Source organism: Muntiacus reevesi, chromosome 14 (genome assembly GCF_963930625.1).
Source record: "Muntiacus reevesi chromosome 14, mMunRee1.1, whole genome shotgun sequence".
In the NCBI taxonomy this organism is placed as follows: Eukaryota; Metazoa; Chordata; class Mammalia; order Artiodactyla; family Cervidae; genus Muntiacus; species Muntiacus reevesi.
In genome coordinates this window covers 58,078,764-58,191,708 of record NC_089262.1, presented here as the reverse complement: position 1 = coordinate 58,191,708, position 112,945 = coordinate 58,078,764, and the positions used below count along the sequence as shown (strand labels likewise).

General features: G+C 39.7%; 2 protein-coding genes and 1 pseudogene across 9 annotated transcripts; 2 read left to right on the top strand and 1 right to left on the bottom strand.

Moving 5' to 3' along the window:
• The first annotated feature begins 2,179 nt into the window (after positions 1-2,179).
• LOC136146627 (survival motor neuron protein) lies at positions 2,180-29,110 on the top strand. Of its 2 annotated transcripts, none has more exons than XM_065905599.1 (9): positions 2,180-2,328; positions 14,289-14,360; positions 15,772-15,891; positions 16,729-16,926; positions 17,078-17,233; positions 18,616-18,705; positions 19,728-19,838; positions 22,682-22,732; positions 27,126-29,110. In XM_065905599.1, the coding sequence occupies exons 1-8, from the start codon at positions 2,245-2,247 to the stop codon at positions 22,727-22,729; spliced, it is 879 nt and encodes a 292-aa protein (XP_065761671.1). In that variant the 5' UTR covers positions 2,180-2,244; the 3' UTR covers positions 22,730-22,732; positions 27,126-29,110. The 2 variants fall into 2 exon arrangements, with proteins under 2 accessions (XP_065761671.1, XP_065761670.1); XM_065905598.1 differs by having other exon boundaries at positions 27,142-29,109.
• A 1,519-nt stretch (positions 29,111-30,629) lies between these two features.
• LOC136146329 (general transcription factor IIH subunit 2) lies at positions 30,630-108,146 on the bottom strand. Of its 7 annotated transcripts, none has more exons than XM_065905150.1 (18): positions 90,422-90,519; positions 88,063-88,102; positions 86,487-86,598; positions 71,296-71,367; positions 67,918-68,491; positions 65,581-65,680; positions 61,394-61,475; positions 59,557-59,608; positions 56,779-56,898; positions 54,469-54,568; positions 49,404-49,485; positions 47,874-47,931; positions 45,509-47,617; positions 38,748-38,909; positions 37,510-37,662; positions 36,864-36,950; positions 34,781-34,945; positions 30,630-32,794 (listed from the first exon to the last, which is right to left on the bottom strand). In XM_065905150.1, coding segments are annotated over exons 2-18 (4,404 nt in total). In that variant the 5' UTR covers positions 88,065-88,102; positions 90,422-90,519; the 3' UTR covers positions 30,630-32,420. The 7 variants fall into 7 exon arrangements, 6 of the variants coding, with proteins under 6 accessions (XP_065761222.1, XP_065761223.1, XP_065761227.1 ...); XR_010658979.1 differs by lacking the exons at positions 30,630-32,794; positions 34,781-34,945; positions 36,864-36,950; ... (8 more) ...; positions 61,394-61,475; positions 65,581-65,680 and adding exons at positions 91,089-91,192; positions 93,076-93,139; positions 93,699-93,806; ... (8 more) ...; positions 105,148-105,210; positions 108,064-108,146 and having other exon boundaries at positions 68,370-68,491; positions 90,422-90,524; XM_065905155.1 differs by lacking the exons at positions 30,630-32,794; positions 34,781-34,945; positions 36,864-36,950; ... (9 more) ...; positions 65,581-65,680; positions 67,918-68,491 and adding exons at positions 91,089-91,192; positions 93,076-93,139; positions 93,699-93,806; ... (8 more) ...; positions 105,148-105,210; positions 108,064-108,146 and having other exon boundaries at positions 70,802-71,367; positions 90,422-90,524.
• Positions 75,008-75,915, top strand: LOC136146723 (FGGY carbohydrate kinase domain-containing protein pseudogene; annotated as a pseudogene).
• Positions 108,147-112,945: the final 4,799 nt, after the last annotated feature.

The window sequence follows — 112,945 nt, the reverse complement described above, 5'->3', positions numbered from 1 at the left end:
AGCTGTTCCTGCAGTAGGGGTTACACATCCAGCCATGTGTTTGGGGCCCTGCCAGGTGTCAGGCGTGGCACTCAGACTGGGGACCCTCCATGACTGTGATGTTAAATTTAGTGTTTCCATCAATTCAGTTCAGACCAGTTGCTCAGTCGTGTCTGACTCTTTGCGACCCCATGAATCGCAGCACGCCAGGCCTCCCTGTCCATCACCAGTGTTTCCATAAGTGCCTTCAAATCTGGTGAAATGGTTTCCTTTGGAAATCCACTACCCTATGTTTTGAGTGCTTTGTCTACCATGTGGAATAACTTTGTAAAATCCACATAGTGATTCAAATCTGGATGTCACCATGAAGGAAAAAAGAATGTGTTTTCTCTGATAAAAATTGCGGTGGGTTCATTTTTATTGAGGAGCCAAGTAAGGAGAAATTTACTTCTTTACTTTCTGGTAAGTAGAAATACTTTTTCAACAAAGAAACTTGCCATTAAATACTAATTAAAGCTAATTCCTTCTTGAAAACATGCTAAGTGAAGAAAGGCACAAAAGATCACATATGATCCCAGAGCAAGGAAATCTAGACAGTAGGTTAGTGGTTGTGAGGAACTGGAAAAAGGAGAGAATGTGGAGTGACTTTACTGGATAAAAGGTTTCTTTTGCGGGGGTGATTAAAACATTTTGCACTTTAGTGGTGGAAATGCACAATCTGTGACTACACTAAAACCTGCTGAATTGTAGCCTTCAATAATGAATAGACTCCCTTGCCACAACTATAGAAAGACCATGCAGCAAGGAAGACCCAGCACAGCCAAAAACCAACAAATTTTTTTAAATGATGAATATTATAGAATGTAAAGTCTATCTTTAAAACTTTACATAAAAAGAAACCTGGTTCCAAACTGTTTAAACTTCTGCATCGTATTGCCATTGTGAGAATTATGACTGAAGAAATCTAAGTGAGCGTTTACATCTACAGAAGCCGAAGAGAGCCCTCAAATTTCCTTTTTTTTTTTTTTTTAAATTCAATTACAATAGAAACATGGAAGCCATTTAGCAAGTCTAAATGCTCAATAAGGAATACTGGAAAAGTATAGGGTAAGCTTCTACAAAGAACTAAAAATGTGCTTGACCCATGTAAACACAAAGATTTATAAAAAAAACAATACAATTCATGTTTTTAAGTTCAAAAAGTCACGAGAAGATTTGGGAGAAGAAATATTAAATGCTATGGCTGGGCCGTGTTAAAGGAATGCTGGGTTACAGACAGCTGTGTAAAAGCTCTGTGCCTCAGTTTCCTCATCTTTAAGTGGGAACGCCTTGCCATTCTAAGTCGCTTCAGTCGTGTCCAACTCTGTGCGACCCCGTGGACTGTAGCCTGCCAGGCTCCTCAGTCTATAGGATTCTCCAGGCAAGAATATGGGAGTGGGCTGCCATTTCCTTCTCCAGTGCATGAAAGTGAAAGGTGAAAGTGAAGTCGCTCAGCCGTGTCCGACTCTTTGCGACCCCACGGACTGTAGCCTACCAGGCTCCTCCGTCCATAGGATTTTCCAGGCAAGAGTACTGGAGTGGGTTGCCACTGCCTTCACGAATTAAACAGCCCCTAATTCAAAAGATTGTTGTGAACATAAGTACATAAAGGGGCTTCCCACGTGGCACTAGTGGTAAAGAACCTGCCTGCTAATGGAGGAAACCAAGAGATGTGGGTTCCATCCCTGGCTTGTGAAGATCCCTTGGAGGAGGGCGTGGCAACCCACTCCAGTATTCTTGCCTGGAGAATCCCCATGGATAGAGGAGTCTGGTGGGCTACAGTCCATAGGGTCACACAGAGTCGGACACGACTGAAGCAACTTAGCACAAGTACATGAAGCTTTTAAAAGCACTTTTTAAAAAAATGGCAGCTATATTATTATCGGTTAACAATGGACTGATTTTTACTTCTTGCTTACCCATATTTTCTAAGTGACCTGCAACGAACATTGTTTTTCTAAGAGGATTTATTGTGGGTCGAAACACTACAAGCAGACGCAAAAGTGAAATCAAAGAACTTAAAGGATACAGAGACGGCACACCGACGCGCCCGACGGAGGCCGACGGAGGCAGGGGGCGCCCGCGAGCGAAGAGCACACGGCGCCCCCCCGCGCCGGCCGGCAGCCCCCAGGCCGCCATGCTCTTCCGGTCCCAGAGGCCGGGCGGCGGAAGTCGTCACTCGCCGAGGGACGGAGCCCACGCTGCGCACCCGGCTGCAGGCTAGCCATGGCGATGGGCGGAGGCGGCGGCAGTGGCAGCGGCTTCCCGGAGCCGGAGGACTCGGTACTGTTCCGGCGCGGCACTGGCGAGGTGAGGTTGAAGCCCCGCTGTCGCCGACCAGCGCTCCTTCCCCGGCCAGTCCGCTCACTGCGTCCGCATGTTTCTACTTCTTTCCCCACTTGGGAGCCTTAGCCTCAAGCTCCTTCTTCGCCCAGTTTGGGCTCCTTCATGACTTTGAGCGCTGCCGCTACTTGATTGTACCCTGGCTGTCCACCCCCTAGCTCTGAGAAGGGGTGGGATGTGTGTAGGGACAGGCCAGGGCGAAGCAGGGAAACTAGTTAGGAGTTTATTGAAATGATCCAGTTGTTAGCCGTGAAGAGCAAAATCACTTGCATTCTGGATATATTTTGAAATCGGAGGCAACAGGTTGTGCACGTGGATACAATAATAGAGGCTTGAGAGAGGAAAGTGAAGGATAACTCCAAGACTGTTCTGAAGAACTGAAAAGATTAAGTTGCCTTTTACTAAGATGGGGAAGACTACAGGTAAAGCAGGTTTATAAGGGGGTAAGATTAGAACTCATTCTTTAAAAAATTTTTTTTTTAATTTTTGTATTGGGGTATAGCCGATTAACAATGGGGTAGTTTAGAACTCATTCTTGAGTGAAATGTGATTGGAGTGAGTTCAAGAGTCGGAGAGGAGAAATTCAAGGCAACACATATAAGCAAATATTTCAAGTTTTATTGTGGGTACTGGAAGATAGAGAAATCAGATGGAGAGGGACTGAGATAAAGAGGATTCTTAATTGGTTTTTTATTTTGAAGATGGGAACAATGTTTCAGCATGTTTGTGGGCTGATAGGAAAGATCCAATAAGGACGATATAATTGATGTTGCAGAAGAAAGAAGAGGATTGTGGCAGCAATGTTCTAGAGTAGGTAGGAGGGAATGGATTTGGCGTTTGTTAGAAATATTGACAGTTCAGTTATGTGAGTACAGATTTGTGTGGATGGGCAGATATAGTGGCAGGAGATTATGAAAATTCTGTTTTGATTGTTACTGTTCTCTCAGTAAAAGAAGCAAGTCATCAGTAGTGAGGAGGGAGCAGGGGTCAGGTGTTGGAGGTTTGGGAAGAGAGAAGGTAGGAAGTGAGCCTCTAGGAGAGTGGGTGAGTGTTGGATTAAATGTAGTGGAATTGTTGCTAGGCAATATTCAAGGCCTACTCAGATTTGTGGTTATGAGTTTAAAGGAGACTAGATAGCATGATTGTGTTTTTCATTAGCTAAATTCAAATCCAGGTGTGCGAGGGCAAAGTCAATGAATAGTGGAAATTAATAGGGTTATAGTTTTAACCTCGTATGGAGTGAGGAAGCCAGTGCAGAGAGTTACCTTCTTGACTGATGGTGGACTCTAAGTTGGCTAAGAAAGAAAGTGAGGACTTTAGGATGGTGAGAGACAGTTTAAAAAGGGGGAAGATGACAGTTTTACCAGGCCCAGTGAGGTGAGATGATTGTCACCATCAACCTACTAGGAGTAAGCTGTAGAGCCTGGCAGGTGGTAGCCGGAGAGTAGGACTCTTAGTTGAGTTTATAGAGAGGTTGTAGTTAATGATTATATTAAAGACCATAGAAGTGGGTAGCTGAGACTGGGCACTCTAAAAGGTCATTGGTAATGAAGCATTTAAAGAACTAACAAGGATAGGATATTGGAAGGATCATGTACATAGATTTTTAAGTAACCAAAACTTATGACAGGTGTAGTGTTGGAGAGAGTACTGGGATATAAACCTTAGGAAATGAAGCAGGGTGACCCAGGAGGCTGTAGGTGATTGCTGTGAGAAGGGATAGTGGACAGTAAGTTTGGTGACAGAGTTTTCAAACCTGGGAGTTTTAGGGAGGAAGAATCATCTGGAAGTGGAGGTGAGGAACAAGGAAGATTCCTTCCCCACCTCTGGCACACTAATTTGAGAGATATGGAGAAGACATTTCATTTTGAAATGCCTGTAGGGACAGAGGTGGGCTACTGTTGATGACGGAGGAACAAATATAAAAGGCAGTCCTGATGGTCTGTTCTCTGTGCTATTGCTGGGTAACAAGTCACCCAAAACTTAGTGACTTGGAACAGTAGTCATTATTTCTCATAATGTCTGTGGGGCAGGAGCCTGTGAAGGTGTTAGTGGGCGGTTCTCCTTCAGACCTTTCATGTGTTTGCATGCACATAGGTGTCGGAGCTACAGTAGCTGGTGACTGAGCCGCTAGGGACCGACAAGCCATCTCTTTTCTTCATGTTGTCCCAGCTTCTCCGTGTACTACCAGTGTGTGGGAGGATTTGAATTTCTTTATACCCCTTTGCAATTCTTCCCTTTCATCCCTCCTCATGTCCTGTCCCCAGACAACTGCTGATCCACTTTTTGTCACGCTTGTTTAGTCTGCATTTTCTAGAATTTTACAAACATGGAATCTTTTTTTTAATATGGCATCTTTTATTCAGCATAATTTGTGTTCCATCCATTTATGTATCAGTTATTCATTCCTTTTCATTGCTGTAGGATCCTGTTGCGTAAATGTGCTACAGTTTGTTTATTCATTCGCTTGTTCATGAATATTTGGGTTGCTTTCAGTTTGCGACTTAAAAATAGAAACACCATAAATATTAGTGTAAAAGACTTTGTGTGAGCATATGCTTTTATTTCTCTTTGGTGAATGCCTGGGTCATGGAGTAGATATATTTTAATTCTTTTTTTTTTTTCTTTTGGCTCAGCTCCGAGGCTTTTGGGAACTTAGTTCACCTACCAGGGAATGAACCCAGGCCCTTAGCAGTAAGAGCAGGAGTCCTAACTACTGTTTATTAAGTTGTTTAGTTTTTATTCTTCAGGAACCCCATTTACTCATATGCTAAATATTTTTTGCCAGTTACCACTTTATTTTCCTTTCTTTCTTCTTTCCTTTCTTTTCATCTGTTCCTTGGTACCCGTTAGATTTTTCAGTCAAGTATCTTCTTCTTTGGGTACCTTGTAGTCAGTATTACTTTTTCTTCCTTTTCTTTCTTGATTTTGTTTAACTTCTGATTTGACTCCTTATTGCCTCCATTTCTCATCTGAGTTTTTAGAAATTTTGATTGTGGTTTTTTTTCCATATTGCAAATGCTTGTTTGACAATTTAATTTCAGATGGCTATTGCATTTTCTGTTTGTGATTGTTAGTTGAGAATTTTTATCACCTAAAATATTTCTTCTTATAATAACTTTGTATGAGTATCTTGGTGGTTCATTTTGAAATTTCTTGTAACAGTTGAAATGTGACGAGTTTGGGCTGCTGTGTATTTGTGTCTTTTAAGTGCCCACTTCTAATGATGGAGTGGAGTATGACTTTCTTTTATTTAGTAGTACCTTTTGTATTGGCAGAATTGACATATCATCTGCTTCAAGGAACATCTCCCATTCCAAGGGCAGCATAACCTAAGACAAGTCAATTACTTGTGTGTGGTTACTTCCCTTATCTGCAAAATGATTTAATGACATTAAAAATGTATATTTATTTATATTTGGCTGTGCTGGGTCTTCCGTGCTGCTCTGGCTTTCTCTAGTTGCAGAGAGCGGGGGCTACTCTACTTGCTGTGCAAGGGCTTCTCATTGCAGTGGCTTGTTGCGGAATGCAGGCTCCAAGGCATGAGGGCTTTAGTAGTTGCAGCTCCCAGACTCTAGAACACCGGCTCAATAGTTGCGACACACAGGCTTAGTTGCTCTTGAGGCATGTGGGATCTTCCCCAATCAGGGATCGAACCCATGTCTCCTGCATTGGCAGGCAGATTCTTTACCACTGAGGCCACTGGAAAAGCCCGACTTAATGATTTTTTTTTCCTTTTTTTTTTCCATTTATTTTTATTAGTTGGAGGCTAATTACTTTACAATATTGTAGTGGTTTTTGCCATATATTGACATGAATCAGCCATAGATTAACATGTATTCCCCATCCCGATCTCCCCTCCCGCCTCCCCCGACTTAATGATTTTTAAGTACTTTTTATCATAGAGCAAGATTAATAGTTTTATACCAGAACCTATTTCTCTGTGTATAGTGGATATTAACAAGAAAATGAGACATTCGTTTTACAACTAAATGAGTTTTATATCCAACCTCTTTGGAACTCATCAGTTGACTAATACTGTATAAAATCCAGCACACTAATTGACGGTGTTTTGTAACCTGTCTTCCCTTCACCAACACTATGTACTCAAACTTACCTTCAACTCCTCTATAGCATGGAAATTATTCTAGTTGGCCTTGTTGCCTCACTGACCTGTCAGAGTGTTTATTTTTATTTTTGAAAGTGAAGTAAAAGTAAAAGTCACTCAGTCCTGTCTTACTCTTTGCAACCCCTTGGAATTCTCCAGGCCAGAATGCTGAAGTGGGTAGCCTTTCCCTTCTCCAGGGGATCTTCCCAACCCAGGGATCAAACCCAGGCCTCCCACATTGCAGGCAGATTCTTTACCAGCTGAGCCACGAGAGTTTTTAATTGTGGTTTACTTATTTATTTTAATTGTGGTTTAAAAAAAAAGACTTGTCATCTTAATTACTTTTAAGCATACACTTCAGTGTGTTTGTGTGTGCTCACTCAGTTGTGTCCAACTCTTTGTGACCCCATGGACTTTTCCAGACAAAAATACTGCAGAGGGTTACCATTTCCTACTCCAGGGGATCTTCCCAACCTGGGGATGGAACATGTGTCTCCTGCATCTCCCACATTGGCAGGGATATTCATTACCTCTGTGCCACCTAAGAAGCCTGTACATTTACAATAGTGTTAAATATATTCATATTGTAGTGCAGTAGATCTCCAAAACTTTTTAATCTTGCAGAATTGAAACTCTACCCATTAAACACTGATTGCCTCCTCCTCTTTTAAAGCCTGAGGTAACTGCCATTCAGCTTTCTGTTTCTATGACTTTGACTTCTTAGGTCCCTCATATGAGTGGAATCATACAGTCAGTGTGTTTATTTTTGCTTCCATGCTTTTTTTTGGCTCGTGGTTGTCCTTAGACTGCTTGGTAGTTTCTTTTCTATCTATCTAAATCCTTTCAGTTTTTATTTCCTAGCCTTTTTCCCCCATGATCATCCACCATATGTTACTTTCCTCTTTTTAATTGAGGTGTAATTGACATACAACATTATATGAATTTTAGTTGTACTGTGTAATGATTTCAAATGTATACATATTTCAGAATGATCACAATAAGTCTAGTTAATGTCTGTTACCATCAGTTCAGTTCAGTTGCTCAGTTGTGTCCGATTCTTTGTGACACCATGGACTGCAGCACGCCAGACTTACCTGTCCATCACCAACTCCCAGAGCTTACTCAGACTCATGTTCATCGAGTGAGTGATGCCATCCAGCCATCTCCTCCTCTGTCGTCCCCTTCTCCTCCCACCTTCAGTCTTTCCCAGCTTCAGGATCTTTTCCAGTGAGTCAGTTCTTCACATCAGGTGACCAAAATATTGGAGTTTTAGCTTTAGTATCAATCCTTCCAATGAATATTTAGGACTGATATACTTTAGGATTGACTGGTTGGATCTCCTTGCAGTCCACGGGACTCTCAAGAGTCTTCTCCAACACCACAGTTCAAAAGTGTCAATTTTTCAGCGCTCAGCTCTCTTTATAGTCCAACTCTCACATCCATACATGACCACTGGAAAAATCATAGCCTTGACCAGATGGACCTTTGTTGGCAAAGTAATGTCTCTGCTTTTTAATATGCTGTCTAGGTTGGTCATAGCTCTTCTTCCAGGGAGCAAATCTCTTTTAATTTTATGGCTGCATTCACCATCTGCAGTGATTTTGGAGCCCCCCAAAATAAAGTCTCTCACTGTTTCCACTGTTTCCCCATCTATTTCCCATGAAGTGATGGGACTGGATGCCATGATCTTAGTTTTCTGAATGTTGTTTTAAGCCAACTTTTTCACTCTCCACTTTCATTTTCATCAAGAGGCTTTTTAGTTCTTCGCTTTCTGCCATAAGTGTGATGTCATCTGTGTATCTGAGGTTATTGATATTTCTCCCAGCAATCTTGATTCCAGCTTGTGCTTCCTCCAGCCTGGCATTTCACATGATGTACCCTGCATATAGGTTAAATAAGCAGGGTGACAGTATACAGCTTTGATGTACTCATTTGCTTATTTGGAACCAGGCTGTTGTTTCATGTCCAGTTCTTACTGTTGCTTCTTGACCTGCATACAGGTTTCTCAGGAGGCAGGTCAGGTGGTCTGGTATTCCCATCTCTTTAAAAGAATTTTCCAGTTTGTTGTGATCCACACAGTCAAAGACTTTGGCATAGTCAATAAAGCAGAAATAGATGTTTTTCTGAAACTCTCTTGCTTTTTTGATGATCCAACGGATATTGACAATTTGATCTCTGGTTTCCCTGTCTTTTCCAAATCCAGCATGAACATCTGGAAGTTCACACTTCATGTACTGTCAAAACCTGGCTTGGAGAATTTTGAGCATTACTTTGCTAGCGTGTGAGATGAGTGCAATTGTGCAGTAGTTTGAGCATTCTTTGGGATTGCCTTTCTTTGGGATTGGAATGAAAACTGACCTTTTCCAGTCCTGTGGCCACTTCTGAGTTTTCCAAATTTGCTGGCATATTGAGTGCAGCACTTTCACAGCATCATCTTTTAGGATTTGAAATAGCTCAACTGGAATTCCATCACCTCCACTAACTTTGTTCATAAGTGATGCTTCCTAAGGCCCACTTAACTTCGTATTCCAGGATGTCTGGCTCTAGGTGAGTGATCACACCATCATGATTACCTGGGTTGTGAAGATCTTTTTTGAACAGTTCTTCTGTGTATTCTTGCCATCTCTTCTTAGTATCTTCTGCTTCTGTTAGGTCCATACCATTTCTGTCCTTTATTGAGCCCATCTTTGCATGAAATGTTCCTTTGGTATCTCTAATTTTCTTGAAGAGATCTCTAGTCTTTCCCATTCAATTGTTTTTCTCTATTTCTTTGCATCAATCACTGCGGAAGGTTTTCTTATCTCCTTGCTTTTCTTTGGAACTGCATTCAAATGGGTATATCTTTCCTTACATCTGTCACCATGCATGGTTGCAATTGTTTTTTTCCTGGTGTTGAGATTTTTAATCTTTGTATTTTGAAATATGTGGTACAGTGTTACTAACTGTGGTCAGCATGCTGCATGTTACACGCCCATGACTGACTGACTTTATAACTGGAGGTTGGTACATTTTGACTGCCTGTGCCCATATCAGCCCCTCCCCCAAGTCCTCCACCCTTGTCCCTGGAAACTGCCAGTCTGTTCCTTGATTCTGTGAGGTTGGGCTTTTTGTTGTTTGGTTGTTTTGTTTTTGTTTCTAAATTCTACATAAAAGTGAGACCACATGGTATATATCTGTCTTACTCATTTCACTTAGTGTAATGCCCTCAAGGATCATTCATGTAGTCTCCAAATAACAAAGTTTCATTCTTTCTTATGGCTAAATAATACTCTATTGTATATGAACAGGTATCCCCTGCTTTTTTAAGTTGACTTTCTGCCACTTTGCTTTCATAGAAGACCTACATTAGTACTTGTTTTCATTAACTGAAAGAAATCCAGAGAGGATTTTCGCTTTTATGAAAAAAAAAAGTGAAAAGTAAAACTGACACTCAGTGTTGTGTTTTGCAGCAAGGCGTGCTAGAGGCCGCCTGCAGCCCCGGCAGTGAGCGTGGCGCCGCCAGGCTCCTTCCCGCTCAGCATCAAGGCGGCGTAGCTTTGAACTGTGCCTGTGAGCATCTGTGCTTTATCCTCATTGTTTTTTTTTAATCCATTAGCAAGTTATATTCTAACATAATTGATTCTTTGCATTATTCTATTTCCATTTATAAAAGATTTCATAGGAATACTCTCAGGTTTTTCAGGTAGTGGGGAAAACCTGTATACATTTTCTTTTCTCATTCTCCCATTGTTGGACACTCAGGTTATTTCCATATCTTGTGTTTTGTAAATAGTAATGCAGTGAATGTGGGGAGTGCATATATATTTTCAAGTTAGTGTTTTTGTTTTCTGTGGATAAATTCCTTTAGTGGAATTCGCTGGATCATGTGGTAGGTAGTTCTGTTTTTTGAGGAACCTTCATACTATTTTCGGAAGTGGCTGTGCCAGTTTACATTCCCACCAGCAGTGTAGTGCTGTCCTTTATGTCTCCATCCTTATCAACACTTGTTACCTTTTTTTTTAATGTGAGTATATTTTATTTTACTTTTTCAAATTTATTTTTAATCGGAGGATAATTGCTTTACAATGTTGTATTGGTTTCTGCTGTACAACAGAGTGAATCAGCCACAAGCACACATCTGTCCGCTCCCTTTAAGCCTCCTTCCCGCCCCTTACTGCCTTTTTGGTAATAGCCATTCCAGCAGGTGTGAGGTGATGTATCTTGGTTTGCACCTGTATATCACCAACTCCCAGAGTTTACTCAGAGCCATGTCCATCGAGTCGGTGATGCCATCCAGCCATCTCATCCTCTGTCATCCCCTTCTCCTCCTGCCCCCAATCCCTCCCAGCATCAGGGTCTTTTCCAATGAGTCAACTCTTCCCATCAGGTGGCCAAAGTATTGGAGTTTCAGCTTCAGCACCAGTCCTTCCAATGAACACCCAGGACTGATCTCCTTTAGGATGGACTGGTTGGATCTCCTTGCAGTCCAAGGGACTCTCAAGAGTCTTCTCCAACACCACAGTTCAGAAGCATCAATTCTTTGGCGCTCAACTTTCTTCACAGTCCAACTTTCACATCCATACATGACCACTGGAAAAACCATAGCCTTGACCAGGCGGACCTTTGTTGGCAAAGTAATGTCTCTGCTTTTTAATATGCTATCTAGGTTGGTCATCACTTTCCTTCCAAGGAGTAAGCGTCTTTTAATTTCATGGCTGCAATCACCATCTGCAGTGATTTTGGAGCACAAAAAAATAAAAGTCTTTCACTGTTTCCACTGTTTCCCCATCTATTTGCCATGAAGTGATGGGACCAGATGCCATGATCTTAGTTTTCTGAATGTTGAGCTTTAAGCCAACTTTTTCACTCTCCTCTTTCACTTTCATCAAGAGGCTCTTTAGTTCCTCTTCACTTTCTGGCATAAGGGTGGTGTCATCTGCATATCTGAGGTTATTGATATTTCTCCCAGCAATCTTGATTCCAGCTTGTGCTTCCTCCAGCCCAGCGTTTCTCATGACGTACTCTGCATATAAGTTAAATAAGCAGGCCTGGTGTGCTGTGATTCATGGGGTCGCAAAGAGTCGGACATGACTGAGCAACTGAACTGAACGGAACTGGATGATTGGTGATGTTGAGCATCCTTCCATGTACCTGTTGGCCTTCTGTATGTCTTTGGATGTACCCATTCCTGCATACTTTACCTAAAAGGTAAACACTGAAGTGAGTCCCCTGTAGGTAGCATATAGATGTTTGGGTTTTTTTTTAATCCGTTCAACTAGTTTGTCTTTTGATTGGAGAATTTAGTTCATTTACGTTTTAAGTAATTGTTGTTGCATAGGTTACTTACTGCCGTTGTGTGAAACCTCTTCTGGAGGTCTCATAGTTCTGTTTCCTTCTTTCCCCTCCCTTTGTGTTTCGATCATTTTATCTAATGGTATGTTTAGATGTTTTTCTCTTTATCTTTTGAGTATTTCCTATAGATTTCTTATTTTTGCTTTATGGTTACCACGAGTCTTACATATAATAACTTATATTTACAATCATCTATTTTAAGTTGATAATGAGTTGAGTTTGAACTCATTCTAGAGCTCTGCATTTTTATTCCCCTCCACATTGTGCCTTTGATGTCACCTTTCACATTAAACTTCATTCTGAGAGTACAGTCAGCTTGAGCCAGACAGAGAGGAGGGGGTGAAAATGTTGCATCCGGCAGCCTCTGAGCATCTCCATGGATCCCTGATAGGCACCAAACTAAGAAGCCTTCTCCTCAAGCCTAATTTTCTGGACAAGCAAATAGGCCTGTTTCACAGAAAGGCCGAGGTGTGTTCTAGTCTGTTACTGGTGCTGTCCCCTGGGGCGGCAGCCCGCCAAGGACCATTTCTTTGACTGATGGTCCTGAGGGACCCAAGAACATGAGCCCACCCGGGGCTGCAGCTGTAGAAAGCAGTGCAGCAGACATAGATGGTGAGGACGTCAGACGTGAGGACGTCGGCCGTGGGAGGTAACGGTGCTGTGGAGAGCAGCAGAGGGCACAGATGGCCCATAGCATAAAGACGGTACTCCTGGCCTCTGGTCTCAGTGTCCTGGCCGGTCACCAGATGGATGATGATTTAAATGCCTGGGCTTGCCAGGCGGGGCTCTCAGTAAGGAACCGGCCTGCCAGTGCAGGAGAAGTAAGTCTTGGGTTCCATCCCTGGGTCAGGAGCATCCCCTGAGGAGGGCATGGCAGTCCGCTCCAGTATTCTTGCCTGGAGAATCCCATGGTCAGAGGAGCCAGGCGGGCCACGGTCCATCGGGTTACTCAGAGTGGGACAGGACTGAAGCAGCTTTGCCGGCGTGTGTATCCTGCTGGCCGTCCCTTTAGATAAGCAAGTGAGCCTCTTACAGGATGGCTGGGCGCCTCGGTCAGCTGCTTCCGCACTGGTATTATGAGGGAGGAGGGGTTCCAAGCGTGGGAACCTTTCAGAGCCATTCCTCAGTTCTCTTCCTTTGTGTGACTTGTAGACAAACATCCCTTTGTTTTATTGGTGTTGTTTTTTAATAGTAACCCATTTTATTTTTAACTACTCTTTAGTAAATTAAAATTTATTTGGGTCTCGTTGCTGCACGAGGGCTTTCTCTGGTTGCAGGGCGTGGACTTCTCATTGCGCGCGCTCTGGCTGTGGAGCAGGCCTTCGGGCGCGCAGGTTTCTGTAGCTGTGGTTCCCGGGCTCTGGCGCGCAAGCGCAGTGCTTGTGGCACACGGGCTTAGCTGCCCCGCGGCCTGTCGGGTCTTCCCGGAGCAGGGATTGAACCCATGTCCCCTGCACTGGCAGGTGGATTCTTACCCACCATGCCACCAGGGACGTGACGTCCCCCCTTGTTTTTTAAGTTAGATGTTTTGGTGACTCATCTGTCAGTTACTGGTCTGAAAACTTGAGGTACCTAATTTGGGGTTCAGACCTTTTCCTCCTCAGGAAGAAGATGCAGGTTTTGTGTTTCCTCCTGATTGTGGGTCGCACGCCAGGAGTAGAGTTTATGGCAAAATTCTTTCTCAGCCTCTCCTTCCCACTTTTGAATTAAAATGCTTATTGTTTGACTTCACATTTTAATATTTTATTGTATTTGTTTTATATCATTCTTTTGTTTTGTGTGACAATATGTCTTACATCCCTGATCAGACCATCTCTCCTAAGAACATGATTTCATGTACCTCTCGGTGAAAAGTGCTTAGTATATGGTGGGTGCTCAAAAATATTTCTTTTTGGATTGGATTAAATTTAAATAAAAAGAAATAGCTTAATTATTTAGGTATTTTCTTGATTACTTAATATCACTGCCTTTTAAAATTAAAATTAATTGATAAATCACTATTAATGGTTTATATCTTTAAACATTTTGAGAATTCTTTTTTTGGACAATCTAGACACATTGTAAGGTCAAGAGGAAAAAATATTCTTTGGAACAGAGTCAGTGGTTAGAACAGCCTTGCCATAGTCTGGATACAGCTGAGCTGATGGCCAGATGTTTTCCCATTCTGCCAAACTGAACCCCTTCATCTGCTCTTTGAAAAGACTGAAACACGGGTTACCCCTGAACAGATCCACTTGTGGTTGGTGGATAAGAATTACGTTGTAAAGTATTTACTTCTTGGCACTCCTAGAACATTTACTTGTGTCTGGATTTGGGGGTAATGTCACATAATCTCTAAGCAGATAGGCTTCTTGTGATTTATTTAGGTTCTAAAATACCCCTTTTTAGTGTAACATTATGTCTGGATTAAGGTAACTCTTGTTCCTCAGACACATTTTTGGTGAAACACAACCAAACGTGAATTGTTTTTATTCTTTACCTTTCCCAGAGTGATGATTCTGACATTTGGGATGATACAGCATTGATAAAAGCATATGATAAAGCTGTGGCTTCATTTAAGGTATGAAATGTTTGTTTATTCTTTTCCTTATTTCCTCATGTATACTCATTTGGGAAGAAACTGACAACATACACTAAAGTGTTACAGTGCATGTTATTCAGTTCTAATTTTGAAGATTAAAAGATAACATAAATTAATTACCTTCCTTCAGAAGTTGGTAGCCTGACTGTATGTCATCTCTTTAACAGAGACAATTTAAATAGTTTTCAAACATTATTTTGAATATCTTTATACTATATCAAACTATTGAGGTCTTCTATTTCAGATTAGTGGAAGGACAGTCTGAATTATACTTTTAAAATATTTAACGAGCCCTTATTGAAATAATATTGATGATAAATAGCCATAGTGCAGTAATGAATACTTGCAGGGTGTTTACAGTGTTCCTGGCACTGTTCCACATGCTTTACATACATTAAATTAATTTAATCCTCCCCAAATCCTATGAGGTATCAAGTGTTCCTAATGGTGATAAATGTCAAGAAAATGCACAGTTCATTTGCAGGGTGAAGCCTGTTTTTTTGCAACCCAAACAAGACTTTTACACAGTTGTCCAATATGATCATTTTCTGTGCTGCCTGAGGTGCTGAGTCTCATTGAGCACCAGGCCTGGCCCGTCAGCGGTCCGGGCACAGAGCATACAGTCCTACAGAGCGCCAGGGGTAGAGTCTGCTTCCTTTCCTAGTCACTCCTGCAGCATGAGGGAAAGAGGAGATCTGCATGTCATCCTTGATGCTGAACTCTCAATTTATCAATATCATGCTTTCCAGCATACATTTAGACTAGAAATATACCAATCAGAGTTACCAAGAGAGTGCTATGAAATGCAGAGCCAAATAGGGCTGAATGTGGGACGGGATGGTGGTATTGAAGGGGGAGGTAGACTGAGGAAAAGAAGTGATGTGGGCAAAGAACTGATGTGGGGTAAGTGTGAAGGTCTGAAATTGGCGGTCAGAAATACTGAACTAAGGAGAAAAGCCAGAACTAGATAATAGTTTTGGAAGTTTGTTAGCATAGTAAGTATAATTGAAGTAATAGGAATAGATGATCCTAAGCAGGTAAAGATGGCAGTTCTTATTGGGAATGCCCAAGTTTAGAACTTGATGAGAGAAGTAATAAAAGTCATTAGGGCTCTGCATTGCTATGCTGTCAAAAATGCCATGACTATCAAGAAGAAAAATGATTGGCAGAGTATAATATTATGAGAGTGAGGAGACTTGCTTGAAAGGGTCCTTAGAGCTGGTGATCAGTATATGATATCTTCAAGAGCAGTTTCTGTAGCCCATAGGATGGTGACACCCTCTCTGAGGTGGTAGGGCCTGGAGACCAGTTTATAGTGGCTGAGTTACGTTGTGACTTTTTGATAATATATCACTCTGTAACACATACATTTCTATTCACATTTTCATAGCACGCTCTGAAGAACGGTGACATTTCCGAAGCCTCAGAAAAACCCAAAGGCACACCTAAAAGAAAATCTGCTAAGAAGAATAAAAGCCAAAGAAAGAACACCACAGTTCCTTCACAGCAGGTTATTTTAAAACCATAAGATTTAACTTCTAAGAATTTCTTGTTACTGTCCTTATTAAATAGTGTAAAATATCTTTAATTAAATGATTAGTACAGTGTTTTCCATTGACATGTAATCATAAAATTTCTGAAGCACCTCAACTTTTTGTTTAGGAACATGCATGTTAGTAAAAGCATAAGGAATTAGGAGGAAATGACACATGCTAAATTCAGGACAGTGGCCACTGTATGTTGGGGCGGCGGGGAGGAAGGTGGTGCTGCCTGGGAGGGGTACCCGAGGGCTCACCCTCAGTGGACGGTGTTTGACTTTCCTAGAACTGAGAGAGGTGTCCTCCTCCTCCTTCAGACTCCTAAAACTCTTAATACCCAGGGACTAAATATTCTGGGCAGAGTCACTTCTTCTGTTTAAACAGTCAGCCTCGGTGTCTCACTAGTTGCTTCAGTGTCCTCTCTCCCAAGGGGGAAAGAGCTGACGTGTGAGGAGAACTTGCCGCGTGCTGGGCCAGGATACTGGGCACGTGACATGCTTCCCATCCTCCCTGCTCTTCACAGCGCGTGTGTGAGGCAGGTCATAGCACAGCCGCCTAACAGAGGAAAGCACGGCTCAGTGATTGAGAAACGTGTCCGTGATCATATAAATGGCGGGATGGTGTGGTCTTTCTATTAGAATTCAAATTTCTGTGTTTTGGGCCCCAAATCTTTTTCTCTATAACATTCTGCCTCCCAGAACAGTCAACTGGAGACTCCCACTCCACCCCCAGCTCCACCCCACTCAAACAAGATTACAGTTTACTTTTTTGTAAGAAATGTGTTTGTGTGTCTTTCGTTTCTTTTACAGTGGAAAGTTGGTGACGAATGTTGTGCTATTTGGTCAGAAGACGGATGCATTTACCCAGCTACTATCGCTTCAGTTGATTTTAAGAGAGAAACCTGTGTTGTGGTTTACACTGGATACGGAAATAGAGAGGAGCAAAATCTGTCTGATCTACTTTCCCCAACCTCTGAAGTAGCTAATATAGAGCAAAATGCTCAGGAGGTAAGGATAAAAAATATTAGAGTTCTTAGAAGTAGAGGCTAGAGGAGAAACTAAATAGTATAACTGATTGTCTGTTTGATCCACTGAAGCTTTAAATTTTTCTCAATGATGCCTTTATAACAAAAATATGTATATTTCTTTCTCTTAAAAGAATGAAAATGAAAGTCAAATTTCAACAGATGAAAGTGAGAACTCCTCCAGGTCTCCTCCAAATAAACCAAATAATATTAGGTCAAGAGCTGCTCCGTGGAACTCTTTTCTGCCTCCACCACCCCATATGCCAAGATCAGGCCTGGGACCAGGAAAGGTAAACTTCTATCCAGAAAAGGTTTCCCCGGACATGGTTAACAGTATTGGAACCTTCAGCCCCTGCATTAAGTGAATTGTAGCTTTTCTCATTAAACTGTTTGGGTGTGTTTTTTTTGTTTTTTTGTTTTTGGCTGTGGTATGCAGCTCACAGGATCTTAGTTCCCTGACCAGGGGTTGAACCTGGACCACCAGAGCTTTCCCTCATGAAACTTTTGTAGCTTTCTACAGATGTTGTAAATAGATACCTAGAATTCTCTGAAAAGGAAATAAGATAGAAATGCCTTTCCCAGCAATTTTTATCAAGTATTAGGTGCTAGAGTAATAATTTAGCAAACTTAAGTTTGAAAATGTTTTATCATCAGCTGGACGTTGTGCTGTAGTTTCCTATGACAGTTGTATAAGGTATATAAAAATTGGAAGAGAACCCAGTATTTACATCTGGTACAGGTGAAATCCAAGGAAGCTCCCAGATTGTTTTGTAGAGTAAAATGTAAGTACTGTTTTTATTTATGGTGTTTTTGGTTATCAGTAACAAATGAAAAAGGTTTTTACCTTTGGTTATGTCATGGAATCCAAATCCCTTTCCGGTTGTTTTGTTAAAACATTGATTTCTTTAAGCAATGGTAATAACTAAATTTTTTTTTTTAAATCAAGCATGACATTAAAACTTTTTCTTAGGGTTTCCTGTTGAGAGCTCCTTATTGAAATTTGTGTTATATTACATTTTTCAGAATGATCAGACCTCTTAATTTATATATATATAATGCTTTGTTGGTCTCAGGGGCTGATTTCCTTGTTAAGGAAGAGGCTTATAGTTTATAATATGTATTTTTATAATACATACTCTTAAGTTAGCATATGTAACTAAACGGACATCCAATAGATTATACAGTTTATGAAATTTGTGGGAGATACGGTCTTATATGATTGAAATGCCTTGCTGAATATTTTATCTCTTATTTACTAGGTAATGAAAAATTTTCCTTTGCTTTTTTCCCCTGACTGTCTATATAGAAAGGAAATGAGAAAAAGCTTAATTTGTGAGTCTAGGGACTTCCCTGTCGGTCCAGCAGTTAAGAGTCTGTGTTTCCAACGCAGATAGTGAGGGTTAGCTCTCTTGTCAGGGAACTGGGATTGTACGTGCCGTACAGCGTGGCCCCCCACGCCTCCCCCCACCGAGAAAAGAGTCTGTATGATGTCAGCATTTGGTATGTGAGATTCTGTCTAACCTTGTTGATGTGAATAATATAGATGTTATTCTGGGCAGCTATTTTGAATCTTTGGACGTTGGGGTTTTGGTTTTTTGTTTTGGGGGTTTTTTTTTTGCTTTTTACGTTTTAAAACTGGTAAATAAATCTTCCTTTGAAATACTCTTTACAGTCAGGTCTAAAATTCAGTGGCCCACCGCCGCCGCCGCCACCACCGCATTTCCTGTCATGCTGGCTGCCTCCATTTCCTTCTGGACCACCAGTAAGTGCAGAAGAGTTCGGGTTAAACTTTACTTACATACAGAGTTTGGGATTTAGCCAGAACACAGGTAGTTTGGAAATGTCATTGTATACCATCCCTGTGGCCAGGTTCTGATGGGTAAAAGTTCAGGCTAAACCTTTGGGTTTTTCTTTTCAATGAGCTTCTGCTTCGCAGACTCAGTGCTCTTAGAGCCCCAGCTCTGAGTCCTGTTGTGCGTACTTCCTTCCTGGCAGAAGTGTCTCATTCTAAGGGAGGTAGCTCCTATCTAGAAGGATGTAATGACACCATGCTTAGGGATCAGTGTTTTACCTTTCAAGGCATGTAGACTGTGGATATCTAATGGTAGACTTTTAAATATCAATAATAGGTGAGATACAAAGACAGTTGTTTTGGCAGACTGTGTTGGTGTGGGGGCAGTGTAGATGTTCTAGCCAGAACCTTTACTTGAAATGCTATGTGAATGTTTTTTGAGGAAAGTCATAGAAGTATCTATCCTTGATTTTTTACCTATTGATTCATAATGGAATAGATAAATAGGTCTAATGAATGCAAAATGTTTAAATATTTTATGGGACCTGTTGTCTTTTGGTTCTTATTCAGTTTAACTTTATTGGTCTTTTGTTGTTATTCATTACTAGTTAGCTTTCTCCAAATCCCACATTTTTTTTTTAACCCTAAAAACCTCTCACCACCTTAGATAAGATCAGCCTAACAAATCTGAAAAATTAACTGTGAAAAGTGAAAGTGATGTCACTCAGTCGTGTCCGACTCTTTGCGACCCCACGAACTGTAGCCTACCAGGCTTCTCCATCCATGGGGTTTTCCGGGCACGTGTACTGGAGTGGGGTCCCATTTCCTTCTCCACCAGATTTTTTTTTTTTAATTTAACCAAGAGATGACATGGGATGTCAGGAAAGGTACTGACAGGAAAGATGCTGACGTTCAGCATTCTGTACATAAAATAGATGACCGTACTTTGTGTTTTTGTCTACTGACTTTAAAGTATATCTTTCTGTTTGCAGATGATTCCGCCACCACCTCCCATATGTCCAGATTCTCTGGATGATGCTGATGCTTTGGGAAGTATGTTAATCTCTTGGTACATGAGTGGTTATCATACTGGTTATTACATGGTAAGTGATCGCTCAGCATCTTCCCTGACAGTCACTTTGTGGTTTTGTGACTTCATTTTGGTTATAACTAAAAAGTGGTTTCTTATGTTAGGTAGATTCTTAGAGTTAAAAACTATAGGCATACCTCAGTGAAGCAAGACATATGACTCTTCTGGTTTCCTAGTACAGATAAAAATTACGTTTACATTATACTGTATTCTAGAATGTATGTAATAGCATGATGTCTTAAAAACAGTATACAGACCTTAATTTTAAAGTACGTTATTGCTAAAAAATGCTAACTGCTATTGACAACACATTTGCCACAAAACCTTCAGTTAGTTTGAACAGTATAGCTATTTAAAGCTGCAGGGAGCAAAGGCTTGATCCCTGGTTGGTGAACTAAGATTCTACATGCAACAAGGTGCAGCCACACACAGAAAAATAGCGAAATTTGCTTTTATTCATCAGTTCTTTGGGGACCAGTTTCACTAAACGTAGTGACCTTTTACTTCAACTGTATTCTGACTTCCCTAGTTAGTTATCACATCGTTTCCTTCTCCGCTTTAAAGACAGACTTCTTTAAAAAGTTCCCTCTAGTTGTCCTCTTTACTTCCTTACCTCCCACTGTCTCTTCAGGCCTATCGGGTAGACGTCTGTCTTCCCCACTGTGTTCAGATTTTCACCTCCATGGTCAGTTCTCTGCTTTTTCTCTCTTTCCTCTCAGCAGCATTTTAATATATTTGACTGCACTTTTTTCTGCAGCCTTCAATAACATGTTGTAGTCTACTAGTCCTAAGTCTTCCTTCTTGGCAGCTCCTTCCAGACTCCTTAGACAGCCCCGTGTGAGATTGCTCATGCCCAAATTATAGCCCCCTTTTCTAACTATAAACTCACTAGGTGACTTCATCTACTCCAGGACTTAAAGTGCCATGTTTGTACTGTTAAATTCTCAGATGTCTAGTTCTGAACTATCCAGCTGGCTGTTTGCCCCCACCACCTGGCTGGCTGTTAGGGGCACCTCAAACACATCTCACCAGAACCACACTTCCGTGTTCTGGGACTTCCACACCCCCAATTCAGGGGGCTACATCCCACACACAGCAATTAAGAGTTCAGATGCCACAGCTGAGATCCCTCATGCCACAATGAAGACCACCAGTACAGCCAAATAAATAAGCATGTTTTTTAAAAAATAGCAATGTTCTAACATGTTAGAATATATTTGATTTCAAGGATGACACAGATGAAAATTAGAGTTGGTGAAATGCGTACAGTGAGTTAACTGTGCTCAAATATTCATATTTCACGTACTTGATTGAACTGTTGTTAAAACCTAGCAGATTTTCAGTAGACTTTGTTGTTGCCTGTTTATAAATACTTTAAAAAGTCTATATTTATTTGGCTCTGTTGGGTCTTAGTGGCAGCATGCAGGGTCTTCGGTTGCGGTGCACGGACTCTCCAGGTTGTGGTGTGTAGGCTCAGTAACTGCAGCCCTCCCCTCCACAGCCTGCAGGCTTCAGTAGCTGCAGCTCGCAGGCTTCGTTGCTCCTCGCCATGGGAGATCTTAGTTTCCAGACCAGGGATTGAACCTGCGTCCCTGTATTGCAAGGTGAATTCTTAACAACTAGACCACCAGAGAAGTCCCCAGCAGACTGAACGCTGGTCCTGATCCGCAAACTGCAGCTGTTTCTGTTTCTTTCACAGTTCAACCAACAGTTCCTGGGAAGGTAGCCTTGTCTGATATATTTGCCACAAATTCAGTACTAGGATTAGCTTGTTGCAGAGAAAATGATCTTTACTTTTAGAGGCATTACTTGTATATATGTATAAATTAAAATATAAATATAGGTTCATATTCAGAAACAAAGAAATTCACATTTCCTAGGTCTTACATTTTTTTCTCTTGGAAATTTTTACCATTAAAAAGAAGAAGCTACTATTCATTGTCATGTTTTCCAATGGCTTACATGTGTTTTAGAGACTGTTGCCTTCAGCTTGCAATTCTTAACTGTTGCTCCACAGAAGCATACATGTTTGACAACTTTTCCATTGCTAACCTGTTCCCATAAGAGCAACAGAGGGTTTGGGTCTAGCTCTTAACCTATACCTTTTTCTTTTTCTAGAAATCCTAATAGAATGCAAATAAATAAGAGTAATATTATTAAAATAACATAGGCTCTACCTTTGGTGCTTATTACTAACAAATCACTTTAAAATACATCTTATGGCCTCAAAGATAGAGATTAGTAGTGAAATAGAAAGTGTATATGTGTAGGGGAAGGTAGAGGTTCACTGAAGCCAGAGACAGGAGTAGGACTCTGCTAGGTGAGACCAGGAAAAATAGTAAATATTTCAGTCTTAACTTGTAAAATGTTTCTGTCTAGTGCCAAAATATTTTAATGGTTTTAATAAATGAGTATGACACATTGTATGTATATTTTAGACTTCCTGACATCTTGAGACATCTTTAGACTTAGTGAAAGGAGGAAATTGTTTACTTTAAAGCACATTTGAGAGACTTCCCCAGAGGCCCTTATGGTTAAGACTTCTCCTTCCAATGCGGGGGCGCAGGTTTGATCCTTGGTGGGGGAGCTAAGTTTCCACATGCCTAGAGGCCAAAAAAACAAAACAAAAACAGGAGCAATATTGTAACAATTTCAATAAAGTCTTTAAAAATGGTCCACATCAAAAAAAAAAAAAAAAAAAAAAACCTTAAAAAAAGCACATTTAAAGGCTATAAGCTTATTTTCTGATGATATTTTATTAAAGAGAATTACTGAAATATCTTATGTGAAACAGAATGTTTACTTCTATATAAAATGTGTATTCTGTTCTTCTAAATTCCTTTATTTTCCTTACAGGGTGTCAAACAAAGTCAAAAAGAAGGAAGGCAGTCACATTTCAATTAAGGAGTAAGTCTGCCATCATTTTAAAAGAGAATCTTACTTTTATATGAATTTTATAGTTTGTGAAAAATATATGTTTCAAAATTAAAATGTTGAAAAGTAAAAAAGTTAATGTAAAATAATATTAAAGACATTTTGATGCAAAACTGTTTGATAAAAGGTAGATCTATATCCCCTCTAGAATCCTCATGATGTCAAAGTATCTTTTCAGCATATGTTGTCAGTTGGTGGTGTGGAAAGGAAAACATACCTTTACAATAAAGAGATCCTTAAGGGACTTCCCTAGTGGTCCAGTGGTTAAGAATCCACCTTCCAATGCAGGGGATATGGGTTCAGCCCCTGGTCAGCAAACTAAGATTCCCGCATGCCACAGGGCAGCCAAGCCCTGAGACCCAACGTGGCCAAAAATAAGTAAATAAATTTTTTTAAAAATTCTTTTTTAAAGAGAGATCCTTAGAATCAGAGATGAAACTTTGTATTACTGTAGACAATCAGACTTGGTTTTTGATTTGTGATACAGTATAGGATCAGTTTAGTTCAGTTGCTCAGTAGTGTCTGACCCTTTGTGACCCATGGACTGCAGCACACCAGGTTTCCCTGTCCATCACCAACTCCCAGAGCTTGCTCAAACTCATGTCCGTCGAGTCGGTGATGCCTTCCAACCATCTCATCCTCTGTCGTTCCCTTCTCCTCCTGCCTTCAATCTTCCCCAACATCAGAGTCTTTTCCAGTGAGTCAGTTCTTTGCATCAGGTGGCCAGAGTATTAGCACTTCAGCATCAATCCTTCTCGTGAATATTCAGGATTGATTTCCTTCAGGATTGACTGGTTTGATCTCCTTGCAGTCTTGAGAGTCCAAGGCTCTCAAGAGTCTTCTCCAATACCATAGTTCAAAAGCATCAGTTCTTCGGCACTCGGCCTTCTGCTTCTGTTAGGTCCATACTGTTTCTGTCTTTTATTGTACCCATCTTTGCATGAAGTGTTCCCTTGGTATCTCTGATTTTCTTGAAGAGATCTCTAGTTTTTCCCATTCTATTGTTTTCCTCTGTTTCTTTGCATTGATCACTTAAGAAGGCTTTCTTATCTCTCCTTGCTGTTCTTTGGAACTCTGCATTCAGATGGGTGTATCTTTTCTTTTCTCCTTTGCCTTTCACTTCTCTTTTCTCACCTGTTTATAGGGCGTCCTGAGACAACCGTTTTGCCTTTATTTTACACTTTTGGTCCATATTCATCTATATTTTGATGTTTGTCATCTGTATTTTGTGAGTGTGTGTGTCTGTGTATCCCCATTTAACATCACATTTTTAATGTTTTGATACATTCTCTCTGTTAAATTGCTTGTATGTTACATCACTGTTCCTTTAGTTCGGTAACCTTTGGTGTCTTGATAACGTTAGTAAATATGTTCTTTTACATAGGGCTTGATTCTCTTCTGTCTTAGCCTTAAGGTAACTTTTTATGCTGTGACTCTTAGCAAAGATTATGGGCATTATGCTTCTTGGTGGATATTTCTATGTTACCTTGAAAAGCAAATTTCAAAAACCATCTTTTCCAAATCGATGCATTCCTGGGAGGGGTATTTTTAAAATAATATAAATCCTCACACTTAACTGTATAGTTGCCTATATTTCATTCTTCGATTAAAGTTGTTTTTATTCAATTAAAGTTCTTTAGCTAAGTGCTAAGTCTAAAAGGTGATCAGAAAGATTAGGCAAGGAGTGAATTGGGTTGAAGTGTTCCAGTCAGAGAACATATAAACTGGAGCATTAGGATAGCGTGTTTCAAGGCCTAAGTTAGCCCAGGTGGATGCCACTGTCTCTAATGCTACTCAGCTTTCTTACGCGTTCTCCACCTGTGTTAGTTCCCCTCTTCTGTTTTCTGCTTATTTCTGTTACATAGCTTTTCACTGTCTATTATCTTTATTTATGTGTTTGTTTTTCCTCCATCATTAGAGATAAGGCACTAGACCCCATTCTCCATCATGTCTTCAGTATCTGGCAGTGTTTTGAAGTCTAGGATGGGCTTACAGTATAGACTGGATGGAATGTCAAAGAGAGAAAGTAGTGAATGGAAGTGAAATTTCAGAGTTTTTTCAGGTCAGATCTTTTACCCATCATGAAAGGTTAGGCATCAGTTCTATTTCTTTCATTTTTTTCTTGGCTGTGCTGGGTTTAGTGCTGCATGCAGGCTTTCTCTAGTTACGGAAAGTAGAGGCCACTCTTCACTGCCATGCGCAGACTTCTCATTGCGGTGACTTACCTTGTTGGGATGTATGGGCCCCAGAGCATACAGGCTCAGTAGTTGTGGCCCATGGGCTTAGTTGCTGTGCAGCACATGGGGTCTTTTCAGACCAGGGATCAAACCCGTATTCCCCGAACTGGAAGGCGGACTCTTCTGTGACTTTATTTGTCTGTTTGGGCTGCATCAGGCCTTAGTGGTGTGTGGGCTCGGTTGTTGCGCCATGTGGGCTTAGCACCTGGGGTCTGAGTTCCCTGACCAGAGATGGAACTCACATCCCCTGCATTGGAAGGCTGATTCTTAACCACTGGACCACCAGGGAAATCCTCATTTTAGTAATTTTGAACTTACTCTTTCTGTCGATTTTGTTCTCTTTGCTTTTATGGACAGAAAAATGAAAAGGTCTGAATTTTCAACTGTGATCAAAAAAAGCTTACAGAAAGAAAAAGATTACAAGGATGGTGTCTCTAGACTTCGGTTAACACTTCTCGAAAGATAATCCGATATTTCGGACAACAGAATAAAAATACTGAAGGATGGTGTAACAGTGATGTTTATTTCACTGCTGATGATTTATTTCATCATCCTTTTGGTGATTCCATCCTTTCATGTTCTTATTTTTAGTCTTTTTTTTCTTTTTTTTTTTAAGCGCAGCTCGAGGTCATTGGTCATGTGTTATCTGTTGCTCCATAACAAATGATCCTAAAATTTAGCACCTTGAAACAGCAGATATTTATTTATTTATCTCTAGTTTCTGTGGGTCAGAAATGCAAGGGCAACTGAGGTGGGTGGTTCTCCTAAGACTGCAAGTCATCAGGCTCAAGGCAGTAATCATCTCAGGGTTCTACTGGGGCTGGAGCGTCTGCTTCACGCCCACCCACATGGTTGTTGTCAGGCTCTCTTGCTCTTTGGGACTCTCCACAGGCAGCCTGAGAGTCCTCACAAGCAGATAGTAGTCGGCTTCTCCAGAGTGAGTGATCCAGTTCTGAGTGAGCAGCACCCCTTACACTTTATGACTCAATCTCTGAATCACACACCATCACTTCCACCTTTTTCTGTCCTTTTGAAGAAGTGCAGCCCACAGCCAACGGGAGGGGATTAGACAAGGGCAGGTATCACTGGGGACTCTCTTGAAGGCTGGCTACCACAGTGAATTAAATCCTGAGATGAAGACTAACAGAATGTTTCAAGTAAGGGATAATAAAATCACTAAGATTCTATATTGCAGATTTATGAAAGAGTCCAGTAGAGTTACAGCTTAACTGCAAGATAGTTTTTTTTAGTAAATTAAAATTTTTATTTATTTATTTATTTATTTAATTTTTTTTATTTTTATTTTATTTAATCTTTGTTCTTTGGCTGATTGCTCAGAGTGAGTCCTGAATCCTTATAAATAGTTAGAACTGCTTGAATAAGAAACTCAAAAATGGGAATTCCCTGGGTCCAGTGATTAGGATTTGGTGCTTTCACTGCTGTGGTTGGGTTTAGTCCCTAATCAGGGAACTAAGACAAGACTCAGCCAATAAAAAAAGAAAGAAAAACAAACACAAAAATTAAAATTGGACTCAGATGATATATTCAGGATTGATTTCCACTCTCTGCATTTCATAGAAGTTTTAAAAAATATCTTCCTATCTGTTACTTATTAAAATGGATATTTCAGGACCCATATATTTTTCTCTGAAAATTTAGTTGATTCTGTAGAATTCTTATTTTCTAGATATTCCAAATTTCAAAATTGTTTTTAATTCTAGAAATTTTTAATAAATTTTAATTTTAGGTAGGTAGGTTTAATTTCTAGTTTTATTGTTACTGTAATTGTAGAATGTCATTTGTGTTGGTCTAATTACTATTCTTTTTAACACAGAAGTTTGATCATTATTTTTAATATGTCTTAAGTTCTGTTAAGACAAATCAAATACCAGTGGTCCTTAAGAATGTTTTTAAAGAATACTCTTGTCTATTTATTCCTTCAAATGAATCTCACAGTTTGTCTAAATACCTCACTATCCCATAAAGATCAAAATTAGTATTACATTGTCTTTTACATTAGCACATTTTTATTCTAGCTTTACTTACCTTGATGAAGGTGTTGCTGTTTTCTCTCTTTTTCATGATTTTATATGAAAATAGGTTTTGTTTAGATTCATGATTGTATTTAGGTTTTTTATCTTTCAGATTCAGATGCAGCTCTCTCCCAAGGAGATGGTATTTTAATGTGCCCTGGTTGAAGTGAACAAATGTTTCATCATTTTCTTCATGCACACTTGGATGGGTGCATGTCATCTGCATTTCCCCTTGTTGCATGTGATTCATGCTTAAATAAACAGATATTTTAAGGGAATAATCAGTTTGAATAACTGAACAACGGAAATATGATTAAAAGAAACTCAAAGTCACATACAGTGCAGAAAGTCAGTCTGTCAAAATTGCAACTGAGCCCATTTGTATATTGTAACTTTCTTAGTAAGTATGTTAAGCTTTTTATTAATGCCTTTAAAAATAAATAACTTTTTTAAAAAAGACTTGACTATCTGAATGCTTTTCTTTGGAGTACATATGGTAGGTTGGAGCCTATGGAAAGATGTAAACAGAACTACTCAGGCTTTTTTGGGTAAAGGATAGTATTGTAAAGATACAACCAATTGTAAAACAGTGTTGCTGATAACCCAAGGTTAGGGCAGGAAGCCTGTCTGAAGCGGAATGTTAGAGGACCGGGCCTGGCTGCTTGGGAACTAAGCCTATGTTCTGTTGCGTGGAAATCATACTGTCATTCTCCCGCAGCACCTTTTCTTGTCTGTCTGCCTCCTCCACACCTTCCTCACATACACTGCCTGACATGATTGCCCAAGCAGTTCTCTTCATCACCACCTTGCAGTTCCATCCATTTGACTGTATCTATGTGAGTCTCTGTTCAAATTCTCTAGAGGTAGAACATAATACTGGTTTAGTTCACTCTAAAGCATTGGTGTCCATAGCCTGAGATTCTCCCTAGTCCATTTAGCTGTGAGAGATGTTAATATGATAAGTGCTATTTCTTTCAGAGGTTTTGCTTGGGGAAACTACATGTGCCTAGCATATCAGTGTTTATTGAATAAATAAGTGAATATTCAAGTGATTGATAAGCTTTACAGAATTTTTTGTACAGGGTAAGTAGTTTCATCATTTTTCATGACAAGCAGCTAATATATTGCCTAAAATGTGCCAGGTTAAATTTAGTTATGAAGGTAGCTTATTTGCTTTCTAAGAGTTTTTAATGTTACCTTCCTGAATACCTAATACGGTTGGAGAGTAGTTGCAGGTTCAGGAAAGTCATTAATTTCAGCAGATAGTTATTTGACTTTGTGTGAGGCACTCTTCTACGTGCTTGGGAGCAACACACATGAATGTTCCTTCTTCCAGTTGTGGGAACTAGCTTGTAAACAAGTGACATTTATACAGTGGTGAGAGGGTAACAGGCAGGAAGGCCAGACATCTCCAGATGGAGGAAATGGGCTGCAGGTGTCACACATTTGTATCTCTCTTAAGCAGCAGGAGGAAACAAACTAGTGATATTTTTTTTCCTTCTCTATACAAATGTATAGAAAAGTAAATTTGTGGAAAATTCTTGAAAGAGATGGGAATACCAGACCACCTGATCTGCCTCTTGAGAAACCTATATGCAGGTCAAGAAGCAACAGTTAGAACTGGACACGGAACAGACTGGTTCCAAATAGGAAAAGGAGTACATCAAGGCTGTATATTGTCACCCTGCTTATTTAACTTATATGCAGAGTACGTCATGAAAATGCTGGGCTGGAAGAAGCACAAGCTGGAATCAAGATTGCCAGGAGAAATATCAGTAACCTCAGATATGCAGATGACACCACCCTTATGGCAGAAAGTGAAGAGGAACTAAAAAGCCTCTTGATGAAAGTGAAAAGAGGAGAGTGAAAAAGTTGGCTTAAAGCTCAACATTCAGAAAACTAAGATCATGGCATCTGGCCCCATCACTTCATGGGGAAACAGTGGAAATAGTGTCAGACTTTATTTTTGGGGGCTCCAAAATCACTGCAGATGGTGATTGCAGCCATGAAATTAAAAGATGCTTACTCCTTGGAAGGAAGGCAGATACTTTGTCAACAAAGGTCCTTCTAGTTAAAGCTATGGTTTTTCCAGTGGTCATGTATGGATGTGAGAGCTGGACTGTGAAGAAAGTTGAGCGCCGAAAAATTGATGCTTCTGAACTGTGGTGTTGGAGAAGACTCTTGAGAGTCCCTTGGACTGCAAGGAGATCCAACCAGTCCATCCTAAAGGAGATCAGTCCTGGGTGTTCATTGGAAGGACTGATGCTGAAGCTGAATCAATACTTTGGCCACCTCATGCAAAGAGTTGACTCACTGGAAAAGACCCTGATGCTGGGAGGGATTGGGGGCAGGAGGTGAAGGGGACGACAGAGGATGAGATGGCTGGATGGCATCACTGACTCGATGAACATGAGTTTGAGTAAACTCCGGGAGTTGGTGATGGATAGGGAGGCCTGGTGTGCTGCGATTCATGGGGTCGCAAAGAGTCAGACACAACTGAGCAACTGAACTGAACTGAACTGATAGAAATTTAAGAGGAGGTTTCTCTTAAAATACTGTGTTGCCATTAATGACACCTGGTTTCACTTGAAGTTAACTATTCTCAAACCTTGAGTTAACCAACGCATTTTTCTTATGGAAATGTTTGTCTTAAGCTATGTTAATGTGCTAGGCATTTACCCCAGACTCTGTCTTCAAGTTGGTTTGCCTAATGGCTCAGAACCTGCTTTACAAACCAATATGTTATACTCAGATATTGTTGCCCTAGTTTACGTAAACGAAACTATTTGTATGGTAATCTGCCCTTCTACAAGATTCAAGTCAATCGTTCTGTGGCCTGGGATGAATCATCTGTTGCCAAGATTATCCAAAATGCATCTTATGGATGAGGGGCTTGGTGCCATTCTGAGTTTTAAGACATTCCTTTCTTCCATTAACAGACTGCTAGTGATTATATAACATCCAGCTGAAGACCAGCAGGGGGTATTCTTTCTGCCCCCTTCTGATGTCTATGTCAGAAGCTTTCTCTATCTCCTTTATACTCTAATAAAACTTTATTACACAAAAGCTCTGAGAGATCAAGCCTCGTCTCTGGCCCCGGATTGAATTCTCCGGAAGCCAAGAATCCCGGCGTCTTTTCGTTCAGCAACAACCTTTCAGTAGCACATAGTGATTCATGTCATAGAGAAAAGGGAAATAGAAAAGGGAGTTGGGCAGATGGGGATTGGAAGCAGGAACACTTTTTAAAAAAAAAAGAACCTTAACCCTAACTGAGGTGACATTTGAATAGAGATCCAAAGAAAATGAGAGCCATTCACGTATGTAGAGAACAAACTTCCCAAGCAAAGAAAATGACAGGTGCAGAGGCCCTAAGACAAGAGTGTTTACCATGTTCAGGGAACAGCAAAGAAACCCGCTTGGCTGGAGTGGAAGTAAAGAGAGATGAAAGAAATGGAAGTAAGAGAGAGGTAGCCAGGGGTCAGGTCATATGTAGACCATTGCAACGTCTTCAACATTTCTTGGAGCTAGGAATTCATTGGAAACTTTTTGAACCAAAGGTATTGTGTGATCAGAGGCATAAGAAGTGGCTTCTGGGTGAGTTCCTTGGTGGTCCAGTGGTGAGGACTCTGCACTTCCATTATAGGGACACAGGCTTGATGCCTGGTTGGGGAACTAAGATCCCATACGCGGAGTGGTGTGGCAAAAAAAAAAAAAAGCTTCTGACTGCTTTGTTGAAAACAGACCAGAAGTTTCAAGAAAAAGGCTGAGTAGGACTTGGATCTGAATGTATTTTCATTTTTAATAGTACATGTATATGGTGCAAAATTTAGATGATTATATGTAAAATAAAGTAAACCTCCCTACCCTGTCCACTATCCTGCCCCTCTTCCTGAAATGCATTATTAATACCAGTTTCTTGTGTTTTTCTATGACAGTATGAACCTGAAAGTACATATATGCTCTCAATCTTAAATTTAACTAGGTTCTGTTTCCTTTAGGTCAGAAATATGAAATGCAATAAGTAATACTTGTACCACTTAGGACGTTATTGCCTTCATGTCCAAATCCAGCCTTCGCTGCCTGCTCTGCACTGATGGGTCTGGACCTTGTCACACCCCTGCCTCGTCAGCAGGCACAGTGAGGAGCTTTGTCAGTAGAGGGCGCTGGTGAGACAGGAGGGGCGGGGTCTCCTGGGCCCCGTGTCCGCTCCAGCAGGGACTTGGAGCTCACCGTCTCTACACCCTTGTGCAGGACCTGGCTTCAGCAATGCCTAGTGGCCAGCAGCACTTAGCACCCCCATATGGAGGGCTTCCTAGGCACCCCCAAAGTTACCACTGTTACAGTTTTTCTTGTATGTTTTTGCAGAAATTCTTAATGCATCTAGAAACATGAGAGTACATTTTTTAAACAAATAGAATCATACCATATATACAGTTCCTATGTTTTGTGATAAAAATAAAAATTAGTATAAAAGAATGGTTGATTTCCAACTTACACTAGCATTATGAATTTGGAATGGCCTTCTAGCCATTCAGAAAACTCCGCTGATTAACTAATAGTGAAATTTTGGACACAGGCACAGATGTAGACATTGACATCAGATGTAATATTTTGAACAATATAAAGTCACTGACAAAATATGTTCTTCAGCAAAGCAGATACATAAGATTTTAAGGCCATTATAAATGTATACCTTGGATTCTCAAACATCTAAAAAAAAACATTGATACTCAGTGTTCTTAAAAATGCAGATTTAGCTAATTTCCAATAATGCTAAACTCTATTCTAAACTTCCTGCTTCTACAATAAGCACTGAATCAAAGGCCTCTAGAATACGAGCATTTGCCCTAAATCCTATTTCTTCTGCAGTAGATAAAAGGAAGGTATACATAAACCATACCACACTAAATTAAACGTACAAAAACAGATGCTACAAGGATTATGGAATATCTCTTGTCTCACCTATGTGTGAAACTAAGGCAGTCCTTAAATTATCCGTTTTGTAATAACTTGAATACTCCTTTCATGTTGTGGCTGTACGACGGACACACCATTCTCCACAGCCCTCCTTGTGGCTTTGTTACCGTTTGCCGTAGTTAGCCTGAAAGCTCTACATGACCTGAGTAATGAAGAGCTGGATGTGTAAATTTGATTTAAGGTCTGATATTTGATTGGGGAAGATCATTTAGGGACTCCAGTCACTGGTAATACTCTGTTTCTTAAGCTGAGTAATGGGTAAGCAGGCTGTTTGGGGTTTTTTGTATTACATGCTTTATGCATTTTATTCTTTGTATGCAGCATTTCATAAGTTTTTGGATAATTAATATTATCCAAAATTTTATCCAACAGTTTTTAGAATTATTGACAAAAATTTTCTTGATTTAGTAGATTTTAGCTAATATGTTCCTGAATGATTGGAGAGAATGGCAGTATCCATTTCCAGTAAAGGGTGAAATGTTTAGACTGAGGGTGCTTTTTTATTGTGGCAGTAAGCAGTGTGATGTCTTCTGCATCCAGGAGCCAACTTAACATGCTAAGTTTCATGAGGCTTGGCAGCCTTAACACACATTGACTCAAAGACTTGACTGTTGTGGCCTGAACTTTGATACATTCTTTGAAATGCCTGGAAATAGCTAACTCTTGCAAGTTGGGCAGGTTGTCCAGTGTTTGGAAGAAGTTTCTGTATCCTTCCTCTGTAATCTTGTGGTTGGCTGAAAAATCAAGATGCTTGAGTTTCTGGAAACCTCCATTGATTGCTACCTTGGCTATAAATATAAAAGCAAAATATTTATGAGAACAGAATCATAGGGACTTCAGTTTTAATACTGGTAGGCTAGATTATTTGAACCTACCTCTTCTCCCACCATCACTTAAAATAGAAAATGCCCAATTTTAATAAAGACATAAATTTAATAATAAATACATTAGGTTTACTTCTAATTAAAGTATTAAAGATTAATAAATTACATTTTAAAAAACTATTTTCACAAGAGACACTTTAAATGTAAGAACATAGATTAAAGTAAAAGTGATACATCTCTAAATTAAAAATGTGGCAAAAAAATGAACAACTAAAATTAGAAAAAATATTTTTAACTGAATGAAAATGAAAATATGACACTAAAACTTGTGAGAGAGAGCTAAAGCCAAAGTTAGTGCTCTAACTATCCACCTCAGGACATCAGGATATTAAAAGGAACAAAAGAAGAAAGAATGAATTTAGAACAAAAATAAAAAGCAAATTATATCCAAAGAAAGTACCAGGGAATAATAGAGATAAAAGCAGAGATAAATGAAAAATGTGTAGGGAAAAAGGCACAGGAGAACATACTGTGTAGGATTCCGTGACATATTTTCAAAACAAGTAAAATTAATCTATGGTGAAAGAAAGCGGTACAGTGGTCACCTTTGAGAAGGAGGGGGAATGCAGTGTCAGAAGGGACACAAAGGAAGCTTCTGTAATGTAATAACCTATGCTGTAATCTAATGAGTAGTTGTTACCCAAGTATAAGTAACAAGACTGAAGTATGTTCACTTGAAAATCCATTAAGTTGTATACTTAGGATTTTGTACTTTTCTTTATGTGTATTAATTTTCAATTTAAAACAAAGTATATGCTGGGCTGGATAAAGCACAAGCTGGACTCAAGATTGCTGGGAGAAATATCAATAACCTCAGATATGCAGATGACACCACTCTTAACGGCAGAAAGCGAAGAACTAAAGAGCCTCTTGAAAGTGAAAGAGGAGAGTGAAAAAGTTGGCTTAAAACTCAACATTCAGGAAACTAAGATCATGGCATCTGCTCCCATCACTTCATGGGAAATAGTTGGGGAAACAGTGGAAACAGTGTCAGACTTTATTTTGGGGGACTCCAAAATCACTGCAGATGGGGACTGCAGCCATGAAATTAAAAGACGCTTGCTCCTTGGAAGAAAAGTAATGACCAACAGAGACAGCATATTAAAAAGCAGAGACATTACTTTGCCAACAAAGGTCCATCTAGTCAAAGCTATGGTTTTTCCAGTAATCATGTATGGTTGTGAGAACTGGACTATAAAGAAAGCTGAGTGCCGAAGAATTGATGCTTTTGAACTGTGGTGTTGGAGAAGATTCTTGAAAGTCCCTTGGACTGCAAGGAGATCCAACCAGGTCATCCTAAAGGAGATCAGTCCTGAATATTCAGTGGAAGGACTGATGCTGAAGCTGAAACTCCAATACTTTGGCCACCTGATGCAAAGAACTGACTCATTAGAAAAGACCCTGATGTTGGGAAGGATTGAAGGCGGGAGGAGAAGGGGACGACAGAGGAGGAGATGACTGGATGGCATCACCCACTCGATGGACATGAGTCTGAGTAAACTCTGGGAGTTGGCGATGGACAGGGAGGCCTGGCATGCCGCAGTTCATGGGGTCTCAAAGAGTCGGACGCGACTGAGCAACTGAGCTGACTGATGAAAAGCAGTATGTGGAGGGTGTGTGGCCAGCTGTCTGAGACACTGCGGGTTAAGAGTGGACTTGAAGGTTTGTACAGTCTCAAATAGGAGGCTATCTTTTACTCCCAAATCTGGCCAGAATGAACCAAAAATCCACAGAACATTAGAAGGAACATTATGATAGAGAAAATGAGGAAGTGGGAAATGGGTTGAACATTTTTAGAGAGGAAAATGTTTTTAAAGATGTTTTGCAGCAGAAAGCTTGAGTAGTACCACTGGCTTTCCTGTGAGCTGAGTTTATCTGAGGGTAGCTCACCAATTTCCACCACGCTGTCATCATCCAAAGTCTGGAAAAACTGGAGAACTTGGAGACACTGAAGATGCTGACACTGCTGGACAATCAGTTTGGCCATTTGATGAATCCCATCCCCAGTGGGAAGGATCAGTTCTTCCAGGTTATTTAAAGAAACTAAAGCATAGGCTAATCAGAAGAGACAGAAAAAAAAAACAACTATGTTCAGTGTTCCCAAATAATTGTAATCCAAAGCCTCAAAATCCTGTACATTCTAGGAGGTTCCATGTAGCACAGGGGCTGGAGAAAGGGGTCCACCTACACCTTAATCTTCATTGCTGCCTCTAGATAACCAGTCCTCCATCCTTCCCCAATCAGCTTCCTGCCCTGAAGTCCAGAAGTTCAGAATGGACTTCACATCCCCATTTCCTTTTTTTTTTTTAAAACCACTGGACCGTCAGAGAATTCCCATCTATTTCCTCTTTCAGACCAAAGCTTCTACTGGACTCTTTGTATTAATACTAGCTCCTCAATGCTTTTAGCCACCTTCCTTTCTGTGATGCTGTCATCCTCAGCGATTTCTAGCACTAACCTCACATTCTACCACTCTCATAACTTGCCTTTTCACTTTGATCCCTCCTGAGCATGATACAATTTAGATCACTTGATCCCCAGAAAGCTCTCTACTTCTGCAGCCTCATACCTGGACATGTTTTGAACACTTTCTAGCATAAAACAATGTAGCAGGCTTTTCCTTTCACTGTCCCAGTTCTTACATCAGCCATTTCTCCAAAGACCCTGGTTCCTTTTAGGGAGGCCAGTATTTAGAAGTCAAGATCTGGGTAGTTGGTATGCTCATTACTACTAGGGTACTTTTGAGTCTCTCTGTTGACCGAGCTGAGAGATGTATATACACGTATGTATAGTGAGATATACATATATGCCCATATCTACCTATATAGGTTAAAAACCACGAGTCCACACCAGTATTTCTAATTCTAACTTAAGACCTCAAAGTTCCTTCTAGCCTCCCTTTTCAATATTTGTGGGCTTCCCTGTTGGTTCAGACGGTAAAGAATCCGCCTGCAATGCAAGAGACCCAAGTTCAATCCCTGGGTCGGGGAAGACCTCCTGGAGAAGAAAATGGCCACCCCCTCGGCCCCTGATCTGGCCTCTGCTGCCCCAGGCCCCATCCCCCTCCCCTACACACACAGCTGCCTCCAAAAGATGGACAAAGGAAAAGAAGGAGATCCAGACGCTCCTTAAGTGTGCTAAAGTTTGACAGCACTGCTGCTGTATGCTTCCCATCTCTACTGACTATCCTTATATTTTCCTGTGTTAAAAATAAGACAACAAGCTCCACGTCACCAAACCATGACTCTGATTACAGTTCTGGCTTCCCCCAGAAATGGAACCCTATCAGCATCTGCCATCCCCATCGCCTAAAGGAAAGTAACCTTGCGATGACCGACGAGCATTTTTGCCTACTTTGATCACTTGTCACTGCTCCCTTCTGCCTACTAAAGCCTTTCATTTTGTACAGCTCCTCAGAGCTCCCTTCTGTCTGCTAGAGTGAAGGCTATCTGATTCAGAAATATTTATGTTTAAAAAAATCCTTAATTTTTTGAAATATGTTTATCTTCTAAGACCTGTTAGAAATTTTCCAGAGCATACATTGTTATTATAATCATAAAAAAAAAAAAAACAAGCTGAAAAGGTAGTTTCTATAGTTATCATTTTGTTAAGTCTAGGTTTTCACATAGAGTGTTCATAACCTTAAAAGGTAGTTTTTCCTATATTCTGGAAAACTTTGAAACAACAGGCGTTTAACTTGTTTGGGATGGATACCTGGCAATGAAATTGCATAGTGCTATAACAAAACAAATAAATATTCTAAGAAATGAATTGCTTTAAGAACATTGCTTTGAAAGGCATCAAGTGATATCAAGGCATCTGGAGGGTAAAAGTTGAGCGGCACTATCCCTGCCTCCTAATGACCAAGGGCAGCTAAAACACGCTGTAATTTATTATAGCTAATGCAAAGCAGAAGGATTTTGTGGAGGGAAAGAATCAAGAATAAGTAAAAGGCACTGTGTTATAAACATACCAAAGTTTTCAGCTGTTTCCTTATCTGGAATATATTGGAGCCCAAGGTTTAGTATCTTCAGAGAAATAAAATTTGGCAAAACAAGGACTATAAAAGGGAAAATTAAAATTTAGTTATGTCAGCTACATTTCTTATACCAAAAAGTAATGTATTTATAAAGAGTATAAAGGGGCTTCCCTAGTAGCTCAGTTGGTAAAGAATCCGCCTGCAATGTGGGAAATCTGGGTTATATGTCTAGGTTGAAAAGATCCCCTGAGGAGGGCATGGCAACCCACTCCAGTGTTCAGAGGAGCCTGGCAGGCTGCAGCCCATGGGGCCACAAAGAGTTGGACACGACTGAGCGACCAAGCACAGCAAAGAGTATTTCAAAAATGATAGAAATTACAATTCAGATTGAATTGATTAGTATGACTTAAGTAGATAACACAAATCTTTACTCAAGAAACAGTTCTCATAACTAGAAATGTTTAAACACCTATTTATTAAGGAGACAAATATACCTTATTTGAAAATTCATTTACGATCAGATATCTATTGCAATGAATTTGTTCTCTGCCATCAAATGCATGTTTTAAAATTTGACTATTAAAAAATGATTCTGTCCACAAAACATCTTAAACCAAAATTTTACAATTACAGCTCTTACCAAATGGGTTCACTTCAAAACTACGTCCAGAAAACTTAATTTCTTTAAGTTTCTTGCGGGAAGCAAGTGCAGTCACAAGAGATTCAAAATCCGAAAAACGATTACATTCCAGATGGAAAACTTGAAGGTTTGGAGAATTCTGAACTAATCTGACTGTCAGATAAAAGATCAGATTTCAGAAATCAGAGACTGAAAAGTTCTATCTGAATTAACCATATGAAATTAATAAAATTAATTTATTAATTTGTTTCAGCGATAGTGAATCAAAATAAGGCAGCATGATGTAATGACTCGGGCTGAGGTTCAGGTTCTGTGACTAACTGATGTGCTGTGTGAACTGTTGTTACTGACCCCCTCTGGGGATCCATTTCCTCCTCCATATAATAATGGCACTGACTCAGCTTTAATATCCTAATATCCTGATGTCTCTAGTTTGCACGTGACGTTTACGCTATAGAAACACTGTGCAAGGGAACATAAAGTCAGTGACAACTCTGAAGCAAACCCTAAATTTGATGAAAAAATTGCTGAGAAAGATAAGAAAACTACTACTTCCAGCCTTAGCTACAAGGTTTTTTGCAAGCAACTCTGCATGTCGGTTCACTAGAGATTTGTCTTCCTTCACTCAGTCTCCAGTGTCTAGTCTTTGTTAAACTGAGGAACTGATGATGCCTACGTCACCTTGCTAAATGACATTTAAGAAAGATGGCTGTACAGGCTGGAGAGAAACAGGAAAGTGCTTCTGATTGCCGCTCATCAGCAGGCTTCCTTCCTTCTGATCGGGTAGACCGCTAAGTTGCAATGTAAGAGCAGCCTGAGAACAGAATAAGAGAACTCTACAAACTGCTTTTGGAGAGGCAGTATACTGCTGTTTAAGAGCTCAGACTTAAGAGTTAGAATTCCTGTGTTTGAATTGCAAATTTACCATTTCCTTTCCTGGGTGACCTCAGAAAGCAAATTAATTAATTTCTCTAACTCCATTCCCAATCTAAAATGATTATCTTGTAGAATGGGTATGAAGGTTAAATGAGTTCACATTTATAAAGTGCTAGAATAATTCACAGCATGTAGTAAAGGCTCAATTACAAATAGCTCTCTGCTTTTTCAATAACAGTTAGTGCTATTCCCACAATTTACCTTGGTTATAGATTACACCCTCAGATCTTTAACTCTTAATTATTGGCCAAGTAGCTTTTCCAAATGATGTAAAAGCAAGTAAATCAAAGTGCCACACTTACCTAATTTTGAAGGACTGCATGTAGATGAAATTTGGATCAATAATTTTTCCATATGGTGGAAATTTAGGAATTCTTCAGAAATGACTGAAAAAACATCTTGTTGCAGATTCACAGACAGTTCCTTCAGGCACAAGAATTTGTCCAAACTAAGAAAGAGGTGATCTAGAAAGCAGCACACAGTTTCCCATTATTAATTTAGAGTTCCAAACGGAAATTTTCAAACTGTCATTTTGATTCATCAAGCTATTTTCATATTTTCAAATGAAAACTTTTCACATAACACATTCTTTTTTAGAAAGCACATATATGAAAATAATGCTTTTTGTGGCATTTACTAGTATGTTAACTAAAAAAATATATGCACAACCTAAAAGTATGAGAATTATTTTATTCACTGGACGTTCTTAGGACTTCAAGTCTGGGAGGCAACATCTCAAGTAAGCCTAAGAAAATTGCTCCAAGGAGATTAGGAGGAAGCAGTTTTGCAACAAACGGCAAAAGATTACTGTCAATAAAAGAAAACCAGATGTCTGAAGGAATTTAGCGCTTTTCTATGCATAGGAATATGCAAGAGTCTGGGCTCACTGAAATCATTCCTTTGATATGCACCTCAGCTGTCTGGGGCGAGGATCCTGTGTTTTCCCATCCTGAGTTTCCTTAAGCTGCACCTTTGGGGTGGCTGGAGTCTAATGACTGCTGCTGCTGCTGCTGCTAAGTCACTTCAGTCGTGTCCGACCCTGTGCGACCCCATAGACGGCAGCCCACCAGGCTCCCCCGTCCCTGGGATTCTCCAGGCAAGAACACTGGAGTAGGTTGCCATTTCCTTCTCCAATGCATGAAAGTGAAAAGTGAAAGTGAAGTCGCAACTGTATGGCTGATTCATGTCAATGTATGACAAAACCCACTGAAATGTTGTAAAGTGATTGGCCTCCAACTAATAAAATAATATTTAAAAAAAAAAAATAAAAATAAAAATAAAAATCCCTTTAGTATCTATAAAAAAAAAAAAAAAAAAAAAAAGAAAGTGAAGTCGCTCAGTCGTGTCTGACTCTTAGCGACCCCATGGACTGCAGCCCACCAGGCTCCTCCGTCCATGGGATTTTCCAGGCAAGAGCACTGGAGTGGCGTGCCATTGCCTTCTCCACTAATGACTGCTAGATGATAGGTATTCTTTGTTTCTTTCCTGAGTTTCCTCAGGGCTCAACCTCATGGGTGTAATTGCAATTGCTGATGACTACAACATCCTTTGTTTACTGATATGGCAGGCAATATTTTATTTCTCATCTACTATATAAAAGTCCTGTACTATGCTCTGGATTCAGAAAAATGAGACATTTCAATGAATGGGGCTCAGACAACTGAATTTCTCCATGCAAAAGAAGTTGGACCACCGTCATATACAAAATTAGCTCAAAATGAAGCAATGACCTAAATTCAACAACCATATAATGCTTTAGAAGAAAAGATGACTTTGGATTTGACAGTGGATTCTTGGATATGCTACCAAGACCATTAGCAAAAAAGAAAAATAGACAAATTGGACTTAGCTGGAATTTCGAACTTTACGGATTGAAGGACACTACCAAGACAGTGAAAAGGGAAATCTACAGGAGAAAATATTTTATAAACCACATGCCAATAAAAATTATATGTAATTACACTATGATTATATAATATATATAATTATATATTCATATGATGAATACATTCTTTCCCAAAGAAAGGCAATGCCAAAGAATGCTCAAACTACTGCACAATTGCACTCATCTAACACGCTAGTAAAGTAATGCTTAAAATTCTCCAAGCCAGGCTTCAGCAATACGTGAACCATAAACTTCCAGATGTTCAAGTTGGATTTAGAAAAGGCAGAGGAACCAGAGATCAAATTGCCAACATCCGTTGGATTATCGAAAAAGCAAGAGAGTTCCAGGAAAACATCTATTTCTGCTTTAATGACTATGCCAAAGCATTTGACTGTGTGGATCACAACAAACTGGGAAATTCTTAAAAGAGATGGGAATACCAGACCACCTCACCCGCCTCTTGAGAAATCTCAGGAAGCAACAATTAGAAGTGGACATGGAACAACAGACTGATTCCAAATCGGGCAAGGAGTACATCAAGGCTGTATATCGTCCCCCTGCTTATTTAACTTAGATACAGAGTACATCATGAGAAACGCTGGGCTGGATGAAGCAAAAGCTGAAATCAAGATTGCCAGGAGAAATATCAATAACCTCAGATATGCAGATGATACTACCCTTATGGCAGAAAGCGAAGAAGTACTAAAGAGCCTCTTGATGAAAGTGAAAGAGGAGAGTGAAAAAGTTGGCTTGAAGCTCAACATTCAGAAAACTAAGATCATGGCATCTGGTCCCATCACTTCATGGGGAAATAGTTGGGGAAACAGTGGAAACAGTGAGAGACTTTATTTTTTGGGGCTCCAAAATCACTGCAGATGGTGAATTCAGCCATGAAATTAAAAGAGGCTTGCTCCTTGTAAGAAAAGTTATGACCAATGTAGACAGCATATTAAAAAGCAGAGACATTACTTTGCCAACAAAGTTCTGTCTAGTGAGTTCAGTTCAGTCACTCAGTTGTGTCCGACTCTTTGCAACCCCATGAACTGCAGCATGCCAGGCCCCCCGTCCATTGCCAACTCCCAGAGTTTACTCAAACTCAAGTCCATTGAGTTGGTGATGCCATCCAACCATCTCATCCTCTATCGTCTCCTTCTCCTCCTCTGGCATGCTGCAGTCCATGGGGCTGCAGGTGCACACAAGGTTTGTTTGAGCCCTCTGAGTGTTTATGGCACAATGGGGTTTGATTCTAAACTCGATTTCGCCACTCCTACCCTCTTGCTGGGGCTTCTCCTTTGCTCTTGGACATGGGGTATCTCCTCAGAGCTGCTCCAGTGGCTCCGCACATCTGCTGCCCAGCTGCACCTCCAGTGACTATCATCTTGCTGGGGCTTCTCTAGCTGTCTAGTCAAGGCTATGGTTTTTCCAGTAGTCATGTATGGATGTGAGAATTGGACTATAAAGAAAGCTGAGTGCCAAAGAACTGATGTTTTTGATCTGTGGTGTTGGAAGACTCCTGTGAGTCCTGAAAGGTTGTTGCTGAATCATGCAAAGATGCCAGGATTCTTGGCCTCCGGGGGAGAAGAATTCAATCTGGGGCCAGAGATGAGGCTTGATCGCTCAGAGCTTTTGTGTAATAAAGTTTTATTAAAGTATAAAGGAGATAGAGAAAGCCTCTGACATAGACATCAGAAGGGGGTAGACAGAGTATCCCCTTGCTAGTGTCAGCAATGGAGTCATATACTCTCCAGGGAATCCAACGAATGTCTGGAGGTTGTAAAGACCTCACCAGGCCCACTCCCATAATTTGCATTTTAAGATAACGGAATCAACCAGAGGTTTAATCCAGAGACTGTCCTCAGGCAGGATACATCATTGCTATATAATCCTTGTAAAGACCAGACCTACTCCCATAATTTACGTTTTAAGATAACAGGATTAGCCAAAAGGCTTAATCCAGAGACTGTCCTCAGGCAGGATACATCATTGCTATATAATCCTAAGGAATGTAGAGGATAGGAAAAAAAGTTTGTCCTTTCTTCCTCCTTGAGAATTCCAGACCCCTCTCTCCTTGGGGACCCCTAGACTTCTTATCAACCTACCTAGGAAATGACTCTCTCAGTCCCTTGGACTCCAAGGAGATCCAACCAGTTCATCCTAAAGGATATCTGTCCTGAATATTCATTGGAAGGACTGATGCTAAAGCTGAAACTCCAATATTTTGGCCACCTGATGCAGAGAGCTGACTCATTGGAAAAGACCCTGATGCTGGGAAAGACTGAAGGCGGGAGAAGAAGGGGACGACAGACGATGAGATGGTTGGATGGCATCACTGACTCAATGGACATGAGTTTGAGCAAGCTCCGGGAGTTGGTGATGGACAGGGAGGCCTGGCGTGCTGCAGTCCATGGGGTTTCAAAGAGTAGGACATGACTGAGCAACTTAACTGAACTGATATATTCATAACACATTATGAATATACAATTATACAATGAACTTAAATAACTCAAGTAAAAAAGACAACACAATTTTTAAAATGGCCAAAGGAACAAGCAACCCAATCTGAAAATGGGCAGGAGACCTCAAGAGACATTTCTTCAAAGAAGACATACAGATAGCTAACAAGCACATAAGATGCTCAAAATCACTGATCATTAGAGAAATGAGAATCAAAGTTATAATGAGGTATCACCTCACAGTGGTCAGAATGACTATCATCAAAAAGTCTACAAACAGACAAAAAACAAAACAGAAAATGTCTACAGACAATAAATGCTGGAGAGGATGTAGAGAAAAGGGAACCCTCCTACACTGTTGATGGGAATGTAAATTGGTATAGCCACTAGGGAGAACAGTCTGGAGGTTCCCTAGAAAACTAACAATAGAGCTACATTCCAGCAATCCCACTCTTGGCCACACATCTAGAGAAAACTCTTAATTTGAAAAGACACATACACCCCAGTATCCATAGCAACACTATTTATAATAACCATGACATGGAAGCAACCTAAATGTCCCTAAATGTCCATCAATGATGACTAGATAAAGAAGATGTGATACACATGCACACAATGAGATATTACTCAGCCATAAAAAAGAATGAAATAATGCTATTTGCAGCTACACAGATGGACCTAGAGATTATCATATTAAGTGACGTAAGTCAGAAAAACGAATATATGACACCATTTATATGTGGGCTCTAAAAAAGTAATACAAATGAACTTATTTAAAAAACTGAAATAGACTCACTGACATAGAAAATAAATTTATGGTTACCAAGGTGGAAAGAGGAAGGAGGGAGGAATAAATTAGGAGTTTGAGAGTAATAGATATACACGATGTATAAAATAGCACCTACAGTGTAGCACAGGGAACTGTATTCAATATCTTGTAATGATCTATAGTGGAAAAGAATCTTAAATATACATACATATGTGTATATACACACATACAGCCTGAATCACTTTGCTGCCCACCAGAAACTAGTACAACATAAACCACACTTCCATTTTTTTAATGGACAAAACAATTTAATAGACTCTCTTCAAAAAATATACACCAACCCCCAATAAGCACGTGAAAAGATGCTCAATAGCATTTTAGTCATTAGGAAAATGAAAATCAAAACCACAATAAGATATAATTTCACACCTACTAGCTCAGATGTCTCTGATTTAAAAAAAGAGAAAAAAGCTTGGAGGATGTGAAGAAACTGGAACCCTGGTACTTTGTTTGTAGGGATGCAAAATGCTGCAGCCAGTGTGGAAAACTGTTTGGAGATTCCTTGAATATTAAAATAGAATTACTATCATTAACATGATCCAATAATTTCACTTCTAGGTATAAATCAAAAAGAATTGAAAGCAGGGTCTTAAAGTAACATTTGTGCATCCATGTTCATAGCAGCTTTAGCCAGAATGAACAGTGCAAGTGTCCATCAACTGATGAACTGATTAACAGAGCATGATATATTTGTTGTTTAGTCACTAGGCTGTGTCCAACTGTTTGTGACCCCATGGACCGTAGCCCACCAGGCTCCTTTGTCCATGGGATTTCCCAGGCAAGAACACTGGAGTGGGTTGCCATTTTCTTCTCCAGGGGATCTTCTCAACCCAGGGATAGAACCCGTGTCTCTAACATTGACTGGTGGATTCTTTGCCACTGAGCCACCAGGAAAGCCTTGTATATACACATACAAGGCATATCATTCTAGCTATAAAAGTAGTGAAGTCCTGACACATGCTGCAACATGGATGAACCTCAAAAACATGATGCTAAGTGAAAGGAGTCAGACACACAAGGACAAAATATTGTATGGATTCATTTATATGAAGTAGAATAGACAAATTCACAGCTCAGTGGCTGGGAAGAGGAAGGAGTTATTTAATAGGTACAAAGTTTGGGATGATGAAAAGGTTGTGGAACTGAATAGTGACGATGGTTCACAGCACACTAATTCTACTTAATGCCACTAAACTGCATATTGAAAAATGTGTTTTATCATAATAAAAATATTTGAAAAAAATGAACAAAATTTCTCTAACTTTGAAGATAAATATCAACATATAGATCCAAAAAATGTTCAGTGTCCCTCAAGTAAGATATAAAGCAAAGCACTTCGAGGCATTTAACAAACTGTTGAAAATCAAACCCATACAAGCAACAATCAGAAAATGAAAAAAATTAGTGTCATTTACAAGAGTATCAAAAATACAAGTACCTAGGAATAAATTTAAAGAAAGATGATACAGTCTACACCAAGAACTTAAAACACTGCTTAGACAAGTGGATGGAGACAAAAATAACTGGGAGGTATTACTTCCCACTTGCTTATTTCCCAGAGTACAAGCCGTTTCTTCCATGACGCAGGTGAGGTGAGAGTAGTTCTCAAGCGTTATTTACATACAGATAATTCTTTTACTAATAACTAGTCATTTGTTTACTAAGAGCCTTCATTTGTCATTTTATTATTTATATCAGAGTTTGAAAGTCATTCTACTATTTGGAGGCTTTTCACTAATTCATATTACTGAGAGAAATAAATTAGTAAAATTTAAATTGTCCAATCAGCGAAGATTTACAGTCTCATGCTTTCAAAAGCTTTTATCCATTTACAACTAAGAGTGAAAAGATGAAAGAATACATCCTAATAGTCATCTAAAATAGGTTCACGCTTACCTTGTTGATGGGCTGTCTCTGAGACTTCAAGAGACTCTAGGGAAGTTAGAGTGAGAAGCAATTCCTGTTCTGTTGCACTCAGCTCGCATTGGCTTATGCAGCACTTTGTGAAAGAGGCCTTGTACTGCTCAAGAGCTGGGCGGATGTTTTCAATAAAACCCCTGCTGTGGTTCAAGTGGAGTTCAATGTGCTGCGCAGCTGAGAAGACCTCTGTTAGAAACCTTAGCATCTTCTGATCCACAGCATTGGAATTAATCACATGAACTTCCAGAAGGGGAATCTTGTACTGCTTTGAAGGAAGGTTCCAATAGCCAGTGCTGGTGGCTGGTGGTGCATTGAGTCGAATGTTCTGAAAATGTTTAATGTTTTCCTGTTTTTCAACTAAACTCCGCTTCCATTCACTCTCAAGTTCAAAGGCAGAAGCATAGTCCTGATCTATAGTTGGTGCCTGTGATTTGTCGAAAATTCTTTCCATAGGCAAATCTGTTATGAATGATGACCTATTTCCCATTATGGAGACCTGGATGCTCCTCAACAATAACAGGCTTTCTGGGTGGTCAAAAAAATACTGTAACTTGAGCACATCGGAACACAGGGTTCTCCCATGAAGGAACTGCAAAATGAAAGAAGAACATGCAGCAAGAGTGTTGCTTTGATACGCAATTTTCACAGCCAGAGCTAGCAAATGTTTTGAAGCCAGTGAAAGGTAATTTTGTGGAGAAAATTGCCACACCAACCTGAAACACTGCATCACCTCGGAAATTTCTGGATGATGCTTCAGGTAGTCATCATTTTCAGATATATTCTCCAGTGTCTCTTTATTATCCACCAAAAGAAGCAAATGGGATACAATTTTTGGCCCTGCCTTTGTTGAAGGATGGCAGGAGACACAGTTCAAAAAATTGGCATAGGGACAGATAGCCATCAAGGGTGAGTTGATTTGTTTCAAATAATGAAGTCCCAAATCTTGGTCTTCTTGCCTATCTGAATCCAGGAGTTCAGTCAGCCTCATTGCAGCAAGGAATTCTTGAAATGCAGGATTTAAAAACTGATAGACTGGCCTCAGTCTCTGGGCTGTGAATTTGTTCATCAGGTACATGGCTAGATCTTCCTCTTCACCAATCCCTGCTTCTATGAGGTCCTCATCACTAAACTCAAAGCAAGATGCAAAAAACCCTTTCAAGGCTAGTTCACCGCAGGAGGACACAGTTGCTTTGAGTAGGTCAGCTGCAGTTTTGTGCTTTAAGAAAAGGCATTCCATATAGGACTTGAAAACAGCCACACTATCAAAGGATCCATGAAAACGATTCTGAAGCCAACTAGCACAGATAGCTGCCACAAACAAAGGCGTTTTCTGAACTGCCTGCCAAGTTTGACTCATTCCGAAGTCAACCATTAACTTTCGCAGACGGGTCAAATTGCCTGGAAAGAGCTTCTGTAGTACAGAAACAGTATTATAGAAAGGAAATGCCTTAATCTCTATGATTGTATCTAGGTATCGGCGGATGTTCTTGGCCCTATTTGTATGGACAGTGATCAACAAGCAGGTCCTTGACAAAAGTTTTTTTTGAATCATCCTTGCTATGACTTCGGGGACTGAGCACATTTCTTTGTAGTCATCCAAAAGGAATAACACCTGGTTCTTTAACTGCTGGATGATGTTCCTTAGGCCCATTTCAGTAACAGATACACTTGTCTCTAAGAGTTGGTCATGAATGACACTGGCCAGCCCCTGCTCTGGTCTGGTAGAGCCAAGAGAGAGATAGAAGACCAGCCGGAACCTGTTTAACAAGGGGCAGCATCCTGATGCCCACAGAAGAGCTATTTTCTTCAGGAGGATGGTCTTTCCACTCCCAGCTTCACCCTCCACACTCATGACAGAGTTCAAGTTAGCAAAGACTTCAGGCAACACCACAGGCTCTTGCACAGGATTGGTGATGGATTTTAAAGCAAAGGACAGATCATAATCCAGCCACTGGTCCGTGGCTAGACAGGAAGAGATCTCAAGCAAAGACATGTGGCAGAAAGGAGCACTGGTATAGACTTTTCTCAGGCGCTCACTCAGGCTCTCTGCCTCCTGAAACCACTGGGCTTCACCCTGGGCCACCTCTGTGGAGACAAGCAAGGAGGCACAGTTACAAACAGGTATTCCTATTACCCCTGCATGCGGGACTTCCCGGGCAGCCTAGTGGTTAAGCCTCCACACTTCCACTGCAGGGGCGCGGGTGCAGTACCAGGGTGGGGAGCTAATATCGCACACTCTGTGTAGTTTGGCCATAAATAAATAAATGATAAAATAAAATCCTCTATATACAAAGATATGTACACATTCATATAATCCCATGTGCTACCTCCAAATCCTTACCTGGCACTACAGAACCAACTGCTGCTGACTCTTCAAGATGGCTTTCCCTTGTAGTTCCCTTTGAAAAGAAAATTCTCTATTAAATTAACATCTGTATAAGAGGGTGGGGCCTCAACTTACAATCAGAAACCAGACATTTTCTAAACACAAGCCACCCTCAAGTGTTTATGCCAGTTGCAGGGAGGAGTGCTACAAATATGAAATAATAAGTGATCTGCAAACACATGCAAGCATATGCTTCTGTATGCTACCCAAACAGCGCATTCCTTGGGTGCCATGAGCAGTGATTACTGGCCAGATGATTAGAGTCACAGTGTCAAGAGCAAGATGGACCCTCCAGAAGTCACTCATATAGCTTCTGATCTCAGCTATTAAAAGCATTTTAAATATTACATACCTGGGATATAGGGAGATTAAGTTTCTTCTTTTAAAAATAAGTTCTTTAAGGGAGGTGGAGGGAGATGAGCAAAATTGGTGGAAGGGATTAAGAGATACAAACTTTCAGTTATAAAATAAGTAAGTCACAGAGATGGAATTACAACAAGGGGAAAATAGTCAATATTACTATAACAACTTTGTATGATGCAGACAGTAACTAGACTTATGGTAGTAATCATTTTGTAATGTCCAGTAATATCTAATACTATGTAGTATACCTGGAACTAATATTGTGAGTCACATATACATCAATAAAATAAAAACAGCTATTTCCATACCCCCAAATGTTTTCCTTCAATTTCATTTTCAGTTCACAAATGTAAAAGATGAGTCAAAATTACTCTGTTTTCTTTTTCATGGGATGACAATATACTTAACATACAGCCTCAAATAAGGGGTGTGTGTGTGTGTGTGTGTTAAATTGGTAGTGGCTAATATCCCAGGGAAATATATAGAATTTCATAGTTTAAAGGAGTCAACCTATTAATCTGACCATTAATTAATAGTCAGATTGGTTGGTTATTTGCTTTTGTAAAAGAAACATCTTCCTGACTTTGAGAAAAGTCAACTAGCAAGTTAGACTCACTGCCCTCCAAGCAAAGATCACTGATGGGGTCAGGTAGCCTGGCTGCTAATCAACTCTTAGGTCCAAACAAGTCTGGGCACCAAAGTAGAAGGGACTGACTTTGCGTTTCATGAAACTAGGCATTATGTTGTGTTTAATGTAGTATCCCCATCTGTAAGTACCTCTTAATAGATGCTTGACAGATACCGGCAGAATTTATTGACTGATTTATTTATGATGGATCTTCCCTGTAGCTCAGATGGTAAAGAATCTGCCTGCAATGTAGGAGACCCGGATTCAATCCCTGGGTCAGGAAGATGCTCTGGAGAAGGGAATGGCAATCCATATTCTTGCCTGGAGAATCCCATGGACAGAGGAGCCTGGCAGGCTACAGTTTGTGGGGTCACAAAGCATCAGACATGACTGAGTGACTGACACTACTTATTTATGATGAGTAGCTCCCGCTCAAAACTGTTCTTAATCACATGATCACACACTCTGAAAATAAACAAGGTGGCATTCAATACCGTTAACTCAGAAAGTTCATCGTGGCTCTGAAGGTCTGGAATCACTTCTGCAGAGGACTTCACACTCTGGAGAAACTGACAACTAAACACACAAGTTACAAGTTATAAAGCTAGTTGTATGCAATTAAACCTTTGCTTTAGGTTTTCAAAAACACTGTCAGAGTTTTAGTGGCAAAGATTAAGTATAAAATTAACATTTCCTGTGAGTCTGTCAGTGTCTTTATCAAGCAAGGCATGTAGACTGTGGCTCTTGGGAGCAGAGATGTAAATGGCTCATAAAGTAAGGGGGGGGATAACCAACCAATCTGGTGGAATGGAAGCATATTTAACACTCATCCATGAAATCAACTAAAATGAACCTAATGGAAAGAAAATAGAGACAACAACTCCATCTGTGGATTTTGGGACAAAGATAACAAAAAGGACATGAGCAGGAAAAAATGGTGAAACACACGTAAACATCTGGAGTTGACTGTAATGTACCAGTGTTGTTTTTTTTAATTTTAACAAATGTGCCAGGGTAATGTAAGATGTTAGTACTAGAGGAAACTGAGTATGGGAATACAGGAACACTCTGTGTTATCTTTTCACCTTTTCTCTAAACCTAAAAATACCCCCAAATAAAGTTTATTTCAGGAAAAAAAAAACTCCATCAGTATGAAGACTAAAGAATGGCCCTAAAAACAATTTGCTAGACATCATGAAATTGGAACATACGATACTTTGTAAATTCAGTTATGATGTTTGCCTGAAGAACCAAGGAAGAAAATTCTACAGAGCTCTATTCACAATCATTAACTTGGATAAATGAGAACTATAAATGTGAGTAGGTAAATGATAAAACTAGAAACAACTCTTTCAGCTTATTTTTATGCTGCTGAATTATAGGAAAGCAGGAGATAAAGCAAGAGGACACACCATTTTTATTTTCCTAGATGAATGACTTGGAAATGAGCCCAGGAATAGAAGGGCAGCTATAGAAAAAGCTAGTAGGACTTTAAATGCTTTTGTCCAAGGTCACTATGCAGATAAACCCATCAAGGGAAAGGACTCTGAAGGAAGGTGAAATACAGACTTTTCTGTACAAATAAAGCCAATGAATTTAGCTGCCAGCAGACTAGTACTACAAGAAATGTTAAAGGAAGTTCTTCTTAAGTTTCTTCTTAAAAGGAAAATCATAACAGATGGAAACTTGGTTCTACCCAAAGGAATGAAGTGTTCCAGCAATGGTAACTCATTGGGTAAATATGAAATATGCTTTCTCTCTTTCTAAAAATGTATTTAAAAGATAATTGTTTACAAGAAAGATATAACACTACATTGTGAGATTTAGAACACATGTGAAGTAAAATATGTGGTAACAATAGCACAGAGACGAGAAAGGGGAAAATAGAGGTATACTGTTACATTGGTTCATACATTATATGTCAGTTGTTATAAAGTTATTTGAAGATGACTGTGATTTGTCAAACGTGCATTATGTAGATTACAGAGCAGGCACTAGAAAGACAAAGCTGAACAGCTAAAAACCCAACTTCAAAGATAAAATGGAAAATAGAAAAATACTCAAACGCAAGTCAGGAAGAGAAGAGACAAACCAGAGACGGATAAATAGAAAACAAAGAGCAAAAGAGTAGATTTAAATCCAACCATATCAATGATTCTGTTAAGTGTAAATGTTCTAAACACTCCCATTAGGAAGCAGATACTGGGGAATCTCTTGGTGCTCCAGTGGATAGGACTCCTTGCTCTCACTGCCAGGGCCCTGGTTAGGGAACTGAGATCCCACAAGCTGTACGGCTCAGCCAAAAAATTCAAACAAACAACAATAACAACAAAACAAGAAAGCAGGTATTGTCAGACTGTTAAAAAAGCAAGACCCACCTATGCCGTCTACAAGAAGCTCACTTTAAAAAAAAAAAGAAAAAGAAGAAGCTCACTTTAAAGTCACAGGTTAAAAGTAAAATTATTTTGGGAATTCCTTGGTGGTCCAGTGGTTAGGACTCCATTCTCTCTGGGTTTGATCCCTGGTCTGGTAACTAAGATCCCTCACGTTGTACTCCACAGCCAAAAAAAAAAAAAGATTTCAAAAAAGATAGTATCATGCAAAAAGTAAAAGCTGGAGTGGCTACAGTATCTTAACATCAGATAAAGACTCAAGAACAAGGAGTAGCAAGAGAGATAAAGAGGGACATTTCATATATCCTCTGAATGAGAAAGAAGAAAGGGCAAAGAATAGACAAGATATGTTTCTAAAGAAAAAGAGCAAGGAAACTATGTGGGAAAATATGAAAATATCTTCAACATTATTAGTAAATATATTGACAAAATTTGGGGCAATATTAAGTTAGTGAGGGAGCAGACAGAATGGAAACATCTATACCAGTAAGAATATAAATCAGTACAGCCACTTTGGAAAAAGTTTTGCATAATCTAGTAAAGTTGAATGTGTACATCATATCACTTTGCAATTCCATGGCAGGTTATGTATCCTAGAGAAATATGAGCACTGGAAATTATGTCCAAGAAGGTTCATAGAGGCATTATTTGAATTGCAACATTCTGAAAACAACCCAGATGTTGAATCTAGAATAGAAGGATAAATTTTATATTCATAAAAAATATACTATATAGCTATGAGAACAGGTAAATTGCAACTCTAACATAATTATGAATGAGTCTCAAAAATTCTATGGAGTAAAACAAGTCAATCATCACAGAAGAACCATGCAGTATGCTTCCATTTATTTGAATTTATAGAACAGGCAAAGTTAAGTATGCTTAATGATACATATGTAGCTGGTGAAACCATTCTGAGTAGAAGGAACAATTAACACAAATTTCAGGATTGATGGTGGTTTCATCACTAAATCGTGTCTGACTCTTGCAATCCCATGGACAGTGGAGCCTGGCAGGCTTTTCCAGGCAAGAATACTGGAATGAGTTGCCTTTTCCTTCTCCAGGGGATCTTCCCAACCCTGGGATCGAACCTGGGTCTCCTGCATTGCAGGCAGAACTGAGCCAGCAGGGAAGCCTTCTGAATTGGAGGGACAAGGATATAATCAGAACTGGGAAAGTAGGCACACACTAGCCTTCTTATGACTTGATAATATTCAATTTCTTAACTTTAGCGGTAGGTTCATTGGTTTCTTTAGTTTTCCTTTAAGTCATATATGCTTATTTAAGGGCATCCTAGTTTGCAATTTTAAAAGAGAGGCAAAAGATTGAAGCTTCACTCAGAGGACCAAAAAACAAAAACAATAACAAAACAAACAAAAAAGGCAGAGGAGAAATAAAAAGCTTCACAAAAAAGGAAATGACAGAGTTGAGAAAAGGTCCTAAATACAATCAGACTGTATTCTAGTTTATTTTTCCAAAAATTAAGAAGACTATCTCCACTGTTTAACAATTTACTAAATACTAAATCCAAAAAAAGAAAAATGCAACTACTTCTGTGAAAACATCTTCAAAACTATATCTATTGAAAATCTTAGAATTAGATAGAAGCATTTAAGACCTATTTGTATTAATATTTATTTCTAGAAGAGCATTTACTAATTACAAGGTGAAAACAACAAAATGTCCTCTTACAGTTGAACATTTTTTAAGAGTCTGGTGAGTGAAAAATAAGCCCTCCAAAATGTTAAAGAGCTACAGAAAAGAAATATTTAAAATTAGCCATTTCTTCATGAAATTTTAGAACACTGGAAACAAAGAGAAAATCCTAAATGCTTCCAGAATGGGAAGAAGTAATAAAAAGATTAAGAATCAGAAAGACATGGAACTTCAAAGCAATACTGGAAGTTATTAGAAAATGCAGCAATGTCTCTATAATTTGGAATTAAAATGATTCCCAACCTGGAATTCCATACCTAGTTAAACTACCAAACAAGCATGAGAAAATATATATAAATATTCAGATATATGCATTAAGTGGAAGCTAAAAACATGCATTTCTTATGCAGCCTTTCCCAGGGATCTGTGGGGGAGTATTTCAAAGTGAGTGAATAAGCCAAGAAAAGAAGGACAACAGATCCAGGAAACACAGGAGAGAGGCAATAGGAATCCCTAGGATGACTTCAAGAACAATCCTAGGATCCAAGGGTAACTTCAGGACAAAGAGTTCATATTGAAGCAAGTCAGAGACTTCATGACAGCCTCTTTAAGAAAATGAAAACAGTGGGCTATATTGCAAGTCTGAATGATTGGACAGGAGATTTAAACATTTGGGAGAATTTGAAGATGAACTGGTGCTAAATGCATTTTAAAAATTAAGCAAATGGCTATATTTTTTAAAAAGGAAAACAACAGGTATTGGTGAGGAGATGGAGAAACTGAAATACATACATATATATACACATGTACAGTTACATATATCTCAGTCATAAAAAAGAATGAAGTACTGATACATGCTACAACATGAATGAACCTCAAAACACTGTGCTAAGTAGTCAGATACAAAAGATATTATATGCTTCCATTTACATAAAATATTCAAGAGAGTAAATCTATAGCAACAGAAAGCAAACTCGTAGCTCTCAGGAAATAGGGTGTACAGGGGAGACAAGGAATGACTGCTTCATGGGTACAGAGTTCTCTTTCAAATAGCGAAATGTTTTGGAATTAGTGGAGGGAATTGTACAACACTGCTCATGTACTAAATGCTACTGGATTGTGCACTTTTAAAAGAAGTTCATGTGTGAATTAAAAAAAAAAAAAAAAGTAAGCAGACATACTGATAAAACAATTATCACTCCCTCCAAAAACTGGAAGTTGTATAGGGAGAGAAAATAAATTATTTACTACAAGGCTCCGCCTTTATGAAGTCATGATAACATAGACATTAATGTGAAAATAATGACTGAACCAAAACTGTACTGTAACTATTGAGAGAGGAAGGCTAGACGGGAAGGGGGTTGTGAAACAATGGAATGAAAGAAAGGAAGACTCATCCTTCCTTGTAAGAATGAGACACGTGGGCAAAGACTTAATCAAAATATAAATTGAGGGGAAAATTGCTAAAATACATCCAGATTCGTAGATACTAAGCATTCATTCCACTTACTTGGGAAAAAATTTGGCGTGTTCTTCTAATGGGTCATCACCTTCCTCCCACTCATGCAAATATCCTCTACAGGAAAAACACTGGACAATGTCCGATTTACCTAGAAGTAAGGAAATTCGATCAGTGCCACAGGCCAATGTATTTGTCAAGTGACACAGATAATAACTATATTAACAAAACCGAACTTACACTTTCTATCAGATTTTGTGACAAAGTCACAACTTTGTGTCACAAGTGAGGAAATATTCTAACTAGGGCTCTTCTCGCACCAGTGGGATCATGAGCACTGAATGTTTCTATGTACCATGCACACCGATCAAACCCTGTCCCTGTCCACTCTTCATTCAATGAGGCAAAAGATTTGCAAATCAGAATGTGGAGTTGAAGCTCCATGAAGGAGGAGAATTTTGCCTGTTTTGCTCCCCAATGAATCTCATGGACCTAGAACAGTGATTAGCACTTATGCACTTAATAAGTTATCTGTTCAGTGAATAAATCAGAAAGAATATATTTGGAGCTCATGAAAATATATATGAGCAAATATAGCCACTCTCATGTAAGTAAGATTGTGAAGAATCAGATACCTCTTACTATAGGTTTACTCCACTAGAAATAGGATCAAGTCTTCATGTGAGACTCTATTTTTTGGAAGAAAATTAGCATTTGGATCTACCAAAGCACTGAACTAGAAACATCCTAGTTTCTAAGAGGGCTTCCGTGGTAGCTCAGGTGATAAAGAATATGCCTTCGATTCCTGGGTCGGGAAGATCCACCGGAGAAGGGACAGGCTACCCACTCCAGTAGTCCTGGGCTTTCCTGGTGGCTCAGCTGGGAATCCGCTCAGTAAAGAATCCGCCTGCAATGTGGGAGACCAGGGTTCGATTCCTGGGTTGAGAAGACCCCCTGGAGAAGGGAACAGCTACCCACTCTAGTAAGATGATGGAAGATTCCTCATCTTCCTTCTCCTCTTGGACTCCTGCAGTCATTATAAAGCCAGAGCATAGGAAAATCTCCCTTTGTGTCTGTACAGAGACAAGAGGTCCTAGAGCTTGCGAGATCCCAAAGGGTGAGATGACTAGGACTCGTGGGTGAGGAGGGGATTCAAAAGGAAGAGGGTGAGGACACTACTAGAGAGAAGGTCCTTGAGCACGGCTGCCAAGGGGAAGAGAGAATGGAGGGAGCAAGAAGAAAGGGTGGAACACTGACTTTCCAGTTACTCTAAGTTAACTTCCCAGTTAACTCTAAGATACTGAGGCATTAAGATTTTTTGTACCAATGGAACACGTCTGTTAGTCCAAGTGAACACTACACTCCCCGACTCCGCTCCACTCTGTGATATTCATGACTTGACCCCACAGCAGAAGTTCCCCCGTGGACCTTCACTGTAATTGAGCATGTGCGTTTGGTCTGGAGAAGGTCAGTAAGGTCCCCAGAAAGCATACAATATCATTTCACCTTTCTATACCTCAGGCAGAGGTGAAGTTGAGGGGAACCCCCCCCTTTCTTTGCACATGACAAAGTGGAAATCCTGACAACCAGTAGCTAAAGAGAGAATACTATGAACCGACAGCAGATTCTCCACGCTTAGGAATTATAAAGAGCAATTTCCTTAATTTGCCTTCCAAGGAGAGTGTGGCAAAGACCCTCTATCCAGGGGAATTCTCCGCTGGTCCAGTGGCTAAGACCACGTGCTCCCAATGCAGAGGGCCTGGTCAGGGACCTAGGTCCCACATGCCTCAACTGAAGAGCTCCTATGCTGCAGCTAAAGATACTGCATGCCGCAGTGAAGACCCAAGACCCCACAGTCAAATACATATACATTTTTTAAAAGACCGCTATCCACACTCCTAGTTATCTCTTAATCTTCCATAGTAACAGAAACTTCAATTTTCAGCTGGGCACATTGCTACCTGGAAGAAAAAAAATTGAACGTCCCAGCTCCTCTGATATGTAGGTATGGACACCTGACTACTGAGCTGGTTCAATAGCGAGGGACACAGTCATGTGACAGTTTCCAGAGGGGTGGGGGTAGAGAGTAAAGTGTACCAAGGCCTGATAATTACCCCAACAGGACCCTTGTATTTGTTGTTAGCCCAGACCTTAAGTTTTCAAGATTGGGGCTTTACTACCTAAAGGAGGTGTGGAGAACCGGGAGAGGATTTATGACACAGAAAGGAAAAAGCATATGTGAGGAATAATGAGAAGAAGCAGGGATTGTTGAGCCTAGTTAAACACAAGCCCAGGATCATGAAGGGCATGTGGGGTTTCAGTGGGCACAAGGCAAGAGTGTGGGGCAAACTGCTGACTCACCTGTGTAGAAAAGACCTGCTTTGACCAGAGCTGCTGCTCCCACTGGGGACGACGGACTCCAGTTCTTGAAAGACTGCAGTCGGAGTTCTTCATTACCAAAGATGCTGCCATTGCAACAGACTTGAATAAAAGGCATACGGTGAGACTAGCAAGCTGTGACATTGCTACTATCAGTGTTTGCATTATCATTTTGTGTTTAAAGATAGAACAGTATGTTTGAGTTTGTTTCAACGCAATTGAAGGAGGGGGTTAGAAAGGGAGAAACAAAACCAGACTGACTACGTGTTAAATTGTTGAAACAGAAGGTGGATAAATAGTGGGGATTTGCTATGGTCTTATTTCTGTATACATTCATTTTTTTTATAATAAAACATTTTCAAATTATCTCTTCATTGTAGAGCATCAGAATAAAGCAAGAGGAAGCCAGAGGAGCTTCTCTTCCTCCCCAAGTTAGTATCAAAACTTGAGAAAGGCAAATCTTGCTTGAAGCACCCTAAAAAGGAGGCAGATTTATTTCTTGCCCTTTGGGTGTCAGCTCTATGGAGGTGGTCTCCATTAGACTTTCCACATTGGTCCTACAATTTGGTTCCTGTCTTCTGCACTCCTTGAGGATTTGAAAACCAACTTATATGTATTAAATGTGGTAGCAAAAGTAGATACTGCAAAATTCCTTAAGATGAAAGCTTGTTTCAGTATCACATTTAATCCCAGGATTCTGGCGTTCTCTTCATTTTTAATTGGAATATGACTTAATGTACTGGGAAAACCTCAGTCTTTTCCTCCAGTGTGTCTCTTTTACTATCACACTACTGTCACACTCACAATACTTCTGATACTTTTCCCACTGAGCAATTCTCTGCACCACCAGCGGGGAGTCCTACAATTTACTCTGACACTATCTACTTAGTAGTACCAGATCCTACAGATTAAAGACTCAATCCCATAAGACTGCTCCCACTCCACTTCATTCGACAGAGTGGCTCACAGAACCCAGGGAAACACTTATATTTGTTTAGCAAAGGACATGATCAAGGGTACAGATGAGCTGGGGGCTTTCTAGGTGGTGCTACTAGTAAAGGACCCACCTGTCAATGCAGGAGACATAAGAGATGCAGGTTTGATCCCTGGGTCGGGAAGATCCCCTAGAAGAGGGCATGGCAAACTACTCCAGTATTCTTGCCTGGAGAACCTCATGGACAGAGGAGCCTGGTGGACTACAGCCCATAGCGTGGCAAAGAGTCGGACATGACCAAAGCGACTTGACACACACACACGCACAGATGAACTGGCTCACAGACTGAGATCTGGGAGCTTCCTTCCCCATGGAGTTGGGATGTGTCACATTTACAGTGTGGTTGTGTTCACACACCCAAGGGCTCCTGGATCCATAAACTATTGGGATTTTAATGGCGGTTTCCTCACATAGGCATGATCAATCATTAACTCAATTTATATCCCCTCTTCCCGCTATGAAGAAAAGGGGAGTAGGGCCAAAAATTCCAAGCTTCTAATCATAACTTGTTCTTTCCAGTGACCAACCCCCAACCAAGAGCCCACCCAGAGTCACCACATCAGAAACCAAAGGCGCTCTTAGTGCTCTTATCACTTAGGGGTTTGCAAGGGTTTTAGGAGCCCTGTATCAGGCACAGTGTCAAAGATCAAATGTTAGAACAAGAGATGCTTCTCATGATCTTATCACTTAGGAAATTACATGGGTTTTAGAAGCTCTGTGAAAAAGTTGGCTTAAAACTCAACATTCAGAAAACTAAGATCATGGCATCCGGTCCCATTACTTGATGGCAAATAGATGGGGAAACAGTGAGAGACCTTATTTTGGGGGACTCCAAAAGCACTGCAGATGGGGACTGCAGCCATGAAATTAAAAGACGCTTGCTCCTTAGAAGAAAAGTCATGGCCAACCTAGACAGCATATTAAAAAGCAGAGACATTACTTTGCCAACAAAAGTCTGTCTAGTCAAAGCTATGACTTTTCCGGTAGTCATGTATGGATGTAAGATTTGGACTATAAAGAAAGTTGAGCGCTGAAGAATTGATGCTTTTGAACTGTGGTGTTGGAGAAGAGTCTTGAGAGTCCCTTGGACTGCAAAGAGATCCAACTAGTCCATCCTAAAGGAGATCAGTCCTGAATATTCATTGGAAGGACTGATGTTGAAGCTGAAACTCCAATACTTTGGCCACCTGATGCAAAGAACTGACTCACTGGAAAAGACCCTGATGCTGGGAAAGACTGAAGGCGAGAGAAGGGGAAGACAGAGGATGAGATGGTTGGATGGCGTCACCAACTCAATGGACATGAGTTTGAGTAAACTCCAGGAGTTGGTGATGGACAGGGAAGCCTGGCGTGCTGCAGTCCATGGAGTGGCAAAGAGTCGGACACGACTGAGCGACTGAACTGAACTGAACTGAACTGAGGAGCTCTGTGCCAGGAATTGGGGGCAGAGATCAACATTTATTTTCTATTACTTCACATTTAATTTCTTAATAGACACTGATCCATTTAAGAATGTTTTCAAAACTATTTTATCCAGAAACCTGAATTGTTTTAAGGGAAATTCAATTAAGGACCCAGCCCTGATATATTTCCCTATGTTCATTTATGTCAAAAAATTAAGTCACCCCAGGAGACCAAAAAACTCTAATGAAATGGTTTTTTAAAAAATTACCATGGCACCACAAAATGAGGAGGAAAATGGAAAGGCTAGGGGAAAAAAGCAAAATAAACAAGCAAAGCTTTTCTGAATATGTCTGAGCCTTTACCTGATGCCACAGATAAATCTCTCTTGACCCAGGAATTCAGAAAATGTTCTCCCTGAAGAAAATGAAAACTCAAGCTATTATATAAACTACTGTACATAAAATAAATAAGCCACAAGTATCTAACATACACATCCAATAATCTATACTGAATATATCCAATAAAAATTCTATATATATTGGATACATTCACTATATGAAGTGAAGTGAAGTTGCTCAGTTGTGTCTGACTCGTTGCGACCCCCATGGACTGTAGCCCACTAGGCTCCTCAGTCCATGGGATTTTCTGCCTTTTCCTTCTCCAGGGGATCTCCCCGACCCAGGGATCGAACCTGGGTCTACTGCATTGCAGACAGACGCTTCACCATCTGAGCCACATGGGAATTCCCATTCACTATATATCTATATATTACATATAGAGGTATGATATAACTATATATCAGGGGATATATCCAATATTCTACAGTGACTATAAATGTAGCATAACCTTTAAAAATTGTGAATCACTGTGTTGTATAATATTTTAGTTTGAGGCATACATTAACTATACCTCAATTTAAAATATTCAAGTTACTGATTTGAAATATACTATTATCTATGAGCAAAAATTAAAAGAACTCCCTCCTCCACCCCCTGTCTGTAAATTAAGAGTTTCACTGAATTGAACGGTAGAGTTGTTAGAGAATTATTCCTCTAATTATTATTTCTATTAATATTGACATTTTTTACAGTGTTATGGGAAAAGAAAACCTGTGGATGTTTATACTCAACAAGAAGCCTTTTCTGGGTCAGTTTTTCCAGAGATCCAACTCAAAAGCTAAGTTACAATAAGGTATCACAGAGGTCCTTTGACTAATGAGGAAGGTATGAGATATAGGAAGGAAACTGGATTCAGAGGGAAGGTTAAATGTTGAGTAACTGATTCTTCTCTGAAAACTGCACCCAGATTTCTCTCTGAAGAAACACTTCTGCCCCTGCAGGGTTCTCATCTGAGTCATGTTAGCCAATAAATCCAGCCCTCTGCGCTTTTTTTCTTTTTTGGCATAGCCTGTGTAAGATGGGTTTTCCCAACACCTGCCACTAGGGAAGTCATACTGATAGAGCATAGAGTGGCCATCTCTGAGGCTTACTGTGGTCTGAATGTCTCATGAGGACGCTCAGAGTGGGGCGCCCTAGGGAAGCCGGAGGAGCTGACCTCAGTCCAAGAGGAGAGAACTACCAGGAAGGCAGACCATTCTAAGGACTCTAGTTGACCAAAAGAACATATTTTTCTTCCCCCTGCCCAATGAGAGGTGGGGAATGGAATAAAGGAAGAAGAAAGAAGGAGAGGCCATGACAAAAGAGGGATGTACTTGCCTCATTCTAATTAATTTATAAAAAATTTTTAATAAATTACCATGATGCCAAATAGATAACTAATGAGAACCTACTGTAGAGCTCAGGGAACTCTACTCAATGTTCCATGGTGCCCTAAATGGGAAGGAAATACAAAAAAGAGGGGTTATACGTACAGCACTTCCCATGTGGCATTAGTGGTAAAGAACCCACCTGCCAGTGCAGGAGATATTAGAGATGTGGGTTCGATCCCTGGCTCGGGAATATCCCCTGGAGGAGAAAATGGCAACCCACTCCAGTATTCTTGCGTGGAGAATCCCATGAACAGAGTAGCCTGATGGGCTACAGTCCATGGGGTCGCAAAGAGTTGTACACGCCTAAGCAACTTCGCTCCCAGCATATGTACACATTTGGCTGACTCACTTTGCTGCACAGCAGAAATCAACACAACACTGTGAAGCAAGTACCCTCCAATAAAAATTAACTAAAAAGAATAATACATTACCGTGACGTCAACAAATCCCTTGTAGCTTTGAATATACTGGGTAATTTCCTCTAAGGATTTCTTACTTTGAAGAAATTCACATCTATAATTAACAAACAAACAGAATTAAAGTTTGCCCTGACACTGTGATAGAGATATCCTGTATCTTTATAACTGCAGTGACACAAAATACATTTGTTAAAACTTATTGGATTGTGTACTTTAAATTGCTCAATTCTTTTTTACTTTGATAAACTGTCAAAAAAGTTACCCCCAAACTTATGACAGTTATCTTTATTATCATATAATTACTATATCCACTAATGATAACATGTGTAATAATGCAAAACTAAATCTTCAGATTATCTTTCATCCTGAAACAAAACATAATACAATCAAAGAGATGGATTTATAACAATATTTAGATTGGAGGTGTTTTTGTTAAGTTAAACTACAGTGACGAACTAGTTCCTAGGCTTACATGAAAAATTACTGGCAGTAAAGCTAATAAACAATAATAAATTTCATCTATTGAAAAACATATATACTACTCCTTAGAAATATACAATGGAAATTAATCGATAGAATTTTTTAAAAAGAGCATATTGAATACACTTAAAAAACACATTCCTTTCCACAAAACAGAAGCAATTTTAAGTTAACTTTTTAAAAATCTCTCTCTTACAAATTTAAGCTTCCTTTCTAGTGACGTTAGAGTAACAAGAGGACTGAGAGTCAAGAGACTAGAGTGTTAGTTCCACTTCTGCCACTCACGGGGAGGAGATAAACCTTTTTATTCTTTCTGTCACACCACCTTCCCTGCCCAAAGCAGTCAATCTCGCCACTGTTCTCTTGAAAAGACGTGAGAAAATGAACTTCATTAGAAGAGTCATACATTGCTCTGGGGCCACTGCTCTGGGCTGCTGAGTCCCCAGGTTTTAGGTGTACAGATCCTTCCAAGGAGGGTTCCAAGTCCCCACACAGCTCAAATCCATACACAACCCAAATCTGCACAGAATCCACATAGCACATGAGGGATGGGGCCTCCCCACATGCTTACAGTGGGTTGAGAAGGAGCTCAATACATAGTACTTCTTTTTTTTTTTTTTTTTTTTCATAGTACTTCTTTTAAAAACACAATAAAAATCATTTTATTTATTTACAATGATTTAGTACACTGAGTGGGCTTTCCTGGTGGCTCAGACGGTAAAGAATCTGCCTGCGATGTGGGAGACCTTGGGTTCGATCCCTGGGTTGGGAAGCTCCTCCAGAGAAGGGAATGGCAACCCACTCCAGTATTCTGGCCTGGGAAATCCCATGGACAATGGAGTCTGGCAGGCTACAGTTGATTGAGTCGAAAAGAGTCAGGCAGGACTGAGAGATAACACACACGCAGTGCACTGAGTACTACATTTTAAATTGCAGGGACATACTCAGACATTGTGTCCACAGTTTGTAAAAGCAGCAACAAAGCAAAAAGTGATGCCTGGGGACTTCCTGATGGTCCAGTGGTTAAGAATCCACCTTGCAATGCAGGAGACGCAGGTTCCGTCCCTGGTCGGAGAATCAAGATCTCATATGCTACAGAGCCACAAAGCCCAAGCACCTCAACTACTGAGCCCACACACCAAAACGAGAGAGTCCATGGGCAAAGGAAAGACCCCGAATGACGTGACAAAGATACCATGTGCCGCAACTAAGATCCAAAGCAGCCAATAAATATATATTTTAAAATGATGCCCAAACAGTTAAGGTTAGGGAACAATCAACAAGAAATTGGAGGAGTCTTATTAGTTCTAATTCCAGCTCTGAAATACACTGGCTGACCATATACTTGTGATGACAAACAGGTGAAAGGTGAAATGGTCATATAATACATGGTAGTTTTTACAAGGCATTTGCTCCATATACTTTGTTTACAGTCATTACAACAACCAACCAGCTATAGACTATCATTTGTCTTGACACACGAAATGCGGAGGTTCAGTAACAAGCCTAGGGTCTGGGTGTCGGAAGCAGCGCTGGGCACCTCCGAGCCTCTGCGCTCTGCCCTCCCCTTGGCAGCAGCAGACCTGAGCTCCCTCCGGACCTGGGCTGAGCCCGGGGCTCACATCTCGCCCCTGCGCTCCGACCCTTCCCTAGGCTGTGCATCAGGGAAGGTGTGTGAGGGCCGCCTGACGGCATGTGCAGCTCTGGCTCGTGCCAGGCCATCGCCTGCGGGTCTGTGTGAACGGTGCTGCTGGCTGCGTCCAGCCCAGGGACACTAAACACTGGCCCTAAGCATAAGTGAAGCACTGGCTGAGGCCAGAGCTGAGACAGGTGCCCAAGAGCCAGGCTTGATGGCCACTCGGTACACACCCACGCGGTGCACTGCCAACGCTAAGTATGACCGGCTGGGTGTCTGGTTTTGATTGGTCAACGGACCAGAATGACACTCAAAGTATTTAACTATCTGGGGGAGCTCCCTGGTGGTCCAGTGGTTAAGAGTCTCTATTTTCACCACAGAGGATGCGGGTTTGATCCCTGATTGGGGAACTAAGATCCCAGGAGCCGTGAAGCACGGCCCAAAAGTAATCAATATTTAACCATCTGGCTTCATGCATCCCTATAACTGTTTCATCTGCTTGTCAGGAAGAGCTCCCCTTCCTTCCTCTTTCCTCTCCATCTCTCTTTCTCCCCCAATCCCTTCTCTTCTCTGTTCTCTTCCTCCCTCCCACCCCCATCATTGTCTTTACAACCTTAAAAGAAATACATTTGTTTCCCAGAATTTAAACAAGATAGAGGTGAACAAAGTAAAATGTGAAAATCCCTCTCCACCTCATCTCCTGACAAACCCAAACCTTAATATACCGATTGTTTGATTTGTATATTTTAGCTTTTTCCTCCACATATTTCAAACAAGTCCATACACCACGCATTCGTATTGCTTTTCTCCTTACTGAACAGATCAGACGTCCTTCCATTTTTGTGAGCGTGGTTGTCTGTGTGAAAGATGACATGTAATCCTAAACAACAGCCCAGGTTTTTTGTGGTTGACCTAAGATCTAACCATCAACTTCTTTGTTTGTGGTAGGTACATGACAAGTATGTTAAATAAAATGAGCCAAAGCCCACTGCAGATCCAATTATTAGATTACAGGAAATACAGGAAGTAGACAAACATGTTAAATGACACCAGAAAAGCATTCAGCCAAACCCAGGGCAGGAAGTTTTATAGGACAGACTACACGGCTCCTTTCATGAGAAAGTGACAAGAAAAAGTCAGGGAGGAGGAAATCTGTAAACTAAAAATCTTGAGACATCAACCAAGTGTAATGTATGGACCCTGTTTGCATCCTAATTCAAATCAGTAAAGAGAGTAAACAGTGAAGAGAGAGGGGATGTGGACATTTGAACACTGCCTCAGATATTTGACATGATTGAGGAATTACTGCTAATCCTCTTTAGGAGGCAGAATCATACTATGGTTATGTTTTTTAAAAATATCCTTCCATTTTAGAGTTATATGCGAAAATACCAACAAGTGACATTATATAATATCTGAGATTTGCTTTAAAATAATCTAGTTATTTTTATTTCTGGGGAAAGGTATGTGAGAAGTGAATGAAATATGATTTGGCCATGTGTTGATAAGTGGTCTCTATATTTGCATATGAAATTTTCCAGAATGAAAGTTTTAAAAATTTTAAAGGAATGAATTCATATTTGGTAGATACAATCATGTAGAAAATACTAGTAAATGTAACATTAGAAATAATTTTTAAAACATGTCATTTTTTAAGCAGCGAACTCAAGACCACTGTAATAATCAAACTTGTACTGAGTTTTTGAAATACAATGTTTACATTTGGTATATATTCAGCAGTACATGAAACCATCTGATACGAGGTTTTAAATATTGTTTTATACAATTTTACATCATCCCAATACAAATTATCCATATTTATTAAGGCAGATTCTAAAACTTCTACTTGGCAAATCATATCTTAGTATTTTTGATAATAAAACAATATTAAGAAACTATTTCAAAATTATATAATTAAAAAACTTCACAGTGTCATCAGGGCTTTCTTGCTTGAATAAATTCTGGAGCATTCTTATTTAGGAAGGAGAAAGGTCAAAACTGAAGGTTCTGATCTGGGAAGGTAATACTTTAGTTTTGCTTTGTCTTTAAAAAAATTACAAGCAAAAAATATTTATCTACTTACTTAGGGAACCATTTGGCATGTTCCTTCCAGGGATCATCATCGTCTTCCCAATTTCCTAAACATCCACCACAGGAAAAGCACTGGACAATGTCACGTTTACCTACATATGAAGCAAGACACTTAGATTGCCTGGCAATAGCACCATGGAATCGTCCAGAAGGGGTGTCTCTGCAAGCTGACTGCCCTGGGCATGGATGAGACGTGCTCCATCACGTCTGGTCCTTTACACTCTCATCTGGTTGAATCCCCATCCACAGTCCCACTGCCCTCAGTGACCATTTTTGAAGCCTGAACCTCACCTCATAGCAGTGGCCACACCTCACACACAGAACTCCAAGTTGTTGAACTCAACATGCCCACCGAAGCAGTGGAAAAGCAGAGGAACCCTGTACTCACGAAGTAAAGCACAGAAGACTTAAGCTGTAGCTTTGCTATGAAACTTCTGTGGAAACTTGGGCATATTTTTTTCCACTTTTGAGGTGTATGTTCGAGAAGTATATTTTTCTTTTTTGACAACTGTTTTTAGGGGAATTACAAAAGGATCAGCTTTCAAAACTAAGAAAACCAACTTGCAGTTTAGGCATTTTGAGATATAAATGGTACACAAACTGGTAGGCAATTTAAAGTCAAACTACAGATTCCAACCGTTGTGAACATGACAGAAAGATGTCGTTTCTCTGCATTTTCTCTGCTTCAGGCTCTTGGTCAATTAGGACATTAACTATAATATCTTGAAGAAATAAGTGATAAGTGCACTGTGACATCTGGGGAATCCTATACTAGAAATCTTTTAAATTTTCTCCTTTACATCCAACTTGGGTAACACTATCAATATGAATTTCTTCAAGCTTCTGCTATTAATTAACAATGACAGTAACAATTAACATATCATATATCCAACACATGAAAGTGGTGGTTGCTCAGTCATGTCCAGGTCTTTGCGACCTCATGGACTGTAGCTCCCCAGGCTCCTCTGTCCATGGGATTCTCCAGGCAAGAATATGGAGTGGGCTGCCATTTCCTTCTCCAGGGTATCTCCCTGACCCAGGGTGGAATCTGAGTCTCCTCCACTGCAGGCAGACTCTTTACCGCTGAACCACCAGGGAAGCATGTACTGTGTGTCAAGCACTGTGCAGTGTACCCGAGATGGAATTTAAATATTTTGTTTCTTTTTTTTAATTTTATTTTATATTGGAGTACAGTCGCTCCCCTGGTGGCTCAGATGGTAAAGAATCCGCCTGCAACGCAGGAGACCTGTGTTTGATCCCTGGGTTGAGAAGAGCCCCCGGAGGAGGGTATGGCAACCCACTCCAGTATTCTTGCCTGGAGAATCCCGTGGACAGAAGAGCCTGGCGGGCTACAGTCCACGGGGTCACAGAGACTCAGCACAGCACATCGTGGATTAGCAGTGTTGTGACAGTTTCAAGTGGACAGCAAAGGGACTCAGCCACACATACGCACGTATTCATTCTCCCCCAAACCCCCCTCCCATCCAGGTTGTCACAGAACATTGAGCAGAGATCCCTGTACTATACAGTAGGTCTCTGCTGGCTATTCTTAGGCACATTTCTTAAACTCTTTGGGCCTCAGTGACATTGGCTGAGAAATGCGGGAAGAGGACAAGTTTGTTGGATTAGTGTAAGTGCTTAATCCGTGCCTGGTGGGGGTGGTGGGCCTAGCATCAAGTAGGTACTCAGCAAATGATAGCTGTATGTATTAATCAGGATTCTCACTCAGATCTGTCATGACACGTATGGCGTGGCTAGGACAACTCAAACAATGGACAATTTACTTCAGCATTCTTGCCTGGAGAATTCCATGGACAGAGGAGACTGGTGGGCCCCTGTCCACAGGGTCACAAAGAGGTGGACATGACTAAGTGAGCACACACACACAGTTTTCTGAAATGCAACTTGACCTATATGTTATAATTAAACTTCAGGTCAAACACACACACCAACACCCTCCAATACTGCAGCAGTGAAAAGAACAACCATTTAAGAGCAGTAAAAGGAGGATGGATAAGAAGGAGACTAGGGTCAGGCTGACCTCACTGTTTATTTTCAGGGCCTTAGAAAACCAGTCAAGTATTATCTAACATCCAAAATTTTAGAAAAAGTCACTTTCTTATTTTGCATATATTTTTGGTAAACTGACAATGTTGTATTAAAGCTAAAGTAAAATTACTGAAGTTGAATCTTGAGGAAATAGATGTACCTAGTGTAGCATGTTGAACAAGTGAGGAAAGATTTACAAAATACTGCAACTGAGCAAAATATTGCAACTGAACCTAAACTTAATTCCAGTGAAATATTTCAGAAAATGATTTCAAATTACCTGTAAAGACAAAGCCAGCAGCTGAGAGCTCCCTTGGGGACGTCCCTTGGGCATAAAATGGCCAGTTCTTGAAGGATTCAAGTCTGGCCTTCTCTTCTTGGTACCTTGCTTTGTCGTCCCTCCTCAACGTGTTCTCTGGATTCTGAACTCTTACATCATACTTGGCAATGTTGCCAACATCTTTACCCAGAAGGAACTCACAGTCTGGATGGAACTTCCTGTGGTGTTCCATGGGGGGACTCTGGAGGCTAGTACCAAAGAGGACTAAGCTACAGCAGAAGCACTGCACGCTAGATTTTGTGCCAGTGAGATAAAACCCAGCTTCTGCCATCTCCTGGGGTGTCCACGAGCTGAAGGTGTCATACATCACAAAAGTCTTTAACCTTTTTGCTTCACTACGCATTTGTGAATTAAAGCCTTTTTGCATTTTTTCTCTGTCTTTGTGCTCTTGTTCTTCTATCTCCTTTACGTATTGAAGGGCATTTACACCTAGAAAAGCAGACATCTCTGGGAGCAGAGCATAATCAAACTGAGAAATCCCCTCCTCAGGGGCTTTCTCCTGGGTGGCCATTTTCTGAAAAGGGAAAAAAGAGGTTCATGAACATCGTCACTTGGTTTACTAGTCCTGAGATTTGTTTAAACCCTTTTTCTTTTCTTTTTTTTGCTGGCTATACCATATTTTTTAATTGGAGGATGATTGCTTTACAATGTTGTGTTAGCTTCTGACGTACAACAACAGAGTATAGTCCATCAGCCTCCTCTGTCCATGGGATTCTCCAGGCAAGAATACTGGAGTGGATTGCCATTTCCTTCTCCAGGGGATCTTCCTGACCCAGGGATCGAACCTGGGTCTCCTGCATTGCAGGGAGATTCTTTACCATCTAAACTACCAGGGAAGCCCATACAACAGTGTGAATATACCCCTCCCTCTAGAGCTTCCCTTCCACGCCCCCCGCCCATCCCATCCCTCTAGGTCATTACAGAGCACCCAGCTGAACCGCGCTCTAGGGCAGCTTCTCAATAGCTACCTGCTTTACACATATATGTCATATATGTGCATATATGTCAATGTTGCTCTCAGTTTGTCCCACCCTCTCCTTCCCCCGCTGTGTTTCAACCCTTTACTCTTGTTTTTTCTTCTGAATTACACTGCTCTTCTGCTTATAATTTACTCTAAATCAGAGAAAATATGCTAGTAGGTCTGTAACAGCAGACCTTTATCCTGCCTTCAATAGTAAGGTCACCTATGGAGTCCAAGTAGTTGGAGGCTCCCTTATCATAGCATCACTTAAGATAAAAGGATAGATTAGGGGAAATCTGTATCATCATATAACAAGTTCAAAGACACATGCTTGCATTCTCAACATTTCAGGAATCAACAAAGTATTTCATTTAATGCCTACAGGTGGAGTTGGATAGTTCCACGTGACCAGCTTTGCTGTGTGCCCCCCCTTAATCAGGCTCAGCTGATTTGGAATTTGCCCATCTACCCACATTTCTGCAGGAGTTGCAGCTCACTGAAGATCTTGTTTAAGCCCAAGCATGCCCTTCATCTGTAGGTACTCAGTGTAAAGAAAAGAACTCCTTTGTCGCGAAGATGTTAAGTCCACTTCAGCAGCGGTTCTTCAGGAAGCTCTCATCATCCACAAGGTTACTGGGCTTTTTGACTGAAGAGTGCCTTCATTTCAGTTTCTGTCTTCATGCGTTCTCCCCGTAGAATTCCTTTAGCGGTTAGCAGGTAAGGGTCACGTTCCGGCCAAAAGAAGTATCTGCTCAACTCTCCCTTTGGTTTCAAGTTCCTTCCCTTTACAGAAGAAACCAGCCAAAGCCTGGTGGACTTGGTAGCCTAGGGCTCTTCCTTAGTACTTTCATTTTTGCCAAAGCAGCTCAGACCATGAAAAGGGGGAGAAGGTTACCTGATACTGGGCTGGCTCTTGAGGCCTGCCTCGTTTTCCTCACTGTTTTTGACTGAATTCTCCTCTCTCTGAATTTCTGTTTTAACCTATTTAAATGCTTCCGCTGGCTCTGGATCTACCACCTTTAAATTCCATTGCTGGCGGTGGCAGGGAGGAGAGGAGATAGATTAAGAATTTGGGATTAACGGATACATGCTGTGCTGTGTTTAGTCACTCAGTCATGTCTGACTCTTTGTGACCCCATGGACAGCAGTCCCCCAGGTTCCTCTGTCCATGGGATTCTCCAGGCAAGAATACTGGAGTGGGTTGCCATGCCACCCTCCAGGGGATCTTCCTGACCCAGGGATCAAACCCAGGTCTCCAGCACTGCAGATTAATTCTTTACTGTCTTGAGCCACCAGGAAAGCCCAAGAATACAGGAGTGGGTAACCTATCCCTTCGCCAGGGGATCTTTCCAACCCAGGAATGGAACCAAGGTCTTATGCATTGCAGGCAGATTCTTTACCAGCTGAGCTATTAGGAAGGCCCATAAATCAACTATACTTCAGTATTTAAAAATAGCAAAAAAAATCTATTGGTATGTTTTCCCCCCATGAATAATTATAGTTCTAGAGTGAATTGAAATCAGGATGCCTTCATCAGCCAACCTGGCATCAGTGGTTCTAGGTAGTTCTCCCACTTTTTTTTCTCCTAAACAAAGCCTGAGCCAGCATTTAAATAATCAAGTCAAAAACTGTTCCCATCATCCCATTCACAGTGCCAACTTCAGCAAGTACACAGGGTCAGATAATAGAAAACACTCACAAGCCTCTACATAGTATACTTACTTCAAACTTTAATAAAGTTAAAAGATATGAGACAAAAATGAAAACAAAAGACAGGCAAACATCAGCGTCGTCTCAGACTCCGGGCCCAGCTTCCAGGAGCCTTTCTCCGTTATACAGTCCGTGCTTCATTTTAGGTAATGAACCACCTAGATACGGACTAGGTACCTTTGCCTCAGGGAAACCACTCTTTTACCTAAGGAGGGATATTCTATGCTGCTTCGGTCACGCAGCCCAAAGTAAGACACCTGACTTGTCTCAAACAACTGGAATGGGCTGCCCCATCCTCTGATTCTAGCACAGGGCTACATTCACCGCTGGCTTCCCTGGAGATAAATAAGCACAGGGTGGCAACAAGCTAACTGGAATCACCCCTGGACTTCTACAAAGTTTGATGGTCAATTTTGCTAGTCCCGTGGCCTTTCTGGGGAGATCTCCAAGGCCCTCTCCAGGTTTCATGCTCTTTAACTGCAGTGCTAAGAGTACCAGTGCTGCTGCTGTGTCGTGGAAAGATTTAAGTCCCCATCTGTGTGACTCCAGGGCCTGCCGTTTTGCCTCCAAAGAGAGAAACAAGAGTACAAGAAATAAGAGGGTCATAAGGGGAAAAGTACTTTTGCCAGAGATGGTAATTTACTTACCTGGAAGTTTATCCAGAGTCCCAGCTGAATGGAAGGAGAATGCAGAGAGTAGATACAACTATTCTCTTTGTCCTTTTAAAGGGAAGCAGCGAGAACACATTTGAGGAATTAACACCCAGAACAAGTTGCAATTTCCTGAGAAATCACCAGTAACTTCTCTAGGGTACTGAGTCAGCAGGGTTAGTCAGGATTCCAAAGCCTCACAAAACCAAGTCCCACAACAGAAGCATTTTATTCTAAATAATTTAAGACTGACTAATGTTTCCGCTGCTAGTACATACCTGTCTGTATTTCTTTGGTGTTAGTTTCCATCTTTCCTGTATCTTTAGGGTTTTCTCTTTTATCCATGGGTTATAAAATCTCAGAGTTATTGTGTCTTGGTGCAGGTCTTTCTCCATTTACTGAACCCAGTGGACTTGTTTCAAGCTGAATGTGTGGGCCTCCCACCAGTCCCAGGAAATTATCTTCTATAATTTCTTTGTTAATTTCCTACTGCCTACTATTCTATTTTCACTCTTTCTGGTATTCCCACTATTCAGATGGGAATTTATCACCAAAGTTCCTTTTTTTTTGCTCATATATTCTTTCCATCCTTTGGCTGTACCCTCTTCACTATCTTCCAACTTTCCAACAGTAATTCTAAATTCAGTAATTATACTTTCAATTTCCCACAGCCCTTTTTTGTTGTCTATTTCTTTCATGAGATCTAATTTTCTTAGCCAACGTAATTTTTAAAAATCTCTCCTGCAATACTGTCAAACGACAAAACTACAACAAGCTTGTTGCTCTTTAGTCAAGGGAAAAGGATCCGTGGACTGGAGGAGCACATGTCTCATGGCAAGGGAGTGCTGCTCCAAAGGGAAGGCCAGGGGTGCAGGGGGCGGAGAGGAAAGGTAGATTTTAGAGGGAAGAAGTGTGATTGGCCAGGAGGTCAGGGATTCATTAAAGGGTAGCATGTCCTGTTTTCTAGGGTCAGGCAAACTAGGTAAAGCTGAGTTGGGAGGATTGTGATTGGTGTATACTAGGCTTCACTGACAGGTGTTTCCTTTAAGTGCTGGCTGACCTGGATTTAGATTTGTGACTTGCGCCAGGCCACTGAGGTCGTCCCCATTTTGTGGGTCTGATGTACAAATTATCTTTACCAGTACTAATCCAAATAGAGTTCATCTGTCTCCTGAATGATCTGTTTCCTCCAAGGCTAATTACTATTTACCTTTATGTTGAGATTTTTCACATTACCAAGCTTTCCTCAAATGTGTACAGATTCATGGTTTTCAATTCATGTTTGAAAATTAGGTGATTGCAAAACTGACTGATCAAAATTCTGGTTAAAGAGTCTGATCAAAAGCCACGTGAGTGTGATCTGAACTTTACGGAGGAAGGTTGGGGAGCTAAGACTTGCCCAGGAGAAGCCCTCAACTTCAGAGAAACACCTCAGAAAATGATTTCAAGTCAGTTGTAAAGTCAGAGATAGCAGCTGAAAACTCATCTGAGGAACATAAAAAGACCAATTTTTGAAGGATTCTTTGTTTGGGGATGCCCAGGACCCACACTAGCTCCTCTAAGTCAGTTTATTCCATTTTTTTTTAGAAAAGAATCCACTAACGCTTTGCCTTAGCGATAACACCTGCATAGTAAACAGTCTGACGGTGGGGCAGAGGGAGCTGGCAGTCTCTCAGAGATTTTCAATTAGTCCCTTGGTTTTCCTGCCCACCTTCTTAGCTGGCATTCTGGGCCACCTGCTGCTCCAGGGCTCTGTACAAGGTACGGTCTCCCAGGTGTTACATGTGTATTCAGGCTGTGGGCTCTGTCAGTCTGCTTCATTGGTCACTACTGTTCTATTTGAGTTTCCATCTTCTAAAAGTTTGTTAAAATATTCTGGGTGCTGAGGGTCCCCTCCTGCTTTCTTAATTTTTCTGGGTTTAGAGTTTCAAAAATCATTTCAATGATATTATGCACCTACTACTTGCCAGGCACAGTTCTAAGCACCTTAGATATGTCCATTTAATTCCTTTAACAGTCCAAATGAAATAGCTATTTTTATTATCTCCACTTTACAGATGAGGAAACCCAGGCATACAGGGGCTCTGATTAATCAGTCTGGAAATGGAGTTTACACTTTTAACCACTATGCCATAAAGCCTACATATTAAGAAAAGGCAAAAACAGGTGTCCCTCTCCATTTTGGTAGTTCAGCCAGTTGCTGAGTTAGAGAGGCAAACTGTTACCAGCCCCATTGGCACATGAACTCTTCTGGCCAAGCCCTGGTTCCACAAGGCCATCTACTTAGCCTAGAAGCAATCATCGTTAATAGCTGACTCCTCCGAACTTCCGTATTAACATATATAACATTACAATGACAGTGTTTTTTTAGGACACTTTCCCTGGTACATCCAACTGCTTCAGGACCAACAATTCTTTCTACAGGAAGTTCAGAGGTCAGGGGGAACTCTCTACATTGTGACCCTTCTGCTGATAAAATTTTGCCCCATCAACCTGCTTCTCACCTATAATGTTATATACACCAATGCACACTACATTTATTTTAGCACCTTGTAGATTTTGTTACCCTTATGAATTGAATTTTTTTACTATTTTCTAAATGTTTATTGATAATATATAGGACTCCTGGTCTACTTTTAACATCTGATTGTAAATATTCTTGAATTTTCTAAGTAGATATTTGTATTATCTGAGTATTATGATAGTTTTTGTCTTTAGCATCACTTTTCTTTTTGAATTAAGTATATCCTTTAATATAATGTTGCTTAATGACAGTGATAATAGATATCTTATTCTTGACTTCAGCAGGAATTCTAAAGTTTGAAGATATCTAGTAGATACTCTTTATCAGTTGAAAGAGCTTCTCTTTTACTCCTACTGACAGGAAAAACATCTGCACAGTCTTAACTGGAAAAAAGATATACATACCACCTCTACATAGCAGAAAGGGGGGAAATCCTCCAAAGAAAGAAAATGTGGGCAGCCAAAAAACAGACACAAATGTCCACGACACAATCTGAAAAGAGAATCTGACGTTTTGAATTTTAAAATAATACTACTTTCAACGCCTTTTTTTAACCAAAATATGCATACACACCTAGAGAGAAGTATCATTTAGCCATTTTAGGGCACAGGAATGTGTCTTATTGTGGCTTTAATGATTAATTGGCTAATCATATACTTCCTTTGGTAAGGTGATCAAATCTCTTGCCCATTTCTTAATTACTTTTTGGTTGTGTCAGGTCTTCCTTGCTGCTCGTGGGTTCTCCCTAGTTGCAAAGAGTGGGGGCTACTCTCTAGTTGCGGCATGCAGGCTCCTTAATTGTGGCTTAAGAGCTGGTTTCTCTCATTACGGAGCATGGGCTCTAGGTGCACAGGCTTCAGGAGTTGTGGCACATGAGCTTAGTTGCTCAGTGGCACACGGGATCTTCCTGGACCAGGGATTGAACCTGAGTCTCCTCCACTGGCAGACAGATTCTCATCCACTGTACCACCAGGGAAGTCCTCGCCCATTTTTAAGCTGGGTTGTTTAGGAGGAGGATTCTGCGGTGGTGCTTGACAGTACCACTGTCCTCAAGGTAGAATGAGCATCTCTGTCCCCAGGGAGTGACTGGAGATGTGAGCGTGCTCAGCCACACCTGTGAGGGGAAGCCAGTGACATCAAGGCTGGCTGTAATCTGTGGAACATCTTGTCACGTGGGGATGGGCACAAAACTGAATTTTTCTACCAAGCATCTGGGCACTTGTTTTTAGCCATGGTCCCTGGGTCTTGGCTGAATGAAAGTGGTCAGTCTTGGTGGAAAATCGATAGACCACATGCAATAGGGTCATGCCAACTTTCCAGATGACATTTAAGCAGTCACCTGGATCTGAGTAAGAAGGCTTAGCTTGTGGGGTTCCTCACTGTTGACTTACATGTTTGGTGAGATTTCCGCAGCAACCAGTTTCCTTCAGCAGGCATGGCCTCTGGATTGAAATGTTTTAAGTTTTAATACTATTTTCAATGGCTTTTTTTAACCAAAACATGCATACACACCTAAGGAGCTGTATCATTTAGCCAGTTTAGGGCATGGGTATGTATCTCATTGTGGCTTTAATTTAATGACTTAATTGGCTATTCATATATTTCTTTTTTAAGGCCTCTGGACCTTGACGATCTTGCCATTCTCTACCTGCTTTCAAGGCGTGCATCAGTAAGAAGCCAGTTAGGCAGCTGGGTACCCTGTCAGCACTCTCTTCTTGTGTGGGGGCCTGAGCAAGAATCCCTCGTCTGTGCAAATGTGTACAGACATTACTGGCAGGCCTGTGGTCCTGTCACAAGAGGGGGAATCTGTCCTTGTGGGTGCTGCTAGTCTGACAGCTTGTGCCTCAGGGCGTTCCACTTCTGTACAGGAGGTCATGGCAAAGAAAGCCAAGTTGGGAAAGCTGTGCTTTCCAGATGAGAGGATAAGATACCATGACAAGAAATAGCAAATATTCTTGAAGCTGGTTAAACACCAGAAAGAGTATGCAACAATCAAGAAAGGAGGTCTAACAAAGCCTGCAGGTGCTAATGCCAGATCTTATGTCGTTGCATTGGGGACCTTGGTCATTGCAGCATATATTGAGGACCCTTAGACATCACTTCATGATTTCTATACTGTCTTTCAATTTAAAAAAACCTGGGATATGTGCAGTCAGAAAAAACAGTAAAAATAAGATAAATTGGTCATTTATTGAACTGCAAGAATTGTTTATATATTTTTAGACACCAGTCTTCTGTTATATGTTTGCACTGCAAACATGTTCTCCCCGTCTATGAACTCTTTTTGTTTTCTTGATGGAGTATTCCAAAGCAGATGTTTTAAATTTTGATGAAGTCTGACTTTAATTTTCTCCTTTTAAGATAGATGCTTTTTGTGTCCTAAGAAATCATCACCTACTCTTAAGGTTGTGATGATGTTCTAAAAATTAACATTTGTGTGGTTTTAAAAAATTAGATGTCAACATTTAAAACTTAGGGAATTCACTTAAAAGTCCAGTTTTTCGGTTTCTATTTAAATATTAAAATATACAGTCTGAGGGAAACTACATTTTCAGAAATAAGAAATAGGTTGGAGCTGAGTAATAGTTACCTCCTTTGAAAAAACTTTTTTCTTGTGGACTAGGTTAACAGATGCCCATGTATAAAATTCAAAAGGTACAAAAGGGTGTACTGAGACTACATCTCTCCACCCCTGCTCCAAGCATCCAGAGGCTGCCTCCTGCAGATGGAACCGGTACTTCTCAGGTGCATACCACTTTGCATTAACCTGGCTCCTTCTCAAGTATTTGCATAACCGGCCCGGTCCCCTCAGGCATTTGAATTTGCACCGGAGCCCAGGTCACAACCTCTCTTCTGCACTCCCACGCCCTTGGCAAACCATCAGCACTGTCACATGGAGCTCTTTACAGGTCTGCCTCTTAGGCTGGGAGGGTCACAGGGCCGCAAGGTCAGGGTTTGTTTCCTCTTCTTGGTGTCTATATCCAGACACAGAGGGTCTCATCCGACAGACAGCAGATGTACAAGGTTTGCTGAGTGAACTAATGGGTAAATGAACAAACTGTGTATTACTTCCTGTGCCCTGGCCTGAGGTGTGACTCAAGTAACAATTTAGTCAGGTGAAATCAAGAATTTATATCCCATAAGGACTCCATCTATGTCCCCAGCCCACCGTGTAACAGGTCTCCACAGAACAGAATTGGAAGACAAGGAAAGAAAACAATGACTCTCCTATTTTTACAGAACTGGACCCAAAAGGGGGATCAGGACACTCAGGCTATTTCTCAGAAGCATGACGATCTCCTATGCTCTTTTCTTCCTTACTATAGGCCCTAGGGACTCATGGTTCTTGCCCTTTCTCCTAAACTCTCACCCACTACAGACAGGGGAATTCTACTGCCCCACTTCCCAAGGGCTGGTTGTACCACCCTTCCTTTTCACCATTCATGAAGGCACTTCATGTTATAAGTGTGCTGATCATTACAGGGATACAGACAGCTGAACACAGAGAGGACCACAAACTAGGAATTTCGCAGATTGAGAAATCTTACAAAATGTTTACAGTTCCTCTTCCCTACTGCCATTCTGAGCAACAGTGAAAGTGAAAGTCACTCAATCGTGTCTGACTCTTTGTGACCCCATGGACTATACAGTCCATGGAATTCTCCAGGTCAGAATACTGGAGTGGGTTGCCATGCCCTCCTCCAGGGAATTTTCCCAACCCAGGGATTGAACCCAGGTCTCCCACATTGCAGGCGGATTCTTTACCAGCTGAGCCACAAGGGAAGCCCAAGAATATTGGAGTGGGTAGCCTATCCCTGGATCTTCCAGATCCAGGAATCGAACCGGGGTCTCCTGCATTGTAGGTGGATTCTTTACCAACAGAGCTATCAGGGAAGCCACCTCTGAGCAGCAGAATCCCTGTTTTCCCCTCACTGTTTCAACATAAATGAGTGTTTCAATTGTGACAGGCACTCAGATATATAGTGGGTCAACTTGTGCTCCTCAAATACAAGCCTTAACATGCTTTTAATCTAACTCCTTATCTTCTTCAGCCTCCACATAGTACTGACATCTTCACCTTGTAGTTACTCTAGGGCAAACAAGGTCACAACAAAATAGAAACAGCGCACATACTGTCACATATAGTTGGAACATATTGTTTACACTACAACCCAAATAAATGAAAAAGCAATTTTACTACAGTTCATCTTCAACCTCCAGCTCCATACCCACAGCTTTATTTGATGAACATGATTGCTTTCAGGTCCTTAACTAATAACTAACATTAGTTACTTTACTTTCATTTGTCTCACCACAGCTTCCCAGGATTCCACAAATTTTATTATTTTTGAATACTAAACTATTTAAAAATATTTTAAAATAATTCTTACTCTCACCCATCGTTCCTACGTATTCTTCCAGTGTTTCCTTTTATTTATTTTTAAACTTTATTTATTTGGCTGCATGGTGTAGCTTGTGAGATCTTAGTTCCCCAACCAGAGATCGAATCTGTGCCTGCTGCACTGGAAGTACAGAGTCCTAACCACTGGGCTGCCAGGGAATTCCCTTATTTTTTTTTTAAAGCTTTATTTATTTTTTGGCTGTCGTGGGTCTTGGTCGCTGTGCACAGGCTTTCTCTAACCGTCTCCTGTTGAGGAGCACAGGCTCTGGGCCTCTGGGCTTCAGTAGCTGCAGCTCCCAGGCTCTGGAGTGCAGGCTCAGTAGTTGTGATGCACGGGCTCAGCTGCTCCAAGACATGTGGGATCTTCCTGGACCAGGGATCCAACAGGTGTCCCTTATGTTCCAAGACTGATTCTTAACCATTACACCACAAGGGAGGCCCCCAAATTCCCTCATTAAAAAAAAAAACAAAACAAAACAGCTTTCGTGACATATACTTCATATACCATACATCTTAACCTATTCAAAGTGTGTGATTCAGTGGTTTTTAGTACTTTCACAGAGTTGAACAATCATCACCACAGTCAATCTTACATTTTCATCAGTCCAAAGACAAACTCCATACTCATTAATACTCACTCTTGCCCCCAGCTGTCTGTAGTATTCCCCTGTGATCTTTATTTCTGTGAGGCCCAAAGTGATGTTTCCTCTTTCACTCTTGATTTCAGTAATTTGAGTTCTCTTTTTCTCTTGGTCAGCTTAGCAAAATATTTGTCAACTGGTTGGACTAACTTTTGGTTTCATTGATTTCCTCTATTACTTTCCACTGCTTCTTTTTGCAAATACAAGTATATATTTTTATTTTTCTTTCTTCCTTACATAGCAGGTAGCATATTATATATCCTGAACACTCGTATATTCTGAAGAGTATACTTTTGGTAGAAGGAAAATGATCCTCAACAGATCTGAGATATAAGAGTAAATCAAGAGCCAAGAAAGTGGTAAATATGTGATCAAATCATAATAAACACTAATTGCTTAAAACAAATATAAATGTCTAGTGAAACACCAAAAGAAATATACAATGGTAATTATATATAAGGAAGGAAGGAGGTAAATGAGGGTAAATAAATTATCTGTGGGGAGGGCAAAGGTACAACTTAACTTTAGGTCTGATGTTATGTAGGAGTATTGGAAGCAGTGCTTCCTCAGATTCTCTTGGCTACCTCCTCCTTTCCAAGGTGCTACTTGCCTCCACCTCTGCACTGCTGCTGCCTTTGCCTAGCTTCCTGAGCTGGCTGGAGTCCAAATTGAAGTGCACCAAGCCTATCTGACTTTACAGAACTGGGTGCAATGCCATACCACTGACTTCTTTCAGTTCAGTTCAGTTGCTCAGTTGTGTCCAACTTGTTGTGACCCCGTGGACTGCAGCACGCCAGGCTTCCTCATCCATCACCAACTCTGGGAGCTTGCTCAAACTCAGGTTCATTGAGTTAGTGATGCCATTCAATCATCTTACCCTCGTCATTCACTTTTCCTCCCTCTGTCGTTCACTTTTCCTCCTGCCTTCAATCTTTCCCAGCATCAGGGTCTTTCCAAATGAATCAGTTCTCTGCATCAGGTAGCCGAAGTATTGGAGCTTCAGCTTCACCATCAGCCCTTCCAATGAATGCTCAGGACTGATTTCCTTTAGGATGGACTAGTTGGATCTCCTTGCAGTCCAAGGGACTCTCAAGAGTCTTCTCCAACACCACAGTTCAAAAGCATCAATTCTTCAGCGCTCAACTTTCTTTATGGTCCAACTCTCACATCCATACATGACTACTGGAAAAACCTTAGCTTTAACTATATGGACCTCTGTCAGCAAAGTAATGTCTCTGCGTTTTAATATGCTGTGTAGGTTGTACACAGCTTTTCTTCCAAGGAGCAAGCCTCTTTTAATTTCATGGCTGCACTCACCATCTGCAGTGATTTTGAAGCCCACAAATATAAAGTCTGTCACTCTTTCCACTGTTTCCCCATCTATTGCTGTGAAGTGATGGGACTGGATGCCATGATCTTTGTTTTCTGAATGCTGAGTTTTAAGCCAGCTTTTTTCACTCTCCTCTTTCACTTTCATCAGGAGACTCTTTAGTTCCTCTTCGCTTTCTGCCATAAGGGTGGTGTCATCTGCATATCTGAAGTTATTGATATTTCTCCCGGCAATGTTGATTCCAGCTTGTGCTTCATCCAACCCAGTGTTTCTCATTATGTACTCTACATATAAGTTAAATAAGCAGGGTGACAATATACAGTCTTGACGTACTCCTTTCCCAATTTGGAACCAGTCTGTTGTTCCAAGTTCAGTTCTAAGTGTTGCTTCCTGACCTGTATACAGATTTCTCAGGAGGCAGGTCAGGTGGTCAGGTATTCCCATCTCTTTCAGAATTTTCCACAGTTTGTTGTGATCCACACAGTAAAAGGCTTTGGCGTAGTCAATGAAGCAGAAGTAGATGTTTTTCTGGAATTCATTGCTTTTTATGTGATCAAACAGATGTTGGCAATTTGATCTCTGGTTCCTCTGTCTTTTCTAAATCCAGCTTGAACATCTGAAAGTTCTCAGTTAACGTACTGTTGAAGACTAGCTTGGAGAATTTTGAGCATTACTTTGCTAGCGTGTGAGATAAGTGCAACTGTGCAGTAGTTTGAATATTCTTTGGCACTGTCTTTTTTTGGAATTGGAAAGAAAACTGACCTTTTCCAGTCCTGTGGCTACTGCTGAGTTTTCCAAATATGCTGGCATATTGAGTGCAGCACTTTCACAGCATCATCTTTCAGGATTTGAAATAGTTCAACTGGAATTCCCTCACTTCCACTAGCTTTGTTTGCAGTGATGCTTCCAAAAGCTCACTTGACTTTGCATTCCAGGATGTCTTGCTCTAAGTGAGTGATCACACCATGATGACTATCTGGGTCGTGAAGATCTTTTTTGTACAGTTCTTCTGTGTATTCTTGGCATCTCTTCTTAATATCTTCTGCTTCTGTTAGGTCCATACCATTTTTGTCCTCTTTCGAGCCCATCTTTGCATGAAATGTTCCCTTGGTATCTCTAATTTTCTTGACGAGATCTCTAGTCTTTCCCATTCTATTGTTTTCCTCTATTTCTTCACACGGATCACTTAGGAAGGCTTTCATTATCTCTCCTTGCTATTCTTTGGAACTCTGCATTCTGATGAATATATCTTTTCTTTTCTCTTTTGCCTTTCACTTCTCTTTTTTTCTCAGCTATTTGTAATGCCTCCTCAGACAACCATTTTGCCTTTTTCCATTTCTTTTTCTTAGGGATGATTTTGATCACAGCCTCCTGTACAATGTCACAAACCTTCTTCCATAGTTCTTCAGTTCCATAGTTCTTCACTCTATCAGATCTAATCCCTTGAAACTATTTGTCACTTCCACTGTATAATTGTAAGGGATTTGATTTAGGTCATACCTGAATGGTTTAGTGGTTTTTCCTACTTTCTTCAATTTAAGTCTGAATTTTGCAATAAGGAGTTCATGATCTGAGCCTCAGTCAGTTCTTGGTCTCTTTTTTTTTTTTTTGCTAACTCTACAGAGCTTCTCCATCTTTGGCTGCAAAGAACAGAATCAATCTGATTTCAGTATTGACCATCTGGTGATGTCTATGTGTAGAGTCATCTCTTGTGTTGTTGGAAGAGGGTGTTTGCTATGACCAGTGCATTCTCTTGGCAAAACTCTGTTAGCCTTTGTTCTACTTCATTTTGTACTCCAAGGCCAAACGTGCCTGTTATTCCAGGTATTTCTTGACTTCCTACCTTTGCATTCCATTCCCCTATGATGAAAAAGACATCTTTTTTTGGTGTTAGTTCTAAAAGGTCTTGTAGTTCTTCAGAGAACCATTCAACTTCTGCTTCTTTGGCATTAGTGGTTGAGGCATAGTCTTGGATTACTGTGATATTGAATGGTTTGCCTTGGAAACAAACAGAGATCATTCTGCTGTTTTTAAGATTGCACCCAAGTACTGCATTTCAGACTCCTTTGTTGACTATAAGGGCTACTTCATTTCTTCTAAGGGATTCTTGCCCACAGTAGTAGATGTAATGGTCATCTGAATTAAATTTGCCCCTTCCAGTCCATTTTAGTTAGCTGATTCCTAAAATGTCAATGTTCACTCTTGCCATCACCTGTTTGACCGTTTCCAATTTACCTTGATTCATGGGCCTAACATTCCAGGTTCCTATGCAACACTGCTCTTTATAGCAGCAGACTTTACTTGCATCACCAGTTGCATTCACAACTGGGTGGTGTTTTTGCTTTGCCTCAGCCTCTTCATTCTTTCCTGAGCTATTTCTCCATTCTTCTCCAGAAGCATATTAGGCACCTATTGACCTGGGGAGTTCATCTTTCAGAATCATTTCTTTTTGCCTTTTCATACTATTCATGGGGTTCTCAAGGCAAGGATACTGAAGTGGTTTGCCATTCCCTTCTCCAGTGGACCATGTTTTTTCAGAACTCTCCACTATGACCTGTCCTTCTTGAGTGGCCCTACACAGCATGGCTCATCATTTCATTGCATTAGACAAGGCTGTGATCCATGTGATCAGTTTGCTTAGTTTTCTGATTGTGGTTTTCATTCTGTCTGCCCTCTGAAGGATAAGGATAAGAGGCATATGGAAGCTTCCTGATGAGAGGGCCTGGCTGTGGGGGAATCTGAGTCTTGCTCTGATGGGTAGGGCCATGCTCAGTTCAGTTTAGTTCAGTTGCTCAGTCATGTCCAACTCTTTGCGACCCCATGGACTGCAGCATGTCAGGATTCCCTGTCTATTACCAACTCTCGGAGGTTACTCAAACTCATGTCCATCTATGGTGATTCTATCCAGCCATCTCATCCTCTGTCATCCACTTCTCCTGTCTTCAATCATGCTCAGTAAATCTTTAATTTTCTGTTGATAGGTGGGGCTGACTGACTTCCTTAGCAATTACCAAAGGACAAAGAATCTGCCTGCAATGTGGGATACCTGGGATCGATCCCTGGGTTGGGGAAATCCCTTGGAGTAGGAAATGGCAACCCACTCTAGTATTCTTACCTGGAGAATCCCCATGGACAGAGAAGCCTGGCGGGCTGCAGTCTATGGGGTTGCAAAGAGTCTATACGATGGAATGACTAAGCACAAAGGACCAGATGACACTGCACTGGCTAGCCAATGGGAAATGGGAGAAGTCAGGAAACTGCATTACTCTTCCTTCCTCCCTTTGATGGACTGCACAGAGGGGCAGCTCCTCCTTATAAATCAATCTTCTGGAGACATCCCAAACTCTTAAGTGAACACACTTGCTGGGAGACCTTATGATTTTTCACAGTTCGTCATCACGTCTGGCCACCATGATAACACATTGTTTTTCCTTGTCTCACTTTCCCTTTTTCTCCTTATCTTTGTATCCCTGATCCACACCCCCCAAATAAAGTAGCAACACTTTCACCTCTGCTGGACATTCTGCTTTCTAGAGGACCCAACTTAAGGATTTATGTGTACTATAATTTCTAGGATAACCACTAGAAGAATAAAAATAAAGTATACAATTTGCAAAACTAGTTGAGGAAAACACAGAATGGTGGGAAAAAGGCAAAAAAAAGAAGAGAAAAATGAAGACAGAATAACTGAAGCAAATAGCACGAAGTAGGATGGTAGATTTAAACCAAAATATATCAGATACAGCTGGTGATGATATCAACACCATCAAAAATCAAATAAATAGCTAATTATTTGTGAAGAAAGTATGTGACTCAAGAATACAATGGTTGCAGTCATGCAAAGTGAGTAAAATACTCTTGAATTAATATTTAACGATAGATAATTTCTGTTCATTAAAATATCCAGCAAATGACAAAAGGTTGAGTATTAACCAGTATGGCATTTAACAGAAGAACTAAAAATTTAGAAAAAATTTATATTACACAATGTAGTAAGTATTTATTAAAACAAGCTAATGAGATTAAAATACTGCATGAAAAGTAAAATTTTTTTTCTTGATTTATGCATTTATCTATTCATGTGCCATTTATTCAAAACTCAACATTTATTGAATTTTGTACATTGGACACCATTTTATTTATTTATTTATTTATTTTTGGGACACCATTTTAGATGGATCTAACAGACGGAAATCTCTCTAATGAAGCTTACATTTTAGTTGCAGAATCAGAAAATAAACCAATATATACATTGATATATTATGTAAAAAATGTAAAAGTAAGTGAAATGTGAAAAAATAAAGTATAAAAAAAACCTAAAATGTGAAAGAAAATAAGTAAAGCAAAGTAAGGTGGTAGAGAATGTCAGAGTGGTTTAGATAGATGCTGAGAGATCTGGTGACATTTGAGCATAGAGAGATCTGAATAATATGAGAGAATCCTGTGAAATTTTTTTTTTTTCTTTTTTAAATCTTTCATGCAAAGGTGAGAGCAAATGTGAAGTCCCTGGAATAGGAACGTGCCTGGTGAGTTAGAGGTCATTGTGCCTGGTCTTCCCTGGTAGCTGAGATGGTAAAGCGTCTGCCTACAATGTGGGAGACCCGGGTTCGATCCCTAGGTGGGGAAGATCCCCTGGAGAAGGAAACGGCAACCCACTCCAGTATTCTTGCCTGGAAAATCCCATGGACTGAGGATCCTGGTAGCCTACAGTCCATGGGGTCGTGAAGAGTCGGACACGACTGAGCAATTTCACTCACTCACTCATAACAGTTGGCATATTAAATATAAATGGAATGAATGCTTCAGTTAAAAAATAAAAGATTGTCAGGCATAATAAAAAAGAATATGAAGTAAAATGTATGCATTTGAAAGTATTTAAAATAAGTCTAATTTTCATAATTAATTTTAAGTCTCAAGGAGTTCTCTAATCAAACAACAGAACTCAGAAAGACATACTGCTCACAAAGGTCTCTAATGTTGAATAGTTTCCTTCATTTTTATAGTATATTGTGGTGTTCCATGAGGGAAGTTAAGGCCAGAACTAACAGTGTATCAGATCATCATTTTTATTTCTACAATCTTAAACAAGCTAGGGTTTTCTCTATAATTTTGAGACTGGAAATTCCTCCTTAAGCCTAACTAAAATACTCACCTTAACCTTGTCAATTATACTAATAAAACGAAAAAGAGATAAATAGATAAGAGATAAAGAAGAGGCCCAAAAGGCACTCAATATCCCTTTTATACAGAGTAGTGTGGGTGTGTATCTAAGGTATTTCTAAGTAACTTTTCAAGAGGTGCCTACTCATAGCCTTTCTTTTAATTCAAGCAGAGAGAGAGGATACTTTGATTATGCTAAAGGCATCTCCTTCAAGCCACTGATATCTCTTGTGGACAGAGTAGAAGGAAGGAAGATAGCAGTTACCTGGTTACCTACAGCTGAAATCTGTTTGCTTGTAAAGAACCATTTGGGTCTAGGCAGAGAGTATGACTCTTGGGAGAAAGATCTGTACTTATGTCTAATTATGTCTATTAGTAAGTGTGTGCACACATGCGCTGTTAAAAATGCATATTTCTTCTAAGAGCCTACAAGGGAAAAATATCTGAAAAATAACATATATATGTATGTACGTATAACTGGGAAAAAAAAAAAAGCATACTCCTGGGCTCCCCCCAAGACTTATTGAATAGACTCTTCAGGATGGGATTACACTGTATTTATTGATAATGTTCTTCACTAAGACTTACTATTTATAAAATCATGAATATCATAATGAAACTCAATCTAGAGTGACCAAAGTTTGTAAATGTAAAATAAACTTACTTTTGCTATGGAAACTTGATTCACTCTCAAAAAGGTACACCCTAAAAAGAGTTCTGCCTTTCTGCCTACAGCAGTACACCTTCATTGAGCCTGAAACACAGACCTCATCACACATTCTCACCTACATTTTTCTGATGACCCAGAGTAGGAAAGTTGAGGAGGATTAAGTTAAATAGTCCTTGGGTATGAACCTGAGTGAGGCTAACAAGGATAGTTCATTAACCTGAACTATACTGTAAATCAGATAACAAACCACCAGAATGGTGATATTAGATATACTCCATTAAGTAATTACTTAACCAATCATTACAGAGGACGCTTTAAGGCAACAGGCTTCTGAAACCAGATTTTCCTTTCAAACTGTTCTTCATATTGTAACTGGAGTTTCTACTAAAGAATCATTTTATTTACAGCCGCAAATTTCTTTTTAACACATTCAATGTGCATTACATGCTGGGATCAAATACCTGAAGGAACTGGAATCTTATGAATACAGCCAGGACAACAATGGAGAGAGTCATGAACAAAAACATCACAGTCCACACAGAACACATTCTGGCACACACTGCAAACATAGACCTGCAATAAAAACAAGAAAACCTGAATTTAAAAAGTAGTTTCCAAAAGTTACGTACAGCATAGCTAGAAGACTTGCAAGTTGCTTTGCTCTTTCATATACCTATCACTTTTTCCCCACTCACCTACCTGCTTTATTAGTTCTAATGTACTATATATTCTCAAATCTGTGGAAATTAATTCTTTCCAAAAAATTATTCCTTAGAAATAAGGGAATAATTTTGTTTCTGAGTCCTTAAAGTCCCTTGAATTACAAGATACTCTCGATTTACTTCATTTTAAGTAATTACTTGGGGAAGACACATGAGCTTGAAATTAGTGCTTCGATAGGTTACTGGAGTGATTCAATTAAAAAGAGAAGCACAAAAGTTTTAACATAAACTTGTTATACCTAGGGAATTATAAAAGTTATATTCCTCTTTTAATTAAACCACTAAACAATAAGGCAAAAGACATATATATAAAATATATAAATTATTTTATTCTTATTGTCATATTTACATAATAAATAATAAAAATAAAATAATAAGAAAGAATAACAATATTCAATCAATATTATATACATAAATACTAGTGCCTTGGGGTGAAATTTCCAGGGCAACATCATACACAGATTAAAAAATCATCAAATCTCAAAACAACGCAGAAGTAATGATACTGTATTCTTAAAAACTATCAAATGAGTCAAAAAGTGATTCTAGTGAGGATGCAGCTAATGATGTCAGAGAGGCATGTAAAGTTTCATAAATCTTTTTTTAAATGGTTTTCTTTCAGCCATGCCTCACAGCTTATGGGAATCTCAGTTCCCTGAGCAGGGACTGAAGGTGGGCCAGGGCAATGAGAGCACCGACTACCAACCATCAGACCACCAGAGAATTCCAAATAAAATTGTCTTATGAAATGTTGAGAGTAAAATAAAACAAGCAGTCCTTTCTACTAGTATTTTATATAGCTTATATAGTTTTAAATATGGATATTTAACTAAAATAAAACTAAACAGTGACCTCTCTTATTTGCAACTTTATATAAGTTGATATGTTCAAATTGGCCCCCATTAGCATTTTAAAAAAATATTTTCTCAGTGTCTCAATGGGGAGAATATCCTTAAGATCTGTGGCCACCATAAACGGTAACTTCAAAATGAATTATGAGAGCCTAAAGTAAAAAGTAAAAAATGAGAGCCTAAAGTTAAAAAAAAAGAGAAAAAACTTTTAGTACTTCCAAACTAAATGCAGTTCAGCTTGCAAACTGAAGACAAAGTACTAAAATATCTTTATAGCAAAATTAGAATGCAGAATTACAAAACAACTGTTTGTAATACCTCCCATTTAATCTCCACCGACTGCTATACTTCTGAGGAATAACGTGATATGAGCTTGGTCTTCAACAATCTACTGAAAACTTATAATACCATTTCCTCAATATTTATTGTACAATACTTAATATTTACAAAGCACATGAACTTACATGTTGGTCTTTCAATTCCCCCTGACAGGCATAACAAAACCTGAAAAAGAAAGTTTAAGAATCATTTTGTTAAGAATTTACTCATTAAAATAGCTCAGGAAAATCTCAATAACAAGAATTCTCTAATTAGTAAGTACAGTTGGCCCTTGAACATCAAGCAGTTTAGGGGTGTCAACCCCCAAGGTTAAAAATCTGAGTGTAACTTTACAGTTGGCTGTCTGGCCCTCTGACCTTCCACATCTGGAGTTTCACATTAGAGGATTCAACCAGTTATGGAACACGTAGTAGTGCAGTATGCATTTATGGAAAAAAACTGCATGTAAGTGGACCCTTGCATTTCAAATCCATGTTGTTCAAAGGTCAACTGTAATTATCTTTAGGCATGACTTTTAGGAGAAATAATTAAGAATACCAGTAATTTAAGAAAATTCCACACTATAACCCAAGGTTATCTGACAGCTTAAAATTTTCCTTAAACTAATTTTATTTTCATCGAGGTTAAATATGTATGCTTTCTCAACTGTGATTCTAGAGAAAACAATTTTCATGACTATTTTTCAACTTTCCCAAAAACAACGGACAGCTGAAATAAGTCCAGATGAACAGAGAGAGGTTAATTTATGGCAAAAATGGATGCCTAAGGGCTTAATTTTCAAGGAATGGTTTAAAGAATTAAAAGTTATCTAACTTAATACAAAAAAGAGCAGTTCCCTCCCTACCCACCCCCCACTTCATTTACAGAGCAAATCCTTTCAAAAATTTTAACTGTTTGACAGTTACCTATGCTCACAGTTCTTGATCTTTTCATAGGCATTGGCTATGAACTTTCCACTATGGAAGATGAGATCTTAACTCTCTTTCAACCATCTTGAACCAATACAATACAGTACACACATAGCAAATCCCATTCTCAATACTAAATATTTAGTTTATCATCACTGTATAGACATATTCAGCTGAGCCATGCCATACAACTTTTCCTCTCTGTAAAATACATTTTTCCTGGAGTTAATAACTATGTTATTCATAAGCTTAGTTGTCTAATTACCACTAACTCAGCCCCAACCGGGTTCCCTGAGAAGCTTAAATACCCTGTTGTTATGTTCCGCTACATAAAGAATTATATAATTTCTATCTTCTGGTGACATCTCTCCTGAAGCATTCTGACCTTTTCCAAATTGGACTGACTGTTCTCCGTATCTGATAAATAAATGTCATTCTGGGACTTCATCTTACAAGTTTGCTTTAGCCACTTTTGAATTAGATAAATATTCCTATTCTCTTTCATTCATTCTCATTCTCAGTTCCTTTGTGTCATCTCTTCCACAGCTTCCCAAGAAAGTCTCTTTTTGAGACCTTGCTAGTCTGAAAATACCTTTATTCTACCTATATTTTTTTTTGGCCTCACCATGCAGCATGTAGGAACTTAGTTCCCTGACCAGAGATTGAACCCATGCTCCCTGCACTGGAAGCGTGGAGTGTTAACCACTGGACTGCTAAGAAGTCCCTACTTGACCTGCATTTAAACAAAAGCTTGGCTGGGTATACAATTTAGTTGGCAATAATTTTCACTCCAAATTTTGAAGGAAATTGCTCCGTGTCAGCATCCAGTGTTGCTCACGAGATGTCAAGCAATGTGGTGTGGTTTTTTTTTTTTTTTTTTGCTGCACCACACAGCATGTGGGATCTTAGTTCCCTGACCAGAGATCAATCCTGCACCCCACTCAGTGGAAGCGTGGAGTCTTAACTTCAAGACCATCAGTGAAGTCCCAGAAGTCAAACAATTTTAATTCCAGGTCAAGTGACCCCATTCTCCCTCTGTAGAAATGTTGAGGGCTAATATTTTGCTGCAGCGTACTCTGAAATTTCACAGTGAAACATGTTAGTGCAAGTCTGTTTGTGTTCAATATGTCAAGCACTTGACAGTTCCTTTCAATCCAGAAAATTCACTTCAATAGTAGAAAATATCCTTGAATATTTCTTTCCTATCTTATATCTTTTCTTTATTTCTTACATTATTTTGATATTAGGCTCCCTGGATAGATCTTCCAGTTTTATACGATAGAAATCAACAAAACACTACAAATCAGGGCTTTTTTTTTTCTTTTTGGAGAGCTGATTTACCAACCTACCACCACTCCTGCTACATATAGATGGGTTCAGGGAAAGAGATTTCTGGTGATCCAGATCTGTTTAATGAATCATTTTAGTCATAAACAAGGCATTCTACATCTCATTTTCTATATTAGCAATAATCTTGCCCAAGTGAATGACACTTTTTTATGTAGTGTTAATAACAACATATTTGAATATAACTTTACCACTTGAAACAGGTATAAATTGATCAAAACTCATATACCTTTCTCCATTATGTTCTTCTAGGGATATTTCTTGAAAAGCATCCAAAGGAAATAAATGATGGTAAGACCGTGCTAAGTGGGGAGCAGACACCAAAGTAAGACCTAACATACAAAGCAGAAAGACATATTTAGTAACCCAAACCTCACAAAGATGATGGTTGAAATGTCAAATGATATAACTTAAGCTAAATATTTTCAAGTTTTTTTTTTTCTAGGATTACAGTTATTCATTTCTTCGTTTATCAGTGGCCATAAAAGGAGACTCCAAGATGGAGTCTTAGCTCTGTCACTAAGTATGTGATAGCTCTTGGCCCATTTGCTTACTTGTAAATGAAATAAAATTCTACAAATCTATTATTTTAATTCTTCATCCTCCTCATATGTATTTATTTCATGAAGAGCTGCAAAAATGTCAACTAGATCTACTGCACTGCCTTTAAAGAACATAGTTTTTCTGGAAAGAGAACCAGGAACCATCCAGAATGCCATGTTCATTCTTAAAAATGAAGTACCAGGCACACAATGGAACCAGGCACACAGCCTATGTCTCTTTTAACAGATCAAATCCAGAAAGATAAACAGAGCTTAATATTTATATTTAATAGCAACACAGGTAAGAAGTTATCCAAGATTAATTTACTAGATAAGGAACTGTTAGTTTCTTACCACAGATTTTACATTCAACAGGAAGCTCAGAGTACTTTGCCCGACACTGTGGGCAGAAATAGCCTCCTAATGTAAGTCCTGGCTCAGTGTTGCTATCCAGATGCCTGTTGGGGGGTGGGAGGAGAGGAAACATTACCTTTTAAAAAGTTATATATAAAGATGTGAGCAGTTGCAGCAAAAGAAGGGATGCCACTGTGATTTTAAACCTTTAAGTTGTTTCATAGCTTACTTACGCTCTGTTCGCTTTTGTCTTTTTTTTCCTGTGTTTTGTTTTGAATAGCTTCTATTAATGTCTTTGAATTCACTCCTCTTCTTTAGTGACTAATCTGCCATTAATCTTTGTGGCTCAGCTGGTAAAGAATCTGCCTGAAATGCATGAGCCCTGAGTTTGATCCCTGGGTTGGGAAGATCCCCTGGAGAAGGGAAAGGCTACCCACTCCGGTATTCTGGCCTGGAGAATTTCATGGACTGTATAGGCCATGGAGTCACAAAGAGTTGGACACGACTGAGCGACTTTCACTTCCCTTCACTTCACTACCGTTAATCCTAATCCAGTATATTTTTCACGTAAGACACTATATTGTTCATCTCTAGAAATGTGATTGGGGTCTTTATTCTATCCTCCCTATCTCTTATCAAATTCATGTACTCCTTAATTTTCCTGAGCACATAAAATACATTTATAATAGTTTAAACACCTTGCCTACTAGTTCTATAAACTGTGTTATTTCCGGATATGTTTCTGTTCTATGATTTTTCTTCTTGTTATGGGTCATACCTTCTTACTTCTTTGCATGACTGGTAATTTTTTTTTAAACTTTTTATTTTATATCATAGTTGATTAACAATGTTGTGATAGAGTCAACTGGACAGCCAAGAGACTCAGCCATGCCTACTTATACATATATCCATTTTCCCCTAAACTCCCCTCCCAACCAGGCTGTCACATAACACTGAACAGACTTCCCTGTGTTATTTACAGTAGGTCCTTGTAGGTTATGCATTCTAAACATAGCAATGTGTACACATTGCTCCCAAATTTCCTATCTCTTCTCCCCATCCTTTCCCCTGGCAACCATGAGTTCATTCTCCAAGTCTATGAGGCGTGACTGGTAATTTTTGATTGGCAGCCAGATACTGTGAATTATGCTCTGCTTTCGGTGGTGGATTTTTTTTTTTTTTTGGTATTGATTTAAATATGTTGTGTTTTTTCCCCAAAATATACTTAAGCAAATAGTTTGATGACAAAATTTGCTTTTAAGTTTGCTGGCTGTCCAGAACAGTTGCTAGTCTAGGGTAAATTCGGTTTCATTACTGTGGACTCCATTCAATGCCTGTGACATTAAGAGGCCTTTCCACACTGACTGGTGGGAATAAGCCATTCTCTGCCCACGTGAGCTCTAGGGATTGTTCTGCTGCTCGACTTCAGTGCTTCTTTCTCTGGCCTCCAGGAGTTTCCTGATAGGAATGTACACATCAACACTCAGCTAATGATTCGAGGTGGTTGATATTTCTCTAGGCAATCTTGATTCCAGCTTGCGATTCATTCAGTCCAGCATTTTGCATGATGTACTCTGCATATCAGTTAAATAAGCAGGATGACAATATAAAGGCTTGACATACTTTTTTCAATTTTGAACCAATCCGTTGTTTCATGTCCGGTTGTAACTGTTGCTTCTTGATCTGAATACAGATTTCTCAGGAGGCAGGTAAGGTGATATGGTACTCCCATCTCTTTAAGAATTTTCCAGTTTGCTAGATGATCGGTAGCATACTACAGACTTCTCCCTACCTTGTTGTTTTAGCTAGTAATATTAGCTACTGTTACAGGAGTATATATAGTTCTCTCTCCTTTTTACAGCTACATAAAAAGTAATTGTCTACAAAAGTCATTACATTTCAAGCCTGTCTTTTTAATTCATAACTTATAGGAAGGAATTAACAATGTAAAAACATTATCATAAACAGTTTTAAGGTTTTTACTTACGCCATGCTGAAAGAGGGTTTTGCATCTTGGTCAGACAGAGAAGCAATGGTATGCTGAGGAAATCCTTTATGGAAGAAAATATATTACTTTTTCTCCCCCAAGGAAATAGAAAAATTCTAGTAATAGAAACCTAAAAATGTTCCTACCAGAAAGCTCACAAAGTTGTGCAAAAGTTCTCTTTCTTGTCTTTTGTACATTTATTAGAGCATGGTCAAACTGACAGCAATTTCTGGTTAGAAGAAAAATTAATAGTGGAGGAAAACAGGGGACGTGGAGGACCATATGTCCATATATACGGTCTCAGATTCTAAAGTTTCATATGCATATTCTCTAACATAACAACACTTAATACATAACACATACTACATTTTAAAAAGAAAATGTAATTTTTAAATAATTAAAAAAAAATTTTTCAGAAATGTAATTTTTAAATAATTTTTAAAAAATTTTTAAGAAATTTTAAAATTTCTGACACAACAGAGGAGTTCATTACATAATCTACTTTCACTTTATAAAAGAACATATTTCTATGTTTAAAATTTTGGAATGTCTAAAGCTATGTAGTTTATTTTTCGTATATATTTTTAATTAATATAATTAAATAACACAAAATAAACACTTACCCATACGAATAAGTGAGCATTCAGAATTTGAGCTAGCAGGAGGAGGACTAACATGATGTGTTAACAATTCTTTGTAATGGCTTTCATCTAAAATAACATGATATGTGCCTAGCAAGACAAGAAAAAAAGAAAAGAAACATGAGCTTTCTAGACATAAGAATGATCTATAATTTCTATATAATTCTGTAAATGTTTTACCATCTAAAAACGTTCATTTTCAAAATACATGATTATGTGAAATTACCATTTTTCAAAAAATTTATTTAAATAACATCTTTAAACTGACTTCTCTGAGAATAACTGTAATTTTCAATTTAATTAAAGCCAATTAACAGGATTTTCATTAAGTATTACATATAGTAAAATTTCTAGGTTTCCAGTAGTAATAATGGTTCCTCTAAGCACTGACATAACTACTAAAAATTTCTTGCATTTTGAGATGATAGGTTACAGAACTGATGATATATTTAATATGACTACCCACATTTTGGACTTTGGGACACAAACTAATTTAAATTTAGCTGCTTAAAAAAACAAATAAAAGTATTCTAACTAATAAATTGTTACTTTTTACATAATGATTATGAGTAAATATTAAAGATTCTAGATATGTACCACCAGTTTCACGAGCAAGCGCAGTGCATACTCGAACCTCTGCAGACAATCCAATAATAGACACTCTGATTTTAGCCGCCTTTAGGGTCTTCGTAAAATCCAAGTAAATGGAGGGTTTTGAGGGAAGAAAAAAAATGAATAATTAATATACTTGATAATTAACATTCTGATAGAATGTTCTGAAAACTAGTAATAAACTCAGAGAATTCTAGTAATAAATTTAGAAAGTCTAAAAATTCTCTTTAGAGCTGTAACTGGCTTCGATTATGAAGAAATTATTGGTTCTACCTTGATTAAATCATAGATGTTAGAGGGATCACAGGTTGTGAGGCTGCTAAAGATGATTAGGACTTCTCTACTTGTATGTCCGGGCATGTGTCTAAGAAAAGAAAAAAAACCACTCCAATTAGGTATAATAAATTACATTAATTAAAAAAAACTTAAGACTAGTACACATACAAAAAATAAGTACACATGGTTTATACACTTAGACTACAGAACAACCCCATCTGTTTCAACATTACAAAGGAATGAATTGCAAGTATACACTAAAAACCTTAACACCAGTTTTTCTAAAATTAGCTACACACAAAAATAATTCACTGATTCATTTCCTCATTCAATAAATATTTATTGAATACTCTTTCAAGTTCTAAGGATAAAGTGATAAACAAGAGCAATGAGGTTTCTGGCATCAGGCAGCTTACATTCTAATAGGTTTGTTTCATACAAAGTCTAAGGTGTACATTGGAAAGTATGACAATACCATATGGATCAACATTAAGGTACATATGTGTGGCCTGAAAATAGTAACATACTTCTTTTCTAAACACTACACTTTAACCTCATGGTGATTGTCATAATACTCATAAACATTAATGACTGTGTACCATTTAGGTGGCACATTGGTAAAGAATTCACCTGCCAAGCAGGAGATTCAAGAGACAGGGGTTTGATCCCTGGGTTGGGAAGATTCCCTGGAGTAGGAAATAACAGCCCACTCAGTATTCTTGCCTGGACTGTTCCACAGATAGGGGAGCCTGGTGGGCTACAGTTCATGGAGTTGCAAAGAGTTGGACATGACTGAGCACCACCACCATCACCATTTAATTAAATGACGGCTTACAGATTTTAAGGTATGATGAACTGTTCTCCTCTAAACTAAACAGAGATAGCTACGCTTTTTGGTGCAATGTTATCAATTATTTGTAGCTTTTTCCTGCTTTAATTCTCATTGTTGGGCTCAGTTTTCACTATGGATACTGCTATTGTATCTACCTTCATTGTCTGTTACCTCCTCAACTACTTCAAAACTAAAAAAAAGCCTATTATTTAAAGGAATAAAAATCTGAGTCAGGATAGACTATCTAAGGATAAAATATATAAGCTTTAACTATACTGAATACTTTCTTTTGGGTTTTAGCTATATTCTACATAGTTAAAACTGCTAGAAAAGTGCTATTATTAATTTACAGATGTATTACAAAATAAGTTAATAAAAACCAGTATACAACAAACTCAGTTATTATACCACATTAACTTCCACATATAATCAATTTTCAATAAAAAATTTTTTCATGGTATTTCTTTTGCACTAGTAATACTGCTACAGCTTTAATTGTATTTTTCCAAAATCTTTAAGGATATACCTCAGCAACTAAAATGTAAAATCAAAATTATTAACCAACATCATACTATACACTATAAATAATGTTACATATTTCTCTTAATAACAATTTCATTATAGGTAGTTTTATGGAGATGCATATTAACATCATCATTTCAACTTAACTCATTCAAAAAATGTTGAAATAAATTGTAAATAATAAGTGTAAAATACTAACTTTAGAGTCTGCATAGCCATGCTTAAGGAGTTATAAAGAGATGGTTCTCCATGGCAAGTCATATCTACAGCTTTCTTCAAAGATGTTATATGTTTCCGCGGGTTTCCTAAAATATAAATGAAAAATCTCTTTTAATAAAAATGTATATATACACTATGGAAATTTACCTTTCTCCAAAATTTACATATTTATGATGTTAAACAGAATCCCTTTGATTTACATTTTCAGCAAGATGCACTTTTATCAGAAATGTTATAAAGTCTCACTCATATTGAAAAACCCAAATACAAATAATCTTTTTGTCTATTAGCAACACATTTTAATAATATTAATCTAGAATGCAAAACTTTTTACTATTCATATTTCCTATTGCATCATTTTTAATACTAACATATGTTCACATTTAACATCTCTGAAATCATGATGTTTCTTACAACCACTGGCAGCTGGGCAGCTGCTGGTGGCACTGCCTGCTCATGTGAACACTATTGCTGTGTTGTCACTCCAATTGCAACACGGGCACTGTTTGTGCTGTCCATATTAACTTCTATTTAAAGTGTTTAAGTTTATACAAAAGGTTATATTTTTATGTAGAAAGGCGTGGAACAGAACAGTAATGCACAAATCTGTTACTAGTGGAAGCAAAAACTCATTGATGGAAGAAGGCCTACAATTCCATGTTTTTCTTCAGAGGGAGAAAACAGTCACCTTCTAAGACCTAAGAAAGGAGGATTTCAACAGGCAAAACTGTGTTATGCTGTCATTGAAATAACCTCTGAAGAGACTGTCTAGTTCATGCTAAGCAATATAAATGAAGGGAAGAGACAGCACCAAAAATTCAGACCTGTCAAACCACCAAGACAGTGGCATGAACAATTCACATGTCATTTGACACTGTGTCAAAGGTTAACTGCTAGAGTGTTTCCTTCTTGAGGGCTCATAAAATAAAGGTATCTTACAAACAATAAAATCTGAGACTCAATAAAATATGGTATTCTTCGGACCTTTCCTCTTATTTCATCACTATTTTCATATTACTTAATAATGAAAACATTGACTTTATCATATAGCAAATTATCTTTATACCATTGAACATTTAAATTAGTTTCAACTTGTCACTAGTATACATACTGATGCAAACAGAATATTTGTAGAGTGATACTTTTTCTTCTTTCATAACATTTCCTAAGCATACTCCAAGGAACATTTTTTTTCCTTTGGCTGTGCCTCAAGGCTTCAGTTCACTTCAGTTCAGTTGCTCAGTCATGTCCAACTCTTTGCGACCCCATGAATCGCAGCACGCCAGGCCTCCCTGTCCATCACCAACTCCCGGAGTCCACCCAAAGGCATGTCCATAGAGTCGGTGATGCCATCCAGCCATCGCATCCTCTGTCATCCCCTTCTCCTCCTGCCCCCAATCCCTCATAGCATCAGGGTCTTTTCCAACGAGTCAACTCTTCGCATGAGGTGGCCAAAGTATTGGAGTTTCAGCTTCAGCATCAGTCCTTCTAATGAACACCCAGGACTGATCTCCTTTAGGATGAACTGGTTAGATCTCCTTGCAGTCCAAGGGACTCTCAAGAGTCTTCTCCAATACCACAGTTCAAAAGCATCAATTTTTCGGTGCTCAGCTTTCTTCACAGTCCAACTCTCACATCCATACATGACCACTGGAAGGCTTAAGCCATCGTAATTCCCTGACCAGGAACTGAAACCAGGCCCTTGGCAGCCAGAGTGCAGGGTCCTAACAACAGGATCACCAGGTAATTGTTTTATGGAACATTTTTATGGTTCTTTTCCAGAAAACGTTGAACAAATTAACCAGACTATCAGTAATAAAACTATCAGTTTCTCCAGGGTTCAACAAGCCATATATTGCTTTGGAAACTTCATTGTGCTCATTTAAAACGTGGAAAATGTTGAGGTGCCTCTTTTATTTTGAATACTCAGTTCAGTTCAGTTGCTCAGCTGTGTCCGACTCTGCGACCCCATGGACAGAAGCATGCCTCACCTCCCTGTCCATCACCAACTCCCGGAGTTTACTCAAATTCATGTCCATTGAGTCGGTGATGCCATCCACCCATCTCATCCTCTGTCATCCCCTTTTCCTCCCACCTTCAATCTTTCCCAGCATCAGGATATTTTCCATTGAGTCAGTTCTTCGAATCAGGTGGCCAAAGTATTGGAATTTCAGCTTCAGAGTCAGTCCTTCCGATGAATATTTAAGACTGATTTCCTTTAGGATGGACTGGCTGGATCTCCTTGCAGTCCAAGGAACTCTCAACAGTCTTCTTCAACACCACAGTTCAAAAGCATCAATTCTTCGGTGCTCAACTCTCTTTATAGTCCAACTTTCACATCCATACATGACTACTGGAAAACCCATAAACCTTGACTAGATGGGCCTTTGTTGGCAAAGTAATGTCTCGGCTTTTTAATATGCTGCCTAAGTTGGTCATAACTTTTCTTCCAAGGAGCAAGCATCTTTAAATTTCATGGCTGCAGTCACCATCTGCAGTGATTTTGGGGCCCCAAAAAATAAAGTCTGCCATTGTTTCCACTGGAGAAGGCAATGGTGACCCACTCTAGTACTCTTGCCTGAAAAATCCCATGGACGGAGGAGCCTGGAAGGCTGCAGTCCGTGGGGACAGGAAGAGTCAGACACGACTGAACGACTTCACTTTCACGCACTGGAGAAGAAAATGGCAACCCACTCCAGTGTTCTTGCCGGGAGAATCCCAGAGATGGAGGAGCCTTGTAGGCTGCCGTCTATGGGGTCGCACAGAGTCGGACGTGACTGAAGCGCCTTAGCAGCAGCAGCATTGTTTTCACTGTTTCCCCATCTATTTGCCATGAAGTGATGGGACCAGATGCCATGATCTTATTTTTCTGAATGTTGAGCTTTAAGCCAACTTTTTTCACTCTCCTCTTTCACTTTCATCGAGAGGCTCTTTAGTTCTTCTTCACTTTCTGCCATAGGGTGGTATCATCTGCATATCTGAGGTATTGATATTTCTCCTAGCAGTCTTGATTCCAGCTTCTGCTTCATCCAGCCCAGCATTTCTCATGATGTACTCTGCATATAAGTTAAATAAGCAGGGTGACAATATATAGCCTTGATATACTCCTTTTCCTATTTAGAAACAGTCTGTTGCTCCATGTCCACTTCCTCACCTGCATACAGACTTCTCAAAAGGCATGTCAGGTGCTCAGGTATTCTCATCTCTGTCAGAATTTTCCACAGTTTATTGTGATTCACACAGTCAAAGGCTTTGGCATAGTCAATAAAGCAGAAATAGATGTTTTTCTAGAAATCTCTTGCTTTTTCGATGATCCAGCAAATGTTGGCAATTTGATCTCTCGCTCCTTCACCTTTTATAAAACCAGCTTGAACATCCTGAAGTTCACGGTTCACGTATTGCTGAAGCCTGGCTTGGAGAATTTTGAGCATTACTTTGCTAATGTGTGAGATGAGTGCAATTGTGTGGCAGTTTGAGCATTCTTTGGCATTGCCATTCTTTGGGATTGGAATGAAAACTGACCTTTCCCAGTCCTGTGGTCACTGCTGAGTTTTCCAAATATGCTAGCATATTGAGTGCAGCATTTTCACAGCATCATTTTTAGGATCTGAAATAGTTCAACTGGAATTCTATCATCCCCACTAGCTTTGTTTGTAGTGATGCTTCCTAAGGCCCACTTGACTCTGCATTCCAGGATGTCTGGCTCTAAGTGAGTGATCACACCATCTTGATTATCTGGGTCCTGGAGATCTTTTTTGTATAGCTCTTCTGTGTATTCTTGCCACCTCTTCTTAATATCTTCCACTTCTGTTAGGTCCATACCATTTCTGTCCTTTATCGAACCCATCTTTGCATGAAATGTTCCCTTGGTATCTCTAATTTTCTTGTAGAGATCCCTAGTCTTTTCCATTCTATTGTTTTCCTCTATATCTTTGCATTGATTGCTGAGGAAGGCTTTCTTATTTCTCCTTGCTATTCTTTGGAATCCTGCATTCAAATGGGTATTTTTTCCCCTTTTTTCCTTAGCCTTTCCTTCTCTTCTTTTACAGCTATTTGTAAGGCCTCCTCAGACAACCATTGCTTTTTTGCATTTCTTCTTCTTGTGGATGGTCTTGATCCCTGCCTCCTGTACAACGTCATGAACCTCCGTCCATAGTTCATTAGGCACTCTGTCTATCAGATCTAGTCTCTTAAATCTATATTTCACTTCCACTGTATAATCATAAGGGATTTGATTAGGCTATACCTGAATGGTCTAGTGGTTTTCCCTTCTTTTTTAAATTTAAGTATGAATTTGGCAATAAGGAGTTCATGAGCTGAGCCACAGTCAGCTCCTGGTCTTGTTTTTTGCTGACCGTATAGAGCGTCTCCATCTTTGGCTGCAAAGAATACAATCAATCTGATTTCGGTGTTGACCATCTGGTGATGTCCATGTGTAGAATCTTCTCTTGTGTTGTTGGAAGAGGGTGTTTGCTATGACCAGTGCATTCTCTTGGCAAAACTCTATTAGCCTTTGCCCTGCTTCGTTCTCTACTCCAAGGCCAAATTTGCCTGTTACTCCAGGTGTTTCTTGACTTGCTACTTTTGCATTCCAGTCCCCCATAACGAAAAGGATATCTTTTTTGGGTGTTCTAGAAAGTCTTGTAGGTTGTCATAGAACCATTGAACTTCAGCTTCTTCAGCATTACTGGTCAGGGCATAGACTTGGATTCAAAACTAGTATTTTGAATACTAGTTTGTTTAAATTTTCTTTTTAAACAGTTGTTTAATTCCTTTTTATTCTGGTATGAATTATGGGGTTTTTTTTGCCCATTCATTCATTTGGAACTTCTTGGTGTTCTTGTTTACTTGAGTAAGTATTAAAATATTAACTATTTGCCACAGTTAATATACTCTGGACCCTTGAACAGTAAGTGTTTGAACTATATACATCTACTTATATGCAGATTTTTTTTCACTAAGTTCATACTTCAGTACTACATGATGTGCAGATGGTTGAACTCTCAGATGTGGAACCAAGGAAACAGAGGACCAACTATAAAGTTATAAGCAGATTTTCAACTATACAGAAGGTCAGCACCCCTAATGCTCAACTTGTTCAAGGTTCAGCTATATATATCAAGTATTTATTCTTAGAATCATAAATTTTAGAAATGAAAAGTACCTAAGTCCAAATCCTTCATTTCACAACTGATAAACAAATCTACACAAGTTAAATGATTTGCTGAAAGACATATGCCTACCCAATGGCAGGACCAGTAGTCAAACCTTGATTGTATGGCTCTCTATCTACTTTTCTTTCTACCACACCATACAAAAAACTTTTTAATCTCCTATTGTGTTATGAGTATAGTAAAAAAGCATATTTACATTACTCTCAGTGTGGTTTATAGCGGGGAAGAGAGAGTATTCTCAAGAGGCCCATAAGAATCTCCAGAGGATTTTTCATCTCTGTACATATTACCTCTCAGGCACCCACAGAATACTATTATTAACCTAGGGGGAGGGAACATGCAGGAGGGTTGGCCCTACATCCTTCCTTTTGGAACCATCCTTCCCTCACTATATAATAACCCAGTTTACACGACATGGTACAGGTAGAACTTATCCTGCTTCTATCCTACTTTAAGCAGAGACGTGGAATCCAGGCCTACCAACAAAATACTTCATTCTCTTAGCCACTTGACTGCTCATGGATGGGTAGATCTTAACCAGGGTCAATAAGAACACTCTTTGGAGCTTGTGCTGAGACTACAAACTAGGAGGGTCATGTAGACTTGATAGACATCTTACTTAGGGACTTCCCTGGTGCTCCAGTGGTTGAGTCTGGTTTGCCACACAGGGGACAAGGGCTCCATCCCTGGCCTGGAAAGATCCCACATGCCTCCAGGCAACTAAGCCCTGTGTGCCACAACTACTGAAGCCTCATGCCCTAGGGCTCTTGTTCCACAACAAGAGAAGCCACCGCAATGAGAAGCCCACACTGCAACTAGGAAGTAGCCCCTGCGCTCCACAACTAGAGAAAGCCTGTGCACAGCAGTGAAAACCCTGCAGAGCCAAAAACAAAGAAATAAATAGTTTTTAAAAAAAGATTAAGTGGCTCTTGTGAATGGTTAAAATAATTTTATCCTAATACTTTCATGACTGAATAAACATTTACATTCATTGTAATACTATTCATCACTGTGCAGAACTCAATTTAAAACAGTTCATTTTGGACTTCTCTGATGGTCCAGTAATTAAGACTGCATTTCCACTGCAGGGGGCACAAGTTTGATCCCTGGTCGGGGAACTAAAATCCTAAAAAAAAAAACAGGCTATTTTAGAGACAGAGAGTTTAATAGAAGGTTTTTAAAGTGTTTTACCGAGACAGCCTGCAGGAAGGTTTTGTTTTGCTTATTAGGCAACCTCATGAACAGGGTTACAAGGTTAGATAAATAAAGCAAAGTCCTTGAGTTCGAGAAAGGTAATTTTATGCATACCTGAGAGTTCAGTCAGTTTTTCAGCTCTTTTACTCTTTGTTACAATTATTCCAATCTCAAAATAAAAACAAAAATGATTATTAACTTACTTCTTCTCGATAAGAATGTATGTAACTAAAATAAATGACTAGTTAAAAAAGGAATAAGTAACATGTGAAAAACTTTTGACATAAATTTAGCTATGGGTTCACTGTATATTGTTTAACTTCTAGAGTTATCTTGCTTTTCATTGACAAGTGTCTCAGTAACTTGTATACAATCTGAATAACTTAGTAAGTGATAGAATATATGTCTAATGTTTTAAAAAATACATTATATTTGCCAGTAATATCAGGATGCTAATTCTGAATTATATCACTTATCTACATACCTGACTAATAGGATTTTGATCAAAATATTCCTCTACGAAGTATTCCAACAACTGTTTAAAGAAAACAAAAAGAAAAAACTAGGTAACAGCAAAATAGCAACACAGAGAACAAGTTTTGTGAAATCTATTTATGAAGCATTATTTCTTATGATTTTTAAGCTTACAAATTTTTTTAAAATGTTAAGTAGTAAAATTAATAAATAAAACAATACATTTAAAAATATTAAATAAATATAAAAATTAAAATATTAAATAAAATTAAATTTGAAGTGGTAAGGGATGAGACAGGTTTGTAAGTTCAGCCTTAAAAGATGGAACCATTTGGACACGTAAGACAGAAACAATCTAAACAAGAAAAAGATCCAAAAAAGATAAACAGGAAAATGAGCAAAATTGTGATGGGTTTGAATAAGGTAGGAATAATCTGAATGTATTTATAAGCTGAGGAGATTAATTCAAGTAAGTCAAAGGAGAATGAAGATTCAATAAAGAAAAGGAATAACTGACGAAGCAAGATCCTAACATGGAGTGGAATTTAAGAGCATAAATAATTAGTGATTTTGGTATACGATTTTGGTAAGCAATCCAGAATAGCACTTCTACTTAGCTATAGTTTCCATTACCTCAAAAAAAAAAAAAAAAAGACTGCATTCTTTAAAAACACTTCTTTTAGAATTCAGCATCCTTTCTCACATGTAATACAAATCAGAATAATTTTAGTATACCTTTAATGTACATGTCAGTCTATTTGGCTTTAAATCTTGGTCTTCCATTGTTCTTGATCCATCTACCACCACATATAGATGGCGCATCTACCAAAAATAAAATCCCCCAAATAAACAAAACAAACCAATAAGAACAATTTTCAAATACATTTTTGACCAACAAGTAAAAACGGCCCTTAGCATTTACATATTCTACACGTGTATTTTTAATATATTCCTTTAAAAAGTTTATTCTATTTAAGCCAGAATGTTTGTGTAACTCAAACTAGTTCTGTATCAGTAAAGGGAAAAAGAATAACATACCATTCCAAGTCGAACTTGTCCATGGTGCTCAAATACCCTGTTAAAATTATGCAAACGTTTTAAGGAAATATCATATACTACATGAAAGATCACTACAACTAAAGTCATTACAACTACTTTTCAACTAAAGTGCACGTTTCTAGGGAAGTAAATCATTAACTTATGGGATGCATATAATTATGTACATTTTAGATAAACCCTGAAGATGAATTTCCCTGATGAGGCATTAGGTTGTTGGGTCTATCCCCTTATTTAAAAGGTAGTAAGTCAGGTTCTCTGAAACTCAGCTCAAATGAAGTACTGAGGAGTAGGCAGAGGCGGACAAAAACCCTTAAAGGAGTATATTTTACCTCTGTAACACACACAGAAAGGTTACATACCTTTTTCTCTTTGCTTTGAAAAGAATGTCTTCAATTGTAGCTTTAAGTGATCCTGATTCATCTTCTTTAAGAATCTCCCTATAGGAAATATTTAATTGTTTGAAAAGATAAGCTAAAATTTTATTAACCCAAGAGAAACAAAAATATGTCCACACAAAGATCTGCACCTGAATATTCACAGCTACATTATTCATAACAGCCAAACATTATAAACAATCTAAATGTCCATCAAATGGAGAAAGGATGAATAAAAAATATGTCATAAACATATAACAGAATACTATTCATCTGTAAAAAGGAATGAATTACTTATACATGCTACAATAAGGTTGAACTTAATAACAGCATGTTCAGTTAAAGAAGTCAGACAAAACTGACCACATATTATATGATTACATTTACATGAAATGTCCAGAAAGGGCCAATCTAAAAAGGCGGAAAGTACATAGATTAATGGTTGCCTAGGACTAGAGGTGGAAATGGAATTAATTGTATATGGACGTGAGGGATATTATTGGAATAGTAAAAATGTTCTAAAACTGGTTTATGTTGATGTTTGCACAGCCCTGAAGATTTCTAAAAATCACTGAATTATATATAAGAAACAGGTGAATTTTAACATGTGTAAAATATACTTTGAAAGTGTTGTGGGAAAGAAAAAAACCTAAAACAACATCTAAAAGGGAAGAGAGTAATAATACCCTACTTACCATGTTCTTTCATAGCCTCCTTCCCATCGCTTAGTTCTCTCAGGCTCTTCATCCATTTTGTACCTTACATATTGTAAAAAAGTCATTAGACTGTGAATTTATTAAAGATGATAGTCACTAGATGTATATAATTAAATTTGAAAAATAGAGGGAAATAAACATACAAAGTAAAAAAAAGAAAACTCGGACTGCAAAGTCATATTATTCTTTGCAATTTATTTAATAATTGTAGTTGAATGCAATCATTCATTCGTTTAAATCCTCGTGGAACTTTCTCATACCCCCAAGAAAGAATGCAAATATTTATTCTCAAATTTGGCACCAAGATAAATAAGCTTCTCTTTACAATTAATAAAAAATAAAAATGCATTAAAGATGTGTCATAGGACAGAATCACAGAATTATGAGAAGTGGGTACAGGTATAGATGAAACAACATTAGCTACAACTGCTGCTTCTTATCACTGAGTGATAGATACATGGTGATTCATTTACTACCTCTCCACCTTTGTGTCTGTGTGAATTTTCTCATCATCAAGCTTAATAAAATTTATTATTATTCATAAATGATAAATGCTTATGGTTCATAATTTTTAAAAATCTATTTATTTAAAATTTTTTGGTCACTCCCCATGGCACATGGGACCTTAGTTATCCCACCAGGAATCAAACCTGCACCCCCTGCATTGGAAGGCAGAGTCTTAACCATTGGACAGCCAGGATAATTTTTTAAAACAATACAATGGCAAACCTACACTATAACCTCAACTATTAAAAGAAAATGGAACTATTTAGTAATTTAATAAATAGGACAAATGGTTTTGAGTGGATGTTAGGGTTAAGGATGATTGGGTTTTTGTTTATTCTTTTCTGTATTTTCATATTTTCAAAATGAAAGTGTATTTTTTTAATAATCAGGGACAAAATTGGTGTTGGGAGGCATCTATTAACCCTTTGTTGCTGTTTAGTCGCTAAGTCACATTGGACTCTGCATTCCCATGGACTGTAGCCCGCCAGGCTTCTCTGTTCATGGGATTTCCCAGGCAAGAATACTGGAATGGGTTGCTATTTCCTTCTCCAGAGGATTTTCCCCACCAAGGGATTGAACCCATACCTCTTGCATTGGCAGGCAGGTTCTTTATCATTGAGCCACCTAGGAAGCCACTCTATTAACCATAACCAAGTAATAAACACCCATCACATTCAGACCTCCATCCTCCCCATTGGAATATCCCTCTCCATCTTACATCTCACTTTCAATTTCCTTCTTTCATAAATGAAGGATCAAAGGAATCCTAAGTGCCAAGACATTAAGGACAAAACAAATCTCATCACTGGCAGGGGAAAAAATTAATTTTTGTGATAAGGACAATAACCAAGACCCATTCTCCATTTGGCCTTCCCTGGTGGCTCAGACTGTAAAAAATCTGCTTGCAATGCAGGAGATCCATGCTCAATCCCTTGGTTGGGAAGATCCCATGGAGAAGCAAATGACTACCCACTCCAGCATTCTTGCCTGGAGAATTCCATGGACAGGGGAGCCTGGCAGATTACAGTCCATGAGGTCACAAAGAGTCGGACATGACTGAGCAACTAACATTTTCACTTTCACACTACTCTCCATTTATTTCATTGTTCTATAGCAAAATATACTTTAAAAATCCAAATAAATGTAGACTTTTATAAATGAACTTCTGGAATTAAAATCTATTGATAAATTGAAAACTGCCTTTATGGCATCACTGCTTTCTCAGCACCTGCTACAATCAGATATTGTTTACTAAACTTCTGTGGATTCAATTGTTTCAGGAGGTCAAGTGTTCCACTTTAGTATCCTGAAATAACAAGAAATGACTTAATTTTGTCATCTGTGCTTTTTCAACACACTTATGTTGGTGCCTTATAGGCTTAATGATGAGTGTAGTAACATAGCATGCAGCAACTAAACTGAACATTTTGATCTTCCATGGAGGTGTGTTTGTATTTATCGTGAATATAAAAAATCAAAAGCTTAAATTCTTAAAGATGTGGTTACTGCCGTTCATCACATCAATATTTAAAGTATTTTATTTTTAGTTTATAACTTTTAATTCCCTGAAAGTTCAGAAACAACGTTGAGAACCAATGAGCAGCAGCTGCAATAAGGAACACCTCTGGCTCACTGCATACAAGAATTTCTTAATTTGAACTGACTGCGATGGGAAATTACAGGGATAGGACAGAGGTAATAAGATCCTCATAACCGCAGATGTTCAAAGGGAAGCTGGATGTTTACAACGCATGCAGTAAACAGAGAAGGGATTTATGCAGCCTGGAGAAAGATGTACTTGGTAACCTCTTAAGCAGCATCTTCAACTACCTATGACAGAATAGTCCACCTTCTTACAAATATCGCTGGGAATCCACCCCAGCAAAGCCACTCCCCTCAGAAGCCTGGTGGTGTGATTCCTTCACATGAGCTCAGAATGCTATAAACAATGAGATTTGCACCAAACATCGCAATTTATGAAGCTTTCCCTCACACCTAACCCTGCCAAGCGCTTTGAGAAAGGCAAGGATGATAACAGTTCTGCTTTTCAGGTGTGGACCTCAAGGCTCAGAGGTTGCTAACTCTATTGAGGCCACACAGGTGGTCACAAGCTAGAACCCAGAGCCACAAGTACCAAACTTGCGCCCTGCCTTAGGGAAAGAGAGTCACTCGCCAAACTGGTGCCCTAGATAGATGCTTCTATGCGGCTTCATAGACGGAAATTTTCCTCCTCCTTCTCCACACGCGCCCACACACCCTTCTTCCCTATGAGGCAGTTTCGGGGTCATTCAGTCTCCGCTCCCAGCCGCGAAAGCCCCTCCCGCTGCCTTGCTTCCCAGGCGGCGGATCCCCGCCTCAGCTCCGGGAAAACCTCTACCACTGACTTACCTGTCCTGCCAAGCTCTGCTCTGCCGGAAGTTCAGCTCAATCCGCTCTAAGTGCTCCGCCGAAGTCCTTCCGCCGCGCGCGGTAGCGACGCGCAAGTGTTCCGGCTGCTGGGAGTGGCGCTTGCTGGAGCCGGGCGCTCACTGGCCGGGCAACCTTGTACTGACTTTGGGTGCCGGAAGGGCCTCCTGCGCCCTTCCCGCTATTCACGGAGAGGAGGGGAGAGTGGTGGCCATTCGCTGTTGGAAAATCGGAGGCCTGGTAGCCGTCCAGCAGGATCTGAGGACTGGATGACCACAGCGGCAGTCTCAGCTGAGCCAACTTGCAGTGTAGCGGTTTTCCGGGACTCCTCTGCTGCCCGCGCTAAAAGCCACAAATATGTATTGAGCACTTACTTTGGGGCTGATACAGTTCTAAGTACTGAGGAAATAGCAGTGAAAAACTGATAAAAATCCGTGCCCTCATGACGTTGTGAAGAAAAACATACTGTATCAAATGGTGATGGTGCCATGGAGAAAAATGAAGCAAGGAAGAGGAAAGGGGAAGTGTTATCGCTCGGTAGTGTCCGACTCTTTCCACCCCATGAATTGCAGACCGCCAAGCTCCTCTGTCCCTGGAATTCTACAGGCAAGAATACTGTAGTGGGTAGCCATTGCCTTCTCCGGGGGCTCTTCCCTATCCAGGGATCCAACCCAGATCTCCCGCGTTGAAGGCGGATTCTTTACCATCAAAGCCACCAGGGGAGCGGGAAAAGAGTTACGGTTTAAAATAGGTGCTCGGAGACCTGGGTTCGATCCCTGGGTCAGGAAGATTCCCTGGAGAAGGAAGTGGCAATCCACTCCAGTATTCTTGCCTGCAGAATTCCTATGGACAGAGGATCCTGGCGGGCTATAGTCCATAGGGTCGTAAGGAGTCGGACACGGTCAGGGAACTCTGGGGACTTCCCTGGTGGTCCAGCGGCTACGACTTCCACTGCAAAGGTTCCAACGCAGCGGGGCGCAGGTTCCATCCCTGCTCAGGGAACCAAGATTCGGCCCATTGCGGGAGGGGAAGGGGAGGAATATTAAAACAGCGTGGTCAGAAGAGTCCTCACAGAGAAGACGGTTGAACCATGCTCAGAATGAGGGAGGAAGTTAACCACAATGATACTCAGGGAAAGATCTCCGCAGGGACAGGGAGCTGCAAGTACAAAGACCCTGGGGTGGAATCACACTGGTGTTTTCCAGGCGGGCATGGGGAAACAGGGGACGAGTGGTGGAGACTGAAATCAGAAGTGAAAGCCTCAAGGCACTGAAGGAGCTTTGGAGGGATGATGATGGCGTGGACTACCATAGTATGGCAGCCCAGCCAGTGAGAAATGGCTGGAATCTTACTCTTGTCAATAGACTGGATGTGTATTATGAAAAAAGAACCAATGACGTGAAGGTTTGTTGCTGAGCAACTGAAATGTTGGAGTTGCAGTTACTCTGAGGGCAAGGGGTTGTTCAATTTTGGAGAAGTTGTTTGAGATGTCTGCTAATACACACAGGAGAAATGGAGAGCATCAGGAAAGGATTATGCCCAGCAAAGAAGAGGAGAAAAGAACTGCAGGAGCGCTTTGGTTCCCATCGCCACATGCTTCCCCTCTGCTGCCTATATTGCTCTGTTACATAGGTGCTAAAATCTTTCCATGTATTCTTCCCCTTTAAGAACATAAACAGAAGCCATCTGCATAGTAGGGGAAACAACAGACTCGAATTAAAAATCAGGCTCTGCCATACTAGTTTGGTTGACCTCAAGCAAGTCACAACTCAAGTCTGATCTATCAAATGGTGTTATTTCTACCTACCCTGCAAGGGCTTACACATCATATAGTGGCAACTCCATAAGCAGCTCCTTTTATTTATCCCCAGAAGAAAAGGTCTTATTGTTTAGTTGTGTTTTTGTCATCAAAGGAAATTAGCATTACTGAAGCGACTTAGCAGCAGCAGCAGCATTACTGATTCCCAGTGACAGCTGGCTTCCATCTCTGCCTTCCTCCACATGTTTGACTCTAAGACTCTATATACGAACTCCACCCTTTTCATTTCCGTCTTAATCTCCTCCCTCCCTCCCTCCTTTCCTTCCACAAACTCCACACTTTTCCTGTCTCTCCCTCTGTTCTGAATGGCTATTCTGTTTCAAGATGGGATACACACTTATAGGACAAACAGCTACAACCCAAGCCCCATGCTTCTCCTTTATGTTTACTATCCAGCTGACTGGGAAGACTTTGTGGAAAACCAAGAAAAGGACAGAGGATTTGCCAATAAATTTAAATTAAAGTATATTTGTGGACAGGAGGCTGAATTATTCAAGCTTTTCACAACTGTGAAGTTCACTCTCCTCTAAAGATGTTTCAATCTCAGATCTTAGCTCAAGTAGGAATGGTATTAAGGCAAAACAAAAATGCGTAAGTCCATGGCAATCTTTTGCCATTATTATGACTAACATAATATTTTGTGTACAAAGTGGTAGTAAAAAGAAATTATACAACCTAGCCAAATGTTTCAATTTGTAAAACTAAGGAGCAACTTTAAATAATGGAACAATCTGTTCTCTGCCCATGGGTGGCTGGACACAATCCACAGAGTTAGGAAATTTGTAAATGATTCAGCCAGTGGATCAAGTTGAAATTCAAAGTGTACAAAGACTGGGAGAGGTGAATCTGCCTACTGCAATACCTTTAGATGGAACCTCAATCATTCAGACTCATTAAAAACCTCCAGAATTGCTTATGAGTATCTAACAATCTTAATCTTGATGTTAACTCTATACCATCTTTTAAAGCATTTGTTCGTTACCTGTGAATGATCACAATGCCAAACCTAACGCAGTTATCTGCCTAAAATTAAAAAGAATTTACACTGTAGAGCTGTACTCAGCACACACCAAGTATGCAGGATGGGGATGATACATGTACATGTACTTTTAAAACCAAGTTTACTTTCAAAACTTGTTTAAAGTTTCACCATTTGGCTTTGGAAAATAGGTGTAACTGGCCATATTTATTATTTACTTTCTGACAAGGACTGTTTTAAGTCACACATTAACTATCTTCATAACAACCATGATTTAGATACAAGTATCTTTTGTACATACAAGCAAACTAGGTATAGGAAGGCTAAGTAATTTGTCCAAAGTCACCTGGCAACTCAATGGACATAAGTTTGAGCAAACTCCGGGAGGTAGTGAAGGACAGGAAAGCCTGGCGTGCTGCATGGGGCTGCAAAGAGTTGGACACAATCTAGCGACTGAACAACAGCAAAGCAACAATAATAGGACAACATATGCAGGAACAGCAAGCGGTCCTGTGGCAGCAACTGGAATTTGGGTGAGACACCCTTCCATGTTTTGCAGTCACAAAAATCATCCTAGTTGTGTGTCCATGTTCTTTTTCTAACTCCAAAGTGGGGTTATTTTCACTCATTTTCTGAATACCCAAGTTACTTAGGTATTTTTGTTTATGAAAACTATTCAAAGTAGAAAAAGGTGTCGTATATGTCCTTCATCTAGTTTATTAAAACCATGAGCTGCCAGCATATTCAGTTTAGATTTCTCCAGCTGAGCCTTTGAAAATTTCCAGATGTACAGCTGGATTTAGAAAAGGCAGAGGAACCAGAGATCAAATTGCCAACATCTGCTGGATCACAGAAAAAGCAAGAGAATTTCAGAAAAAATCTACTTCTGCTTCATTGACTACACTAAAGCCTTTGACTGTGTGGATCACAAGAAATTGTGGAAAATTCTTAAAAAGATGGGAATGCCAGATCACTTTGACCTGTCTCCTAGGAAACCTGTGTGCAGGCCAAGAAGCAATAGTTAGAACTGGACGTGGAACAATGGACCAGTTCAAAATTGGGAAAGGAGTACGTCAAGGCTGTATATTGTCACCCTGCTTATTTAACTTCTATGCAGAGTACATCATGTGAAATGCTAGGCTGAATGAAACACAAACTGGAATTAAGATTGCCCAGAGAAATATCAACCACCTCAGATATGCAGATGATACCACTCTAATGGCAGAAAGCAAAGAGAAACTAAAGAGCTGCTGATGAAGGTGAAAGAGGAAAGTGAAAAGGCTGGCTTAAAACTCAATTCAGAAAACTAAAATCATGGAATCCGGTTCCATCACTTCATGGCAAATAGATGGAGAAAAAGTGGTAACAGTGACAGATTTTTTTTTTCTTGGGCTCCAAAATTACTGTGGACAGTAACTGCAGCCACAAAATTAAGACGCTTACCCCTTGGAAGAAAAGCTACAACAAACGGAGACAACATATTAAAAAGTAGAGACAGCACTTTGCTGAAACAGGTCTGTATAGTCAAAGCTATGATTTTTCCAGTAGTCATGTATGGATGTGAGAGTAAGACCATAAAGAAGGCTGAGAGCCAAAGAACTTTTATATTGTGGTTCTGGAAAAGACTCTTGAAATTCCCTTGGACACCAAGGAGATCAAATCAGTCAATCCTCATGGAAATCAAGCTTGAATATTCATTGGAAGGACTGATGCTGAAGCTGAAGCTCCAATACTTTGGCCACCTCTTGCGAAGAGCCAACTCTTTGGAAAAGACCCTGATGCTGGCAAAGATTGAAGGCAAGAGAAGGGGACAACAGAGGATGAGATGGTTGGATAGCATTACTGACTCAATGCACAAGTTTGAGCAAATTCTGGGAGACAGTGAAGGACAGGAAAGCCTGTTGTGCTGCAGTCCAGGGGTCAGAGTCAGACACAAATGAGTGACTGAACAACAGATAGGAGACACTTCTGTCCCAACTCTGAAGCAGGGAGATTGTCTTAAGATTCAACCTCAACTTAAGATCCCTGGAGTCATGGTTAAAGTGGTTTTCTGCCCTGACTCTTCT

Excerpts from the sequence above, each read along its gene's own strand:
- LOC136146627 (XM_065905599.1), top strand. The coding sequence starts at position 2,245 with ATGGCGATGGGCGGAGGCGGCGGCAGTGGCAGCGGCTTCCCGGAGCCG. Across the intron at positions 14,361-15,771 it reads AAGCTGTGGCTTCATTTAAG|CACGCTCTGAAGAACGGTGA; the intron begins GTATGAAATGTT and ends ACATTTTCATAG. Across the intron at positions 15,892-16,728 it reads CCACAGTTCCTTCACAGCAG|TGGAAAGTTGGTGACGAATG; the intron begins GTTATTTTAAAA and ends TTTCTTTTACAG.
- LOC136146329 (XM_065905150.1), bottom strand. Across the intron at positions 59,609-61,393 it reads AGGGATTTGTTGACGTCACG|GGAGAACATTTTCTGAATTC; the intron begins GTAATGTATTAT and ends CATTTTCTTCAG. Across the intron at positions 54,569-56,778 it reads AGCAGGTCTTTTCTACACAG|GTAAATCGGACATTGTCCAG; the intron begins GTGAGTCAGCAG and ends CCTTACTTCTAG.